General features: G+C 37.8%; 1 protein-coding gene across 8 annotated transcripts; it reads right to left on the bottom strand.

The window, feature by feature from the left end:
- Window positions 1-55,097: 55,097 nt before the first annotated feature.
- SLC38A4 (solute carrier family 38 member 4) lies at window positions 55,098-116,385 on the bottom strand. Of its 8 annotated transcripts, none has more exons than XM_509020.9 (16): window positions 116,275-116,385; window positions 83,341-83,571; window positions 78,915-79,005; window positions 78,303-78,418; window positions 75,433-75,506; window positions 74,871-74,963; window positions 70,303-70,384; window positions 70,134-70,216; window positions 69,965-70,023; window positions 68,854-69,129; window positions 68,642-68,721; window positions 67,236-67,336; window positions 65,378-65,502; window positions 59,613-59,757; window positions 58,639-58,736; window positions 55,098-57,138 (listed from the first exon to the last, which is right to left on the bottom strand). In XM_509020.9, the coding sequence occupies exons 2-16, from the start codon at window positions 83,457-83,459 to the stop codon at window positions 57,037-57,039; spliced, it is 1,644 nt and encodes a 547-aa protein (XP_509020.4). In that variant the 5' UTR covers window positions 83,460-83,571; window positions 116,275-116,385; the 3' UTR covers window positions 55,098-57,036. The 8 variants fall into 8 exon arrangements, with proteins under 8 accessions (XP_509020.4, XP_009423813.4, XP_016779058.4 ...); XM_009425538.5 differs by having other exon boundaries at window positions 55,098-56,942; window positions 116,275-116,378; XM_016923569.4 differs by lacking the exon at window positions 116,275-116,385 and adding an exon at window positions 99,273-99,409 and having other exon boundaries at window positions 55,098-56,942.
- Between the last annotated feature and the right edge of the window lie 27,794 nt (window positions 116,386-144,179).

The following is a 144,179-nucleotide window of genomic DNA, read 5'->3' as shown; positions in this document are numbered from 1 at the left end:
TGACTTTCTGTTTATGAGTTGTCTCACTTAAGATAGTAGCCTCCAATTCCATCCATATTGCTGCAAAAGACATGAATTGATTCTTTTTATGGCTGAATAGTACTGCATTTTTATATGCAATACTATTGCATATTTTATTAATCTAATCATCTGTTGATGAACACTTAGGTTGATTTTATATCTTTACTATTTTTCACAGAATTAGAAAAAAATCATAAAATTAATATGGAACCAATAAAGAGCCTGAATAGCCAAAGCAATCCTAAGCAAAAAGAACAAGCTGGAGGCATCATATTACCCAACTTCAAATTACACTACAACACTATAGTAACCAAAACAGAATGGTACTAGTACAAAAATAGATACATAGATCAAGGGAACGGAATAGAGAATCTGAAATAAAGCCACATATCTACAGCCAATTGACCTTTGACAAGGTCAACAAAAACATACGCTGGGGAAAGGATACCCTTTTCAATAAACTGTGCTGGGAAAATTAGATTGCCATATACAGAAGAATAAAACTGAACCCCTTTCTCTCACCATATACAAAAGACAATGCAAGATGAATTAAACAGTTAAATGTAAGACTTGGAACTAGGAAAATAGTAGAAGAAAACCTAGGGAGAACTTTTCTGGACATTGGTATAGACAAAGAATTCTTGACTAAGACCTCAAAAGCACAAGCGTCAAAACCAAAGATGGACAAATGGGACTTAATTAAACTAAAGGGTTCTGCACAGCAAAAGAAATAATCAATAGACTGAACAGACAACATGGAGAATGAAAGAAAATATTTGCAAACTATACAACCAATAGGGGACTAATATTCAGAATTTATAAGGAAGTCAGACAACTCAACAACAACAAATACCAAATAACCCTGTTAAAAAGTGGGCAAAAAAACGTGAGCAGACATTTTTTTGAAAGAAGTCACAAAAAACATATGAAAAAATGCTCAACATCACTAATCATCAGAGAAATGCAAATTAAAACCACAATGAGATATCATCTTACACCAGTTAGAATGGCTATTATGAAAAATACAAATAAAAAAAAGCAGATGTTGGCAAAGATGCAGAGAAAAGGAATGCTTACAGACTGTTGGCGGGAATGTAAATTAGTACAACCTCTGTGGAAAACAGCGTGGATATTTTTCAAAGAATTTAAAATAGAACTACTATTTGATTCAGCAATCTCACTACTGGGTATCTACCCAAAGAAAAATAAGTAAGTTTATTTTTAAACAAATATCTGCATTTGTATGTTTATTGCAGTATCCTTCCTATCCTTTATATTATCTTTGTCTAGTATTTAATTCTATACATATAGCAATTCCCGCAAGGCATTTTTATAAATGCTTTGAAGAAATAATTTTAACTTAAATTTCCTCCCTCTAATACCCTTCATTCTTCTCTTCACCTCCATGTTTCCATCTTGGATCATTTTTTTTCTGCTTGAAAAAATATCTTTGTGAGTTTTTTATTTCTGTAAAGGTTTACTGGCATGAGTTCTCTCCTTTTTTTGTCTAAAAACTATCTTTATTTCGTTTTCTTTTTTTAAAAAATATTTTTTCTACCTGGGCACAGTGGTGCACACCTGTAATCCCAGCAATGTGGGAGGCTGAAGCAGGAGGATCACTTGAGCCTAGGAGTTCGAGAGCAGCCAGGGAACATGGTGAGATGCTATCCCAAAAACCTTTTTTTGTTGTTGTTGTTGACTTAAAAATATATTTTTTATTTTATTTATTTGTTTTTTATTTATTTTTGTTTGGTTTGGTTTGGTTTCGTTTTGAGATGGAGTCTCTCTTCGTCACCCAGGCTGGAGTGCAGTGGTGCGATCTTGGCTCACTGCAAGCTCTGCCTCCCAGGTTCACGCCATTCTCCTGCCTCAGCCTCCAGAGTAGCTGGGACTACAGGTGCCCACCACCACGCCCAGCAAATTTTTTGTATTTTTAGTAGAGATGGGGTTTCACCGTGTTAACCAGGATGGTCTCGATCTCCTGACCTCGTGATCCGCCTGCTTCGGCCTCCCAAAGTGCTGGGATTACAGGCGTGAGCCACCATGCCTGGCCCTATTTCATTTATTTTATTTTGATTCAAGGGATGCATGTGCAGGTTTGTTACATGGATATGTTGTGTGATGCTGACATTTGGGCTTCTAAAGATCTTGCTGCCCAATTAGTGAACATAGTACCTGGTAGGTAGTTTTTCAACCCTTGCCCCCACTCCTGCCATCTCACTTTTTGGAGTCCCAGTATTTATTGTTCCCGGCTTTGTGATCATGTATACCAAATGTTTAGCTCTCACTTGTAAGTGAGAACATGCAGTATTTGGTTTCCTGTTTCTGCATTAATTCACTTAAGATAATGGCCTCCAGCTGCATCCATGTTGCTTCAAAGGACATGATTTTGCTCTTTTTTATTGTTGTGTAGTATTCTATGGTGTATATGTGCCACATTTTCTTTATCCAACCCACCATTCACTTGCACCTGGGTACCATATCTTTGCTATTGTGAATAGTGCTGTGATAAACATATGAGAGCAGGTGTCTTTTTGTTGGAATGATTTATTCTCCTTTGAGTGTATAACCAGTAATGAGATTGCTGAGTTCAACAGTAATTCTATTTTTAGTTCTTCAAGATATCTCCAAATTGCTTTCCACAGGAGCTGAAATAATTTGCATTTCCACCACCAGTGTATAAGCATTCCCTTTTCTTTGGAGCCTCATCAACATGTTACTTTCTGACTTTTAAAACATTTCCATATCTACATACATGTACTGAAATCCATGATTTCACACTATCTCCAATATCAATTCAACACCACAGTATTCATTCTAATTTTCTCCTTTTCCTCTCTTTTTTTTTTAACTTTTATTTCAGGTTCAGGGATACATGTGCAATTTTGTTTCGTATATATATATAATATTTCTATTGTTAAGTCAGCTCTCTTGTCTATTTCTCTCTCTCTCTCTCTCTCTCTCTCTCACTCTCTCTCTGTCTCTCTCTCTCTGTATATAAGAAATTGCATGTCACAGGTGTTTGGAGTACAGATTATTTGTCACCCAGGTAATAAGCATAGTACCCAATATGCATTTTTTTTATCTTCACCCTCCTCCCACCCTCCACCCTCAAGTAGGCCCCAGTGTCTGATGTTGCCTTCTTTGTGTCCATGTGTACTCACTGTTTAGCTCCCACTTATAAATGAGAACATGTGGTATTTGGTTTTCTGTTTCTGTGATAGTTCACTTAGGATAATGGCCTCCATCTCCATTCATGTTCTCACAAAAAACATGATTTCATTCTTATTTGTGGCTTCATAGTATTCCATGGTGTTTATGTATCACATTTTCTTTGTCCATTCTACCACTGATGGACACTTAGGTTGAATCCATGTCTTTATTATTGTGCATAGTGCTGCAACAAACATACACATTGCTGTTTCTTGATGGTTTATGGCTTGCATCCTCACGAGTGGTGGTCTGAGCTGTATCTGAAGCCCTTTGAGCCAAGGCTAGAGTTGGAGTGGCTGGGATGTGAGGAGCAGTGTCCTGAGGATAAGCAGGGCAACAGTGCCTTGGCCCCTGAAACCACTCTTTCCTCCTGGGCTTCTGTACCCATGATGGGGAGGGCTGTCCTGAAGACTTCTGAAATGGCTTTGAGGGCTTTTTCCTCATTGTTTTGGATATTAGCATTTGGCTCCCTTTTGATCATACTAATCTCTCCAGAAAGTGTTTGTTCCACACATGCTTGGATTCTTTTTCTACCACAGAGCCTGACTGCAAATTTTCTGAACTTTTATGCTCTGCTTCTCTTTTAAATGTTACAACTTTAGGTCATTTCTTTACTCCTGTACCTGATTATAGGTTGTAAGAAGCAGCCACCCTACTTCTTGAATGCTTTGCTGCTTAGATATTTCTTCCACCAAATACCTTAAATCATCACTCTTAAGTTCAAATTTCCACAGATCCCTAGGACGTAGACACAATTCAACCAAGTTCTTTGCTGAGGCATGACATGGGTAACCTTTGTTCCACTTCCCAATAACTTCCTCAATTCCATCTGAGACCACATCAGCCTGGACTTCACTGTTCATATCTCTGTCAGCATTTTGGTCACAACCATTTAACCAGTCTATAAGAAGTTCCAAACATTCCCTCATCTTCCTATCTTCTTCTGAGCCTTCCAAACTCCTCCAACCTCTGCCCATTACCTAGTTCCAAAGCCACTTCCACATCATCAGGTATCTTTATAGCAATGCTCCATTCCTTGGTACCAATTTTCTATATTCGTAAATAAACCACAAAAGTGGTTTATTTTGGCTCACAATTCTGCAGGTGAGACTGCATGGTGCTGGCATCTGTTCCTGGTGAGGGCCTCTGAAAGCTCACAGTCATGGTGGAAGGTGAAGAGAGAGCCTGCATGTCACATGACGAGAGCAAGAGAGCAAGGGATAAGTGGCACACTCTTTTAAAACAACGAGATCTTGCATGAACTAGCTGAGCAAGAACTCATTCATCACCAAGGGGATGGCGTTAAGCCATTCATGAGGGATCCACCACCATAATGCAATCACTTCCCACCAGGCCCCACTTCAAATATTGGGAATCACATTTCAACATAAGATTTAGAGGGGACAAACATCCAAACCATATCAGGGGCAGAAGCAATATTTTTGAATTTTCCCAAACTGACCAAAGATATCAAAACACATATTTTAAAGCCCTATGAGTCTAGGATAAATAGAAAGAAAACCACACCTACATGTACAATAATCTAATTGTTAAGAATCAGAAAGTTTTAAAAGCAGTTCAAAGAAAGACACATTACCTTTAAAGAAATGAAAATAATCCAAAGAGCTGACTTAACAATAGAAATAATGGAATCTGGAAGACAAAGATAACATTTTCAAAGTGTTGGTATCAAGTAAAAGCCAAACAAGTTTTATACCTAAAAAAAAGTTATTGAAAGAACAAAGCTAGAGGCATGATATTAACTCACTTCAAACTATACTGCAAGTCTACAGTAACCAAAATAGCATTGTACTGGTACAAAAACAGACACATAAACCAACAGAACAGAATAGAGAGTCCAGAAATAAAGCTGCACACCTGCAATTATCTGATCTTTGACAAAGTTGAAAAAAATAAGCAATGGGGAAAGGACTCCCTATACAATAAGTGGGGCTAGGATAACTAGCAGTCCATATGCAGAAGAATAAAACTGGACCACTTCCTTACACCATATACAAAAATCAACTCAGGATGGATTAAAGACTTAAATGCAAAAGCTAAAACAATAAAAATCCTAAAAGATAACCTAGGAAATAGGTCCTGGCCAAGATTTCATAATGAAGATGCCAAAAGCAGTTGCAACTGTATTAGTCCATTTTCACACTGCTGATAAAGACATAACCAAGACTGGGCAAAATTTACAAAAGAGAGAGGTTTAATAAACTTACAGTTCCTCGTGGCTGGGGAGGCCTCACAATCATGGTAGAAGGTGAAAGGCACATCTCACATGGCAGCAGACAAAAGAAGAGAGCTTGTGCCGGGAAACTCCTCCTTATAAAACCATCATATCTTCTGAGATTTATTCACTATCATAAGAACAGCATGGGAAAGACCTGCCCCCATGATTCAATTACCTCCCACCAGGTCCCTCCCACAACACATGGGAGTTCAAGATGAGATTTGGGTGGGGACACAGCCAAACCATATCAGCAACAACAAAAAAAATTGACAAATGGGGACCTAATTAAACTAAAGAGATTCTGCACAGCAAAAGAAACTATCAACAGAGTAAATAGACAACCTACAGAATGGGAGGAAATGTTTGCTAACTATGCATCCAACAAAGGTCTAATATTCAGTCTATAAAGAACTTAAACAAATTAACAAGCAACAAACAACCCCATTAAAAAGTGGGCAAAGGACATAAACAGACACTTTTCAAAAGAAGACATACACACAGCCAACAATCACATGAAAAAATGCTCAACATCACTAATCATCAGAGAAATGCAAATCAAATCACAATGGGATACCATCTCACACCAGTCAGAATGGCTATTACTGAAAAGTCAAAAAACAACAGATACTGGAGAGGTTGCAGAGAAAGGGGAATGCTTATACACTGTTGGTGTGAATGTAAATTAGTTCAGCCAGTATGGAAAGTGGTTTGGAGATTTCTCAAAGAACCTAAAACAGAACTACCATTCAACCCAGCAATCCCATTACTGGGTATATATCCAAAGGAATATAAATTGTTCTACCACCTTAACTGTAATTTTTGTCTTTCCAGGAGGTGAGATTTCTGAAAGCCTTTATCTTCTAAGATTGTTAACCATTGCTTTCTGCTTAGCTAATGCTGCTTATGCAAAACAAATGCCTCAAAGGAAAAAGTAGGGTAGACTATTGGACTCATCTCAATGATATTGATTTCTCTCTGGGATTTTGATCTGCAAGTTTTGGCCTTCTGGATACTTCTGCAGTTTCAAAAAGAAATTTTCAAAATTTAGTCCTGCTTTGCTTGTTTTCTTTGTGAGATGGTTGGTCTTCAACAACTTTTATATTATTTTTAAATGTTTGAATAATCAAAATAAATAAATTTCTTTAAATGTTGTTTTAAAGTACAAATGTGTGTTACTTATTTTTTAGAAACAGTTTTCTTTTAAAAAATAGTTTTTGAATAAGTGAATCATGGTGGTTTGTGCCTATAGTCCCAGCTATTTGTGTCATTGAGGTGGGATAATTGCTTGAGCCCAGGAGTTTGAGGCCAGCATGGGCAGTATAGTGACATACCATCTCTTAAAAAATAGCTTTTGAATAGAACTATTAGATATGTCTACCAATGTAATAAGCCAATTTATCAGAAAAACGTATAAATTTTCATGATTTCCAGTGCCTCCTTTCCCTTTCAAAACTATCCTCAGTTGGAAATACAGCATTGTATAACAAAAATAATTGTAAATCTTAAAAACAGATGCCTGATTTGAATCACTTTAGTAGAGAGTCACAGCCTTTTATGCAAGTTCACTGACCGATAGTCCCTTGAGGAAGGTCCTTGCAGTAACGTCACAAGTACATGCTATAAATATGCTTCTTAGCTTATCGTATAAGAACCAAGTGGAGTTTCCTGGAGCTCTTCTTCCATAACAAATAAGAAACATGAAGCAATATTGTGTCCATTTAACTCCCCTGTGTGACTGTGAAGTATCATGAGCTTAATCATGTGCCATCTCTAATTGCAGTGACTATTCCTGGTCCCTGGTATGTGGCTATTATTCTGGTTATCAGCACCTTCCTCATTAGTCTATAGATTCATTCTATGCTATACAAATTAATTTTTGCATCTCAATTAAACTGTAACTCATATTTTACGGCAATCAACCTAGGAAAAATTAGAATCACTCCTGACTGCTCTAGCTAGCATATTAAATCCAAAATCTCTGAGTGCACTCATATCATTAAATTCAGCCAAGATAAATTATATTCCTCTTGCTTCAGTCTACTCTAGTACAATCGGAATTAATTTTCTCATATTTTCACCAATTTAGTTTTGTTATTTTTATTTATCCATATATATGGTAGGTTAAAGGAATGGCTACAATTTCTTTGCACCATCTCTATTAGGAGGTGGAGCGTATTATCCCACTTTTTGAAAATGAGCAGGCTTCTGAGTAGCTTTAATGAATAGGATATGGAGAAAGTGATACTATAAAAGTATCTAGGCTTCAAGAAGTGTGGCAGCTTCTGCTCTCACTGGGAAACATTCCATTACCATGCAAACATACCCATGCTAGCCTTTTGGAAAAAGAGAGTGTTTGAATCCATTGCCATCCCAGCCATGCCAGCTAAGGACCCAGAATGTAAGCATATCCAGCCACGAATAGCTGATCCTGGCCCAGACCAGAAAGATGACCCAGCTCTTCTCAGCCCAAATTGATAACATGAACTCATGAGCTAGATAAAATTTTTATTTATTTTATTCAAGCCAATAAGTTTTGGGGTGGTATGTTATATAGCAATAGATAAATTAGCAAAATTTTATAATTTTTTTTTTTAGCATGTAAGTGTTCTCTTGGATTTGACTTTGTGATTGGTTTCCTGGGGCATTCTGGAGACAAATCATGTATTGCTGTAGTTAAAAGTCTAAAGGCAATGAGAGGTGGTGCAGATGGAACATGAGGAAAATAGGTCTTTTTTCAAGAAAGGAAAGGAAAATTTCAGGAAGGGAATGACGACGTGATTATTCTGCAGTTAAAGGGTGTTCAGCAGTGTTTGGGAAAACCCATCCCTCTCAAATGTCACCATTCTAATTCTCATGGTTTCTCTCTTTCTTAGTCAATGCTCTGCTTTCACATAAGAGATGTTGTAAGACTGAATTCTCCAACTCACATGATGAAACTCTGTGTTTGAGTTTTAGCAGCATCGTTATTATTTTATTTTTTGTTTTTTATAATTTCAACTTTATTAGTATTTTAGATCCAGGGGCACATGTGCAGATTTGTTACATAGGTATATCACATGATGCTGAGATTTGGGATATGATTGATCCCATCACCCAGGTAGTCAGCATAGTACCCAATAGTTTTCAACCCTTTCACACCTCCTCCCCACCCAACTAGTAGTTCCCAGTATCTATTGTTGCTATTTTTATATCCATGAATACCCAATTTTTAGCTCCCACTTGCCACCCATGTGGTATTTGATTTTCTGTTCCTCTGTTAATTAACCTAGGATAATGGCCTCCAGTGCATCCATGTTGCTGTCAAGGACATGCTTTTGTTCTTTTTTATAGCTGTATAGTATTCCATGGTGTATATGTACCACATTTTCTTTATGTGACCCACTGTTGATGAGTACCTAGGTTGAGTCCATGTCTTTTAGATACCTTATTCTTGAGATGAGATAAGAAATTCTTTTAGGGTAACCTAAGACATTGCCTAGTTCTCTGACCATGTTTTGATCCAAAAATCGGCAATGCTGAGCCTTGAATTCTCTTTAAGCTCTGAAGTGCAGTTAGGAGCATCCAACCCTTGGTAAAGGTCTCATATTTCTTGTGCTTCTCATACTGTGCTGTAGAAGTAACCTCTAGCTTCCAAAATCATTTCCTCAACAGGCACTATTTCTGTATGGCTATAGGTGATAGTTTCAGGAATTAATTTGCTGCTGCATATTGTGAATGATAAGTATTTCATTCTTCAATGGCAACTGAGTCTTCACTATCTTCCAACCCAACCAGATCAGATAACCAGTCCTAGTCAGTCAAGGTACTATGTTCAGAGTAGCACATAACAGAATCTCTTCAAGACAGTTTCAGCAGAAAGAGATTTAGCACAGGGGATAGGTGCTTATAAAATTTTGAAGGCGGAGGAAGCAGACTATAGACTTAGCTTCCAGGAATGACTCCCACAATGATACTGCAGAAATTGCCCACTAAGTGAGCTTTTGTCTCTTTAACAATCAGGAAATTGGGGGAACAAAGAGCTGCCATCATGTTTGCTTATCCCCCCAAATCTTTGCCAGGATGTGGACTAAGAATATGGACACCCTGCTCCTTGCCTCTCAACAGCCATAAAGCTAGGTGTGGTCCTGAGTGACTGGCTTCTCCTACAGCTGATACATCAATACCTCCAAGGCACTGTTTTACAGAAGTAACAGAAGCATAGCTTTGACCTCACTTGATATCCTTGAATCTCCCAAATCTCATGCAGGTATATCAGTTTGGTCCAAGCTACGGAACTAGCTGTACTATAAAAGAATTAGCAAAATATAGTCTTTCACTCTTCACCCTCTATTTCCTGACTACACAAAGTATATCTGTGGCGCAGTGGCATTGACATCATCTATAAGGGAATAGATATCAGCAAGCTATTCTGCAGAATGTAACACAAAGGTTAAAATGCGTGTAATATGCCTAGTACAGTGCCAGTAAGATAGCTTACTCTCAATTCATGTTCATTGTAATTATTTTTGTTGTTATTGCCTGGCATTGCTCATTGGTGGGGAAAAAAAAAAAAGCAGACACCAAGTTAAGGGGAGCCTGGAGTTTCTTCAGGCCGGAATAGCAACACACCTTTCCTTTTTTTTTTTTTTTTCTAATTTTGCTACCAGTGCCTTGCTTATAAAAGACTCCCAAAATACCAATGCTGGAAGGGGGTTAGGTTTTGATGAGTAGCTTTTCATACTGTCCCCTCCTGGTTATTAACTCTCTTCATCAATTATATCCCTCATCGGAAAAAAAAAATCTCTTCTCTCTATTTATGTCTCTCAGCTCTCTGGTCTCTCTCCCATCTTTATTCTCCTTCTCTTTGTCCCTTTTTCATGTCTTAAGAATAGGATTTTTAAAAGATTTGAGCCCAGGTGCAGTGGCTCACGCCTGTAATCCCAACACCTTGGGATGCCGAGACAGGTGGATCACATGAGGTCAGGAGCTCAAGACCAGCCTGGCCAACATGGTGAAACCCCATCTTTACTAAAAATACAAATTAGCCAGGCATGGTGGCAGATACCTGTAATCCCAGCTACTTGGGAGGCTGAGGCAGGAGAATCGTTTGAACCCAGGAGGCGGAGGTTGCAGTGAGCCGAGATCGCACCACTGCACACCAGCCTGAGCAACAGAGCAAGAGTCCATCTCAAAACAAAACAAAACAAAAACAAAGCACCCACATTTGATAGTATTAATTTTCTAGAGTAAAGCCCTTTGAATTCACTATAATGATCTAATATTTGTAAAGCACTTAAAATACAGCCAGGCACATAGTAAGCCATGTTCAGATATTCGCTTTTATTTATTTACTTTTTTAAAAATGGACGTAATTTAGGCATACTCTGGGGCCCATCTTGCTTTATAGTAATTTTCTTTTAGAACTTCAGGAATTAAACCACTTTGGATGGTATCCAAGATAAACCTGTTTTATACTAAATCTTGCTTTTCAGTGAAAAATATGAGAGGCTGATTTCAGAGTTACCAAGACTGAGATACTAAACCTCATTAATGCTGCAGCTAATATCTTATGGGGGAATAATTTGATGCTGAACATTAAGTCTAATATTATATAACTAAACCTCAGCATTATAAATAAATGTAACTCCATTGTTTTAGAAGCTAAATTTTTTATTTTTTGTAACACCTGGTTTCACACTTACCTGTACTTCTGCTTAACAAGATCGGATAGTGGTTTTCCAGAAAAAAAACAAGGAATAATTGAAAGAAAAGTGCACACATATTCATCATGTATGTATTTGTATTTGGGACAATTTTAATCATCACCTAAGTGTGGGTTTTTAAAAAGACCTTGAAGACAGCAAGAGCGCAGAGGCACACTGGCAGAGAACAGGCACTTGCTAGTCTGAGACGATATGCCAGAGGCGGTGTTCGAGGAACATTCTGGAAAGCCCAAGACTGGAATGCCTTGTTGATTGTGCTTTCATTTAAGACTGGCAGTGGGCAGGGGCAGGGGTAATGGGTGGAAAACCCTGAGTGTGACTCACCTGTGGTCTTCACAACTATTAGCTGCTTTCTTTTACTGAACTTCAAGCACACTTGGGCTTAATAAGGCTGTTTTATGGTCTTTTTGTCTGCTCATGCGTCCTAATGTTTTCTTCAGCTGCGACTGGCCCATGTGGACAATGTGTGCAGGGCTCTGAGATGGCCATTTTATCTCTTTGGTCCCTTCAAAGGAGGGTTTTACAACCTCTGCCTCTCAGCTTTTGAATGTGAGAAAGTGATCATTTTAAACAAAGGTGGAAATAGACCTCAAACTTGGCACCTTCCATGTTATATTTAACCACTTCAGGAGTAAACAGGATGGAAAATAGGTAAGAATGACCATTAGCAGAAACTTGATTTAAAAACCAACAAATCCTGATGGTTGCAAACCATACGTTACACAGAAGTGCGTACATTGCAAAGTAAGTCTTGCAGGGATGGTGATGAAAACGTATAAATGATTTGTGGCTATGCAAGGATTCAGCTGTTTTCTCAGACCTGGCAGGGCTCCATCCAGTGCAGTCAGCATGACTGGCAGATGGCTGCCTAACAGGATGACCATTTAGCCCCATTTTCTGAGACAGTCCTGATTTGTGCATATTTCCTCTGCATGCATGCAGTTAATAGCCCCATTCACTCTCAAACATGTCCAGATTTGGATAAGACATCTTATGGCCAACTTATTTATAAACAAATAAGAGTCAGGAAAATGTCACACTAGGATGTGGAACACCTGCTCTTACCCAATAGAATTCCAGTAGTTCTGAGTTCTGAGAAATTTTTGTGATTTCTGCTAATTGAATTGGGGACTTAATTGAATCTTAGTGACAATGGTGGAGGGAGTAGGGGAGGAAGAGTCTCTTCTCACTAATCTGTAGCATCCTGAGCACTGTACCCTCCCTGCAGCTTTCCCCTAAACTATACAAGATCAGACCATTGGCACCATTTTACTCCTTTCCTATCTCTGAGCTTCCTCTGCTTTGTCTTCTAGATCCTGTTGCTGCTGCTGCTCCTCTTCCTCCTTGAAAACATTGTTCCAAATTGTTTTAAAATTATATTTTCTATTTTAGGAATCTTTGCTCAACCATTAGAATACATGTCACAGCTGCACCATGAGGAGTTATTTGTCTTAATTATATACTTTACTAATTACTTGTTCTCTATTTTTTGTATCCCATGTCCCGCTCTTTCTTGGATTACACTTTTATTTGAGTAATATTTTCAGAAGGATATGTGGGTGGCAAAACTTCTAAATTGCTTGCATGTTGGAAATGCTCTTCGTTTTGCCTTCAGACTTGAATGATAATTCAGCTTGTAGAGTTTCCAAATCCCTTTCCTTCAGAATATCTTGGCTGTTTCTTCAGGGTTTTCTAGCATCTCCTCTTGCTGAGCAGCAGTCTGGTGCCAGATTTATTCTAAGTCCTTTGTAACTTTCCTCCTACCCCTCCCCCTCTTTGAAAGCCTGTATCATCTTATTTTTAACCTTGGAATTCATAAAAATCACTAAAATGTGTTTCTTCATATTTGCGTGAAGCACATGGCAGGCCCTTTTGATCTGAACACATACTTTTTCTTTAGCAAATGAAAAGTTCTTCCATTATTTCTTTGATTTTATTTTTCCATCCACACTCATTTTACTAGGTAAATACTGGATCTCTGGATATAGCTTCATTTTTCTTAACTTTTCTCTCACAGCTTTCATTTTTCCTTTTTTTTTTTTTGACCATGTTCTTGGAATAGTCCTTAAGAGTAAGCTTCCTGGTGGCTAAGTATGCCTTTAGCCCTCTCCATTCTTCAATTCAGTCCTTGTACTGAGATTTCATCATAGCAACCAGATTTTAACTTCCAAGAATTATTTAGTGTTCTCAGGCTTAAATTTCATACTATTTCTTTCTCATTTAATGGGTGCAATTTTCTTGAATTCTCAGAAAACATTTCTGTAATTAATTGTTAGGATTTATTTAATTTTTTCATTAACTGTGCTTTCCTTGTGGTTAATTTCCCTATTTATGTCATCTATTGGCTTGCTCTCTTTTTTTTTTCTCAAATGTCACAGCCAGGTTCTCTTGTTAGTGAGTGGGTCTGTGTCACCGGTGGGTTTCCTCTGAAGGCCAGAGAAGCTCATTTTCTTAGTTAGGGACTCCCTGTTTATAGTGAAGCCAGAAGTGACTTGGAGCTTTACCTTACTTCTCTCTTCAGCCCCAGGGCTCATGCTGGGCATTCCTAGAACTAAACTCTATTATTTGCAGAGGTATTTTCAGGCCTTAGACCCCTTAGACCGGGAATAAATGCTATACATAACTGCTTAGAAAGTGGATTTCCTACAAAAATTAGCCAAGTGTGGTGGCACATGCCTGTAGTCCCAGCTACTCGGGAGGCTGAGGGAGGAGAATCACTTGAACCTGGGAGGCGGAGGTTGCAGTGAGCCAAGATCACACCACTGCACTCCAGGTGGGTGACAGAGTGAGACTCCATCTCTCAAAAAAAAAAAAAGAAAGAAAGAAAGTGGATTTCCCCACTCTATTAGGTTTTGCCAATACCCAAGACCATCTGTTTTATACCTTAGAGAAATTCCTTAATATTCTGGTCTCCTAATGGCACAAATTTCTGGTTTTCCAGTGCTTCTAAGATTTGTTCTTTTTCTTCTTCTATGATGTTTAGAGAAAGCAGTAAGTTTTCTTTAAGACACACCAACTCAACAACTATGCTAATCCCAAGTAAAGTTTGCCCAAGGTTCAGATTACGCCTCTTGTAATGTGCTTCCATTTGTCATATTCTAATTGTATCTCTAATTTTTCTAATTTTGATTCATTTATGTTAGGACTTGTAATTCCTCCTCTCTCCCATGCTGCCTCTCCCCACGACACCTCCTGCCAAATTAGTCTGAGCTTCTGCCTAGACTTCAGCATGTTAAGTAGGAAAGTCATAGTGTTCAGGTTAAAATAACTCTTATGTCAGGATCCCAATTTCACTGCTGATTAGTTGTATAATTTTGGCTGTTTTTGAAATTCAGTTTTCTTTTACATAAAAATGAAAGTAATAATAAGTACCTCTCAGTGTTATGAGGAGTACATGAAAGTGAAATTGCTTGCCGCATAGGAGTCACTCAAAAACTCTTAGTTTTCTTTCCCCTTCCCGTGAGGACAGGATCTGTGTCTTCTGCTTTCCTTCTGTCTCCCAAATACTTAGCACAGTTCTGAAAATAACTGATTATTCAAAAAGTTCCTCTTTTCCAACAAAATTTAATATTTTAATTGCATATAGAATTTTATTTTTTAATTTTTATTGTAATTTGACAAATTATAATTGCATACATTTATGAGGCACAAAACATATTCCTCCTGTCTAAAATATTTTTATTCTTAATTGACAGATTGCACATATTTATGAGGTAAAATGTGATGTTATGATACATGCATACAATTAGAATAATTAAATCAAACTAATTTACGTATCTATCACCTCATGTACTTATTATTTTTGTGATGAGAACATTTGTAATTTACTCTCTTAAGAACATTGAAATATACAGTACAATTTTATTAACTACAGTTACCACACTGTGTGATAGATCTCAGAAACATTTTCCTTCTGTCTGACTGAAACTTCGTACTCTTTGATCAACATCTTCCCTCTCCCCATTCAACCCATAGTCTTTGTTAACCACCATTCTACTTCCTGCTACTATTTTAGATTCCACAAAAAAGTGAGATGATGTAGTAGTTGTCTTTCTGTGTCAGGTTTATTTTATTTAGCATAATGTCCTCCAGATTCATCCATCTTGCCACAGATGACAGAATTTCCTTCTTTTCTAAGGCTGAATAGTATTTCATTTAGCATATAAGCCACATTTTCTTTATCCATTCATCCACTGATAGACATTTAAGTTGATTTCACATCTTGGTTATTCAGAATAATGCTGTAATAAACATGGGAGTGCAGATATCTTTTTGCCATATTGATCTCCTTTCTTTCCCCAGTAATGGGATTCCTCAATCTTATGGTTGTTTTCTTTTTAGTTTTGTGAGGAGCCTCCATAGAGTTTTACGCAATGGCTATACTAATTTGCATTTCCAACAAGAGTGTACAAGGCTCTCTTTTCTCCACATTCTTATCAATACTTGTCTTTCATTTTTTATGATAAAAGCCATCCTAAAAGATGTGAAGTGATAGTTCATTGTGGTTCTTATCACACACAAAATATAAAAATCAACTCAAAATGGCTTAAAGACTTAACCATACATCTGAAATTATAATACTACTAGAAGAAAACATATGTGAAAAGCTTTTGACATTGGCCTAGGCAATAATTTTTTGAATATAACTCCAAAAGAACAAGCAACTAAAGAAAAAGTAGACAAAAATACACAATGGGATTTCACCAGTCTAGACAGCTCATGCATAACAGAGGAAACAATTAGCAGAATGAATAGGCAACCTATCAATTGAAAAAAAAGTTGCAAACCATACATCTAATAAGAGATCAGTATCCAAAATACATAAGGAACTCAACCAGTACAATAGCAAAAAAACAAATAAACTGATTTTAAAATGGGGAAAGGGCCTAAATAGATATTTCTCCATTTCTTAAAAGAAGACATAAAAAAATCAAAAGGTATGTGAAAAAATTATTAACATTACTAATCATTAGTGAAATGCAATTTGAAACCACAAAAAGTACTTTTGACTGGTTGCCTCCAGTTGCCAGATAAAGGTCAGTGTATTATTCAGGGTTCACTAGAGGGACAGAACTAATAGGATATACACATACATATATATGAAAGTTTATTAAATAGTATTAACTCACATGATGGCAAGGTCTCACAATAGGATATCTGCAAGCTGAGGAGCAAGGAAGCCAGTGAGACTCCCAAAGCTGAAGAACGTGGAGTCCAATGTTTGAGGGCACGAAGCACCCAGCATAAGAGAAAGATGTAGGCTGGGAGGCTAAGCCAGCCTAGCCTTTAAATATTTTTCTGCCTGCTTTATATTCTGGCCATGCTAGCAGCTGATTACATGGTGCCCACCCAGATTAAGGGTGGGTCTGCCTTTCCTAGCCCACTGACTCAAATGTTAATCTCCTTTGGCCACACACTTACAGACATATCCAGGATCAGTATTTTGCATCCTTCAATTCAATCAAGTTGACACTTAGTATTAACTGTCACAAATCCACCCCTTATCAACTTGAACTCATATACGTCTCCTGAGATCATAATCTTCAAATAGAGACAATAATAAGGTCATAATTACACCTAACATAATACAACTATCCTTCGTACCACCAGAAATGTACCAATCCCCAACCCAAATACTATTACATAACATTAACAATACTTAAATGCTGATATGAAGTCAATAAAACTTATGTCACATGATAAAGGAAACAGGAAATAAAGTGAAGATATTTTCTTAGTACAAGTGTATACATGCAAAAAAATTTTTAACAAAAGAAGGTGGAAATACTTATGACAATTACAGTCCTTGTTTCTGCAGATGGTCACATGATCATAGCTGGTATTGATGACTACCTTCTTCTACTACCCATTTTGTATTCTCTTGGCCTTCAGCAAACACCTCAGCAGGTCATTTTTGTTTTCGTTTTGTTTTTTTTTTTCCTGGTGGAGTGATCCAAACCTTCATTCCTGAAGGGTCTGGGTTATTTGTAGCCTTGCCTGGAATAAGCTGCTGTAGCTTCCCATTGACCTTAATCACAGGGCATGGTAATACTAAGAGATGCCCTCATGGATCTCTGATATTCCATGTATACTCTTCCTTACCCTCATTGTGGAGTAGTAGACTGATTTCATCTTGATAGTTCAGGTCAGTCACCTCAACCAGCACTTCTTAGCCTGTTGACTTAAAGGTAGGAGGAGCCCAAAGTGTTCAGGTGGCAATCTTAACTTCCAGTTTAATGAAATTGTTGTTGTATCTCCTAGTGACAGCGTTACTCCCTCTGGAACTAAGACCTCTAGGCCAGCAGAATGGAATGTTGTTAGAACAGGAAGCAAAAATTTTGCTAGTGGATCACTAGGAGTGATGGTAAGTGGTGCCACTTCCACTTCCACCCCTTGATTCCTGGACCCATGAATCTTGGCTATGGGAGAAATGGTACCATATACTGGATGCTGATTCAGAGCATACACGACCTTCTGGAGAACTTTGCACAGCCCTGCAAAGTATTGTCACCTAGTTGACATTGTAATTGTGATTTCAGAAGGCCATTCCACCATTCTCTCAATGCAGCTGCTTCAGCATGATAGCGAACATGGTAAGACCAGTGAATACCATGAGCATGAGCCCACTGCCACACTTCTTTAGCCGTAAAGTCAGTGCCTTGGTCAGAGGCAATGCTGTGTGGAATACCATGATGTTGGATAAGGCATTCCATGAGTCCACGGATGGTAGACTTGGCAGAAGCATTGCATGCAGGATAGGCAAGCCCATGTCCAGATTAACTGTCTATTCCAGTGAGGAGAAACCTCTGCCCTTTCTATGATGGAAGAGGTCCAATATAATTCACCTGCCACCAGGTAGCTGGCTGATCACCCCTAGGAATGGTACCATATTGAGGGCTCAGTGTTGGTCTCTGCTCCTGGTAAATTGGCACTCAACAGTGGCCGTAGCCAGGTCAGCCTTGATGAGTGGAAGTCCATGTTGCTGAGGCCATGCCTAACCTCCACTCCTGCCACCATGGCCACTTTGTTCATGGGTCCATTGAGCGATGACAGGGGTGGTTGGGGAAAGAGGCTAAGTGGTGTCCACAGAACAGGTCATCCTATCCACTTGATTATTAAAATCCTTCTCTGCTGAGGTCACCTGTTGGTGAGCACTCACATGGAATAAAGATATCATGACAGTTTTTGACCACTCAGAGAGGTCCATCCACATACCTCTTCCCCAGATTTCTTTATCACCTATTTTCCAATCATGCTTCTTCCAAGTCCCTGACCATCCAGCCAAACCATTGGCTACAGCCCACGAATCAGTGTATAATCACACATTTGGCCATTTCTCCTTCCAGGCAAAGTGCACAACCAGGTGTACTGATTGAAGTTCTGCCTACTGGGAAGATTTCCCTTCACTGCTGTCCTTCAGGGATGTCCTAGAAAGGGGCTGCAGTGCTGCAGCTGTCCACTTTTGGGTGGTGCCTGCATATTGTGCAGACCGTCTGTGACCAGGCCCTAGTCTTCTTTTCCTCTGCCAACTGACCATAGGGAACTCCCTTTGAGGCTATCGGTGCAGGCTCGGGGACAGAAGGGCAGGTGGCAGGAGTGGAGACCATGGACATTTGAGCCACTTTCTCATGTAACTTTTGCCTCCAGGACCTGCTGGAGCCTGATCACGTATATACCACTTGTGTTTGATGATGGAATGCTGCTGTGCATGACCCACTTTATGGTTAGATAGGTCAGAAAGCACCCAGCTCATGATAGGCAGTTCAGCTCATATGGTACTTGATGACCCATGGCCAAATGTCCAATTTCCACCTTAGCCCATTAACAGGCCAAGAGCTGTTGCTCAAAAGGGGAGTAGTTGTCTGCAGAAGATGGCAGGGCCTTGCTCCAAAATAGAGGCCTCCACTGTGATTCACCTATGGGGGTCTGCCAAAGGTTCCAAATAGCATCCCTATTTGCCAATAACACCTCAGGCACCATTGGATCTACTGGGTCATATGGTCCAAGTGACAGAGCAGCTTGCACAGCAGCCTAGATCTGTTGCAGAGCATTCTCTTTTTGTGGACCCCACTCGAAACTGGCAGCCTTTCAGTTCACACAAATGAGGAATATATTGCCTTCAGAATCCAAATAGGGCTACTAGGCATTGTGCTAAAGATGCACAATGGTTGTAGAAGGGGCCAAATGCAGCAACTTATCCTTCACTTTAGAAGGAATACCTCAAAAAGCCCCACATCACTGGACCCCTTGAAATTTTACTGAGGTAGAAGGTCCTTCAATTTTAGTCGGATTTATTTTTTTTTCCTCTGTCATGGAAATGTCTCACCAGTCAGTCCAGTGTGTTTGCTACTTCTTGCTCATTGGATCTAATCAGCATAATGTTACCAATGTAATGGACCAGTGTGATATCTTGTGGAAGCAATAAGTGATCAAGGTCTCTTGGAATAAGATTATGACATAAAGCGGGAGAGTCGATATAACCCTGAGGCAGGACAGTAAAGGTATATTGCTGGTCTTGCCAGCTGAAGGCAAATTGCTTCTAGTGAGCCTTATGGACAGGAATGGAGAAAAAGGCATTTGCCAAGTCAATGTCTGCATACCAGGTACCAGGAGATATGTTAATTTGCTCAAGCAATGAAACCACATCTGGTACAGCAGCTGTAATTGGAGTCACCACATAGTTAAGCTTATGATAATCCACAGGCATTCTCCAAGACCCATCTGTCTTCTGCACAGGCCAAATGGGAGAATTGAATGGGGATGTGGTGGGAATCACCACCCCTGCATCTTTCAAGTCCTTGATGGTGGAACTCATCTCCACAGTCCCTTTAGGGATGCAATATTGTTTTTGATTTACTAGGTTGAGGCAGCTCTAATGGCTTCCATTTGGCCTTTTCCACCATCATCACCCTCACCCTACCAGTGTGGAGTCAATGTGGGCGTTCTGCCAGCTGCTAAGTATGTCTATGCCAATTATGCATTCTGGCACTGGGGAAATTACCACAGGATGATTCTGGGGACCCACTGGACCCACTGTAAGTCAAACCTGAGCTAAAAGTTTATTAATTGCTTGACCCCCTATAAGCCCCTACTTAACTGGAGGAACACAATGACATTTTGGGTCCCCTGGAATCAAAGTCAGCTCAGAGCCAGTGTCCAGTAGTCCCTGAAATGTCTGATCATTTTCTTTTCCCCAGTGCACATGTACCCTGGTAAAATGCTGGAGGTCTTCTGGGGAAGGATAGGAGAAAGATTAAGGGCATAAATTGTTGGTTGTGCAGTGGGGTCCTTCCTCAAGGGGACCCGGCCTCCCCTTCATTCAAGGGGTTCTGGGTCTGTAAACTGGCTCAAGTCTGGAAATTGATTGAGGGGTTGTGATTCTCTGTTTTTATAATTCAAATTAGTCTTTTGTCCATTTGACCTGGAAGTTTTCTGCTTATATAAATTAAGTAGGAATGCAAGGCCAGGAACTGCGGCTCACATCTGTAATCTCAGCACTTTGGGAGGCTCAATTCGGCAGATCACCTTAGGTCAGGAGTTTGAAGCCAGCCTAGCCAACATGGTGAAACCCCATCTCTACTAAAAATACAAAAACATTGAACAATGAGAACACATGGACACGGGAAGGGGAACATCACACACCGGGGCCTGTTGTGGGGTGGGGGGAGGGGGGAGGGATAGCATTAGGAGATACACCTAATGTTAAATGACAAGTTGATGGGTGCAGCACACCAACATGGCACATGTATACATAGGTAACTAACCTGCACATTGTGCACATGTACCCTAAAACTTAAAGTATAATAAAAAAAAAACAAGAAAAAAATACAAAAAGAAAAGTGGTTGTGGTTTGTGCACCTGTAGTCTCAGCTACTCAGGAGGCTGGGGCAGGCAAATTGCTTGAACCTTGGAGGCAGAGGCTGCAGTGAGCCCAGATCACACCACTGCACTCCAGGCTGGGTGACACACTGAGACTCCATCTCCAAAAAGAAATGCAGGAGGATTCCTATCAATTTCACTTCTAGGAACACCATGATTAATTAACCAATGCCATAGTCTGACACGAGTCAGACTATTCTGATTGCTGCTTTGCCTGTGCTGTCCATTACAGTAGCTACACCCACCTTACCTTTGAAGGTTGACTGCCACCAATTGGCCCCTGCCACCTCTGGATTCAATTATTCCCATTGTATTTAAATTTTATAGTTCAGTGACTAGTTCCCACTGTTAGATCTGACATACGGAAAAGAGCAATTACAGGTCTCCTCAAAAATGCAGGTGCTGCTCTCACAAATGTATTTCGCAAAGCATTGGTTAAGAGTGTATCTTCTAGACCCTCCCAGCTGGGATGAGTAGGTCTAAAGTGACTGATCCACTCCACCATCCCAATCTCCCTGAGCCTTTGGATCCCTTCCTCTACATTAAATCAAGGGAGATAAGGCATTTCCAGCTCACTCACAGTGGGCCATCTTTTAATCCATATGACAGCTAACCAAGAAAATAAACTATTAGAACCTTTTTAAACCCCCCATGCTGCAATGTTAAATGCAGAGTCCCTACTTAGTGACCCCAAATCAGTACATTCAGCCTGATCCAACTCTATTTTTCTCCCACCATTATCCCACACCCTTAATATCCATTCCCATGCCTGTTCTCCAGTTTCCTGCTTATATAAGTTAGAAAACTCAAACAATTCTTTTTGCGTGTAGCACACCTCCTCATGGGTCAGACTCTGAGCTTCACCTCTAGAGGCCCTCCAGGACTTTAGTCTAGTTATAGGCCTAGAAGCAAACAGGGGTGTTGGGGGGTGGTTTCTGAGGAGAATCAACATTATCTTGCCTGGCAACTGCCACAGGGAAGGCCATCACTGTTGCCTCAGGCAGCCCAGGGTTTATCTCCTCATACAAAGGTGGAAAGGCTGATGGCAACATGGGTTAGGGAGGGGTTGTTGCTGCTACTGGGGATGGGGAAGCTGTTTCTTCTGGCAAAAAAGGTTAATCAGAGTTCACAAACTCAGTGTCCCCAGCTTCATCAGGGTCCTCCCACATGTCCCCATTCCAAGTTTCAGGGTCCCATTCTTTTCCAATCAATGCCCTCACTTTAAATTAGACACCTGGTGAGGCTGTACATGCATCTTTCATTGCAGGTCAGCCACTCACATGATAAGAGCTTGTGTCTGTTTTCCCACAGTTTCAGCTGTTTCTCTACAGCAGATAAGACTCTCGCTCAGGGCAATCTTAGGAGATTTAAGACTCATATCTCAAGTATCTGCTTCTGAAGCTAGCAGTTAGAATCTCTGAATTCATCATTTTCTTTCATCACTTTGTCGAGTGAACTTAGGAGCAACCAACCAACTTTTCTTCTTCATTGTGTTCCTTGGTTCTCCACATATATTCAAAGGCATTATGTATAGAGTAACTAAACTCCTTGCCTCTCACGAGTGGTGATTCAGGCATGTCAAATGCATTTATTTTGCATAACTCTCTAAACAGTTCATACCAAGGACTATCAGTGTTCTCCATACTATTAGAAGTAGAGTCCTTAGCATTTTTGGGTCTAATCATATTAAGCAGCCAACTCCAGAAACCCCAAAACCAATGAAAAAACTCCATCCTTAATATTCTGTTTCTTTTTTGTTGTTGTTGTTATACTTTAAGTTTTAGGGTACATGTGCACATTGTGCAGGTTAGTTACATATGTATACATGAGCCATGCTGGTGCGCTGCACCCACTAACTCATCATCTAGCATTAGGTATATCTCCTAATGCTATCCCTCCCCCCTACCCCCACCCCACAACAGTCCCCAGAGTGTGATGTTCCCCTTCCTGTGTCCATGTGATCTCATTGTTCAATTCCCACCTATGAGTGAGAATATGCGGTGTTTAGTTTTTTGTTCTTGTGATAGTTTACTGAGAATGATGATTTCCAATTTCATCCATGTCCCTACAAAGGACATGAACTCATCATTTTTTGTGGCTGCATAGTATTCCATGGTGTATATGTGCCACATTTTCTTAATCCAGTCTATCATTGTTGGACATTTGGGTTGGTTCCAAGTCTTTGCTATTGTGAATAATGCCGCAATAAACATACGTGTGCATGTGTCTTTATAGCAGCATGATTCATAGTCCTTTGGGTATATACCCAGTAATGGGATGGCTGGGTCAAATGGTATTTCCAGTTCTAGATCCCTGAAGAATCGCCACACTGACTTCCACAATGGTTGAACTAGTTTACAGTCCCACCAACAGTGTAAAAGTGTTCCTATTTCTCCACATCCTCTCCAGCACCTGTTGTTTCCTGACTTTTTGATGATTGCCCCCCAAAATCTCCTTAAGCTGATAAGCAACTTCAGCAAAGTCTCAGCATACAAAATCAATGTACAAAAATCACAAGCATTCTTATACACCAACAACAGACAAACAGAGAGCCAAATCATGAGTGAACTCCCATTCACAATTGCTTCAAAGAGAATAAAATACCTAGGAATCCAACTTACAAGGGATGTGAAGGACCTCTTCAAGGAGAACTACAAACCACTGCTCAAGGAAATAAAAGAGGATACAAACAAATGGAAGAACATTCCATGCTCATGGGTAGGAACAATCAATATCGTGAAAATGGCCATACTGCCCAAGGTAATTTACAGATTCAATGCCATCCCCATCAAGCTACCAATGACTTTCTTCACAGAATTGGAAAAAACTACTTTAAAGTTCATATGGAACCAAAAAAGAGCCCGCATCGCCAAGTCAATCCTAAGCCAAAAGAACAAAGCTGGAGGCAATATTCTGTTTCTCTAGAACCACTCTTGGTACCAAAATCTGTATTATTCAGGGTTCTCTAGAGGGACAGAATTAATAGTATACATAAACTCCTATATATATAAGAGTTTACTAAGTAGTATTAACTCAGTTGATCACAAGGTCCCACAATAGGTCATCTGCAAGCTGAGGAGCAAGGAAGCCAGTCTGAGTCCCAAAGCTGAAGAACCTGGAGTCCAATGTTCAAGTACAGGAAGCATCCAGCATGGGAGAAAGATGTAGGCTGGGAGGCTAAGCCAGTCTAGCCTTTTCACATTTTTCTGCCTGCTTTATATTTTGGCCATGGTGGTAGCTGATTTGATGGTACCCAGCCAAGTTAAGGGTGGGTGTACCTTTCCCAGTCCACTAACTCAAATGTTAATCTCCTTTGGCAACACTCTCAAAGACACACCCAGGATCAATACTTTGCATCCTTCAATCCAATCAAGTTGACACTCATTATTAACCATCACAGTAAGCATTTTTTCCAATATGTTTAGTATGTGCTAGGCACCATGCTGAGTACTTCACATGCATTGACTCAGTAATCTACAAAAAGTATTGTTAGCTAGAACTTACAGTTGAGGAATTTGAGGCATAGATAATTTGATAATTTAGGAAAGTTTTCCAAAGTTACAAAGGCAGTAAGTGGCAGAATCAGTATTCCAACTCCTGCAACTTCAGTTTATAGTCCTTATGTTTAACCTCTGCACGACACTGTTTCTTTTCTAGTCGATCAAATATGTTCATTTTTAACATTTTTTTACTGATTTTTACCTCTATACAGATATATGTACAAATTCCCTCTATTCCTGTCTTTCCTCACCCATCTCCCAGACTTACGCTTCTCAGCCAAGCTGCATCTTTCTCCACATCACTCAAGATTCACTTTTCATTTTTTTCAAAGATGGTGGATTAGAGGCTTTTAGCATTTTTCAGCCACCTGGAAACAGAAAAATAGTGCATAAAGATCAACTCTGTGAGCTTTCATTCAAGAAAAAAAAAATAGTAATCCGCTGGAATCATGAAGGACATCCTAGATCTTAGGGAGAAGAATATGGACAAACAACCTCCATGGCAGTGTCTAGCTGATAAAAAGAGTGTGTTGAGGCACAACCATCCTCACCCCACACCAAGGCAGATCTTCAGGCATTCAGGGCATCTGTTTATCCAGTTAACAGCCTGAGGCACCCCTCTCATCCTGTGCAGAGAATTTGGTGTAGCGGGAGCCCCCTACACTTCATGCCCAGGAAGATCTCCACACATCTGATGTACCCATTCTCCTGGATTTTGAGTTTAGGCTACCTTCACTTCCCATGCAGAGCAATTGGGGCCAGGGAGTTTTCCTAGCTTTATGCCTAGGCACATCTCTGGGTGCTTGGTGGCCACCCGCTGGATTCTCCTTCAGTACTAGTGCTTGTGACTTCCATCAGGGGACCTGTAGATGGTTCTGTCTGGTTCAGCCCCACCCATCTTGCCCCCACTCCTGGGCTGAGCAGGGTGCTCAGACCACTGTGCACTCCAGGATCAGCCCATTGCCTGAGGTAACAGAGAACTTCTTCCAATAAACAAAGATCAAGTATGTACCCAACCCTATTGGCTGCAGCCAACTCTTACCTATAAGAATAATCTATGACTTCTAGGTCAAACTGCATAGCCCAATATAAAACCTGCTAATAGAGGTTTATAGGGCTATAGAAACAAAGCCAAAAGACCATATCCAGAATTCTCTCCAGTTACACCCCCTAGGGAAGTGGGGAAAAAGACAGAAAAAAATATTATATGGGAAAAAAGAAAGAAAAAACATCTTGTCCATATGAAAATAATTACAAAAATTAGAAGTGCCAGCATCTCCAGATGACAAGAAATCAGTGTAAGAATTCCAGCATCACAAAAAATCTGAATGTTGTGATACCACCAAAGGATCACACTAACTAGCCAATGATACTCCATAACCAAAATAGAAACTCAGAAATGACAGATAAAGAATTCAAAGCATGGATTGCAAGGAAGCACAACAAGATCCAAGGCAAGGTTGAAAATCAACACAAAGAAACTTCTAAAGCAATCCAGAAAATGAAAAAAGGGATAAACAATTTAAAAAGAAATTAGTCAGAGCTTCTGGAATTGAAAAACTTACTTAAGGAATTTCAAAATACAACTGAAAGCTTTATCAATAAACTGGACCAAGCAGAATAAATAATTTCAAAGTTTAAGATTGATCTTTTAAACTAACACAGACAGAAATTAAAAAATGAGCAAAATCTTCAAGTAATATAAAATTATGTAAAGTAGCCAAATGTATGAATTATTGACATTCCTGAGAGAAAAGGAGAAAAAGTAAACAACATGGAAACATATTTGAAGGAATAATTCTAGAAAATATCCCTATTTTTGCCAGAGAGATAAACATCCAGATACAAGAAATCCAGAGAACACTTGCTAGATACTTTACAAAATGAGCATAAAAAAGGCATATGGTCACCAGACTGTCTGAGGTCAATGGTAAAAAAAAAAAATCTTAAAGACAGCTAGAAAAAAATGGTCAGATGACTTTTAAAGGGAAATTCTATTAGGCTAACACTGGACTTCTCAGCAGAAACCTTATAAGCTGAGAGAGATTGGGGGCCTATTTTTGGCATTCTTAAAGTAATTCCAACCATGAATTTTATATTCCATCAAACTAAGCTTTGTAAGCAAAAAGAAATAAAATCTTTTCTAGACAAGTAAATGCTAAGGAAATTAATTATTTTTAAACCAATAAACCAGCCTTACAAGTGATTTTTTTTTTTTTTCTGAGACGGAGTCTTGCTCTGTCACCCAGGGTGGAGTGCAGTGGGACGATCCCAGCTAACTGCAATCTCCACCTCCTGAGTTCAAGTGATTCTCCTGCCTCAGCCTCCTGAGTAGCTGGACTATAGGTGCCTGCCACCATGCCCGGCTAATTTTTGTATTTTTAGTAGAGATGGGGTGAGTTCTAAGAATGCCACCACAAGACTCACCTAAGCACATAGCTCACAAACTCTATAAAGCAACCACACAGTAGAAACTACAAAGCAATCAACTAACAACTTCATGATAGGATTCAAACCTCATATATCAATATTAACTATGAATGTAAATGGTCTGAATGCCCCACTTAAAAGAGATAGAATGGCAAATTGAATTTTGAAAAGACCCATCCATCTGCTGTCAAGAGACCGATTTCAGATTCTGTTCCAAGATGGCCAAATAGGAACAGCTCAGTCTGCAGCTCCCAGCGTGATCAATGCAGAAGACAGGTGATTTCTGCATTTCCCACTGAGGGACCTGGTTCGTCTCACTGGGACTGGTCAGAAAGTGGGTGCAGCCCATGGAGGGTGAGCCGAAGTGGGGCAGGGCATTGCCTCACCTGGGAAGCAAAAGGGGTCGGGGGAGTTCCCTTTCCTAGCTAAGGGAAGCTGTGACAGACTGCACTGGGAAAATCAGGACACTGCCACCTAAACACCATGCTTTTCCAATGGTCTTAGCATACAGCACACCAGGAGATTATATCCCACACATGGCTCAGTGGGTCCCACACCCAAAGTGCCTTACTCACTGCTAGTCTGAGACCGAACTGCGAGGCAGCAAGCCTGGCTGGGGGAGGGGTATCCGCCATTGCTGAGGCTTGCCTAGGTAAACAAAGCACCAGGAAGCTCGAAGTGGGTGGAGCCCATCGCAGCTCAACGAGGCCCGCCTGCCTCTGTAGACTCCACCTCTGGGGGCAGGGCATAGCTGAACAAAAGGCAGAAGAAACTTCTGCAGACTTAAACGTCCCTGTCTGACAGCTCTGAAGAGAGTAGTGGTTCTCCCAGCATGGTGTTGGAGCTCTGAGAATGGACAGACTGCCCCCTCAAGTGGGTCCCTGACCCCCATGTAGCCTAACTGGGAGACACCTCCCAGTAGAGGCCAACTGACACTTCATACAGCCAGGTGCCCCTCTGAGATGAAGCTTCCAGAGGAAGGATCAGGCAGCAATATTTGCTGTCCTGCAGTATTTGCTGTTCTGCAGCCTATGCTGGTAATACCCAGGCAAACAGGGTCTGGAGAGGACCTCCAGCAAACTCCAACAGACCTGGAGCTGAGGGACCTGACTGTTAGAAGGAAAACTAGTGAACAGAAAGGAATTGTGTCAACATCAACAAAAAGGATATCCACACCAAAACCTCATCCGTAGGTCACCATCATCAAAGACCAAAGGTAGATAAAACCACGAAGATGGGGAGAAACCAGAGCAGAAAAGCTGAAAATTCTAAAAACCAGAGCACCCCTTCTCCTCCAAAGGATCGCAGCTCCTTGCCAGCAACGGAACAAAGCAGGATGGAGAATGACTTTGATGAGTTGACAGAAGTAGGCTTCAGAAAGTCGGTAATAACAAACTTCTCCGAGGTAAAGGAGGATGTTCAAACCCATCATAAGGAAGCTGAAAACCTTGAAAAAAGATTAGATGAATGGCTAACTAGAGTAAACACTGTAGAGAAGAACTTAAATGACCTGATGGAGCTGGAAACCATGGCACGAGAACTATGTGAAACATGTACAAGCTTCAGTAGCTGATTTGATCAAATGGAAGAAAGGGTATCAGTGACTGCAGTTCAAATTAATGAAATGAAGAGAAGTTTAGAGAACAAAGAGTAAAAAGAAATGAACAAAGCCTCCAAGAAATATGGGACTATGTGAAAAGACCAAATCTACGTCCGATTGGTGTACCTGAAAGTGATGGGGAGAATGGAACCAAGCTGGAAAATGCTCTTCAGGATATTATCCAGGAGAACGTCCCCAACTTAGCAAGGCAGGCTAACATTCAAAATCAGGAAATACAGAGAACGTCACAAAGATACTCCTCAAGAAGAGCAACCCCAAGACACATAATTATCAGATTCACCAAAGTTGAAATGAAGGAAAAAATGCTAAGGGCAGCCAGAGAGAAAGATTGGGTTAACCACAAACAGAAGCCCATCAGACTAACAGTGGATCTATTGGCAGAAACCCTACAAGCCAGAAGAGAGTGGGAGCCAATATTCAACATTCTTAAAGAAAAGAATTTTCAACCCAGAATTTCATCTCCAGCCAAATTAACCTTCATAAGTGAAGAAGAATAAAATTCTTTACAGACAAGCAAATGCTAAGAGATTTTGTCACCACCAAGCCTGCCTTACAAGAGCTCCTGAAGAAAGAACTAAACATGGAAAGAAACAACCGGTACCAGCCACTGCAAAAACATGCCAAATTGTACAGACCATTGATGCTAGGAAGAAACTGAATCAACAAATGGGCAAAATAACCAGCTAACATCATAATGACAGGATCAAATTCACACATAACAATATTAACCTTAAATATAAATGGGCTAAATGCCCTAATTAAAAGACACAGACTGGAAATTGGATAAAGAGTCAAGACCCATCAATGTGCTGTATTCAGGAGACCCATCTCACGTGCAGAGACACACATAGGCTCAAAATAAAGGGATGGAGGAAGATCTACCAAGCAAATAGAAAACAAAAAAAAAAGCAGGGTTTGCAATCCTAGTCTCTGATAAGACAGACCTTAAACCAACAAAGGTCAAAAGAGACAAAGAGGCCATTACATAATGGTAAAGGGATCAATTCAACAAGAAGAGCTAACTATCCTAAACATATATGCACCCAATACAGGAGCACTCAGATTCACAAAGCAAGTCCTTAGAGACCTAAAAAGAGACTTAGACTCCCACACAATGATAATGGGAGACTTTAACACCCCGCTATCAATATTAGACAGATCAACAAGACAGGTTAACAAGGATATCCAGGACTTGAACTCAGCTCTGCACCAAGCGGACCTAATAGACATCTACAGTACTCTCCACCCCAAATCAACAGAATATACATTCTTCTGAGCACCTCATTGCACTTATTCCACAATTGACCACATAGTTGCAAGTAAAGCACTCCTCAGCAAATTTAACAGAACAGAAATCATAACAAACTGTCTCTCAGACCACAGTGCAATCAAATTAGAACTCAGGATTAAGACACTCACTCTAAACCACACAACTACATGGAAACTGAACAACCTGCTTCTGAATGATTACTGGGTAGATAATGACATGAAGGCAGAAATAAAAATGTTCTTTGAAACCAATAAGAATGAAGACACAACATACCAGAATCTCTGGGACACATTCAAAGCAGTGTGTAGAGGGAAATTTATAGCACTAAATGCCCCCAAGAGAAAGCAGGAAAGATCTAAAATTGACACCCTAACATCACAATTAAAAGAACTATAGAAGAAAGAGCAAACACATTCAAAAGCTACCAGAAGGCAAGAAATACCTAAGATCAGAGCAGAACTGAAGGAGATACAGATACAAAAAAACCCTTCAAAAAATCAATGAATTCAGGAGCTGTTTTTTTTGAAAAGATCAACAAAATTGATAGACTGCTAGCAAGACTAATAAAGAAGAAAAGAGAGAAGAATCAAATAGATGCAATAAAAAATCATAAAAGGGATATGACCACCGATCGTACAGAAATACAAACTACCATCAGAAAATAATATAAACAACTCATTGCAAATAAACTAGAAAATCTAGAAAAAATGGATAAATTCCTGGACATATACACCCTCCCAAGTCTAAACCAGGAAGAAGTTGAATTGCTGAATAGACCCATAACAGGCTCTGAAATTGAGGCAAGAATTAATAGCCTACCAACAAAAAAAGAGTCCAGGACCAGATGGATTCACAGCCGAATTCTACCAGAGGTACAAAGAGGAGCTGGTACCATTCCTTCTGAAACTATTCCAATCAATAGAAAAAGAGGGAATCCTCCCTAACTCATTTTATGAGGCCAGTATCATCCTGATACCAAAGCCTGGTAGAGACACAACAAAAAAAGAGAATTTTAGACCAATATTCCTGATGAACATCTATGCAAAAATCCTCAATAAAATACTGGCAAACCAAATCCAGCAGCACATCAAAAAGCTTATCCACCAAGATCAAGTTGTCTTCATCCCAGGGATGCAAGGCTGGTTCAACATACACAAATCAATAAACATAATACATCACATAAACAGAACCAAAGATAAAAACCACATGATTATCAAAATAGATGCAGAACAGACCTTTGACAAAATTCAACAGCCCTTCGGGCTAAAAACTCTCTATAAACTAGGTATTGATGGAACGTATCTCAAAATAATAAGAGCTATTTATGACAAACCCACAGCCAATATCATACTGAATGGAGAAAAACTGGAAGCATTCCCTTTGAAAACTGGCACAAGACAGGGATGCCCTCTCTCACCACTCCTATTCAACATAGTGTTGGAAGTTCTGGCCAGGGCAATCAGGCAGGAGAAAGAAATAAAGGGCATTCAATTAGGAAAAGAGGAAGTCAAATTGTCCCTGTTTGCAGATGACATGATTCTATATTAGAAAATCCCATCATCTCAGCCCAAAATCTCCTTAAGCTGATAAGCAACTTCAGCAAAGTCTCAAGATACAAAATCAATGTGCAAAAATCACAAGCATTCTTATACACCAATAACAGACAAACAGAGAGCCAAATCATGAGTGAACTCCCATTCACAATTGCTACAAAGAGAATAAAATACCTAGGAATCCAACTTACAAGGGATGTGAAGGACCTCTTCAAGGAGAACTACAAACCATTGCTCAACAAAATAAAAGAGGACACAAACAAATGTAAGAACATTCCATGCTCATGGGTTGGAAGAATCAACATCGTTAAAATGGCCATACTGCCCAAGGTAATTTATAGATTCAATGCCATCCCCATCAAGCTACCAATGACTTTCTTCACAGATTTGGAAAAAACTACTTTAAAGTTCATATGGAACCAAAAAGGAGCCTGCCTTGCCAAGACAATCCTAAGCCAAAAGAACAAAGCTGGAGGCATCACGCTACCTGACTTCAAACTATACTACAAGCCTACAGTAACCAAAACAGCATGGTACTGGTACCAAAACAGAGACATAGACCAATGGAACAGAACAGAGGCCTCAGAAATAACACCACACATCTACAACTATCTGATCGTTGACAAACCTGACAAAAACAAGAAATGGGGAAAGGATTCCCTATTTAATAAATGGTGCTGGGAAAACTGGCTAGCCATATGTAGAAAGCTGAAACTGGATCCCTTCCTTACACCTTATACAAAAATTAATTCAAGATAGATTAAAGACTTACATGTTAGACCTAAAGCCATAAAAACCCTAGAAGAAAACCTAGGCAATACCATTCAGGACATAGGCATGGGCAAGGACTTCATGACTAAAACACCAAAAGCAATGGCAACAAAAGCCAAAATAGACAAATGGGATCTAATTAAACTAAAGAGCTCCTGCACAGCGAAAGAAACTACCATCGGAGTGAACAGGCAACCTACAGAATGGGAGAAAATTTTTGCAATCTACCCATCTGACAAAGGGTTAATATCCAGAATCTACAAAGAACTTAAACAAATTTGCAAGACAAAATCAAACAACCCCATCAAAAAGTGGGCAAAGAATATGAACAGACATTTTGAAAAGAATACATTTATGCAGCCAAAAAACACATGAAAAAATGCTCATCATCACTGGCCATCAGAGAAATGCAAATCAAAACCACGATGTGATGCCATCTCATACCAGTTAGAATGGCAATCATTAAAAATTCAGGAAACAACAGGTGCTGGAGAGGATGTGGAGAAATAGCAATGCTTTTACACTGTTGGTGAGAATGTAAACTAGTTCAACCATTGTGGAAGATAGTGTGGTGATGCCTCAAGGAATCTAGAACTAGAAATATCATTTGACCCAGCCATCCCATTATTGGGTATGTACTCAAAGGATTATAAATCACGCTACTATAAAGACACATGCACACGTATGTTTATTGCAGCACTATTCACAATAGCAAAGACTTGGAACCAACGCAAAAATCCATCAATGATTGACTGGATTAAGAAAATGTGGCACATATACACCATGGAATACTATGCAGCCATAAAAAATGATGAGTTCATGTCCTTTGAAGGGACATGGATGAAGCTGGAAACCATCATTCTGAGCAAACTATCACAAGGACAAAAAACCAAACACCGCATGTTCTCACTCATCGGTGGGAATTGAACAACGAGAACACCTGGACAGGGAACATCACACACTGGGGCCTGTTGTGGGGTCGGGGGTTGGGGGAGGGATAGCATTAGGAGAAATACCTAATGTAAATGATGAGTTAATGGGTGCAGCAAACAAACATGGCACATGTATACCTATGTGACAAACCTGCACGTTGTGCACATGTATCCTAGAACTTAACGTATGATAATAATTTAAAAAAAGAGAGACCAATTTCAAGTGTAATGACACCATAGGCTCAAAGTAAAGGGTTGGAGAAGGATCTATCATGCAAATGGAAAATAAAAAAGAGCAAGAGTCACTATTTTTATATCAAATAAAACAGATTTTAACCCCACAATAGTAAAAGGACAAAGAAGGACATTACATAATGATAAAGGTTGAAGCCTCATTCAACAAGAAGACTTAACTATACTAAATATATATGTACTCAACAATGGAGGACCCAGATTCATAAAACATGTTCCTCTAGACCTACAAAAAGACTTAGACCACCCAATAATACAATAACCACACAATAATAGTAGAGACTTCAACACCTCATTGACAGTGTTAGATCATTGAGGCAGAAAACTAACAAAGAAATTCTGGATTTAAATTTGACACTTGAACAATTGGACCTAATAGACCTCTACAGAATACTTCATCAACCACAGAATACACATTTTTCTCATCTGCATACAGAACATTCTCTAGGATTGACCACATGCTCGGCCATAAAGTGAGTCTCAATAAATTTAAAACAATCAAAATCATACCAACCATATTCCTAGACCACAGTGGAATAAAAATAGAAACTAATTTCAAGCAGATCTCTCAAAACCACTTGATTATATGGAAATTATATAATATAATTTAATTTATATTATATATATAATTATATATATAATATATATAATATATTTTATATATATAATATATATATTATATATTTTATATATATTATATATAATTATATATAATATATATATAAAATTACATAATATAATATAAACAACTTGCTCCTAAATGACTTTTGGATAAACAATGAAATTAAGGCAGAAATTTAAAAAAATTTTGAAGTAAATGAAAACAGAGACACAGCATACCAAAGTCTATGGGATGCAGCAAAAATAGTGTTAAGAGGAAAGTTTATATTGCTAAATGCCTACATCAAAAAGTTAGAAAGATCTCAAATTAAGAATCTGTCATCACACCTAGAGGAGGGAAAGAAATAAGAACAAACAAACCCCAAAGCTAGAAGAAAAAAAGAAATAACTACAATCAGAATAGAATTGAATGACATTGAGACCCTGCAAATCTAGAGACTCAATAAAATCAACAGTTGGTGTTTTGAAAGGATACATAAGATTGATAGACCACTAGCCAGATTAACAAAGAAAAAAGAGGTTAGTTCCAAATAACCACAATCAGAAACGAAAAAGGTGAAACAGAATACATAAGATCCTCAGAGCTTTTTATGAACACCTCTACACACACAAACTAGAAAATGTAGAGGTAATGGATAAATTCCTGGAAACACACAACCTCCCAAGATTGAATCAGGAAGAAGTTGAAACTCTGAACAGACCAATAGCAAGTTCTTAAATCGAATCAGTCATAAAAACATACCAAACCAAAAAAGCCCCAGACCAGATGGATTCACAGCCAAATTCTACCAGATGTACAAAGAAGAGCTGAATTAATTCTGCTGAAAATATTCCAAAAAGTCAACAAGGAAGGACTCCTTCCTGACTCATTCTATGAAGCCAGAATCACCCTGCTACCAAAACCCAACAAAGACACAACAAAAAAGAGAACCACAGGCCGATATCCCTTATGAACATAAATGCAAAAGTCCTCAACAAAATGCTAGCAAACTGAATCTGGCAGCACATCAATAAGGTAATTGACCATAATCAAGAAGGCTTCATTCCTGGGATGCAAGGTTGGTTCAGCATACATATATCAATAAATGTGATTCACCACACAAACAGAATTAAAAACAGAAACTATGTAATTATCTCAATTTATGTGCAAAAATCTTTTGGTAAAATCCAACATCCCCTTATGATAAAAACCTCAACAAACTAGGCATCAAAGATACATACTTCAAAATGATAAGAGCTACCTATGACAAACCCAAACCCAACATCATACTGAACAGGCAGAAACTGGAAGCATACCCCTGAGAATAAGGATGGCCACTCTCACCACTCCTACTCAACATAATATTGAAAGTCCTAGCCAGAGCAATTAGGCAAGAGAAAGAAATAAAAGACATCCAAATAGGAAAAGAAGAAGTCAAATTATCTCTCTTCACTGATGATATAATTCTATACCTGGAAATCCCTGAAGACTCAGCCAAAAGGCTCCTAGAACTGATAAATGACTTCAGCAAAGTTTTAGGATACAAAAATAAATGTACAAAAATCAATAGCATTTCTATATACCAATAAAATTCAAGCTGAGAGCCAAATCAAGAAACACAATCCAATTGACAATAAAATAAAACACCTAGAAATACACACACAAAAATACAATACCTAGAAATACATCTAACCAAGGAGGTGAAAGAGCTCTATGAGAACTACATATGAAACACTGCTGAAAGAAATAATGAATGACGCATACACATAGAAAAACATTTCATGCTCATGGATCAGAAGAATAAATATTGTTAAAATGACTATACTGCCCAGAGCAATCTACAAATTCAACATGATTCCTATCAAACTACCAACATGATTTTTCACAGATTAGAAAAAATTGAAGTCATATGAAACTAAAAAATAGCCTGATTAACCAAAGCAATCCTAAGCAAAAAGAACAAAGCTGAAGTCATCACGTTACCTGGCTTCAAACTATACTACAAGGCTGCAATAACCATAATAGCATGGTACTGGTGCAAAAACAGAAACACAGACCAATAGACAGAATAGAGGACCCAGAAGTAAGCTACATGCCTATAACTATCTGATCTTTGACAAGCTGACAAAAATAAGCAGTGGATAAGGGACTCCTTGTTTAATAAATGGCGCAGAGACAGGTGGCTAGGCATATGCAGAAGAATAAAACTGGACACCTACCTCTCACCATATATACAAATTAACTCAAGAAGGATTAAATATTTAAACATAAGACCTCATCTGTTAGAACCCTAAAAGAAAACATAGGAAATACCATTGTGGACATCAACCTTATAAAAGAATTTATGGCTAAGTACCCAAAAGCAATTGCAACAAAACTAAAAATTGACAAGTAAGACCTAATTAAACTAAACAGCTTCTGCACACCAAAATAAACTGTCAACAGAGTAAGCCAGCTTACAGAATGGGAAAAAATATTCACAAACCATGTATCTGACAGAGGTCTAATATCCAGAATCTGTAAGGAACTTTAACAATTCAAATAGCAAAAACCAAATAACACTATTAAAAGAAATGAGCAAAAGAAATGATTAGACACTTCTCAAAAGAAGACATGCATGTGCCCAATAAACATATTAAAAAATATATTAAAATCGGCCAGGCCCGGCAGATCACGCCTGTAATCCCAGCACTTTGGGGAGGCCGAGGCAGGCAGATTGCATGAGGCCAGAAGTTCGAGACCAGCCTAGCCAACTCGGCAAAACCACATCTCTACTAAAAATACAAAAATTAGCTGGCATGGTGGCAGGTGCCTGTAATCCCAGCTACTCAGGAGGCTGAGGCAGGAGAATCACTTGAACCCAGGAGGCAGAGGTTGCAGTGAGCCGATATCCCGCCATTGTACTCCAGCCTGGGCAAAAGAGCAAGACTCCTTCTCAAAAATAATCGCTAATCATCAGAGAAATGTAAATAAAACCCACAATGACCTGTCATCTTAATGGCCATCAGTCAGAATGGCTATTATTACAAATTCAAAAAATAACAGATGCTGGTGAGGCTGCAGAGAAAAGGGAATGCTTATACGTTGTTGGTGTGAATGTAAATTAGTTCAGCCACTGTGAAAAGTAGTTTGGAGATTTCTCAAAGAATTTAAAGCAGAACTACCATTTGACCCAGTAATCCCCTTACTGGGTATATACCCGAAGAAAAATAAATAATTCTACCAAAAAGACACTTGCATTCATATGTTCCTTGCAGTACTATTCACAAGAGTAAGGACATGGAGTCAGCCTAGGTGCTCATCAACAGTGGATTGGATAAAGAAAATGTGCCTATGCACACAAACTAGAAAACCTAGAAGAGATGGATAAATTCCTGGACACATACAGCCTCCCAAGACTGAATCAGGAAGAAATTCATTTCCTGAAGAGACCAATAATGAGCTCTGAAATTGAATCAGTAATAAATAGCCTACCAACCAAAATAAGTGCCCAGGACCGGATGGATTCACAGCCAAATTCCACCAGATGTACAAAAAAGAGCTTGTCCCATTCCTATTGAAACTATTCCAAAAAAATTGAGGAGGAGGCACTCCCCCACAACTCATTCTATGAGGCCAGGATTATCCTGATACAAAAACGGAGGGGGGAGGGATAGCATTAGGAGATATACCTAATGTTAAATGACGAGTTAATGGGTGCAGCACACCAACATGGCACATGTATACATATGTAACTAACTTGCACATTGTGCACATGTACCCTAAAACTTAAAGTATAGTAATTAAAAAAAACCTGGCAGAGGCAATGAAAAAAAGAAAATTTTAGGCCAATATCCCAGATTAACTTTGATGCAAAAATCTTCAACAAAATACCTGAATCAAAATACCACAATCACCTAGGCTTCATCCCCAGGATGCAATGTTGGTTCAACATATGCAAATCAGTAAAAGTGATTCATCACATAAACAGAACTAAAGACAAAAAAAACATGATTTTCTCAATAGATGCAGAAAAGGCTTCTGATAAAATTCAACATTCCTTCATGTTAAAAACTCTCAGTAAACTAGGTATTGAAGGAACATACCTCAAAACAAATCCACAGCCAACATCATACTGAATGAACAAAAAGATGAAAGCATTCCCCTTGAAAACCAGCACAAGACGAGGTTGCCGTCTCTCACTACTCCTATTCAACATAGTGTTGGAAGTCCTTGCCAGAGCAATCAGGCAAGAGAAAAATAAAGGGCATCCAAATAGGAAGAGAGGAAGTCAAACTATTCCTGTTTGCAGATGACATGATTCTATATTAGAAAACCCCATAGTCTCAGTCCAAAAGCTCCTTCAGCTGACAAACAACTTCAGCAAAGTTTCAGAATACAAAATCAATGTACAAAAATAACCGGCATTTCTATACACCAACAATAGCCAAGGTGAGAGCCAAATTAGGAAGGCAATCCCATTCACAATTGCCACAACAAGAGTAAAATACCTAGGAATATAGCTAACCAAGGAGGATCTGTACAGTGAAAATTACAAAACACTGCTCAAAACGTCAGAGATGACACAAACAAATGGAAAAACATTCCATGCTTGTGGATAGGAAGAATCAATATCATGAAAATGGCTATAGTGCCCAAAGCAATTTTCTATTTTGTTATTCCTCTCAAACTACCAATGACATTCTTCACCTAACCAGAAAAAAAGCTATTTTAAAATTCATGTAGAATCAAAAACGAGTCTGAATACCCAAGGCAATCCTAAGCAAAAAGAACAAAGCTGGAGGCATCATGTTATCCAACTTCAAACTATGCTATAGGGCTATAGTAACCAAAATGCATGGTACTGGTACAAAAACAGGCACATAGACCAATGGAATAGAATAGAGAACCCATAAATAAGGCTGCATGCCTACAACCATCTGCTCTTCAACAATGCTGACAAAAACAAGCAATGGGGAAAAGATTCCCTATTCAATAAATGGTCCTGGGATCACTGGCTAGCCACATGCAGAAGATTGAAACCAGACCTTTCCCTTACATCACATAGAAAAAATAACTCAGAATGGATTAAAGACTTAAACATAAAGCCCAAAACTATAAAAACCCTTGAAGATAACCTAGGCAACACCATCCTGGACATAGGAATAGGCAATGATTTCATGACAGAGATGCCAACAGATACAGCAACAAGAGCAAAAATGGACAAGTGGGCTCTAATTAAACTTAAGAACATCAGTACAGCAAAAGAAACTGTCAACAGAGTAAATAGACAACCTGTAGATGGGAGAAGATATTTACAAACTATGCATCTGACAAAAGTCTAATATACAGCATCTGTAAGGAACTTAAACAAATGTACAAGAGAAAAACAACCACATTCAAAAGTGGGCAAAGGAAATGAACAGACACTTCTCAAAAGAAGACATACATGTGGCCAAGTATATGAAAAAAAGCTCATTATCATTGATCATTAGAGAAATGCACATCAAAACCATCTCACACCAGTCAGAATGGCTACTATTAAAAAGTCAAAAAATAGCAGATACTGGTGAGGTTGTGGAGAAAAGGGAACAGTTATACACTGTTGTTGGGAGTGTAAATTAGTTCAACCATTGTGGAAAGCAGTGTGCAATTCCTCAAAGAGCTAAAAGCAGAACCACCATTTGACCCAGCAATTCCATTACTGGATATATACCCAAAGGAATATAAATACCATAAAAACACATAGATGCAAATATTCGCTATAGCACTATTCACAATAGCAAAGACATGAAATCAACCTAAATACTAATCAATGACAGATTGTAATGAAAATGTGGTACATATACAACATGGAATACTACGCAGTCATAAAAAAGAATGAGATCATGTCTTTTCTGGGACCATGGATGGATCTGGGGCCTATTATCCTTAACAAACTAACGAAGGAACAGGAAACTAAATACCACATGTTCTTACTTAAAAGTGGGAGCTAAATGATAAGAATTCATGAATACAAAGAAGGAAACAACAGACACTAGGGTCTCCTTGAGGGTGAAGGGTGGGAGGAGGGAGAGGAGCAGAAAAGATGACTATTGAGTACTAAACTTAGTAACTGGTGATGAAATAATCTGTATAACAACCTCTCCTGCCCGTCTCATGAGTTTATCTATATAATAAACCTGCACATGTACCCCTGAACCTAAAATAAAAGTTTAAAAAAAGGACAGTTTGGCACAAATTATACTGCAACTAAAATTGTATTTGGTAGAGTTTGTCCAACATTTAATGGGTGAATATAATTAACCCTATCTGGTAGGTCAATTCTTTCATCTACCTATGAGAATACTCTTAAGGTAATCCACAATAATTGACCATTTTGTTTCCATTCTTCTAAAAACTAAAAATAAAAGTCAAATGGCCTTTAAAAATGTGTTCCATATGCCCTGTGGAATACTACAGAGCCATAAAAAGGAACAAAATCATGTTCTTTCCAGCAACATGGATGCAGCTGAAGGCTATTATCCTAACCAAATTAACCCGGGAGTAGAAAACCAAATACATTGTGTTCTCACTTACAAGTGGGAGCTAAATATTGGTCATTCATAAACATAAAGATGGGAACAATAGACACTGGGGACAACTAGAAGGGGGAGAAAGAACAAGGGGCAAAGGCTAAAAAACTACCTATCACGTATATGCTGACTACCTTGGTGATGGGATCATTTGTACCACAAACCATCTCACACAAAATACCCATGTAACAAACCTGTACATGTATGCTCTGAATCTAAAATAAAAATTGAAACAAATTTTAAAAAGAATATATATAGGTAAGTATGAATGACAAGTGTCAAAATGGCCTGAAACTGTCAAAAACAATTCTGGCAAAATCCATGTGGTAGGGAGTGATTTGGGTGGAGAACAACATGGAGCTGATATAGTAAAATTAAATAATAATTATCTCACTGGAATAAATTGAGAATTGAGGAGATAATGCAATCAGTTTTGGAACTGTGCAAAACTTTATCTGGTGAAGGATTGAAATCTGAGTCTCAATAAACAAAGACACAGCAGTCATAATATAATTTACAGAAAGAAAACACAAACAGCAAACAAATACAGCTTTAAAATGTTTAGCCTCTCTAGTGGTTTAAGAAATAAGAATCCAAATGATCTTAAGTTACTATTTGCTACTTATTAAAATAAAAACAATAAATATATAAAAACAAATATATTTATACATATTTATAAAAATATATATTAAAAATATACAAATATATATATAAATTGTGTATATATAAGTAAACATATATGTATATATTATTTATATATTTATGTATATATAATATATATAGTGTACATGTATGTATGTTTGTGTGTGTATATATATATTATGTGCATATATATATACGATGTAGTGCTGACAAGCCAGAGGGAAAATGGTATATTCAATTCCCATTACTCACAATAAAAACAGTTACAGTTCAAAAACCAAATGAAAAGAAGGAAGGAAGGAAGGAAGGAAAGAAGGGAAGGAAGGGATTGGTTCACTTTCCCGGGAAGGAGGGAAGGAAGGAAGGAAAGAAGGAAGGAAGGAAGGAAGGAAGGGAGGGAGGGAGGGAGGGAGGGAGGGAGGGGATTGGTTCAGTTTCCCAGGAAGTAACCTCTGGTTGAGAGGGGGCCCCATAGCACTTCTATGCTTATCTACACCTTACATTGCTTATCTTCTTACTCTTTAGTGCTATTAAGTAATGATCTGTGTGTGCTTTGTATTCCCTGAGTAGATGGCAATCTCTTCAAAGTAAAGCTCTGTGCTCTCCATTTATTCCACAATTCCTTCTCCAACTCAATTGTGACCATGATTAACTTTGTTCACTCAAAACATTCAATTACATGCTTGCTGAATAATAGGGGAAAATCTTGTGGTTATTTCCCCTCAGATTTGGGAGGTAAAAGCCAAGGTAATATGGTAGAAGAAGAATTTGCTACATGTAAGAGTTTTGTATGGCAGAATTGGCATTTTCAAGTCAGAGGAAAAACAACTGATTACCTATGAGGAAAAAAAGTATGCTCAATCTTGATACCATATTCAAAAATAAATTGCAGATAAAGTCCTAAATATTTTTTTAAAGTTTAAAACAACGTATTTATTTCCTTGGGCTTGGAAGAAAAATTAAAGTAGAAAAATGATGAATTAGACCACACCAAAATAAAAAGCTACTGTATGAAAAAAAAGACATTTTAAAAGATGCTAAAAATCCAGGGACAGGCTTTAAGAAAGTATTTGTCATATATGACAGGAAATTATTATCCAGGATATATAAAAGTATGAATAGGTAAGAAACATTCTAGTTGGTCAGAATGTAAAATTGTGCAGGCACTATGAAAAACAGTGTGAAGTTTCCTTAAAAAATTAAAAATAGAATTACCATATGACTCAGCAATCCCACTTCTGCATATACATCCAAAAGTATTGAAAATAAGATCTCAAAGACATATTTGCACACCCATGTCCATTGTAATATTATTCACAATAGCCAAGAGGTAGAAGTAACCTAAATGTGCACAGATGAGTTAATGGATAAAGAAAATGTGGTATATACATACATATAATGGAATGTTATTCAGCCTTATAAAAGGACATCCTGTCATATGCTACAACATGGATAAACCTTGAGGACATTATGCAAAGTGCAATAGGCTAGTCACAAAAATGATAAACCTTGAGGACATTATGGAAAGTGAAATAGGCCAGTCACAAAAAGACAAACACTGCATGATTCTATTTATATAAGGTATGAAAAGGAATCAAATTCATAGAAGCAAAAAGTAGAATGGTGGTTGCCAGGGGCTGGAGATAGAAGAAAGAAAGGGGGAATTGTTCAATGGGTATAGAGTTTCAGCTTTGCAAGATGAAAAAGTTCTGGAGATCTGTTGCACAATAAGGTGCTTATGGTTAACACTACTGTACACATAAAAAGTGGTTAAGATGGTAATGTTTATACTATGTGGTTTTTTTCCACAATTAATAATCAGAGCTTTAAATCTCAGTTTGAGAGAAGCTTTCTATGTAAATACTCCAGGAAGAAGATAACATTTGGCTTATATTCAGTCGTAGATATAAATGTGTGATATAAGACCTTATTCTAATAGCAGGTTTTCATAGCAGGAAGAATGGCCGAGAGCTTGAAACTTTGGGGCTTCTGAAGGGGCAAGTGGGTGCAACAGTGATCCAAATGGGTAAGCAAATGCTGTTGCCGGTGCAGTAGGTCAGCGGTGTCTGTAATGGTGAGGAGGGCACATTTAGGCATTCACCAATATGTTTGATTGGTAGATCATGTTCCTACAAAATTTTCCAAGGAGTCAAGGAATGTTTGGAAAATGATTTTTTTTTTTTTTTTTTGAGTCAAGGTCTTTCTCTGTCACCCAGGCTGGAGTGCAGTGCACTATCATAGCTCACTGCAGCCTCCAATTCCAGGGCTCAAGCAATACTCCAGCCTCATTCAACCTCCTGAGTAGCTGGGACTATTGGCATACACCACAAGGCCTGGCTAATTTTTCTTTATTTTTAGTAGAGATGAGGTCTTGCTATGTTAACCCAAGCTGATCTCAAACCCCTGAGCTCAAGTGATCTGCCCACATAGGCCTTCCAAAGTGATGGGATTACAGGCGTAAGCCACCATGCCTGACCTTGACATGCTTTTTTTTTATTTTTTAAGTATCTCTAGTCACCTAATTTGCTGAAAGCTAAATTTAAAAAAACTCTGTGTTGCAGGATAATACTTAATTCTGTGCTAAGTGCGTTTCCCATTGCAGAGTAGTACCACCATACTTAGTATTAAGGAGATTATAAAATATCAAAATTTTAAATGAACTAAGAAAGTATGAAAATTATGGAATACTAATGTCATCTTTTGATGGAAGAACCTGGAAACAAAAACAGGACACTCAAATCAATTTTTCTTAAACTATAACTTTATTTGGGCAAGAGAATTTTCCCTAAATAAAGCTATGATTTTTAAACACCTTAAGACAAACTATTTTTTCAAATAAAATTTTATGTCAGAATAGTCTTGCGTAAGTGGTTTTCTATTCTCCCATCTTCTCATTATTATGAATATTTGCTTTATTGATATATATATCTCAGTTACTCCCTGTGACTAAACTGCTCTCTCTGCTTGAAATCAGAAGACTTATTTTAGGTAATTTAAAATTTATATTAGCACAGTGTCTATAACAAATTGGTAATGCAGATTTATGTAAAAAAAAGAGGAAAAGAAACATTCTAACAGAAAAAATGGTCAAAGAATATAAACAAGCACTTTCAATGATTAAACAGTGGCTGTAAATATATTGCTAAATATGTAATCAGCTTTATGCAAATTAAAACAATGAGATACTGTATCTAGCCATCATAAAGGCAAATATTAAATAATAATAATATTGAGGAGTTATAAAATTGTGTGAAAATAACAACTCTTATATACTGCTGGTAAAAGAATAAATTGATGCATTTATTTTTTTAGAATAATTTGGCAGTTTCTATTAAGTTAAAGATGTGCATGCTATATGATCCAGCTGGAGAAACACTTGCATATGCATATGTAGAGATGTGTCATGATCTGCATAACTCCATGTAGTATTTTTGTAATAATAAAAAAATTATGAATAATGGATGATCATTACTTGAGGAATAGTTAAATAAAATGTAATAAATTTATACACTAGAATTACAGTAGTTAAAGCAATAAATTACACCTGTATACTATCAATGGAATTGAATCTCCAAAAATTACTACTGAATAAGGAAAAGAAAGTTATAAAATAGATACAGTATATAAATTTATGTTATAAAATATCATAAAACAGAAACCAGTGTTTTGCAGCAATGTAAATGGAACTGGAGGTCATTATCCTCAGTGAAATAACCCAGAAACAAAGTCAAATACCATATGGTCTCACTTATAAGTGGGGAATAAACAATAGGTACACGTGGACATACAGAGTGGGATAACAGACATTGAAGACTACAAAACGTGGGAGGAGAGTGAGGACTGAAAAATTACCTATTGGGTACAATGTTCCCTCTTCAGATGATGGGTACACTAAAAGTCCAGAGTTCATCATGATGCAATATATGCATGTCAGAAATCTGCACTTGGACCTCCTAAATATATACAAATGAAAAATTTTAAAGTAAACACGACATAAAACAATTGTATTTTTAATCTATGATATGAACATATAAAAAGAGGTCTGGAAGGATGCACAGCAAACTCTTAGTAGTGGCTTTCCCAGAAAGTGTGAAAGGGAAGCAGCCTCTTAAATGCCCAGAACTGACCCAGGGCCACTTTGAATACATTCTATTGGTCAAAGCAAGTTAAGGTCAGTCCAGCTCCAAGGTGACTTCCCCTCTTCATGGGAGGAGCAGAAGGTGTGGCATGCACCTGCTGTGGGGTGGTGGAATTGATGGCAACCATTTTTGGAAATTGGTGGGACTGTAAACTAGTTCAACCATTGTGGAAGTCAGTGTGGCGATTCCTCAGGGATCTAGAACTAGAAATAGCATTTGACCCAGCCATCCCATTACTGGGTATATACCCAAATGACTATAAATCATGCTGCTATAAAGACACATGCACACGTATGTTTATTGCGGCATTATTCACACTAGCAAAGACTTGGAACCAACCCAAATGTCCAACAATGATAGACTGGATTAAGAAAATGTGGCACATATACACCATGGAATACTATGCAGCCATAAAAAATGATGAGTTCATGTCCTTTGTAGGGACATGGATGAAATTGGAAATCATCATTCTCAGTAAACTATCGCAAGAACAAAAAACCAAACACCGCATATTCTCACTCGTAGGTGGGAATTGAACAATGAGATCACACGGACACAGGAAGGGGAACATCACACTCTGGGGACTGTTGCGGGGTGGGGAGAGGGGGGAGGGATAGCATTGGGAGATATACCTAATGCTAGATGACGAGTTAGTGGGTGCAGCGCACCAGCATGGCACATGTATACATATGTAACAAACCTGCACAATGTGCACATGTACCCTAAAACTTAAAGTATAATAATAAAAAAAAAGGAAATTGTCTACTATATTTTCCTTCCCCCATTTTAGGCAATTGGCATCCTCCAGCTCTTGGCTCTTTTGCTTCCCTCTGTATCTCCCATCAAAGTTTGCTTTAAAGAAAGATTTTGTAGGAATGCTTTACTTGAATTGTGGATTTAAAACAAGACATGTCACTCCTAACAGACATTTACATTTGATATCTCTCTCTGATCATGGAAATAAATGCTCTATCGCTCTTTAAGGCAAGTTCAGGCGTCAGCAAGTGAGGGAAGAGCTTCTTGCACTCTTGCTGTTAAGTCTCATCTCATCATTTTCTAAGTGCTTCACCTCCTCCACCTTCTTAAAAGCTGGCTGGAGATAAAAGGGTAATGTCACCCTGGAAGGACTGAGCTCTTAATTCACAGATGTTGCTCCAGAGCTTGGGTCTCAGCTTCTGATGACTTGTTCATTGTTACCTGGAACAGAACTGTCCTGTAACCACATTCCCATGGCTTTATGATCCACAATTAGGAGATTGACTATGTCAGATATCAAATAGAAGGAGAGAGACAATAAGAATTCATTTAGTAATCTATCCAAATATATTTGTTGAGATCCATGTAGCTGAGAGCTATGCAAAGTACTGGGTGTACCAGTAGAAAACAAGATAGGCAGTATCTGTCCTCACAGAGCTTATGGTCTGGTGGGCTATACAGACAAGGAGAAAATATGGGTAATACATGTTAGGTATAAATAAAAAGAAATTATGAGGTTCTATGGGAAGACTATGCGGAGTCTAATTAGTGGTATGCTTAGTCTAATTACTGGCTCTACCAAAAAAAAATTTTAAAAAGGAAAAAAAAAGAAAAAAGCTCCTGATTTATAGTGTTTGTCAATTTCCATGGTGTAAAGATTCCCACCAATTTCAAGCAGCAACATGACATCACTGAATGGAGCTACAAAAAAATGAACAGTACTTTTTTCTTATCCACAGGGTCTGTATTCCAGGACCCCCAATGGATGCCTGAAACCATGGCTAGTACTAAACCCCATGAACACTATGTTTTTTTCTATACATACCTATGGTAAAATTTAATTTATAAATTAGGCATAGTAAGTGGTTAGCATCTTTTAATAAAATAGAACAATTATAATAATATACTGTAATAAAGTTACATAAATGTGGACTTTCTCTCTCTCAAAATATATTATTGCATGTAATATTTTCAGACTGTGGTTGACCGTGGGTAACTGAAACTATGGAAAGTGGAACCATAGATCAGCAGGAACTATTGTACAAGCCAACAACAGGGCCCTATCGGATCTAAGCCATTTAAGGTAGGAGAATGGAGATGTCAGGAAGGCTTTCTGGAGGAAGGGCCATCTAAGATGAGAACTGAAGGATGAGAAAGAATGAGTCAGATGAAGACAGTCACAGAGAAATATTCCATGTGTAGACAACAGCATGTGTCAAGGCCTGAAAGGCGAGAAAGGACCTTGCACACCTGGAGAATGACCAATCAATGTGGATCAAGGGCATGGTGCTGAGTGATATGTGTGTGTGAAGGTAGATGGGGAGGGGTGTGTGTACATGGGCTTTGTATGTAGTGTGGTGTGTATATATGCATGAAATTGTGTGTACGTGTGTATAGTATGTTATCTGTGTATGGTGTGTGTGTTTATGCACATGTGCATGTAGTACAATGAGAGTGTGTGTGTGTGTGCATGCATGCTGGTGTCTTATTCAACTCCAGCTGCCATAACAAAATACTATACACTGGGTGGATTGAACAGCAGATATTTATTTCTCACAGTTCTAGAGGGTAGGAACTCTGAGATCAAGGGAGCAGTGGATTTGGTGTTCGGTGAGAGCCTCTTCCTGGCGTGCAGTTGACTACCTTCTCACTGTCTTCACATGGCAGAGAGAGAGCTATGGTCTCTTTCTCTTCTTATAAGTACACTATTCTCATTACAGGAGCCCTACTCTCATGACCTCCTCCAAACCTAATTATCTTCCAAAAGCCCTGCTTTCAAATACCATCACTGGTATGGTTTGGCTGTGTCCCCACCCAAATCTCATCTTGAATTGTAGCTCCCATAATTCCCTCATGTTGTGGGAGGGAGCCAGTGGGAGATAATCAAATCACGGTGGGGTGGTTTCTTCCATACTTTTCTCATGGTAGTGAATAAGTCTCATGAGATCTTATGGTTTTATGATGAAAAACCCTTTTTATTTGGTTTTCATTCTTCTCTTGTGGGCCACCATGTGAGACATGACTTTTACCTTCCGCCACGATTGTGAGGCCTCCCCAGCCATGTGGAACTGTGAATCAATTAAACCTCTTTCTTTTGTAAATTGCTCAATCTTGGGTATGTCTTTATTAGCAGTGTGAAAATAAATTAATACAATAAATTGGTACCAGTAGAGTGGGGCACTGCTGTAAAGATACCCAAAAATATGCAAGCAACTTTGGAACTGGGTAACAGAAGTTGAAACTCTTTGGAGGGCTCAGAAGAAGACAAGAAAATGTGGAAAAGTTTGGAACTTCCTAGAGATTTGTTGAATGGCTTTGACCAAAATACTGATAACGATATGAACAATGAAATCCAGGCAGAGGTGGTCTCAGATGGAGGTGAGGAATTTGGGAACTTGAGCAAAGGTGACTCTTGTTATGTTTTAGCAAAGAGACTGGTGGCATTTTGCTCCTGCCCTAGAGATTTGTGGAACTTTGAACTTGAGAGAGATGATTTAGGGTTTCTGGCAGAAAAAATTTCTAAGCAGCAAAGCATTCAAGAGATGACTTGGGTGCTGTTAAAGGCATTCAGTTTTAAAAGGGAAACAGAGCATAAAAATTTGGAAAATTTGGAGCCTGGCAATGCAATAGAAAAGAAAATCCCATTTTCTGAGGAGAAATTCAAGCCAGCTGCAGAAATTTGCATAAGTAATGAGGAGCCTAATGTTAATCCCTAAGACAATGGGGAAACGTCTCCAGGACATGTCAGAGACTTTGCAGCAGCCCCTCCCATCACAGGCCCAGAGGCCTAGAAGGTAAAAATGGTTTCATGGGCCAGGTCCAGTGTCCCTCTTCTGTGTGCAGTCTAGGGTCTTGGTGCCCTGTGTCCCAGCTGCTCCAGGCATGACTAAAAGAGGCCAGGTACAGCTCAGGCCGTGGTTTCAGAGGGTATAAGCTCCAAGCTTTGGCAGCTTCCATGTGGTGTTTAGTCTACAGGTGTACAAGAGTCAAGAACTGAGGTTTGGGAACCTCCGCCTAGATTTCAGAGGATGTATGGATATGCCTGGATGTCCAGGCAGAAGTTTGCTGCAGGGGCAGGGCACTCATGGAGAACCTCTGCTAGGGCAGTCCAGAAGGGGAATGTTGGGTGGGTGCCCCCACACAGAGTCCCCACTGGGGCACTGCCGAGTGGAGCTGTAAGAAGAGGGCCACCATCCTCCAGAACCCAGAATGGTAGATGCACCAACAACTTTCACAGTTCACCTGGAAAAGCCACAGACACTTAACAACACCAGCCCATGAAAGCAACTGGGAGGGAGGCTGTACCCTGCAAAGCCACAGGGATGGAGCTGTCCAAGACCATGGGAACCCACCTCTTGCATCAGCATGACCCAGATATGAGACATGGAGTCAAAGGAGATCATTTTGGAACCTTAATATTTGACTGCCCCCCTGGATTTTGGACATGCATGGGTGTAGCCCCATTGTTTTGGCCAATTTCTCCCAGTTGGAATGGCTGTGTTTACCCAATACCTGTAACCCCATTGTATCTAGGAAATACCTAACTTGCTTTTGATTTTACAGGCTTATAGGTGGAAGAGACCTGCCCTTTCTTGGGATTGCACACTTTTGAGTTAATGCTGAAATGAGTTAGGACTTTGTGGGACTGTTGGGAAGGCATGATTGGTTTTTAAATGTGAGGTTATGAGATTTGGGAGGGGTTGGGGCAGAATGGTATGGTTTGGCTGTGTCCCTATCCAAATCTCATTTTGAATTTTATCGCCCATAATTCCCTCATGTTGTGGAAGGGACCCAGTGGAGATAATTGAATCATGGGGGTGGTTTCCTCCACACTGTTCTCATGACAGTGAATAAGTCTCATGAGATCTGATGGTTTTTTAAGGGGAAACCAATTTCACTTGGTTTTCATTCTTCTCTTGTCTGTCACCATGTGAGAGGTGACCTTCACCTTCCACCATGACTGTGAGACCTCCCAAGCCATGTGAAACTGTGAGTCCACTAAACCTCTTCCTTTTGTAAATTGCCCAGTCCCTGGTATGTCTTTATTAGTAGTGTGAAAAAGGACTAATACAATCACATCGTTGGTTAGTGCTTCCACATATGAATTTGGGGGAAACACAAATATTCAGTCCATAGTAGTCTATGTATCACTGGTAAGAGAAACATGGGGCTGGGATGTGAAGAGTTGTATAAACCAGTAGGTCATATCTGGACCCCCTGCTTTAACACAAGATTCTGCCCAATCTGTGGGGCAATCTGTCTTTCAGGGAGTTTTTTTTTTTTTTTTCTTGAGACAGAGTCTTGCTGTATCACCCAGGGTAGAGTGCAGTGGCACAATGTTAGTTCACTACAACCTCACCTCCCAGATTCAAGTGATTCTCATGCCTCAGCCTCCTGAGTAGCTGGAATTAAAGGTGCACCACCACCCCTGGCTAATTTTTGTATTTTTAGTAGAGACAGGGTTTCACCATGTTGGCCGGGCTGGTCTCAAACTCCGGACCTCAGATGATCTGCCTGTCTCGGCCTCCCAAAGTTCTTGGATTACAGGCTAGAGCCTGTAATCCTGCACCTGGCCCAGGTGATATTTTAAAATATCATAGGAACCCAGCTGTTTTACAACTCTTGATAAATTTCCCACTAGCTGCAGCCTCCTTTTTTGACACAGAGAGTCTCTTGGGATGATCCAGTTCAGTTCCTTGGTGTTTTCTGATGGTAGAGATTGGATGGAGGGAAGGGCTTTCCCAGGATCACCTGGTAGGAGGTGGTGACTAGCACTCAGACTTCCAGAGCCTCAATTCCTGGTTTTTCTTTTTCTTTTCTTTTCTTTTTCTTTTTTCTTTTTTCTTTTTTTTTTTTTTTCTGAGACAGAATCTTGCTCTGTCACCCAGGCTGGAGTGCAGTGGTGCGATCTCGGCTCACTGCAACCTCCACCTCTGGATTCAAGTGATTCTCCTGCCTCAGCCTCCCGAGTAGCTGGGACTACAGGTGTGTGCCAGCATGCCTGGCTAATTTTTTGTATTTTTAGTAGAGACGGAGTTTCACTGTGTTAGCCATCTCCTGACCTCATGATCTGTGTGCCTTGGCCTCCCAAAGTGCTGGGATTACAGGCATGAGCCACCGCGCTCAGCCAGTCCATGACTTTTCTACTCTCCCATCAGTAGAGCTGGAGTCAGTAGTAAAATAATATAATTTAGTCAACCCTTGATTCTAAACAACTAGCCAAAATAATGACGAAGCTCCACTAAACAATACTTTGTTTTATCACATTTTAAAATAGAAAATGATCCATGTGATGAGTACTTTTCATTGGCAAATAATCATTTGGTAAAATAATCCAATTTCATTTTTTCCTTTTTCTGCACAGCAAGATGAGGAATTCTATTATCTTAGCAGCAGCTTTACCCTTTCATCAACCCATCAGCATAGTTTCTTGCTATAGGAACTTAGATTATTGGCTTGAGACTTCTCCTCATTTCTTTTTTTTTTTTTTTTTTTTTTTTGGAGACAGAGTCTTGCTCTGTTGCCCAGGCTGGAGTGCAGTGGCGTGATCTCGGCTCACTGCAAGCTCCACCTCCCATGCTCAAGCCATTCTCCCGCCTCAGCCTCCTGAGTAGCTGGAACTTCAGGTGCCCACCACCACGCTTGGCTAATTTTTTGTATTTTTAGTAGAGATGGAGTTTCACCGTGTTAGCCAGGATGGTCTTGATCTCCCGACCTTGTGATCCACCCGCCTCAGCCTCCCAAGGTGCTGGGATTGCAGGCGTGAGCCACTGTGCCCGGTCAACTTTTCCTCATTTCTAATACAAGCATTTAGTGCTATAAATTTTCCTCCTAGCACTGCATTGAATGCATCCTCCATATTTTAATATGTGACTTTAAAATTTTCATTCAGCTCTATGTATTTTAAAATGTCATTTGATACTTCTTTTTTGACCCATGGGTAATATTGAAGTGTGTTGTTTAATTTTCATTTATTTAGAGATTTTGTTATTGCCTGTTATTGATTTTTAATTGATTCCATTATGGTCAGAAAATACACTCTATATTATTTCAGGTTTTTAAATTTGTAAGGTTTGTTTTATGTCCCAGAATATGATCTATCATGGGAATATGAAAAAACTGTGTTTTCCACTGTTGCTGGCAGACTGTTCTATATATATATCAATTAGAACCTGTCGGTTGATTGTGTTGTTTATATCTTCTATATCTTTGCTAATTTTCTATCTAGTAGTTCTATTAGTTTCTGAAACGTGGGTGTTGATGTCCTCAACTAAATGCAGATGTATCTACTTCTCCTTTCTACTCTATCAGTTTTTGCTTCATGTGTTTTGAAGCCTATTGCTTGGTGTGTGCACACTTAGGCTTATCTCTTCCTGATTAATTGATCCTTTATTCTTATGTTCATGATAGGAACAATGGACACCTCTTGTCTGTAGCAATTTTATTTTCTCTAAAGCCTGTTTTGCCATATATTAATATAGATACTCCTTCTTTATATTATTAATTTTTGTATGTATATCTATTTCCATCCTTTTATTTTCAACCAACTATGTCATTGAACTAGAAGTAAATTTCTTATAAGTGGCATATAGTTGGGTCATGGTTTTTATTCACTCTCCAATCTCTGTTGATGGGTATATTCAAACCACTAACTTATAAGGTAATTATTGATATATTAGTGCTTAGGCCAACCATTTTATTATTTGTTTTCTTTGGTTCTTGTTCCTGCTTTGCTTTTCTTGGTTTCTGGTGGGTTACTTAAATATTTAAATACTTAAATAAATTCATCTTAATTGATTTATAGTGTTGTTGAATGTATATCTGTGTATAGTTTTTATAGTGGTTGTTTTGTATATTACATTAGACATACGTGACTTATTGCAGTCTATTGGTATCATTTAACCACCTTGAATGAAGTGTAGACACATTACTTCTATTTAGATCCCTTACCTTCCCCATTAAAAAAAAATCTTTGTCTTGAGTATCAGTGTTTTTTTTCAATCAAAAATGTATTTATAAAACTCATTAAAAACAGAAAAGTCTTATATATGTCCCATGTTTCTTATCTTTCCTTCATTTCTTCTTCTTTCCTGATACTCCAACATTTGTCCTTTTATCATTTACTTTGTGTTTGAAGAACTTCCTTTAGTCAATCTTTAAGGGCAGGTGTGCAACAAATTAAAGGTTTAGGATTTAAGTTTGGAGGATAGGAGTTGTATTAGTTTATTCTCATATTGCTATAAAGAAATACCAGAGACTGGATAATTTATAAATAAAAGAGGTTTAATTGGTTAATGGTTCTGCAGGCTGTGCAGGAATTATGATGCTGGCATCTGCTTGGCTTCTGGGGAGGCCTCAGGAAACTCACAATCATAGTGGAAGGTGAAGAGGGAGCTGGCACTTCACAAGGCCAGAGCAGAAGGAAAAGAGAAGTGGGAAATCCCACACACTTTTAAACAACTAGATTTTGAGATCACTCGTTCACTTTCACTATGACAGTACCAAAAGGGATGGTGTTAAACCAAAACCACCCCCATGATCCAATCACCTCCCACCAGGCCCCACTTCCAACATTAGAGATTACAATTCTACATGAGATTTGGTGGGGACACAGATCCATACCATGTCAAGAGGCTTCTGAGGCTTCTTTTTAAAATTTCTGTCATTTTTTTCTTGATATAGTTTTTGCCTTGTGGCTAGTTTTAATGTATGCTGATCTAGTTTGCCTTTATAAAGATGTTTAATTTAAAATAAGTTTTTCCAAGTACTATTTTTGTTTTTTTGTTTTTTTTTTTGCATCTTAGTTAGATGATCCGGTCCTACCTATATGGGCCCAGGACATCAAAACATTTAATTTTGACTATACCACTCTGATTAATCTTATCTCATTAAGACATAAATTGCAAAACTTTGAGCTATGGTGACCTGGCCCCAGAAAGATGTAATTAAGACACCTTTAGGAAAATAAGCAACCATACCATAGACTGGGAAAATATATTGGCAATCTGGACATGGATCCATATTTAAAGAGCTTCTACAAATACCCAATAAAAACACAAAACCTAAATTTTAAAAATGGGCAAAAGATTTGAATACACACTTCACAAAAGAAGATATATGAGTGACCATTAAACACTTGAAAAGTTTTCAACATTAGTTGTCACAGAAGCAGAAATGAAAATCACAATGAGTTCAATGAGTTACCATTTCAGACCCACTAGAAAGGCTAAAATACAAAAGACAACATCAAATGTTGGCAGGGCTGTGGAGTCAGTGGAAGTTGTAGGTAGTATGGGTGGAAATGAAAATGGTAGAAACACTGTGGAAAACTATGTGGAAGTTTCTTATAAAGTTAAGCATATACTTAGCCTGTGATCCATCAATCCCCCTAATCGTTCATTAATAATCAATCCTTAGCACTCACATGTTTTCCCTGCCCCCATATTTTCTCTGCTCTTTATTTTACTATTCTCAGGTTTCTTCTATTCTCTCATTTTCTATCTTCAGTGGATTCTTTCAAACTAACCATAAAAGACTCATTTCTTCCACATTCATTCTAGGTGGTATAGATGTGATGCCAAAATTATAATCATTATAATAATTTAGGATTAAATATCTATTTTGCCAAAATAAGATGGCAATTATTTTCAGGATGATGGCTATAGATGTTAGTTATGTGTCAAAGGTAACAATGAAAATGGAACATATACCAATATAAGAAAGACAGTATTTGGATTTTAAATTTTGTTTCATGGACAAATAACACAATATTCTTTAACAATAGATCAAAAATCGCATCATAGTCATTTGAAAAGTTCATTTATTATATACCAATATACACCTTCTGTAATAAAAAAGAAGCCTCCCAATACATTGAGCCATCTTATAAATGAAATAAGAAAATAAAATTTTCATCTGTTTACAAATGGGGTTAAATTAATCAGCACAAGCTGTCATATGTATGTCTGCCCTGCAGTATATATGAATTTTAATCCTGGTTATGAAGAAAAAAATGATGCTTTATTATTTGGCACTATAGGATGCTCTTGAACATTCAGAAGATACCTTTTTCCACTTTTTATTTTTGTATACTTTTTAGATGAGTGAAAATGTAAATATATCCTAAAGATGCTATTTGGCAGATTTTTTTCAAATAATAGTAGCTCAAAAGTACGTGTATGATACTGTATTTCATAATTGGCTTTACTAAAATATAAAATACACAAGTGATCTTACTATGATTTGAAAAAAAGGTAGTGAACTCCAGAAGTTTTAGGCTGTGAGTAGGAATTTTTAAATCCATTTTATGTAAGTTTGTTATAGAAGTGAGCAAGAATGATCGTGTGCATTTCTTTGTAGTGTTAGCACTTATACTTTTACGGAGAACCACTCCACACTGTATTAAATGGCCAATGAATGTCAGCAAACACCTGTGTGAGCTAAACTGAACTAAATCCTATTTTAGATATGCTAAGTTAAAAGAACAACTTTAGTATGATAATAATTTGCAAAAAGAAACTTATTTTCTTGTAGATCATCCTATTATTGTAAATATTGAAGAAGAGCATTGCCAAACTATATATAACTTAGGTTTCAAATTTAAATTATCCCCAGACATTTGTAGACAGATACATATGAATAGATTTTCGAGCCCACCAACTTAATTCCCTGCCCCCACCCCCAATAATATAAATGCTTTGACTGTGAAGAAAGAAAACTACACATGTAAAAAATAAAAATCAAATGTACCATACATTAACATTCTGATGACTACAGAATAAGATTATATACATAAACATATAGCAAATCACAGTTTCCTGCACTGAATGTTTATCAAATAAAAATGTATCAAACAATACTGGGTAGTGTATCTCCACAATTGTGGTCTTCTAAAAATTCTGAATGAGGATGGAAGACGAGAGGGAGAGCATTGTTCAATGACAAAAGTATGACAAGAGGATTTAGGAATAACATGAAAAAGCAGATGCTTTCTAGAACAGGCAGTTTAGCTATAAGCATTATTTTTGTTGTTGCTCTATGATTGAAATAAAGCCCCTCTCTATATTTAGTGTTTTAACATTTAAATATAGATGTTTTAACATTTACAAAAATCTATTGAATATAGAAGTCACAACTCAATGTCACAAACAGGGTGGGCAAAATATTATTTTGCTGTTGACAATAAGATGCTCTAGACTGGTGTTGGACCATTCATGTACCTTACAGAAACAGAAACAGTTCCTAAGACATGCCTTTTGCCTCTGTTAGTAAACAGACCAGAGACTTTGGTGCAAGACTGAGAGAAGACATTAAATGGTGATAGCTTTGCCACCAGGGCATTTTTGTTTGATGTTCTGAGAATGCAAATGTTTGGTACTTTTTTAGGGGGTGCAGGATGAGGAGACGGCAGGGGAAAGAGTACTATCTGATGATTGTTACATGCAGTTACCCTTATTCTGCTCGTAAAGCAGCAAAAATACACCTTCATCATCTCACACTGCTCTAGTAAAACCTGGGTAGAAATGTGCACCACAGGTTTTATTTTAAACACATACACAACCATCCTTGACAAAAACAGTGATTTTCCTCTTCTGCAGGTGCCTGGTGATATTACTGGTAAACGTCTTTGGAATCTTCCTGTTATTTCCTATGAATAACATTCCAATCAAGATAATTCAGATATCTTTTGGAGTATAACTTGTAACCATTTCCCATAGAAAAAGAAAGTATTTTTCCTTGTGTTAGTGATGCTTGGAATTTGGAGGATCATAAATCCAGTCAATTATAATGAGTGCCATGCTTCCAATCATGAAGATTATTCCAACCACAAGGAAAATTAAAGCCTGTAATTCAGAGAGACTCTGTTAGGAACACAGAAACCATATTTAGTACAATTTGTTTTTAGTTGTTTACATAATATGGCAATCTGATCTATATATTGAGCCATATTATTCTTAATATCTCAGATGCCCAGGCCTAACCTATCAGTCAATTTAGAATCCTAGTTGAAGAAAGAAGAGGAATACAGTGGAGAGATACAACCTACAGGTTCAACAATGGAGTAATAGTTAATTGATTTAGTACACCAAGATGATGGAATATCCTGTGATTATTAAAAATCAAGGGACAGAAAAAGATTCAATAATCTAGAGAATGCTTACAATCTTTTAGGTGAAAAAGAGTAGGTTAAAAAAGAATAGCATATATGATATGATTCTAATTTTATAAAGCAAACAAAACCAAAAGCTTAATAGATGTTGCAACTAAAAGTGTATATATGTGTGTGTGTGCATACATATAATATACACACAAATATATAAGGATATATGTACATACCTACATATAAAATACTTCAGCATTTTAACACCAGAAGAGGCCTTACATTTTATCACATACTTAAACCTCCTAATCCTACATATAAGAAAGCAGCAACTAAACATTTTTCACTAGAATGGGTCTAGGAGATAATTGTACTCATTTCACAATTGGTCAAACTGAAAATAGGTCACAAACAGGACAAGTAATTTGCCAAGGTCACACTGCTGTAAAAATCCAAGCAAGATGGACTACATAGAGTTAAAATTTGGGAGCAAGCTGCTGGGTGGACCTTTTGATACCAAATTATCCTGAAGTCCCCAGAACATCCCAAAGGTAAATGACTTCAAGGTAAAAATTCAGAGTAATTCAGTAAGAAATATTCTTTTCAAGCCTTAACATGACTTTATTAAGGAGTGAAAGATAATATTTCCTTATTGGAAAAACAATTATTTCTAGCATTTGTTTCTATAGTAGTCTTATGGAAAAGAAATATGTACTCTCTAATTTAATAAGACTGTATTTTGTATCTAAAGAGGTTAACAGAACGATGAATGGTTCTGTTCTGGATCTTAGTCCACACCAGGGACAACAGGTACTACGGAAGGGAAAACAAAAGCAACATCTTTCCTTTGGCTTTGCAAACCTAACAACCATGACCAAAATATTTAAATTATTCCATAACACCGCTAGGGAGCCTAATTCCTTCTTGCATGATTTTCCACGGATAGTACAACAGCAGCTTGGTATTGGACACTTCTATGTGCCTGAAGCATATGTGTCTGTGGGAAAGGCTACTACTATTTGACACGTATGACAGACTCAACACAGGATATATGATATTTGAAGTAGAATCATTTGAGTTTCAGAAATATGTCCCCTTTCTCTGCTACCAGAAAGTTCTAGCCCATTTTTGATTTTTGGTTCTTGTACATTGATTCATTTTTCTGAACTATGTGTATTTTCTAGTTTATTCTAAGTAGTTGGAAGAACAACTAATAATGGGGGAAATTGCAAGGTTTACTTACCCCGACCTTTTGGGGTGACCTAAAACTTTCTTTCTTGACAAGTTTAAGATAAAAAACTGCTGGAAGAATAAAAATCAGCATAGTGGCAGAAGAAGCCCCTGAGAAGACAAACACAGGGCGAGGTCAATGTCTTACCCAGCAGTTCTTAGCAAAGGAGATGCCAGCACACACTTTAAATAAACCAAATATAAAGCTATCCTATACTTAGCACTAAAAACACACACTTAAGTCACATAAGCTCATCTTGGTTATTTATTCATAGAAGATATGTTTATAGAGACAATTTAAATGTACCTAACATCAAAGCTGCATAAGTATATGCAACATATAATAAGCAACAAAAGGCTGAATTTAACACAAATTTACAGGGGATTAGTAATATAAATACATACTAAGGTGGCTGAACTCATGACACACCCTATCCACCTCTTACTTTGCAAGTGACCTACCCATGGTTCTTTTAAAGTTTTAGATTGTGTTTAAAGTTTAAGTAAACCCTCAATGAGTAGAATGAAAATTAATAGATCATGCAGTTATGGGGAAATACTAATAATACACTTTATATAATCAACCTCCTATTCCTCTGAAGATACCTTTCAATGTTCAGCTGATACTCATAGTATCAGAGAGCTTCTGGCAGGTAAAATCTATCTTCCTCTTTTCCTGATGGTGGAGCTAATACCTAAGTCCAAATCCTGGGTCCACACCAAGGTATATGACTTGACTTTTATAGGGGTCAGTTTCCTCATCTATCAGAAAAAGCAGCTTGACTAAATGACCTATAAGGTGGCTCCCAGTGTCAGTTAGGAGGAAGAGACAGTGAGCAGCTCAATCACCAGAGCCTCGCAGGGATAAAGGGAATCCATGAGCCTGAGAAAGAACGGGGATCTGGATGACCCAGCACTGGTTCCCTGTCCATCATTTAATGAGGCGTGAGTTTGGGTTGACCAAATTGAAGTCTTTCTGAAACTCACCTATGAATCCGAAGATGTATTTTATAGTTGGCACAAGGATGACCAGAACATTATTAAGTGCAATAAGCACAGCTGCAATCAGGAAATGTCGTATCCAGCTGAAGGGTCGTTTGGGAAATAACAGTGTGATCACTGATGTACGAATCTTAAACAAGAAAGTTCAAAGGCAAGATCATTTCTTTGTTTTTGACTTTATCTATTACTTCAAATATTCTCATCACTCTAATGCATTTTCTTTCTTTTTCTTTTTTCCCAGAAAAGATGCTGATGCTTTTTTCAATTTTTTTATTATTATAAAACATACATAACATAGAATTTACCATCTTAACCATTTTTAAGTGTACAGTTCAGTGGTATTAAGCATAGTCATTTCAGTCAAAAACAGACCACATATAAGACAGTGATACCCTAAGGTTGTAATACTGTATTTTTACGGTAGCTTTTCTACGTTTGGAGACACAAATACTTACCATTGTGTTACAGGTACCTCCACTATTCAGTACAGTAACATGCTGTACAGGTTTGTAGCCTAGGAGTACTAGGCTATGCCATATAGCCTTAGTGTATAGTAGGCTCCACCAATTAGGCTGCAAGTACAATCTATGGTGTTTGCACAATGACAAAATTGCCTAAAGATGCATTTCTCAGAATATGTCCACATTTGTAAGCAACACATGACTGTACATTCATCTTGTGCAGTCTTGATGCTAACTTTTGATATTTGAAATGGAGTGTCATTTTTTCCTTGGCGTATTTTATAAGACAATATTTTATGCGTTCACTTTCTTAGTTTTCAGAATTTATTGTTAAAAATAATCTCGGTCAGAAAGAGATAACAGGCAAGACACATAATTAAGAAACATAGTAAAACCCTTGTTGATCACAAAACATGTCTCATCAGACTGGATGAGACATTAAGGGCAAGCACTGAATTGATTTACACAAGATTGTGAAAGGAATTTTTATGAATCTAGGTTTTCCTTAATTTTGCATGGTATTTAACATTTTAAAATAAAATTTTAAAATGGTATTTTAAAATTTTGACGTTTTTGTGTTTGCTCCTTCCTCTTTCTCTCTTTAGCTCTCCCTATCAATAGATTGTAAATCTATGAAAGGCAAGGAACAGGACCTAATAATCTAAACATTCCTCAGACTTTCTAGCTTAGTGTTGTGCACACAGCAGGCACTGAATAAAAGCTTAAATTAAATTGAATAGTAGGAATCTTATCCTTCCCTTCAGGATCCTTGACAGATTTCAGCCCTATTTTAGCAGCTGAAATAAGTAGGCGAAGGGTCAAGAGAGCCTCAGTTTGCAGCAGCTGCTCAAGTTACGCTGCTGTAACTGGATAAAGATCCCTGTGGGCAGAGGGAGGGAGTGACATTTGTGTTTGTACAGCTTGACAAAGTTGAAAACACTCTTATCTTTGGAATCTTTTAGAGGACACTTTTTGGACTTAGTGGAATTACTCTATCAGCTTTCCAATAAGTGAATACTTCGGTTAAGCTAGGAGTTCACATTTTTGGAAATGCTGTGATTGATGTTCACTTTAAAATTTTTGTTCTGAAGTCACTTAAGGTGCAGAGATGGGAACTCATTTAAAAGAGAGAAAATGTAAAATATATTTTGAAACATGTATGAATGACAAAAAATTCAAGCTAAATAGCTTGCAGTTTCTCATGTGACATTCCTTTCATACCACTCCACCAAAAATTAAGGCCATCTGTTTAGGCTGAAAAGGCAATTTCATTTCTAGAATGACAAATCAGATAGTCTCTGGAAATAGTTTAAGAATAACTTTGTAAAGGATTTTAAAAATTGGATTAGTGAACATTATGAAACTCATTCTGAAAAGGAAACTGAGGAAAGCAAATGGTGTGATATTGTTTTCCTCAGCAGCCTATAATTCTACATTATGATTTGCAATTAGTTCTTATTCAATATTTTCAAAACTGGTCCAATTAGTAGGCTTACAAATAAGCTTTTTATGGTATATACATAGTGCCAGAGGACTTAATTTGTTTCACAGTGTTAAACAGAATAAATAAGTATGAGATATAGGTTCATTTTCAGAGAATAGTCACAGTTTGTTTTTTAGTCGCTTGTTAAAAAGGTGCATTCAAGTCAATAAGCTGAGTTAGAGTGAGTTAGAGGCAGTCTTATATGTCCAGGGCCTCTGAATGTGAAAGCAGTCTCCTGGCTCCCAGGAAGATTAACATTTGGCCTAATGATATGAGATCACAGAAAGTTTATGGGAATAATAGGTAGAACGGTTGGAGTAAATGCAAAAGCTTCTTCGTCTTTGTGAATAAGGAATAGGAAAATTCCAAACAGAACTGAAGGTGGTTTCCAGTGCATTCCTGAAGAGGGCAACAGAGCAAAGAGGGAGGGAGGTACTAGGCTTGTGGTGGTGGTGGAAAAGATCAGGAAGGAAACTTGCTGGTCATTCCATGTTAAAGTGCCTCCCTGAGGAGTGAGCCTAGGACCAAAAGCCCCCAGCAGTTCTGTTTACCTTTGCTAGGGCAGACCACTGGCTGATTCCCACCAAGCCTCATCTGCTCTTCCACTTAGCTATGTGCCTTTTTCTTTACTGACACAAATCGCTAGGAACCTGGAAATGTGGGTCAGATGTTGTGGGTCAGGGAGGTCCCCAGCACCATCCAGGGCCTCTGACCCACAATGATTCCATTAAGGTTCTATGCAGCTCTAGAGACAACATCTGTTATTTCCAGAGAAAGAGTCCTGAACAGGAGCCTGTTAGGGGGTGCTATATTCTGATGCAGGGGCCCAATGTGAAGGTCAAAAATGTGGAGGCACAGGAGGAAGTGAGAGTCTTAGTTCTAACTCTTAAAAAAAAAAAAAAAGCCTCTCCCATTGTTTAGACGTAGCTCACACTTTGATTTTGCAGGTTTGCTTAAGGCAAGGATGTTGGAAATATCTACGAATCACTGCTCCACTGCAGTTGATAGCAATATACGCTGCATTTCTATGTTGATATCTATATACACTTCAGAACAGGAGATCTGAAGGCAACATAAGTGAAAAGACTGATTTTAACTATAAGATGAAATACAAGTAGCTAGGGATCTTTTTTCAAAGGCGTGGCAGGTGAAATTTGCGTCTGTGTGTTCATGATATATCCATTAGGATTATTTGGTTTCCTGTTCTTTAGGGAAATATGGGAACTTTACTGCATAAAGGGAAGCATAAGCTGAAAATGACATGATCAGTCCTCTGGAAGGAGGTGCCATTCCATAACTGATATCCCACCCACTACTAAGAGAGAAAGAAATGTTGGGCTGCTAGTGAAAACACTACCTTAATTCATTTCATTTATTCACTTGTTCAACAAATACTACAAGCAGTTACTATGCACCTTTTACTAAAAAGGAAAAAACTAACCTGATTGGAAAAAAGAAAGATAATAAATGAAGTAGAGAAAAACAAACCCCAGTCATATCTTCTCAAGCTCCCAAGAAAGAGAGCCCAGTTACCATGTTGAAAGAAGGAGAACACAAAATAATGCCTAAAGCTGATAGATTTTAATTCAGATTAGGTTTTATTAGTTTTATTATTAATGTGTGGAGATATCAAGGCAAGTAAATAAACTTATTGGTGAAGAGTTCCTTAAATGAAATAAACTGTCAGGAGAACCATGCTGTGAGTCAGCATTTGACACATTGAAAATCTGAGCCCTAAGTTATACGAAATAAACAAGCAAAAGCGCCAATAACAACTTTTATCATTTTAGTAAAGAAAAAAAATTGAATTTAGCTTCAGAGGACTTGATTGAGATCCACTCACGGAAGTGACCACTCTCTGTCACCATCTCTGTGTATCCTTCATGTATAGGGAGGTTTGGTTCATTTAGCCCAGATCCTCAACCCAGCTGAATTCGTAGCACATGTCACCAAGGGAAAGAGTGTCTATGCTTTTGCTAGAAAAGGCAGTTTATACATTTCAAGACAAGGCAAGATTCATTTGAAGACCATTTTTCTTCCCAAGCACGACGGAGCTCACCCTCTGTGCCAGTCACTGTGCACATCCCCAAGTCCCAGGGACTTATGACTCTGTGGGGCAGTGGAGCACTTACACAGATTATATAAACGTAACATTGCAAGGGTGAGGACAGGATAATGTGCAAAATGTTTCATAAATGCTAATGTTGAGTGGAAATACATAATGAAGGACAGCAGTTAGTCGTTTTTCTGAACTCTGGTTCTTATGGTCAATTTTGGTTCTAATGGCATCTAATGTTTACACACTATTGCTGTTCCTGATGGTCAGATTTATATCAGTGCTTTATTTCTCACATAGGGTAAGAATTTCTAAGGGGAGATTTGGATTTTCCATGCTGAGGTGAAATGTTCATCAGTAAATGACTTTTACTTCCCATGACAATAATTGCAGCCCTCAGTGTTGGGCTATGAGCTGCACTAGTTGAACTGTTACCAGCTGTCTGTGTGACGATGGCCAATTCTGGCAATCCCTTAAAACCATGGCTTGAAAACACTATATGAATATGAATAAAGCAATACAGAAGAACATCACAGATTTCTTATGCTTTGATTCTACAATGATGTGAATGCTTACACTGTGCCAAAATTTAGTGAGTGATTTTTTTATACATAAAAAGAAGGGCTCCAGATGTCCTTTTCTCAGTGAAGTTGTTTGCCTGGCAATTCTACCCTATCGTATACCTTCTGTTTATAGTTGTCTTCTGTCTTGTACCCAAGACGGAGCTGATTTTAGGCTAAAGCTATGTGTATGTCATCTGAAATACTTTCAGATATATTAGAGGCAAGACATGATTTAAGAGTAAAATATTAGCCACCATAGTAATACGGATCTGATTTCATGCACTCATGAAAAAGGAATGTGCCAAAATATATTTCAGCACACAAGCTGCATTTAAAGTGACCACAGTGTCATTATAGAATAGTCTTCATATGCCAGCCCTGTATGGAACATTATGTCCAGGACAGTGCTGGTTACTGTGTCACTTATTTTTTTCCCCCTCAAATGAATGAGTAAATTCAGTGTTTATGAAACAGGAGCTGGCAGGAGGGTGAAGACCTGTGTTTATCCTTAGGTGGTGGTTTTAACTCACACAGCCCAAATCTTCACTACCAGCTCTGCTCTGGGATCTCAGAACAAACTGACACCAATGACAAATGCCAGGGAGGGGTGACCTGGTGTGAGTCTGGCAGAGGCCATGTGTGAAAGAGATATGTGATAGATAGCATAACTGTTTTTTGAAAAATTTTTTTCTGGTATATAATTTACTTAACATGAATCCCCTTTTCATTAGCCTTCAAGGCATCAGGTTAAAAAAGGCAACTTTTGTATATTATTGCAGCACAACAAACTGGAAAAAAAATGAAATGCCTTCAAAACTGTGATAAAATTTAATACGATTTGAAAGTTAATATGGTTTTGGCTTTCAAGGTTCCAAAGTTATATGAACTCCTACTCAGTTTTACTAATCCACAAGACAGAAGCTCCAGCTCCACTTTTCAACTTTGAGTTTAAAAATAAGTTTTATGATTTTTTTCCTACACTATAAAAATACCACCTGAAACTACTTGCTCTATCTACACATTAAATGGCCAATTTTAAGTGACTCAAAATGCTATAGGAAAATAATAATATCCTCAGGCATTGCAATTGCAAACTCACCCTATAATTAAATCAAAATGAAGGTAGAACACATGTGCTAATTTATGGGGTCAAGTAGGTTTCTTTCATCAAAGTCTTATGTACTTACTGGGAAGAGGACAATGGGCACAGTTAGTGTTACTGCTACAAGGACTGCCAGGCGAACCATGAGAAGAGGGATGTCGAATGTATACACTTTGCTGTAGGCATGAAGTAATTCATCTTCAACTTCTCCTACAACAGGAAAAAGAGAATGAACCCGCTTGGTGTTGTCAAATCAGTACAGGTCACTTATGGCAACATTTTATAGAGAGAACACAGAACAGAGGAAAAGACCTAGGCCTGGGAATCCAGGCAACCTCTGGTCTTGCCTCTGAGCTCATTAGCTATGCAACCTTCATTCAAATGAACAAAGAGATCCTGAAGCTGATAACGTTGCAGAAGCTATAATACAAAATAAAGAGCCTCTCAAGCTCATTTACATTGTGATAAATCTATCTCCGCTGTACAGAAGCAATTACAAATCAGACAGAGACCAAGGTGCTCTTGTTGAAGAGGATGAGAGACCCAAGCCCCACATCTTGTCTCTCCCAGCCTACCACCTCCCCTGTCCCTACCTGCGCAGCCACTCCTGATGCAGGTTACAAACCCAGTGTGTAAACTCTAGGATGAACGATTGCTACCATTTTTTCAAGCTCAACAACTATGACTCCATCACCACACTAAAACGGATATTTTTGGGCTCTTTCAAGTTTTTGCTTGTCTTATGAAACTCATTAAAATAAGTATAAGTAACATGCAGGGATAAATTAGTATAATTTTTAGACGGTCTCCCAGTGGGTACTACTCTAAGATGAAGATGCTGCCCTACTTGAAAACACCTTCATTCAGGACTCCAAACACAAATAAGAAGAAAATATGTATGGAATCAAGCGTAGTTGGATTTTCACCTCAAGATCAGACAAAAAGGAGTGAAAATACCTTCAGTAGTATTGACCTCGTCATTCATTATTTCACAACCGGCAAAAAGTTAATGCCCAATCTAAAGCCCATGTTTGGTTAATAGTCAAATATTAGTCAAATAGAAAAAAAACCTAAGCAAATGGTGGCCTACTCCTGAATCTTTTCCTCCACAATTTGTCATACATGCAATTCAATTTACCAAGTCAGTAAGAAAAAAAATTAAGTTAAAAACTTTAAAAGGAGGTTTATACAAAAATATATTTATATTGATACACTGATTCATGTAAACATATGCTACCAGGTCAATATGTGATTCCATGAAATCTGTTTATGTGGCCACACTTCATGGAAGGAGTACAATCCTACTCCCTTTGTGAACTGTTAAGATGCCAGAGAGGAAATGTTGCAGGCATAATCTAATGTGGCCATAGTCACTTTTTTTTTGGTGGTGCATTCTTAGATTGAAGGAAATTCTGTCATGTCCTCTTTCTTAGGAAATCATTTAGTATAACAAAATAGAATGGGATATGTCAGAAATTTTACCTAAAGTCCCAAGCTCCCAGATTTGACTTGACTGGTAAAGAGGAGGCAAATTCAAACTTGAGGACCTGGCAGTTTCCCTGCTATTTGTGTGGCAGTTAGTAATTCCATCAAAGGAGCTTTATCACATGCAAGTGGATTCGTTCTCATCACTTGTAGCCCGAGTTGGACTATGGAGTCTAGCCAGAGAAATATCATCTATCCCTAGAGGAAAATAATTTTGTTTGAGGGATATTTTTTATAAAATAGGTGTTAATTCACAAATTCTTGTAACTTGTTAGCCAGGCTGAATCAGGCCCCATTTCCTCAGGTCAAGTGACAAAACTAAAATAGTATATTAATTGAATATGTGTCATCTATAGAGCATGCTTATAGAAGGCAATTTTTAAAAATCATACCTACCCAGGTCAAGGACCAGCCTAACAAGGATTTACATATAGAGAATGACTTTCAGAGTGACCTACCATAGAAGGTTAGGTAACCAAAGAGGGCGGCAAGCAGGTACATGACAAGCATCCCCGTGATGGAAATATTTGACACTGTTTGCATTTTTCTCCGGGACCGACTGGAAAAAGAAAGAACACCAAGCTTTGTTTTTTAAACTTACAAAAAAAAATCACTTTTCAAAATGAAAATAATAATAAAAAAGTATATCTATATTGCTCATCGTGAAGACATATTTAGTACATAAACTTATAGCTGATTTAAATTTGTCTTAGAGAGCTAATGAGGATTCATTTCCATTTTTCTTAAACACTAGTCCTTCAGTCTTAAAAACAGTCATTTCCCTAGAAGAGGAACAGTCTATTTCATGTCGGTCAGTAAGCCTGCCCACTGAATAAGAATATAATTAACATAAAGATCAAACAGGCTCCTAACACAGAAAGCTTTTGCATTTCATAATGAGATGACTTTAGATGAGGAAAAGAACCTAGTAGAGTCAGCAAAGTACTACCGCCAGGAGTCCAGACTACCTGGAATCCTGACACTGTTACCTGAAAAGCTTCTGGAAACCATTCTAGAGGGAACCTGGCTGCCAAAGATCAATTGTCAGGCTTCTGGAGTAACTGCTACATGTAATTTTCAAAGTAAATCAAAGACATCAAAATACTTGAAAGTGTTCTGAAATTTTTTATGAGGTAAATCAGAATTTATGGGGAAAGTTTTGCTATTTAGTGAGAATTAAGACTGAGGTTACTGATGTCTAGATTAAAGAAGTTGAGAATTATTATATAATACCCTCCCTTAAAGGAAAGAGGAAAACAGCTATAATGAGTTCATATCCTTTGTTCCCAAGCGAATATCAACAACTTCAAAGGGAAAAGAATACAAATGAACCATAGACCATCAGCTGGAAGAAACAAGATTTTCTAGCCAGTGACTCTATTGTACAAATAAGACAACAAAGGACAGATATTGACACATCTCTTGTAATGAATGTGTTCTAGACAAGGGTTGGGTTCTGACTATAAATGACATCAGTGGCTTATCGATGCTGCCCCTAACCATAAGTTTTGGTCATCATGGGTGTTTTCATTTCTAGTCCAGCTGACATCATTTCTTCCCAACAAAATTCAAATTTAAATTCCCAACACCTGCCAAAATTATTACAACCATCGACTCCTTGTCCACCTGCCATGAACCCCTCCCCTGAACCATTATGGTGGAGAGAAAGGAGAGAAAGAAGATAAGGTAGTGCTGTGGTGGGCTGATTCCCACCTTTCTGATTAAAGCATGTTACTGAGGAGTGGATGGAGTACATATTTTCTCTGAAGAGGAAGCTATAAACTGTGTTTCCTGTTAAAGAATCTTTGAACATATGAGCAGAATTTCAAAGCAAATTAGAATGCTAAAATGATGGCTGCCTTACTCTTTAAGTTCACTGTAGATGGGAAGGACCTCAGGGTGGCATACAAAAGCAAATACTAGGATAGGAATTGCATAGGCCGTCTGAAAAACAAAGACAACACCACGTGTTTAGCATTCCAACATAGATGGTGATCTCAGGCCATCTCAGTTTATTGAATAAACACTTAGAAAACACATAACTGTACTCATTAGAAGCCCGGACCGCTCACTTACCCGGGAGTTGAATACAAAGTATTTGGGTTCACACTTGTCATCACTATGAGCTTCATATTCTACTCCACTGTCATGAAGAGAGCCCTTGGCCTGGTTCTCATCCAGCCCTGCAGGATTGCGGTGGGTGTAATCCATCATGAAGTTCACATCAGAACTCTCAGAGTTGTTGGGTAACATTACCACATGCATTGGAAGCGTGTTGTTGAATGACAGATTTCCAACACTGTGATCCAAAACAGGTAGAGGGCAGGGTATTTGGAATTTCTTGTAAATCACCTAGACTCAGTCATTAAAAAAAGAAGAAAAAATCATCTTTTTGAGAAAAAACAATGAAATAAGAATCCATATGTGTGGCTTATAGGGTGGGGGGTGAGGGAACTCAGTTAGGGATTCCTTTTAGACTAATGGACAAAGTAAACTTCCTCTAGCCTCTGTTCTAAGGGAAGAGTTGGAGCTGTGATTGGCAGCCCTGCCTCTTAGAGTTAACAGGACAATATTTTGCAAGAATCCTTCCCACCCTCTTTCATGCCCTTCCATGAGAAAGATGATCATTTCCTTATTTCTTCAAACTAAGGTGACATGGGTCTTCAAAACTTTTTTTCCTTCTCCTTTACCTCTTTGGGGAAATGCTTTATAAATTTTGGCATTCATGATAGTGCAAGAAATTCCCTCTTTTGTCAGGGGCCTAGAGAGGAGGATTTCTTCTTTAATCCCACTGTGCTTGTCCTCTCTTAATGGGTGGAATGTGTAGGAGAGAATGGCTGATTCATGTGAATATGGCTATAGCCTTCTTGTTTCTCTTCTGGGACTCTCCTCTACTGTTCTAAATGCCAGATTATTGTCATGTTCCCGCTTGAAGTTTTCCTTTTTTCCCCATATATAACCAGTGTGCCTAGACCAAACCATTAGTAGTAGCTTTGATATTCTACCTCAACTGTCTTTAAATCGTAGCTGCTCTTTTTTTGCTCTAAATTAGTCTACAAGAAAATCACTTGTGATACAAGAACTATTTCATATTAGTGAAGTGCTTGAACAAAATGAGGACACTAATTTAGGCACAAAAAAACTCATGCTAACCAACCTGCAAGGATCATGTCATCACATCACTTACCACACTAACAAAAAACACCATGCAGGTAAGAGAAAATCCACTGGTATAGCCAAGATAACCTAGAAATTAGAAGAAGCATTTTGGAAGGTGAATATGGCATCTACAATTAGCTAACCTATTTAAATGTGAAATAAAAATAAAAATATTTCCAGTTAGAAAATATCTTTACCTAAATTTTTAAGGAGCGAAAGTGGAAGAATAATTCCAACAGACACAAATATGATGAGGTAGTTGCCATTGAGGTACCATTCTCTAGAAGTGAGAGACAAGGATATTAGAATCAGAAAAGACCAAGTAGAATGAGTCACTTGATGTCACAGAGGGAGCATAAGACATACCCAGTATTTTCTTCAAGTCCCATGAATGCTCTGATTACTTCAGGTAGTTCATATTTAATGATAAAGAGGTAGCTTGACATTGCTAAAATGGAAAATGTGACAGCTTAATGGTGTGGACAGTACTGAAGTCACATGCAAGCAAGTTATGACATTTGGGATATGTAAGATGAACATCTAATCCCCCAAATGGAAAAAAAAGTCATTGTGTATTTGGCACTGCTTCCAAGTTCTCTTCCAAGATAGACATTTGACCTTCCAGCTCTTTCAGGTGGACCTTTGTTAACAGTATCAGGGCTGATTCTGTGTTAAATCCTGCTCCAAAGTTTACAGTGAAGCTGCAGTTCTAAGGTTCTGCCCTCATTAGTTATAAATCAACATAGCCCATACTCAGTGTGCCTGTGTTAGTGTCTATAACTTGGGCAGTAGTCTGGCAACAAAAGGCATGGGCCAGCTGAGAGATGGTAGAATCAAAGGGCAGATCTGCAGAGTCAATATATCCCCTCTGGTTTTCTGCAGATGGGCACCAATCTAGTCCTCCGGGACCTATCTGAGGAGTACACAAAGTCTCAGACCACTTGTTGTCAGAACCAAAGGCTTCCTGGATTGATAAAAGAATACAAGAGATGACAGCTTCTCTCCATCTTTGTCAAAGAAGTTTTTTTTTTTTTTCCCCTCTTCATCTTACTCTCCTTTTGGCTAACTAAGGAATTATATAAAGTGGCAAAATTTCATGAGCATCTAGGTAAGTGATACATGAATGATTATCTACTCTTGTGAAAGATTTCTTGATGAAATCTACAAGCCTTCTCCCTGAAAAAATGAATATGTATTCATATGCATAACATTACAATTTTGCCTACAATTGTAAATATTTATGCATCACGCCTTTTTCAAGCCCACCTATTTGGTGAAGGATAACGTTAATTTGTTGACACATGGCCAAAAGATTCAGTTAAAAATAGAACTCACAAATTTTACATGAAAACTTTAAGTGTGTCCTACATCCTTCTAGTGAATTTTTGCTAACAGGCACTTTAAAACACATACTTAAATTGTAAATTAAACTACTGAGTTTAAAAATATTTTCTTCACTTCATACGAAAGTAACAGTGATGATAATAATTCCCCACATTGGTTAGTTCTGCACATTACTTCATTTGATCATCTGAAAAACCCTGTGAGATGACAAGATATATGTTGTTATTCTCATTCCACTGATGAAGATATAAAAACTCCGAGATGTTAAGTTGACATGTCCACAATCACACAGCTTGAAAAGGATGGACTACATCTAAAACAGAAGGGCTGGTGCTTCTTCTGTACTGTCAAAGTGAAATGATTTTTACAATAGCGGATGTACCTTCTGTACACATTATTTGGTTAATCTTTGCAAAGACCTTGGCTAAAGCTAAATCTTACAGAGTGTGAACACAGGAGATATTTCTGATTAGCTGGCTTGGTGAGGTACCATTCAATGTTACAGCTATTAATTGCTGGTTTTCAGTGATGTCAGTGATGTTAACATGTTTGGTCTTCAAAAATTCAGAATGATCCAGACATTAATCTGTTAATGTGAAAACATCTGTAGTAAATGTTAATTTTTTAGGGGATTGAGAAAATTAAGTGTTCTAAATGTAGAGTTGTTAAATAGAGAAATACAAGTGATTTCTCTTATGCCAAATATCAACTAATCAAATAAAGTAACCAAAGTGAGAGCATTATTTCTGGGGTGACGTTATGATATTTCATCTTACTCCCTTAAAGTCATGCCTCTTACCTGTGTGAGGCTTGACTGAGAGACCTCTTTATACTTTATTCCATTGTTTAGAAGCGTAGTAGTGGCTATGCTTTGAACCACAGCTGAGGTGCTGCCACTCAACTTCTTGAGTCCAGGGTTAATTATGTTTATGCCTGGTTATTTCTGTTGTTAAATTAGACCAACTATAAGGCAATCCTATGAAATGCTCGATACTTTAAACCTTGATAAGGCTGAGAGTTTGAAACAAATGTAAAGTGGTCTATTTGTTGGGATTTGGGGGGCTAATATGCATATGGCTCCAAACCAGTAAAATGAATGAGACAATTCTGATATTACTGTCAAATTCTACCCAAGATTGTAGTCTTAACATATAAAAATTTTTTTAACACAAATCATAAGACATGGCTGAATTTTATTTATCTGCTTACCAACTATCCATTATCAGGGTGAGTATAGTTAGATAGATTACTAAAGAAATTTCTGCATTCCAGAAATCCTTGATAACTCCAGTGAATTTATTTATTAAAATGGGTTGCCTGTTTGCAAGATCTCTGTGCAAGTGTATTTACTGTAGCATTTTTATAACAGTGAAAAATTAGAAACAATCCAACTGTTCATCAATAAGGATACTGTAAACAAATTATGGCACATTTGTGTAATGGAAACCTCAAAAATCATTAAAAAGAATAACATGCAAATATATTCAAGGCATATTGTTAAATTTAAAAAGAAAGCTGAAAATCGGTATCATAAGATGATCCAATACTAACAATATTCAATGTATTTGTTGAATTAGGCATAGGGGAAAACCTATGAGTAGTTATTTCTGAGGATGACTGACATAAACTTTTCTTGGTAATTTATGTATTTATGTAGCGTTTTAGTTTTTCACAATCATCATATATTTGTTTTATAATTTTTTAAATGCCTATTTAAAAAATAATTCAGGCAACTCCAGAGACATGGATATGGAAGCAGAGAACCAGGGAGGAGAGAAGCATATACAGAACACTTATTATGTGCCATATGTTACCTTATTTCATCCTCACAATAGCCTTTGTAAGGTAATTTTTATACATGAAAAAATTAGACAAAGGAGTACAGTGATCTTCCCAAGTTCACAGATAGTGACAGAAACAGACTCAAATTCAGGTCCATCAGACTCCAAAAGCTTATTCTCTACTCAAGTGTTTTAAAATATCCTTTAGAAAACAGTAACATACCAGATACAAACAGGACCATGAGAGCCCAGAGGAACTAGTATTTACCAGTCTAGAGGAGCAATAGACCAGGTGAGCAGAATGAGAGAGAAAATGTGTGTGTGTGTGTGTGTGTTAGGGTTGGAGGACTTTGAGAGACAGTCAAGGGGAGAAAATAGCCTGTGAAAAGAAGGCATGGATGAATTTTAAAAATATTAAAATAGTACTGTTAGGGGAATAAATATAATTTGTTATGGTTTGACACAGGACATGTAGGGTATAGATGATGGATAAATTGATGATAGATAGATAGATAGATAGATAGATAGATAGATAGATAGATAGAAGATAGATAGATATGGGCATTGCTAGGAAAGGTTTAGAAAGATTGAGCAGAAGAACTAGACGAAGATTTTGTGTCAGTCCAATGAGTTTAAGTTTTGCCTTGAAAATAATAAGGGCATGCTGAAGAATTTTATGCACGACAAAAGTAGAAACAGACTCAAATTTGAGAAAGTTTATCTGGAGAACAAATTAGAGTTTATCTGAGAGCAGGGGAAACTCAATCCAGGAAGACCAGTTAGAAGACTACTGCAATAGTCTGAGCTATAAATGGTGATCATCTGTGGTCATGAGGACGGACAGAGAGGAGAGGTTCAAGAGATAAGTAAGAGATCAAATGAACAGACTTTGCCATTTGATTGGACATGCAGAGTTGGGGAAAAGGAAACGTTTACGCTGACATCCAGATTTCTGCCCTCAGAAACTGGATGACTGCTGGTGGTATTCACTGAGAAAAGAAAGATCAGAGAAATAGAATAGCAGGTTTAGGGACTGGGTAGGAGGTGAGGGAGTAAGTGTCACTACGTGGGGAGACGGCTGGGGCCATGTGCCAGGAAGCAGCCGGCAGGACATCTGAAATATGGGTTTGGATGCCTTCTGAGGGCCAAAGACACAACAGAAACAGTATGAAGCTGGTGGGCAAACACACCAACGAGAGAACATTGTTTAAAAATATATATATATTTCTAGGTCCTACACTGGAAATGATAATTCAGTGGGAATTATAAGAATCCATAGAATCAACAAACCGGGGTTTATAGTGCATTTGATGCCTAGCCAGACTTTTGCCTTAGTAAACTTCCAGAGACACTGTCTAGTGGGCTGGCTCAGTGCAGGCTGCGTTTCAAGGACCACAGCATTTAGCTATGTTCCCCCAGACACCCACTTTTCAGTTTTGTAAAACGAACTCAGTCACACATAGAAAACGTCAACTGTTTTGTCAATGACAGATATAAGCACAAATTCTTCCATTTTTAAGAGTAATAATTCATGCTGTAATAACATTAAAAATCAAGAAAGCTTTTATTTTATATTTTAATTCTAGAATTCAATTGGCAGGGTTTTATATGTTATTTCAATCTTAGATATTGCTGTTTTTAATTAAAGCAGGACACAAACCTATTTAAGAAACTATCATTTTAAAATTTAAGAAGTATAAGTAGCAATTTTTCTGTATCTAAAGTGCCTGTTCATTGCCATAAGTTTTCTTATTTATTGAACATGCTATAGAAAGTTTACGTGATCCATGGAAAAGTATATCCCCTTACCTCCAATGTTCTGCATTGTAATGGAAACAAAAGCTCCAATTTTTCCCGGCCATCCAAATGCCTTTTCTCCTAATTTTTCATAAATCAAAGACCCTACAATCAAAGACAAAATAGCCTTGTTAAAGAGATTGTTTTAATGACTAAAATATTTTTGTCATATAATTCCATGCTGGAGTCTCAAACATATAAATAAACATCATATAGAAATTATAAGCCCAAAAGATGCAACCTCAAAAACCAATAAGCAATATATCAAAATGTTCTCCAAACAAGAATCAATGGTTTTATTTATTTTAGCTGCATGTAGCAAGTCAAAACAGTTATTTCTATCATATATCAGAAATTTCTTTTTTCTATTTGTCTTGAACCTGAGCCAGTTGACTTTCACTCCTGCCTCTCACTTGCCCAAACAACTATAAACACTGAGAGATCGTGTCACTGGGCTCAGAAGAAAATGAAATGTGAAACTGACTATAATCATCCTAAGGTTATGAAGCAACAGACTGAAATACTCTTTTATGAGAATTAAAATAGAATGTGTTGGACTCAAGTGGTAGCATACCTCCTTCCTTGGCTGTTTTTAATAAAAGGTGAACTGAATACAGTGATAATATTGCCACAGCAAGCAGCATGATTCTGCAAAGGGAAGAGAGAGTAGGTAATAAAGTTTCTACAATAAATAAAATGTAATTATGTTAGATGTTACAATAAAGGATCACATTAATCTTTTCAATCATCAGCTTTCCAAAAGTATGCGGATTTGGGGGAGGCTGAGAAATTCTTTTCAGAACTCTACACATACCCTTTAAAGTCGTAGAAATAGAATTTGCTATATTTTACATACCTGAAGTCCCTAACTTTTTTTTAATGTTACCCAGTGGTAGAATCTGGTTCATAACATAGATGCTAAATGTATAGCAACTTTAGCAAATGCTACATCTACTTACTCAGCACATGGGAATATGTACATCATATTTGCATGATATTCACATCAACACTTAGAATTGAAGGGCTATTCAATAGCCTGACTAAACCTTAATCTGAAATCTAGGAATCCAAAGGCGAAAGCATGCAGTCTGAGCTGCATTACTGCTGATCCTGTGCATTAGATTACGAAGTACTTTGTAAGATAGAGGGGCAGGCAGTTGCATATATAATAGAGAAAGCAGAGAAAGCTAAGGATGGGGCACGAAAATTCCTTTTTTTTTTTTTTTTTTTGCATTCAGAGTCATTTCTGGTGTTAGGACCCCCACATGCATGTATGGTTTCTTTATGTTTATACGGATTGGTATTTTTCCAAATCCAAGATTTGGAGCACAAAAATAAGAATGTTGATAGAAGCAACTACGTAATAAATGGAGGAGCAATGCTGCCTTTTACCGGGAATTCAGAAAAAAAATCTTTATCTTTGTTTATTTTTAAAAAATACACTTTCCCCACAATTGATCTAATCCCTTGGTAATTCCCAATGAAATCAATACTACAAATGTACATTTGGACCATGAATTATAAATTTTATAACCCCTGTAGCTATGTTGCACTCTTATTTTCCATAGAGTATGTTTGCCAGAACTGTCTAACCAATGACTTATTCCTATATTTTTCCATATGCCTTATGAACTTAACTGTTTTTAAGGAATAATGTAATTCGGATTATATAATTTTGTTCCCTGGAAAAATAATGAGCATTTCCTGTATTCTAAACATGTACTTTCTCTGGCAGAAAATACTAAGAGTAAAACCTTTAAAATACTGTGTCACTTGCTATAAATTAAGAGAGAAAGCTTAATCCAGTCTGGGCTACTTAGACACACAAAACACACCCCATGATGTTTAGTGATTTAATTGATCTGACCAAATTCATCTGCTAAGTGTTTATAAGCCTAAAATGAGGCCCTCATTTTAAAAAGTGGAACATTCTTCTCTCATGAAGATGATCTATGACTGTGGGATTGGGGGAAGTTTTTCCTATTTCTATTCATCAGTAATCTGTAACTTCCTAATTCATTTTAATGGTATGTATAATTAATAAGGAAAGGCAGCTTTTTTTGTCTTAGAGGTAAGCACAATACAAAAGCATACAAATATATGACTACATACATAGCTATTAAAAATCAGATTATTAAAATCCTAGTTTATTTCAAAACATGGCTTATATAAAAGTAAAGTTGATATAAAAACCCGTTCAGCTGAAGAATATTATACATAAAAGAGTTCAATCAAAGCACTAACACAATACAAATATTTATAGTCCTGATGCTTAGCCCTCAAATAGCTGTGTGATTACTAATCATATGTGATATTCAGAACATAAACAGCACATATTTGTGATATAAATGTTGCATTCTTAGACAGTTATTTAACTCTCTAGCGTTGCATTTGGGATTAGGATCTGTGTCCACAGTGGTGCCTAACATCAGACTTTATTCTTGTGAAGAATTCCACTGCTGCCAACTATATCCTGGAAAATGCCAGGCTGTACATGATGCACATAAACGTCTGTTGTTGTCTGTCATAGACAGTGCAGTATCCACCCTACAGGTCAACTACCAGATGCTGCTACCCTTAGGCAGCATTTGAACAAGTTTGGCGAAAGTACGTAGGTTTAGGAATAAGGTTTGGTCACTCAACAAATATTGCCTGTACCAGGCACTGCTCTAGGTTTGGAGGTAGAGACATTGGTGAGTAAAAACAGACATGGGCTCAACTTTCTAGAGCTTATAGCCCAGCAAGGGGGACAGATATTAACCAAATGAATCAGACAAATGGCACTAAAACATTAAAACTGCGGTGAGTGTTATGATAAGGTGATTTGCCCCAGTCGTGGAGATCAGGGCGCGCAGTATTCAGGTGAGACTGAACTGACATATGAGGAGTTAACTAGATGAAGAAGGAAGAGAAGAGGGTTCCAAGACCATGTGCAAAGGTCCAATGGTGAGAGGGAATGTGGCATCTTCATGGGATGGAGAGAAGGCTATTGTGCCCAGTGTATCTGTTGCACAGGGGCACAGGGAATGGGACATAAGGTAGGCAAGGACATGCAGGGCTCTTAGGCTTGATTGCTTCTTTCCTAAGAATGAGATAAAATCAGATTTGCCTCTGGGAAAGACCTTTTTGGTTGCTAAACACCAAATTATTTCAAGTATTTACTGAATAACAAAATTCTTCTGGCGAGGCTGCTCCAGCACTTTGGTTGATTGAGCACATACACTTTCTGCCGTTGGGTTAGGGATGGTTGGGTGACCAAGTGCCATGATTAGCCTCCTCTGAGTTTTTCCTCAGGTTGCAGTTCTATCTAAAAGCCAGAGGAATTCATTAATACTTTCTCAGATGCTTCACGTTCACAAAGATCAAACTTGAGATTGTTAATTGAAAAAGCCACCAGGTATGCATGGGCTTCATCACCAAATGTAGACATATACATTCACTTACATAAAAAGTATGATCCCTGTGTTGGCCATGGCATAGGACAAGCCCAGGATCCCACTGCCCATGATGGCATTACTCAGGTTAAATGAAGACATTCCAAAGGAAGTGGTTCCGGGATGCTTGAAAAAGAAGGGATGTATTATAAGCAAACATTTGCCAAAGGGCATACCTTTAGGGGTTATCCTTATTCTCACATTATCTGCAGATTACAGTCCAAAATTGAAGACTAAGATAACATTACAGGAGTAAAACCATTACTCAACATCAATAAAAGCATGTAATTTTCAACGGAATGCAGTGCTTGGTTTCAGCAGAGGCCTCAGTAAAAATACAAATTACAAGGGGAGTCACATAAAGAAGGGAAAACATGTATGATTGCAGATTACCTTTGGGTTAGAATGATTTCCCCCCAAAACACATAAGTTTCATAAATGATTTATGCAGCCATATGGCGAACAGGAAAAAACAAGCCCTTATTCCAGTAAGAGCCTGAATAAACACAGAATGTGCTGATCAAGGCTTGGAAAATTTCAGTCACATTGTTTTCCCACAGAGACCTAGGTAGATCAGACACCCTCAGTCCCGTTTATTGCCTGAAAGCATAGATTCACTTACGTGTTCATCAGCATAATCTGCCAGCTTCTTTTTCCCCAAAAATCCATTTGTCAGGAATTTCTGACTTTCAGCATCTTCATTAGCAAATTGACTGAACACACACACACACAAATAAGAAAGTGAAAACATCTAAATATATGCTCTGAATCATATGTATGTTTCAGGTGATCTAAGTAACTGAATCAGAGGAGGAGAAATAAGACACCCCAATTTTCTTTTCCTCCTTCACACTAACGGTCATTCCAGACCAACAATTGAGTTCCATTTACAACTATACTTTGGGATGGAAGAAGGATGTTATAAAGGAAGGAAATATTATTTTTAGTTAAAAAATTGTTTATACCACATTTCCTCTTTCTCACATTAGCTATGCAAGAGACTACAACTAATTGTGTTCCCATTTAGAGCCCTTCCAAAGAAAGAGTACAGGGTTATGACAGAATTTTCTAAACTACTACCATACCATAATCAGATGATTTTATTAATTCAACAAATATTTATTAAATGCCTAGGCACTGTGATCCTTATCTCATCTGATGTTCAAAATATCCCTATAGGGAACTGTGGCTCAGAAAGGTGAAGCAGCAGGCCCATACCCACCCATACCCAGGGGGAGACCCCATTCTCCCCCTGGCATCAAGCAGTCCCAGGCAGGGCCCTGTAGCTGGTATTTTCTTTCTTTCTTTTTTTTTTTTGGTACAATCATTTATACATATATCTCTTACTGGAAAGTAATTCAGTGGTAGCTGTGTGTTGTGTTGGTTGTTTCTGTGTGTGCGTATGTGTTTTAATTACTCTCAAAATGTACATGGATTATTAACAGATAATGAATGAAACTAAGGAAATTATTAAAGCAATTCAATGAACTGGCAAAAGAGTTGGGACGGAAAGAAAACTTTAAGATGTCACTATCCACAGAGCGTTGTGATTCTGGTTTTCTTGGACACAGGCTAGAAGATGTACAACTTGGTTATAGAGCTGTGCTGGTCAGCTCCTGCAGTTACAAGCCAGGGCCTTTGAGGCTACAGACCTAGGACCAGCCACATTTCCAAGAGGCTCAATTAATAAGGCCTGCTGCTGCCATTGCATTTTTATACTGCAAAATGTCACAGACTTTTTGGTTGTTTTTATATAAAATGCTCGACTATGTATGATTTTAAAAGTGCTTTCAAATTGATGGGTTGAAAATTTTAGGACATTTCCTACATGAAAAGAAAGATAAAGAAAGATAAAATAATTGAAGATTGTTCTATTAATATAATCCTAGAGGCCAGGCACAGTGGCTCACGCCTGTAATCCCAGCACTTTGGGAGGCCGAGGTGGGTGGATAACTTGAGGTCAGGAGTTCAAGACCAGCCTGGCCAACATGGTGAAACTTCATCTCTACTAGAAATACAAAAAGTTAGCCGAGTGTGGTGGCAGGCGCCTGTAATCCCAGCTACTCAGGAGGCTGAAGCAGGAGAATCGCTTGAACCTGGGAGGCAGAGGTTGCAGTGAGCCGAGATTGCACCATTGCACTCCAGCATGGGCCACAAGAGTGAAACTCTGTCTGTCTCAATAAATAAATAAATAAACCTTAGAAATAAAATAGAAAACAATTATTGTAGGAGATCTGTACAAGCTATTTTTTATAACAGAAGCTAATCCTGAAAATAATCTGGAGAGGAAAGAGGATGACAGGGTTACTTTTTGAGAATAGAAAACAGTATGAGATGTAGATAGAAACAGCACACGAAACCACAAAGTTGTATGTGCTTTTCTAGAACTCAAGGCATAAATAGCTCTGAGTACACAAGTTAAGAACATTTCCTAGCCTTCTCCCCATATTTCTCACAGAAAGCACAATGCCCTCAGTTGTTGCCTCTCTCCATTTCCATTCACCCCCCACCCACTGCCCACCACTCTTTTGTGGTTTACATTAATGGTCTGTAATTAATGTACCTGCTGTGTGAAGACTGGTACATAATGTTCACAGTTGGAGACTGAGATGACAGGATAAAATGAAGCCTAAAATGGGCCTGAGGACTATAAAAACAAAAGTGCCACCTAGAATTTAAACTCTGGAATCTTTATTTTAATCAATAAACTAAAATCTGTATTCCATAGTAGTTTTTAAAATTGAGAATTTGAAAGTAAACAGATTTTCTTTCTTTGAGGCATTTGCATGTTCTTATTTTGGCATGAGATGAGTTGTAGTCATTTAACATGCCAAGATTGTATAAAATAGATGAGAAATGTCCCCAGTATGTTAAATGTTTTGATACCAAACCCAGCATGTATTGAAAACACAAGTATAATGATCACAAATAAATACATTATGTTGAATTTCTCAAAAATTTACATTTAAGGGTTCAATCCAAACCACACATAGATAAAACCCATCTCTTTAAACTGATTTTAAAAACTGCAAAATGATGTCCTATGTTTAAGCCAGGAGATAAAAGGTAAGTCACTGTGAGTGGTTCGGAACACATTGCATGAAGCTTAAGAAAAGCATTCATGCTCTTTCTACTCTGGCTTTTGAGGATCAAGTGGAATGACACTATGACAGTTCTTAGGAGGGTGTCCCCTTTAACTCTGTCAACCTCGGCAGAGCTCATATTTGTGTGCATGCCTTTCAGAAACATCCTCAGGTTTGAATCAATTTACTAAGGGTAATGCAGTGAAGGAGAAGTAATAAAAAAGTATTGAATGTCATCTATATTCTGGGCACCCATCTCATCCTTGAAAAGCAGCTGTTGGTTTGCCATTTTACATTTTCCATTGAAGCTCAAAGAGGACAAACAGCTTCTCTAAAGTCAGGCAACTACTCTGCAGACTCCAAAGCCCTGTCTTCTACCACCCTAGTGTTTCTTCAACGGTCACTTAATTTAGAAAATGCTATAATTTACATCTCAGTGGCCTCTCTAGTCCGACATCCCTAAAGTTCATTGCACTGAGCTACTTGAAGGAAGAACGGTACTTTCTCCTGATGGATTTTCCTGGGTGTTGTAAATAAAATGAGAAGTCTTTGTTCGAGCACAATATTCTCTATTTCATGCCTAGATTTGGTCAAAAATTCCCTTCTGAGCATCTTAAATCATGTACAATTTGATATAACATTTTGTGGGAAATCAATTGACTTATCAAATAACTATTGTGCACTCACTATGCACCAGACAATGTGGCAGGTGGTGGGACCACAGAGGCCATTAACCTGTAGTAGTGGCGTAATTAACATCTGCACAGGGAGAGGGTACACGAAGGAGGGGCAGTCACTTCTACATGGGGGAGTAGAGTAATTTGGAAAAGGCTGCATAGGAGACCTGACGTTGAGCTGATTCTTGAAGGATGAGAGGTGTCAACACGGAGAAAGGGGGAGCAGGTGACTGATTCCAGGCAGTTGGAGCAGAATGAGTGAAGGCAACAAGTAACAAATAGGGAGAGGGCAAAAAACAGGACAGGAGGGGCAGGTCAAGAACAGATCACAAAGGACCTTACGTGCCCAGCAGTGTGTGTAATCTACTTTCTCTTATGGCTATTGGAGAGGTGCAGAAGGGCTTTATCTAAGGATGGAAATTGATTCAATTTGCAATTGTAAGAGATTGCTTTTGCAGGAGTGTAGAGGGCTAGACAGAGGAGAGCAAAATGTAAGACAGGGAGAGAAATCAGGGCTCTCTCCCTGTCTCACATTTAATGTAGGCCTAACGTAAGACCACAGTAGAATGGGTACAGAAAAGTAGGTGTATTTGAAGCATTAATAAGGTCAAACCAACTGGATATGACTGACCGTTGGCTATGTGGGTCAAAGTTTACACCTAGGGGCTTTTGAGTGAGTTGCTACATGATAGCAGTGATTTTCACTAGGATGGGGATTACTAGAGGAGGAGCAGGTTTTGGAGGGAAAGATAGGAGTTCAGTATTAGACATTACAGGTTTAACTTTATAAATGAGGCAATTTAGACACAGTAGTGGTCCAGTAGAGACGTGCAGTAGACATTCAGATATAATCATCTGAAATTCAGTAGAGAAACTTAACAGGCTGGGTATATGGCATATATTTGGAGGGTGAGGCCATAGTAGTTGTGAGTGAGCTTGCCCAGAGGATACTTTTAGAGAGAAAAGAATCCCTACAGAAACCAGGAGGTGTAGCAACATTCAAAGAGGAATCTGAGAAAGATAAGAGGAGCAATAGGCTAAAATAATTAAAATTATTACACATTATTAATGGAGACAAGGACATTGTAACCTCAATTCTAAATCAGTCACAAAAGAGATTGACATTATCACTGTATTTCAGGACCAGGGAATTGATGTGCTAGCATCAATATCATTGTTATCTCAAATTTACCTGTAATAAATCCAGTTCTTCCCATCAAGACCCTGTTTTCCATGTCCACATCCTGTCTTATTTTTCCATGGAACATAGTAATTTTTAACCCCATACCTGCTCATTGCTGCCTTTTCTGAATTTCCTATCCCGATGTAGCTATCTGGAGCACTTTCTCCACTGCTGCTCTCATCATCTGGTTCGATGTTGACATTTCTCAGTTCCATGGGATCCATTTGAGCTGTCAGCGCTTTCTTGTCCACACACAAGCCCCTTCAGTGTAAATAATATACTGTACCTTCAGCTTAAGGTTATTCCACTTTGTGTTGATGTTCAGAACACTCTGTTCTGCAAACGGAACACAACATACATCATTATAATTTTATTTAAATGAAATAAGTGAATATGAATCATCTACATTTTGTATGCTCTCTGTAAAAGGGAGGAAGGAAAGAAACTCCTGAAAATTTTACATAAGCAAATCCTGAAATGTTCCTTTACCCAATACAAGAAAGGAAGAAATGGAAGAGAAGAAAGGAAATTACTAATAATTGCTAAATTAGCAGATATTTATAGAGTGCCTATGTATAATGAAAATGGCAGGTTTTACTAGTCACTATGGAAAAAAAAAGAAATCTTAAGACATGGCAGCAGTCTTCAAGGAAATTTAGGTATTTGTGAGTGGGATACATGTTTTAAAAGAAAGGAAGACAAAAGTAAATTGTTGACAAAGGAAGATCTACCAGGGCAGAATCTACCAGTGTCTCTACTAGCAATAACTAGAAAGAAAATTACTGCTTTAATTTAATTGGACATGAAAGAATTAACACCACCAAATGCTTGATAATATGCAACATAGGTGAGGATCAAGCTTAGGAAGTAACTTTCTAGGCACTTGGATCCTGAAGCCAAAGTTAAGAATAGTAACAAAAGAAAGTTCAGATTTACCTCTGGGTCAGCATCACTCATCATCTGTGTCAAATTAAAATGTATTTTAACAACAAAGAGATCTAGATTTTAGCCTCTGCTCTGCCTTTAATTCATTGGATCTCAGCAGAAGTCATTTAACATTTGGGGACCTCATTTTCCTCAACTGTATAGTGAAAAGGGGTGGACTGGCATTGTGTTTTTGAAAAATGCCTTGAATCTGCTATATGTAGTTGATATAATTTCTTCTGAAATTCTTACCATTAGATTCATTCAATTGTTGTTGAACCATCGTATTAGGAGAAACACTATCATTCTTGAAAAGTGTGGTCATGACATGTGCAATACCCATTTGATAAGGAAATCTTGAGCAGAGAAACTAACATAAAAATTGCTCCAGAAGTCACAAAATGTGCTATTCCTCTGACAAACAGAAACTACCACATGGGAATACCTCCACAACCCAGTGCCATGGCAGTACTTTTTTGAAAGGCAACTCACACTTGAGAACAGTTCACATCCTCAAATTACAAAACATATAGAACACACATGGAAACTCACTAGCAAGAGTGCCAGTAGGCACAAGAAATGATAAAATTCACATCTAAGGAACTACAAATAACAAAGCAATTTAAAAGGGACTTTTACATTAAATTAATAAAAAGAAAGACATTTTGAAAGAAAACATTCAAAATAAGAGAATAACTTTCACAGAATAAAAACATTATAAAGGAATATAAAAGGAGAACAGGCTGTTGCAAAAAGAGTCAAAAAAAGGAATTCTTAAAAAAAGAAAAAAATAGAATCATTGAAATTTAAAAAAACTCAGCTGAAGGAAGACTTATAAAATTGAAAGACAGATCTGTGGAAATCACTCAAATTATAGCACGAAGAGATTAAAAAAAGAAAAATACAAATAAGAAGTTAAGAGGAATGGGGAAAAAATAAGAATTACAAGTTCAAATATACACTGATAGTCATTCCAATACAGAGAATTGTGAGACTAGGGTGAGACAAAACAGAAAGAGATAATGGCAGAGAATTGTCTAGAAATAAAGAAAGCAGTTCTCAGAATTTAAAAAAAATAGCACACAGTGTTTTAAGCAGGAGGAACAAAAATGAAACTATTATTAATATAAGGCAGCCTAAGTGTATATACATGAAAGATGAAAAGAAGCAGGTTAAAAGCTAAGAGAGAATAGAAGTAAGACATGCATATGGTTAAAAGAAAAAAAAAGAAACTCACTAAATGAGTACAAAGGTTTTCCTCATTCTTCACACAGTACCAGTCTCACTTCCCAGCAGCAACCACTATTGACGGTTTCTGTTTTTAGCTTGTTACTTAAAGTTAGCCATTCTAGATCTGAATAATTCACTAAAGCTTTTTTGACTTGGTTTACTGATTTTAGACTGGTTACCCATAAAAAATAAGGACATTAGCATACTTTTTCTTTCTTTCCTTCCTTCTCCTACACTCCTAATTATTTTAGTTAATAAAATACTTTTACAATTTGAGAATCATAATATTTTCATCTTGTTCTGTGAAACAAGTGTCATAACTTGCCTGTAGGTTGTTTCTAAACATGGAAAACCAATAAGCAGCAATTACAGTATTATCACTGTATAAATAGTATGCCCTAAAGACAAAGTGGTGTATTTGACTACATAATAAGTGAAATATAATTCTATATTACCAAAACTTTGAAAGCAAATTTTCTATGCTCTTTCTCATTCTGAATGGCTTCCTCCTCCAACCTCTGAGTCTTGCTCAGCTGCTAGTTACTTGAACGGCATTCTATGTTCTTTCTTCAGTTTATTTTGCATTATGCTAAAATAATGCCTTGAATAACTTTTTTCACACAATGAGCCTATGTCTGTAAATAGAATTTCTGAGTTGCTTCATGTTGGAAAATGTCTTTATTTTGCCTTCAAACTTTGTTAATTGTTTGAATTCTAGATTCAGAAGCATTTTCCTTCAGAATATTGAAGAAACTTCTCTCTTCTAGCTTCTATTGATGAGTCTGGCTCTTATTTCTTTATAGATAATTTATCGATGTTTTTCTGAGGATTTCAGAATTTTTATCCTTATCCTTTCATCACGACGTGACTAGATGTGAGTCGCTTTTAAAATTCATCATACTCAGCATGCAGACGGCCCATTCAATCAAAAGGCTTGTCTTTCTTCTATAGAAGACACATTTTCTAAAAATAAAAAAAGTTCTACTATTTAAAAAAACTATTTCTTCCCCTTTGTTTACTCCTGAAACTTTTATTAATCAGGTATTGGACCTCTTGATCCATATTGCTAAGCTTTTCTGTTTAGGTTCAATCTGTTTATCTTACTGCTCGATGTTCAGGAATATTTCCTCAATGTCACATCCAAAATAACAAATTTCACCTTCAGCTATATCCATTTCATTTTTCAACTTGTCAGCTATTTTTCTCAATCACGCTCTTAATTTCTAATAATTTGCTCTTATCCTCTTTCTCTTTTTTCATATCACTTTTTTTGTTTTATGGATACTATATTTTCTCAGATTTTTCTAAGGATATTGATGTGAGGTTTTCAGAAGTTCCTTTTGTTCCCTAAATTATACGTTTCTTCTGAAGTTAGTTATTCTGTTTGTTCCCTTTGGTCCTTCTTTTCCATGCTGCTCATTTTCCTTAGTTTCAAGTGTTCCTAGGTTATCTGTTCATATTTGTGAATGACGGAGCGCATTGATTAGCTTGGACAGCTGGTACTCAGAGCTTCTCTGAAATTGTGTGGGCCCATTTCACTGATGGGCTGCTCCCTTGTAGGTTCTGTGTAAGTGGCTCTTCTGCTGCTTGTCTGTGGGAGGAGCATCCCACTCCCAGACACAGCTGCCACTCTAGGAGCAGTTACTCCGGGGGTGAAGCATTTTAATGTATCTTCTTTTTGGTAGAGCTTCCATTCCTGCTTGTTATACCTCTTTGTCTGCAGTAGAGGCCCTAATGCTTATCCTAGCATCCTCCCTTGAGCTTTCTTTACAGATTGGATCACAGCTTTATCTTATAGTCAAAAATGGTATCCCAAACAGACCATGATGTCTAAACTGAGGTTCCTTGGTGGATACCTGATCACTGGTTGCCCATGATCTATGCCTCCTCTTTGTCTTTATCGACTTAACTTGAAGCTACTGCAGGGCTCCCTATGGGAAAAGCACACTTATCTTGGTTCCTTTTCTCTTAGATTTTCCAACCCTATCTTCTTTCTGCCTTCTAGGAATTCTCAAAAATTTCTATTTGCTGATGACACCACTATTGCTTTTCACAGTTTTTGTGGTTTGTCCTTTTAAAAATATGTGACATTTCATTGCTTGACTTCCTTAAAGCTAGATCCTAAGCCCCATTCTTCCAGTCCATTCCCAAGACTTCATATAACGTGATGGTTAATTTTATATGTCATTGTGGCTGCGTTAAAGGATGGGAAGATAGCAAGTAAAACTTTATTTTGGGGTGTGTCTGTGAGGGTGTTTCTGGAAAAGATTACCATTTGAATCAATAGACTGAGTAAAAAAGGTCCACTCTCACCACTGAAGGTGAGCATCCTCCAAACACTCCAGGTTCCACATAGAACAAAAAGGCAGAGGAAGGGCAAATTTACTGTCTCTGCTTGAGCTAGGACATCCATCTTCTGCTGCCTTCTCCTGCCCTTGAACATTGGAGCTCCTGCTTCCCAGACCTCGTAATTCTGATACTTATACCAGCAACATCCTGTTTCTCAGCCTCTGGCCTCAGATTAAATTATACCACCAGCTTTCCTGGTTCTCCAGCTTGCAGATGCTGTACTTTGAGATCTCTTGGCTCCATAATCATGAAAGCCAATTCCCATTATAAATGTCATCTTATATCTATATACATCTATACCTGTCTGTCTATTTATCTCCAGTTGGTTCTGTTTCTCTGGAGAACTCTGACGAATACATATACCAAAGACTCCTCAAGTTACATCAGCCTAGGCTTCTCCTGGGAACTCAAGTTCCATGTGTCCAGGGGCCTAAATGTCATCTATATATCTCAAAGGCACTTTAAATTCAATGTGTTCAAAGTCTAACTTGTGATAGGCCCTCTTCTTCCAATGTTTCCATTCCAAAGAATGTTGTCACCATTTATCCAATTATTCAAGTCAAAAGCATAAGAGCCTTCTATTATAAATTTTTCTTTCTTACCCTCCACATCCAGTTCTTTACAAAGTCTGGTTGACTTTTACAATAAACTGAAGTATTTCTCAAGTTAGTCTTTTTCTCTTCATTTCTTTCACCTTCACTCTTGTCCAAGCTACCATCATGTCCACTGTAAAAATCTCCTAATTGATCTTCAGTTCTCTTTTGCCTCCCCTAACCACCCCCACCATTCATTCTTTACCCAATACCCAGAGTGATCTTTGAAACATAACAGCAACAACACAGATCATATCATTTATTTGCTTAAAACCCTTTAATGTCTTCCTTTTACTCTGAGGATAAAGTCCAAAATTCTCAACATGCCTGGTAAGATTCTGCCTGGTCCACCCACCTCTGTGGTCTCATCTCCGTCCACACTCTCCTCACCTTAGTGTTCTAGCTACACTAGTCTTTCCATTCCAGAAATCCACCGTGTTCTCTACATCTCAGGTCATTTGCACATGTGGGTCACAGTGACTGGCATGCTCCCCTCCCTCCTCCACTCCATCCTTAATTTATCCAGCCCCTCTAGGGGGCCATAGCAGTGTCTTTCATAGTATCCAACATAGTCTGGGGGATCAGGGAAGGCTTCTCTGAGGAAGGAGCAGCAGGGCTGAGATCTTTGCTGCTGTAAGTATACATGTCTGCAGTCCAAAAGCTTCAGTTAAAGTCTATTCTACTTTGTATATTAATAGGAACCTCATTCATTTCATTTGCATTAAGCCATGCTAATCCCAGAATTTTTTTAGAAAAGATATATCAAACACTCATATGGCACTTACCACATGCCAGCCACTGTTTTAAGGCCTTACATCTATCAATTCTTCAGAGCGGTCCTCTGAGGTGAGTACAATTTTTTTTCTTATTCCCATTGTACAGATGAGGTAATGGAGGCACCAAGTTGAGTGGCCTTCATGCTATGCCACCTTTGTATTGCCGTCTCTACTACAGAGAACTAAAGCCTAATCAGGGAACAGGAACTATGGCTTTGGCAGTAAGTGAAACTGGGTATAAATCCCGGCTGCATTAACTAACTTCTAACTTTTCCATTTTCTATGAAATGAAGGTAATATTATTTACCACAAAGCAGTGTTGTGAGAATTTAAATGAGATAATGAGTGTCAAAGTTTGGCCTATAGTAGGCCTTCAATAAATTTAGATCTGTTTTCTCTCTTCCAGTAATCAGAATTGAATTGATGTCTTTATGTAGCTGCAAACATACATAATATTTCATATGCATAATTAGACACTTACAAAAGAGGGCTTTACAGTTCTCAAAACTCTCACAAACATTGTGAGTGAGGTAGATGCCCCTTCACAAATGAACAAATTAAGACCTAATTTTATGCTGTTTTAGCATATATAAAATATTTATTGGGATGGGCACGGTGGCTCACACCTGTAATCCCAGAGCTTTGGGAGGCTGAGGAGGGTCTATCTCCTGAGGTCAGGAGTTTGAGACCAGCCTGCCCAACATGGCAAAGCTCCATCTCTCCTAAAAATACAAAAAGTAGCTGGGCATGGTGGCGCATGCCTGTAGTCCCAGTTAATCTCCTGAGGCAGGAGAATGGTTTGAACCCGGGGTCGGAGGTTGCAGTGAGCTGAGATTGCACCACTGCATTCCAGCCTGGGCAACGAAGACTCCATCTCAAAAAAAAAATGTATTCTATTTTTGCCTTGGCCAAGGGAGCTCTCACAAAAGTTGGGACACTTTTTCATGGCTTATATCTTAACTCTGAAGATTATATCACTGATCTATTTAAGGGAACAATGGTTAAATGCACAATTCAAAAAGAATTAGCACATTATGAGAAACTAAATATTCTGAATCATCTGTCTACAGCACAAAGTATATACCTTGAAGCCTTTAGACTATATCATAATTGCTAAAATTTAATCAGAAACTATGGAAGACACAGAGGATGAATAAAACAGACTCCTTGCACCTGAGGAACTCAGCCTACTAAAACAAACAGATTTTGAGCAAACTCTTAAAGCATAATATAATTAACATTTTTTACCTTTTTCTTGGAATAAATGGGCATTGAATTAATCAAAGAATTATTGCATGGGTAGGATAGAAAGGAATATTGCTGGCAAACACTGTAATTGAAACATAAAATTTTCATAGGCATAGATTCTTCTGCTGTTTGCCATCTCAGAACATGCTACCTTCATTCACCCAACCACTCACTGGGTAGACCTGGCTGTCCCGTTCTCTATCCTTCACCTCCTACTCATGTCCAACGTATCACCAAGTCCTATCAGTCCTTCTTTCAACATTTATTTAAAATTCATCCACTTCTATCTCCATGACCACTATGTTATTCCAAACGACTGCGCTACTGAAGGCCCTACTGTGATTTTGTTATCACTTTTAGACTAAAGTCAAATTTCCTAATACACTGGAAGGTCTATATACTTTGACCCAGACATAGCTCTTTAGTCTCATACTGAAGCCCATCACCCCTCAGTCACTGAATATATTAGGCTTCTTTCATTTCCCCACTGCCACTGCAGGACCTCTTAAGGCGCTGTTCCCTCTGCTTGGACTGCCATTCCCCACATTCTTAGCCCAGGTCCCTCCCAATATTAACTAAAACAACCTGAAAATCTTTAAAGGCCAATTGGTCAGAGTGTCCTGCTCTGACCCCACATTCCCACATTACACTAGATCTGCCACTATATGCTCTCCTCTCCTGCGTAGTATTTATCACACTTTTTACTTACTCTTTTAGTTGCCTATTTGATAATTAACTGTCTTAGGCAGAAGCTTCATGAGAACAGGAATGGTGCTGGGGTTGTGGATTCTACATATTCCTAGCATCTAGCACAGTGCCTAGTGTTACATTCCACTAAGATAAATGCAATTTGATATGATCTGTGTTTTAGTAATAGATAGAGGTATGCTTTTTGATTATAGTTTTATAGGATAATGCTTCAAAATGAAATGAAAATTCTCTCCTCTGATTGTCAGGAGAAAAAATCGCTTTGTTGCACAGAGAATGTTCAAAATGCTTCTAAAAGAAAAGTCAAATTTAGTTCAACAGAATTTTCTATAGTCTAGCCTTTCTCCTCATTAAAGTTAAGTTTCTCTGTAATACAAAGAGGTCTCGCAGAAACAGACTGGATTTTCTAGCACAGCAGTGCTCAACTGCATTGTTAATTCAATTGACTCTTCATGAAAATACAAAGTCAAAACTTGAAACCAAGTATTTAGAATATTATTATATTAGAATAATTTCATTTCTATCATATTAATTAAAAGGTATCTAAGTGTTCTGAGTAGCTAATTCTTTATATCCAAATTCTAATTATTAAACATTGTAATGTCTTGTTCTTTGGATGGGTACCTAAGAAGTTCAGGGTGTAAGGGTGTCAAAACAGTAAATTTCTTAAATTTTACCTGTATGGTTCAACTTCAAAGAAAGACATCAAGTCTGGAAAGCAAAACAGTCCTTGAGTCGAGAAGCAAAAGTTCTGACCTTCCCTAGTTACTGTAAACATTTATTTTACCTGATAAGTGAAAGTGAAAAAGGGAGCTAATATTGCCAGAGCAGATTTCCCAGCATTGCTATCTGTCTCATCTTTCATGCCTACCCAGTATTGACAAATTCACTTTGAAATTTAGGTTTAGGTAGCAGAAAGCCTCACCTATCATTTACCCTTTGGTTGAGCAAGGGTCATGCAACTTCTAAAAGCCAAATCATCTTGTATCCAAGGAACTTATTTAAATCTACATCCACCCTGTACCACAGATAAATGAATGTAGCTTTTACACTACAATCAGTCTAATATTACCTTTATATTAAATTATCTTAATTTCCCCAACAATGCCATTCTTGTCATATTTTGTCAGTGAGAGCGCTTGTTGGTCTATAGCATGAGTTCTCACAGAAATTAGCTTCCATAAAAGTATTCAGTCTGAGGTAGCTCTTAAAGAAGAAACCAACAATAACAGCAGAACTGTACTTGACTATTTCCTATTGCTAGTGCTAATATTTTGGCATTTCCTTTTTTCCTCTACTCAGATATAGCTTACAGATAATATCTAGGAAGAACTAGAAAAGTTAAGATAAATAACCAAATACTAAGGTCTTTTCCCATTTCTGAAAAGATTACATGCTTGCTAATATAAGAATTAAAGCAGCCATTTGATGAGGTATAAAGGACTGGTCATAAGATTTGAATATGCGATTCTGTTTACAGACTTTCTAGCTCTGCTCTTAGAAGAAAACATAGTCATCTTAAACATAAATTGCCACATAAATTTTAGTTCATATTTTCCCAAAGAGTAGTTTCCAGAATGCACAGGGATATGTAGCATACATGATATTAACATAGTGAACTCTTTCTGCTCCACATTTTAATGCATGATACTTAATCTGTCATGAGTTCTGGATGCAGTAAGTTCCATTCATTATAATAGATACTGGACCATTCCCAGAGGTACTTTTTTCTTATTCTTAGAATAATTATTTTCACTTTCTTTAAACTAACTCACATAACTAAAAAATAGCTTCAATAACCTTAAAGCACACTGTATAACATGTTTAAAGAAAACTCAAAAGTTGAGTCATTAAAGCTACATTTTTCAGATCTTAAATGTTGCTTATATACTTCTTAGGAGTACAAATGTAAATACTTTCAAGAAAATCCCAGAACGCTATCTAAATATAAATCGAAACTGGAGGATCTTGAACTATAAACTAAATGGCAATCTTTTATTAAAAACATACCCAAATTTCTTTACTTTGTCAAAACTAAAACTTTTTAGCCCAGTGTTCATGAATGTGATATATATCATCAATTCAAATATTCTTCCACTGAGTTACAAAACACTCTTAGTTTTACTATACCCTGGGCATTTAACTAAAACCATCCACATATGCTCTGTAAGATACTCAAAGTACAGGGATACTTAAATCCACTGGGAATTCTCCTCTGTCTGATTAATAAATTTGAGGAGAACACCTCTACTTTTAGATAATTGACTCTACTCCTTCAAAATCTAAAGCTATGCTTATATTCCATTCAATTCCCTAGTTTCTTTTAGTAACTTTGTTCTAAAAATACTCCTTAACTAAAATGGTCAAATTAAGAAGAAAAGGTAAGACACAACATTTTTTCTTTTTCAATTGATAATGGTACAGCCCAAACTCTTAGCCATTCACATCTGCTGCACTGAAGTGATGTTCCTTCTTTGATTAGTCAAAAATTTTGTGGGTTTTTTATTTGTTTTCAAGATAAACAAAAATCTTTAATAGTGTAATATTGAGAATGTATTTCTGAACTTTCATATTTTTTCCTAAGACAGATTATGTCAATTCTTCATTATAGTCCATGATCAACCTGGAGATATAAATAACTAAACACATTTTACCGGCTGTATTTGCAATGTTTCCCTTTCTTATTATTCACTGTCCTAATTTTATGTTAAACCTAAAATTATCTGTAAAAGAAAACTGCAATCAGGACCTGGGTAAATAATTTCAATGTTTGACATTATACTGAATTGATCATTTCTAAAATGAGGGAAAAAAGTTATCCAAGTAGTATTTTCAAACATTTTAATTTTTAATGAATAAACAAACAACACAATAAAAATAAGAAAGTAAGCATTATTTTAACCCTGCAAATATTCATGTAAAAACAGCTGTACCTTAATTATTTATCCAGTCCTGTGCAGGCTTTCCTGACTTGTTTGGAATGGCAGACCCGTTTAACAGCTTTGATTTATATGAAACTTTAGAGATCTAGACATTGATTTAAAGACCAGTGGGAGTGAACGAGACAAGCCAATCAACACCACCACCTCACCCCAACACCTCCTTCTGTCCAACTTGCGTCAGCTCTTGAAAAAAAAAAAAGAGAAGCTAAGTCAGTTTACTGTTGTACATTTGGATTAAACATCAGTTACACCAATTTCTATTTGCTTTTAGAATTTTGGCTTTCATACAATAAAATAATCACTGAAAGTTTTAGCTTGGTTGGTGTCATTCTCTATTAAGATTTTACTAGGTTGGTTGACTGATGAATCCAGAAATATTCCGTTTTCAAAAGACTTACGAATTGAAGCCAAAGCAAAACAATACAGTAACAATAGTTACGAGGTCAGATTGTTTAATGAAACATATTCGAAATCTCCAGAAAATATTGATTACATAGTGAAAGAGTTATTTTCTTTTGAGTTGTTGATCTTTTCAGAGAAAATTTTACAGAATGACAAACACTTCCAAACGGTACAGTTACTCAAGATGCCATGAAGTTGGAAATCACAGGCCAATATCAGCCACCACTCCTACACCAACGGCAGTGTGCTGAGTAGGCAAAAGGCTGTTTGGCATTTTAAAAGAATTTTTAAGTAGGTATTTTCGGCATTAAAAAAAAAATCTACTTGGCTCTCAACATGTCAGAGGTAGGGTTTTTAACTCTGCCATATTTTATATGTTGGCAAATCATTTATTTATTCTGCTATTAAAATGTATCAACTAGAAACTATTCTGAAAGTGAGGAAAGAAAAATCACAAACGAATCAAGAATTGAGGGTTCTTTGCCTTTTAAGTATTTATGACATGAATGAACAATCTAATAACCAATCAGAAGCAATGCTAGATTACAACAGATGTGTCAATTCCTATTTCTATAAAAGAAAACTGAACATTGCTCCTCGAGTAAGATATTCTTAAGTCGATGCAAGACATTAAACATTAAACAAAATGTGTAGTTAACAATTTTTTTTCCTTTCCAAATGTGCCCGTTTGGTCTATTAACTGTATAGTATGGCAAACTTACTTTTACTTGTCTCTTAGCTCATTGTCTATTTTTTAGAGTTACCCCATAGTTTTGTCTTTTATCAGATGAGAAGTATTCTGGTCTAGGGGAACAATGATAATAACAAATGTACTAATTTTAACGGTAGGGAAATCTCAAAAAAATTCCTTTTAAAATTTCTATTTCCATCATTTAATAGTGATGTTTCCAATTTAAGATTTCTTCCTGTTTGCAAAGTTACCAGATAAATAAAAGATTAACCATGCAAAAAATTGCAATAATTGTTAGAAAATCAAATCTATTCTGGTAAAATTTCATTTAATAGTGGGTCAATCAAACAAGAATGAATGCACTCCAATATGTTAATTTGATATTAAATTATAATATCATTTAAAATAGGGTGGAGATAAATGTATAGATCGTTAAAGTTTTACTCTTCCTAAAATTGTAAGCTTTGGCTTTGTTGTAATTCTGATCTTCAAGTATAGTAAATAAGTATAGTAAATTAGCATTGGATAAAAATTAAAAGCACACATAAGAGACTTCTATTGAAGAGTTTAATCATGTTTCTTTTAAACCTACTCTACATAGCAAAATTCTTATTACAAAACTTTTCTAACACTGACTTAAAAATCAGATATATACACATGAAAACTAATTTGGCAAAAGTTAATAAATTAAAACAATTAAGTATCTGGTTCATCGTTTGATTATTTTTTTCCCTAGATCATTTGACATTTTCAGATGTGGCCAAAATTAATGAAGAAATATATGGTCTGCTCTCAACAAAACTCACGATAACTTTTCTTTCATAAGCAAAACACAGACTTAATCATTATAATTTAATGTTCTGAATATTTATTAAAATCATACCACAATGTAATCTCATGCGCATTTGCTAATAGACTTGTGCTGTTTTGAATTTTAATGCATGGCACATGCAACATTCAGTTAGGCTCATGCTTGTTTCATGTACCATAGTAGAAAGAGCTAATCATCAGAATATGGGCAGACCTTAAAAATGAATAAAATGAAAAATACGTAAGTAGTGAATAATGAAGCAAGTCTGGGAATGAGATGACAAACACTTTAACTTGACCTTCACATAAGAAATTAAAATACGTGCCACCATGAATAGATATATGAGATTTGGTCTGTGTGTCTATAGGGGTAGGGGCTGGGGGTAAGATACATCCACATAAAGGGAGACTTGGCTTCCCAGACTAGAACCTAATTAGTGTCAGCAGAACTGCACAGCATGCTCCAGGACTCCAGGAAATAAGGAGTCCCTAGGGACTGAGGACATTCAAGATTTCAGAGAGCCCACAGACCTTGAGCCGGCTATTAAAAGTCCATGTGAGATTCTAGTAGGTGGAGAGGAAAAGGAAAGACATCCTAGATGAAAAATACCCTTGTAATTCTGATCTTCAAGTATACTAAATAGTTACAGTAAATTAGCATGTTGGATTAAAATTAAAAGCTAAAAATTAAAATGCCAGAAGTATATTCTGGCAACAGTGAGAATCATTCTGGCTCCAGTAGAGACCTTCTGGAGCAGAATAGGAGAACAGAATGGAATAGTACAGACTGCAAAAGGTGTTAAGTCTAGGGAACTCAGATTTTTAGTGATGAAGATCTTTTGAAAACTTCTGAAGAAAGTAAGAAAATCAGCATAGTAAAAATGTAGGAGAGATGATGGTGTGGAGGTGGTGGTGGAGGTGGAGGTGGGTACAAGGAGGCCAGTAGGAAGGTGGACTGATAGTTTGGGTTTGGTGATGTTTGCCTATCTGAGAATAATGGCAGAAGGAAAGGTAGATGGACAAAATTTAAATTGGAACCAATGGTAATTTGACTCTTTCTCTTGTATTCCTATTTCTTTTTATCACTTTCACTAGCTCACAATGCTATGAATTTTAAGTGATCATTTTATGAAAAACAAGAACTAGCAATAAAATCTTCATTTTCCTTACATAGAGAAAGAGAACGTATGGTGATAATTCATCCATTTCAACACCCGTTTCATCAATCTATGACTATCACCTTCAAATAGTGTAGAGAAGGTCTTAGAATGTACATCCCAATGTAATGTTATCTATTGAAAATACAAGAATGTTGGCTCAAAATACAGTGATTCAGATTATACCTGTACATTGAATAAGAAATTTTCTTATACATATTTAAAATCATTGATTATATGGTTTAAAATTTCTACCTCCAACAATGACCTTAAAGAGAAAGTTCCAGCGGGATCAAGTTAAAATTAGTCAACAATTAAAAAAAAAAATCTTAGACCATCATGGTATTTTGCAACAACAGTGGGAGAGATAAACTGTTGTTCTCATCATGACTATACCTAAATTTCTAATTTTAGTCATAGGACAAAATAATATTTGAAAATAAAATTTGATTGTAGCCAAATTGGAAGAAGACATTTAGAAACAGTAATGACTAAGAAACAAATTACGTATTTTTTAATACTTTTGTAATGCCTTTGTTTCTGTAGTCATTGCTTTTCTTTGCTCTCACTTCAATTTCCCTTTAGGTCATCTCCCTTTTTTCTTGCTTCCATTTGTTTTTAACTTTTCTATACAACATTGTATTTATGATGCCTTATTCTCCAAGAAGTTACCTTTTACCATAGATTCATAAACTCAAAATCTAATTGATTTTTTTAATCACATCATAGGTAAATGTCTATCTGACCTCCCAGGTCTTTCCTAAAAAGTGGAAAATACTAGCAGGACTGCAGAAAGAAACAATATTTTGATTACTTCTCTTTAATATGGATTTGCTGTCTGCCTTTTGGTTTTCAGACTTACAGTGTTAAAGAGAATTTGTGATCTTTTTTGATGCCATTGTTTTGGCACTTCAAATTCTTCATTTTATTTATCTTTTAATATAGATACTTGCAAAAAAAGAAAAATAGAGAAAATCCATAGAAAAATGTTACAGAAATCTTCCTAAATTATTCAAATAGCAGAATTCTCTGCCATGATAAAGGGGAGTCAAGCACTTCTATACCTGAGCTGTCATATTATTTGTATCACTTGTAAAGTAATGAAAACTTAGGTACACTATAGGCATCTCTTTACATGGTTCTGTAATTATTAACCTCAACTTACAAAATAAAAAATTGGAAAGAAAAGAAGAGATAATTAAATGTTACCCCCCCCCCAAAGCCACATATAAAATTAATTGCAAACAAAGAAGTAAAGATCAATAATTTTCTAATTTGCTTTGGCAAAGCCTCTCAGATTTCCGTGGAAGCTTGAGCCACTTCTATTTTTTTTAAGACACCAAATATACATATATATCTTTACATTGTTTTAATCCAAAATGGGATTACTAAAATGTAGTGCATTTTAAACATTTCTATTTAACAAAACAACATCTTAACACACATACAATACAAATGACTACATGATTAGGATCATTTGATGATACCTTCAAAAAATCTAAATTTGAGACCCTCCCAAATATGAAGCCCCAAAGAGCTTTCAGCCCAGGCCCCTGGGAGAGGCTCTGATTTTCCATTCTAAGAAACCCCACCAAGTGAAATGCAATGACCCACAAGTTTTGAGGAAATTGCTTAGCTGATCGCACGCCCCTCTCTTCAACCCAACCTAAACCACCTTTACAGTTATATAATGGAGCATTCTGGAAATGTTTGAATAGTCAACTACTATGTTGCAAAATTAGCAAACAAGTTGGGTTCAGGTTGACAAATTTATTGACTTTGCCACAGACCTAAATAGAAAATTGCTTTTAGCCTCAGCTGACAAAACAAGAAAATTAAATTTAAAAAAAATCTGGTTAGACAACAGCCCATGATGTCTATATTTTGCCTCTGTCTTTCAGCTTTGAAAAAGATCCTTCTGGTCCACTTCATTTATTGATCCCACACTGAAATGATGCAATGAAAAGTATCACAAGTTCATTTCAGGCTTCCACCTAAGCAGAAATGTAATGTAACAAGGTCTATAGGACTTATGGGTGATTACAACTTAAATAATGTACTGAAATTCTAAATGTTAAATTAGAACTTTTAGAAGCTTGCTTTAAAGAATAATTTCTAGCCTTTACAATGCCTGCTTCAGAAAACAGCACTGCTAAGAGATGTATAATTATAATAAGTATAACAATACTTCCTGAAAACTGACTCACCTTGTTAACGTAAGTTCTTCATACAGAATACATATTATGGCAGTGCTGGGCTGGGTTGACTCTCTAGTTCATAGCAATTGATAGTTTAAAAAATTACATTCTTCTTAGATCACAGCATATTAATTTCCATGACTCTCTTTCATACTCCTGCCTGTCCCTACCAGAACAATTTTGGTGCATTTTGATTTTGTAATTTCATTAGTGATTGGACTTTGTAAACCTGTTATCATCTTGCTTAAATTTGGACTTTTGGTAGTTTAAGCTGTGACCCAATATGCTGTGTGGATAGACTTTAAAAGCAAGGGGGCCCTCCTAAATGGTGATAATGCTAACATATGCTTCAAAGAATCAGGATCCCTACTAACTAAAGATATGTTCAGGCTGGCCTTTTTACTATCCTATCCAGAATGTTAGAAATAAGAAATGCATGTTCACTAGAAAATGTCTTTCAAAGGAATCTGAGCAGAGAGAGAGAAATAATAGTGTCATCGACATTTCCTCATTCACTTTTTAATGAACTCGGGAGGATTTCCGATTCAGGTCTCCTCAGTAGAGAAGAGGGCAGGCTTCTGCCTGAAAAGCTTATTTCTACTGCTGGACTCCAAGCAACTCCCAGGTGGGGCCATGGTGTAGTCAGAGCCCTTCACAGGGACACTTGTTGCCTAATGCACCCATTCTTCACCACAAGAGTTTGCAGTGCCCAGCATGGGACATTAACTGAGCTTTTTGTACTTTATGGTTGCTTTAGTTAGGAATTATAATTCTTGGAAGGCTGGGTATAAAATTGGTAGCACCAGTCTTTCTTTAAATATAGGAAAAATAAATTCAGAATAGAATGCAATTTCTATTCAGAAAAGTAAATGTTTTGACTTCATTTGGTGGGACAGCAGCAGAGGGCAGACTTTGGACAGATGGTATATTTAGGTCTGGGGATGGATTCAAGTATGTTTAGATGGCCGATTTGCAGTAATTATAAGTAATCTCCTTTTTTGTTTACCTTGATTAATATTAGACTATGCCTCGTGCATAATAGGTACTATATAAACACTGAATGAATGAAAATCTTTATTAAAGGCACTGATTCAATTTGTGCATTCAAAATCTTTCTTTAAAACTTATTTATGTATGAGGTTGCAGCAAGAGACATTCTAATAATTATTCAGTTGATGGGTCCTGCTATATATTAAAATGTTCCTTCTTATCCTCAGAGCCAATTGTGAAATGGTAAATATTCATGCTATATGCAAGGACCCATTAGTTGCTTTAGAGAGAGCTACCTTACTTCAGTATTAAGCAGTAATTACAAATGCTGTGTTCAAGAAAATAAGGACATAGGGCAATTATAATTAAAATAAGTTATAAATGGTGAGATAGAAAATCTAATAATAATAAGGTCCCTATGTTGTTTCAAAGATTATGTTGTTCTCACTCATAAGTGGGAGTTGAACAATGAGAAGACATGGGCATAGGGAGGGGAACATCGCACACCGGGGCTGTCGGTGGGTAGGGGGCTAGGGGAGGGATAATTACATTAGAAGAAATACCTAATGTAGGTGACAGGTTGATGGGTGCAGCAAACCACCATGGCATGTGTATACCTATGTAACAAAACTGCACATTCTCCACATGTACCCCAGAACTTAAAGTATAATATAAAAAAATAAATAAATAAAATAAAATAAAAATTATATATACAACATATAAAAATATATGCAAAGAGAAATCATGTATATCAAAATGTTAATCGTGGTTATTTCCAGAATGTGGAAATGTAGATAGTGTCTATTTTATTTAATTTATATTTGCCGGCTAGCCTTTAAAAAATACAGATTACTTTTATTATCAAAAAAGAATAAACATAATTAGAAACAAAAGCAACAAAACAAAGAGTTCCTATCTTAGGTTTTTCAACAATTGTTAATCAAATCCTGGGCATCAGCCACTAGCTAAATCTCTAGTTTGGGGTACTTAACCAGCAAACAATCAACTCCCTTAAAAAATCTTTGATTCTGAATGGGCATTTATGAGCTATTTAGAATCTAGATAAAATTATACATCTCCAGTTTGTTCTGAAAGAATAGGAAAAAAATGATTGTTTTTTCCCCATCTGCAAGAGATATTCTAAATAGATCTCAAAATATTGTTGAGAAAAATGGGCATATAATATTTTTTACAATGCTGTGAGATAATCAGTTTCTATTATGGCAGAATAAAGAATCATCTCATTCATTCAACAAATATTACTGAACACCTACATGTGCCAGATTTTATGCTAGGGGCTAAGGCAAAGAGACAATTAAAAAATAAAAGACCCAATCTGTCCTCTCAAGACCTAGTCTTTCAAGTGAATTCATTGCTTATGTAGGTCATGATGATGTAACAGGATGCACAAAATGCCCATGACATCTGAGGGGCAGGAGAAGTGTGGCACCCAACTCAGCTTGAAAGGGGCAGAGAAGCTACTGGAGGAAGTAACAGCTGGGCTAAAGCTGAAAGAACAAGTAGAAGTTGGCAGGAGAAATGCGATGGGGAGCAGACTGCAGGCAGAGCAGATGGCACAAGCAAAGGCAAGGAGGCAAGAAGCAGTTACTGGCAGCTGGGTGTGTCTGAAAGAATGGAAAACACCACTGGAAAGGTCAGTGCAGGGATCACAGAGGGCTGTGGATACCATGTCTTTTCTTTGTTATGTTTAATTCATATGAGTTCATTAAAAAAGTCCAGCTCAGCAGTTCCACATAGAGCTTGAGATTTCAGATACATGAAGAAAATGTGTTTTGTTAGAAATTGTGATAATAAAGGTTACTGCAAACAGTAAAAACCACCTGGGTAGCATGAGGCAATCCTTCTTACATTGCATCCCTAGAGAGAGTGTTTATGTGGACCTGGTCCTCTGCTTTGTGTTTGGACCATCAGGATTATTGTATTAGGCTAAGAACAGAAAAGCTTAGGTTCATGAAGTATTTTGCTTCAAATGATGTAAACTATGTCAAAAAAAAAGCTAATTGCAAGTCTTACAGGAGTTGAATATTTAACTATAGAAATCCTGACTCTTCCTTCCTAGATATTTGAAGTTGATTTTTTAAGTTAGACTCTAAATTTCAACATATTTCAACTTGTCTTAATTATTTTAAAATCCACCTAAGTGAAGATCAATGCTTGAGTTAATTATATATGAGCAATTTTCCAGTAATATTAATTAATATCTTAATTTGCAAGCATTTGTATTCCTTAATTATTTCTTAATAGGGTCTAGTATAGTGTTACAAATAACAGTTGAAAGACTGATATGTGCTTATTTGGATGGGTAATCTGATTTTTACATGTGAATAAGATAATCATATTGACTTAAATAGTTTTGCTTGCATCTTTTCTTTCTCTTTAAATTAAAGGCTGATGGCATTTCCTTTGATGTTTGCTTAAGACTTTTAGCATTAGCTTTTTCTGAGGAATCCTGAGAGGAGCTTCACTGTTTTTGTCTTGAAACTGTCTGTTCATCCCTTTTTATCTACATGAGAAGTCTTCTGACACCCTATTGATCTGAATGTCTGAACATGTTCTCTTCTGTTATGCTAACAGTGCTGGACTTTGATTCAGAAGATCTGGGTTCTAATTCTGACTCCCTTAATTACTAGCTGTGCTATCAACAATTTGGCAAACTGTATGAGCTTTTTTCTCATTTATAAAATAGTATATAGTTCCTAGGGTGACAACAGAACTATTGGTGGCAGCAGAAAAAATGTACACATTCTTTTATTTTAGTAAATTAAAGCAAGGAATTTTACAAACCTAAAATAAACTATAAACATGACTGGAGTTCAAACTAGCCAAATTTCTTTCTCCCTGTGGAACTCTTTTTTGCCATTGTTTGGATTAAAAACCTTAACAATGTCAATAAGTAGTAATTACACTTAAAAAGGGGTCAGAGAAATATCAAAGTGGTCATCCAAAAGAAATGTTGGGCATAAAATTCTGACATGTCGATATGAAATCTCAATTCTGAATGTTTCAATTTCACTAATTCTCCTCAGCAAAATTTTCACCAAATGTGAATTGGAATGAGCTGTCTTTAGTATTTTTTAAATTCCCTTTCCTGTTTTTAATCAATTAGTCAATTAACCAATTATTCCATCAGTGAGTAATCTTTGAATATCTATTATGCACCCAGAATGGTTGACATCAGTGTCTCTATGTCTTTTGGCTTTCCTTCTGCTTCCTCACATTGGCCCTGTTTTATTCTGACTGACCATAAGCCTTAAGATAACCTGGGAGCGGTACAGCTGAGCTGATATTCACAAGAGTTCTGTTGACATATACATATGTACATTAATTTATTAATTATATGTTATATAAACAAAGAGATCTGCATACCTATATCTATGTCTGTATTTATATTTATTACAAAGCACAGTCCTTTATTTTCTATTCAAATGAGCTCAGCTTTCATCCTGTGTTCAGATGCTATGTTCCTCTAAGTTCATTATTGTTTTCTCGCTGTAATTCCGAACTCTTTTTCTCAAATATGGATCTGCCCAGTGAAATGGAGAACGCATTGACTCTGGAGTTCAAACTCAAGGATTCGGATCCAATCCCCACTCTGCTGCCTAGGAGCTGAGAGACCTTAGATAAGTCAAGTTAACCCCTTCCTCCTTCGTGCTGTCTGTGCCTCTTGTAAGCCTCACTGTTGAGCTTAAGGGTTGCACTGTAACATATTTGTTTACATGCCTGCCCTTCTAGACTCTGAAGTCTTCAAACACAGACACTGTGTCTTATTCAGCACAGCACAGAGTCAAATAGTAGATTCTGGAGCTCCACTGCCTAGACTTAAATCCGACTTCTGTCTTTTATCCTGTCTGACTTTGGGCAAGTTATTTGCCATTTCTGTGCCTCAATTTCCACATCTACAAGAAGGAGATAATAATAGTGCCTACCTCACAGTGCTGTTATGAGGATTAAGTAAGTTAATATTTGTAGAGCATTGAGAATAGCATCTGGCACATAGTGAACATTTGTGAGCATTTGTTATACATGCATATTTAAAGAATTGTCTCCGACTTCAATACCTAATATGATACCTATTTAATAAGTCTTTTTTGAATAAGTAAAGTCATGCAAATATTCTGGAACTCAGTTTTCTCTTTAATACTGGGTCTAATGAAAACTTAGACAAGGTTATTGTGAGGGTTAAATGATGTATTGGATATACAGCATTATAAACATACAAGGTATTTCTATTGTTCTCTTTTATAAAAGTGAAATGACATTAGCAAAATAGATTATAGAATTAAATTAGCTTCAACACTTTTTGCTTTGAAAGTGTATTGTTACTGTGTATTAGACTATTATTTCATTTGTTATACTATTGGTTGGCATTGGGGAAAAGGTGAAAAATGTGAGGATTTGACCCTGACCCCTGGAATCTCAGAAAACAACCTCATAACAAGGCACAGTTTGCAATATGTGTTTGTTTAATATTAACCAACCTGTGAAGCTGAACAGCCCCATGGTACATATTTACCCCTGAACCTGTCATCAGCGCCAGTGTTTAAACATGCAAGTGTACTGGCAGATTTGGGGGGTTGGTTGGCTTTGCTTTGGGTTAATCTTTTTTGTGAGATTGATAAAACATGAAGACCCAAAGATGTACCACGACACACTTTCCAAATGCTAAAGTAAGTGACCTACATTTCACTTACACTGTACCATTTGATGTTGCTGAGCATTTTAGTACTAATTGCCAAAACAGCCACACAGTTTTGGTCTAATCACATTCAGTAGAATCAAATATAAGACATTTTTAACCATTATGAATCAGTGCATGGATTAGCTGGCAGCAAGAATGGATGAGTGGCTCTCTTTGAGGCAGTTTCTTGATCAAACAAGACAACATGCTTGTCTTGGACAAGATACATGGGAATCTCCCATCTTTACATCTCTTAAATTCAAGGCAGTCTTGCAAGCACGCATACATGCTACTTCTCATTAATTTGAGGTTAACCTGGCTAAGATTGCTTAGAATTTGAGCTGAAGACTAAAAGGCTGTGGTGTCAAATACTTTATTAGGTCCAGTTTCACTCATTCTTTGAGATTTAGAAATGAGGAGTTTTATTCATTTCAGTGTGCAGAAATAGATCACGTACCATGGCTTTGTGGCATGAGTTTTCACCTAAAATGCTTAAAAAACAATTTTCTTCCAAAGCTTTGCATTATCTCATGTAATCACAGTTATTCTATGTTATGGTTGCTAAAATTATTTGAGAATAATTGAATAGAAGATGTATATGAGATAGTATACTGTATTAACTAGATTTTTGGGCAAAATGACTTTTCAAGGATTATAAATGGCTAAAGGATATACACACACACACACACACACACACACAGAGAGAGAGAGAGATTGAGAATATGAATCATATTGAGATGGCCTTCCTTTTATCTCTTGAGTAGACTGGTAAATTAAGACCACTTTTTGCTCGTTATTCAACTCTTCCCTTCCTCTCTTCCATCCTTCCCTTTCTTCCTTTTTTATTTTTGCACAGAGCAGTAACTTAGTAAAGAAGGCATGTGTCTAGTTTATTTACTTTTCTTCAATGAGATAATTTACAACCTTAGAACATGGCCTGGGATAGAGTAAGAGCTAAATAAATATTAGTTGCTGTTGTTGTTGGCTGTATATTTTTAAATCAGTGGACTCCATAAAATAGCCTAGGCACACAATATTTTAAGGGAATCTATTCATAAGCAGTAGATTATTTTGAATTCAGAATAACAATCAAATATTAAATAACTAAACTCCAATTCAAAAATTTAATTCTGTATTTCTTGGCTAAAAATCAGATGACAAATTTAATTCGTAGGCCTCCAGGCAAACATTTCAGGAATGGTTCCCAACTTTTGTTATTAATAATATTAACAGGTCCCCAGGAGAGATGGCTTTCTTTAGTAGGTCCCTTAAAATATCCAGCCACTTGGGCATTAGCATTCCTTGTCTTGTGTTAACTTGTTAAGGAGTTAACGTTTCATACATAGAAAGCCCTGAAAAAATATATATTTAAAGAGAAATGCTGACATGGTCTTAATTCCTCCAGCACTGCTGCAACATCTGTTAACTGTAGTCTGACATTTAATAAAATATATGGACTTGCCATAGCAATGTCTGCAACACAAAGAGTATATGTGTTTCTAAGATAAAGAAAACTTTTTCTTTTAAAGAAACATACAAAAATATGTTAGTGATAGGCACCAATGAGATATTCTGCAAAATGGAAATGTGTATAGCAGCAATATTTTAATATGAGACCATAGAATACTTCTAAACCCTTAGAAAATTTCTAAGTTACTTATTATTATTACTTTACAAAAGGAATCTTAAAGGGTAATATTTGGATGCATAATATTGACTCTGGCAAAAAACACAAAACCATACATGTAAGAATTTGGGGTCATGACTGTCACTTTAGAAAAAGCATAATACGTAAATATAATGTCTTTGTTTTCTTTTGCCTGACACTTTCTGTATGTCTGAAGTATAATTTGTGAAAAGTGAACCTCAAAAAACTTTAAAAAACAGACAAAAAACATTCTATACCTATTTCTAAAGTATATGCATAAAACGTTGCTTCAACTTCCATAGAAATAAAAATATGGGCAGCTGATTAGGCCTTCTTTCGGCCTCAATCAGCATATTTGGTGGCCTAAACCTTATAGGGAATTTGAAGCCTACCACACTTGACTGTTTCCCCATTTTCCCTATTTAGAAGGTGTGCACTCATTTATTTTTGCTCAGTTAATTCTAGTGGAGAATAAAGGAGTAATAAAAAATGTATTCACATGGCTACTGAACGGTTTTCTAAATTTTTTTGCAAAACAAAATATTTATAATGGTAGAAACTCAGAAATACATGCATATATATTAGTCTTACTGAGAGAATTACAAAGGGGCACCAAATGGGCTTTTAATTTCAATTCTGATGAAAAATTCAGAAAGTAACTATGTAGGAAGTAACAGCTCAGAGGTATTGGGAGATCTTGGCATAGAATAACCTCTTACCCAGTTGAGGGAATCAAATTCCTGAAAAGTCCATGACCGGAAAATTTCAGGTTGAGTAGCTTAATAGCTTAAGGGGAAGATATGGTTTATGCAGTTGGGGCCAGGCTTGTGTATATCTGTAAAACATTTTCACACAAATAAAAGTAAAAAAAAATCGCCAATGATATTTTTACATAGTTTTAAGTGGCAATAATAAATACAATTAAATTTTGAGTTCCCACCTTTTGCTCACTAAAAAAGTTTCTAGAGTGGTTCTGTACAAGAGTTCCAACAACAGCAAACTCATACGACTTTGTTGTAGATAAACACATACCAGGGGAAATGTTTGGCCTTTTTCTATCAAGACATCCAATGCCTTTTTGATTTTATGGATTAGAGGAATTGTCTCCTGCTTGCTAACTCCCAGTGTTGGTTCAGGAACAGGACTCACTTAGATGCTTGACAGGGAGAAACTTCTGATAACTTTAATTGACCTACTAGGTCTAGATGAGTAGATATTTCTCAAGCTTGTTCCTCTGCCTCTCAAAGCAGAGGTTTTTAACCTGGTGCACGAAAATGATATCACAAGGTACAAATTGCCAACCCTTCTTGCACTTATTGTTGCTCCCTCCCCTCAAACCAAAACCCAGTTCTAAGGCCTTACCCGAAGCCCCAGGAGCCTCTTATGTCTTCTAAGCCTTTAGACAAAAGGATCTCCTCTCACTGTGCTTCCATTTATATTCCCTTTCTATCAGTGAGCCCCTGGGTCTTACTCTTTTTCTCTTAATTATTCTTAATCAGACTGACTGGGATTTGCATATATGATGTTAAATTCATGCAACTTCCTAAAAGATACATTGAAGCAAATTCATACTATGATTTTTGCATAGCTGACTGCAGTTAAAATTAATTCCTATTAGTAAAATTACTTACATATACTAATAAAGTAATAGAAAATTATTATTAATAAAGGTTATATGTTCTTTAAAAATATTTTCTAGTATAGGTGAATTGAGTAAACATAAAGTTAAATTTGCTTATTTTTTCAAGAGTTGAATAGAATAAAGAGAAATAATACAAAAGTGAGAAGATGACAGGTTTTTGTAAAAGTTTGCTTTTGAGTTTCGTCTTGGGAAAATAAGACCTGCATGTTCATCTGTCATTGTAGTAGGGAGAGCATGTAAGTGTGACCTTCATAATCCATGCTAGCATTTGTTTCTTATGAGATAATCCAATGGTTTGTGTCTTGCTGTCACTCATCTTCTGGGAGTATTCTGTAAACTATTGGTAGGTTACAGGGGCATGTCAGTGAGTTCTGCCACACTAGAGTCTTAAGAGAAGCAGCTTAGACAAAACCTATGAACAACCTCTATATGAGTCATATTTTCATTCATTCCAAACCAGTTCCCTATTTTATTTAAATATTATTTATATGCTGATTATTTTAGCTAAATCAGATTTGCAGAATGAGAAAAGCAAGTAAATTTTTCCTTAAACATGATTTTTCATGATCCTTCGCAAAAGTGTTATAATCTAGACCCCAAAGTGAAAGGTCTGATTACTTAGTTTTGGTAATATAGTACAACTCATTTTTACTTCTTTATTATGAAAAAATTTAAATTTAAACATAAGTAGATGGAATAATATAAGGAACCCTCAGCTGGCATTATCCAATATCAACCGTGGCCAATCATTGCATCTAAACCGCTGTGCCCCCTCTCCCATTATTTTTAGGTAAATCCCAGATACATAATTGCATAATAAATATTTCTATGTATATCAGTAATAGAAAAATACTTTTAAAATGTAGCCATGTGGGACAATTTAAAAAATCAAAACAACACTTAGTGTTTACTGGTTATATCTTGCAATCTTACCGAAAGTTAAGCAAGTGCCTCTGGGTGAGTAGACCAGTACATTTTGAAACCTGATTGAAAGGACACTTCAGACAGGCTGAGTTCTTTCAGGAAGAAATGTTAGGTAAATCATGGGTATTAAAGTGGAATTGATCAAAATTAGGCAACATATAGCCTGGAGGATCCTCAGGGCAACAGAAGAAGAAATGACAATTTGCAATTTAAAAAAAGGGAATCAATTTTATGAGGGTTAGATTGAAGAAATCAGAATTTTGGAGTTTGAGAATGACATTTTAAAAGTCATGTAAATCAACACAATTCAGAATATGGGTAATTCTGTAAGACAACTAGATTTCATCATCAAATCGTAAGATGTGGAAAAAAGACATGAGAAGTTATTAACTCTGAGGACTGAAAGAGACTTAAAAGACTTATCAACCAATGAGAGTGAGAACCCTGTTTGGATTCTGATTCAAACTAACTAAGGGGAGGGAGGGGGAGAGAGAGAGAGAGAGAATACGAGAAATAAATGAACACTGCATGAATAATTGATAATATTAAGAAAATGTTGGTTTGATGAATATGCTAATTACCCAGATTTGATCATTACACATTATATATATGTATCAATATATCATTCTATACCAATTATTAAATACCAATTAAAAATTAAAATAAGAAAATAAATGTTGGTTATATTTAAGATGTGATGATATTTTAGTTATTCTTAAAGAGTTCTTTTCTTTTTGAGATACATAGTGATCATTCATGGATCAGATTATATGATGACTTAGTTCGTCTTGGAAATAATTTAGTAATGATTGTGGTGGGGTAGCAGAGGAGAAAAGATGTGAGTATAGATAAACTACAACAGACAAGTATTGATTATTGTTGAAACCAAGTGAAGCTGGAGATTCATTACACTATTCTCTGTACTTGGGAATGTTGAAAAATTTCCCAATTGAAAAGATTTGCTTAAATTTCCTAGTTTGGAACTACTACACATAGTTTTCTTGATAGTTCCCTCGAAAGTTTAAAAGAAGAAAGAAGATACTACAAATTCTTTCAGTCAACCAGAAGTATTAATTAACTAGCACTCTTGAGTTGTGCCATTATAGATGAAATTTATAATGATGACTCCGAGGCACTCTGAAACATTGAAAAGTTAAATTATGTGCAACAAAATTTTGATTTTAAAGTGGGCCTCACTGTGTTATTTTAACAGCTTTATTGAGGTATGACTGATATAAAACAAATTATACATACTTAATGTATACAACGATGAGTTTGGACATGTCTATACACTTGTGAAACTGTCACCATGGTCAATGTAATAGATACATCCATCACCTTCAAAAGTTTCTTTGTGTCCTTTTGTTTAGTTTTGTTTGAGATAAGAACACTTAACATGAAATCTACCCTATTAACAACACTTTCGTGCCTAATGATAGGCATTATGCTATACAGCAGATCTCTAGAACTAACTCATCTTGCATAACTAAAACTTTATGCCAGTTTAAGAGCAACTCTCCATTCCCCACTTCTTCCAGCCCCTGGTAACCACCATTCTATTCTCTGCTTCTGAGTTTGACTACTCTAGCTACTTCATATAATTGGAGTCATGCAGGATTTGTCCTTCTGTGACTGGCTTATTTCACTTAGCATATTGTTCTCCAGGTTCATCCATGTTGTCACAAATAGCAGGATTTCCTTCTTTATCAAGGCTGGGTAATATTTCATTTTATGTATATACCATGTTTTCTTTATCTATTCATCTGTCCATGGACATTTGGGTTGTTTCCATAACTTGGCTATTGTGAATAGCGCAGCAATGAATGTAGGAGTGCAGGTATCGTTTTGAGATTTTGATTTCAATTCTTTTGGATACATACCCAGAAAGTGGGATTGTAGGATCATATAGTAGTTCTATTTTTAATTTTTTAGGAACCTCCATACTGTTTTCCATATTGCCTGTACTAATTTATATCCGCACCAACAGTGTACAAGAGTTCCCTTTTCTCCATATGTTTGCTAACATTTGTTATCTTTTGTGTTTTTGATAATAGCCATCCTAATGTGTGTGTGGTGATATTTCATTGTGATTTTAATTTGCATGTCCTGATGATTACTGATGTTGAGCATCTTTTCATATACCTGTTGGCCATTCATATGTCTTTTTGAATAAATGTCTATTCAAGTCCTTCGATCCTTTTTTAAATCATGTTATTTGTTATGTAGGTGTTCCTTATATATTTTGGATATTAATTTCATCAGATACATGGTTTGCAAATACTTTCTCCCATTCCGTAGGTTGCCTTTTCATTCTATTGATTATTTCCTTCGCTGTGCAGAAGCCTTTTAGTTTGATGTAGTACTGCGTGTCTATTTTTGCTTTTTTGCCTGTGCTTTTGGTGTCATATCCAATAAATCGCTGCTAAGACCAATGTTAAAAAGTTTTCCCCTATGTTTTATCCTAGGAGTTTTACAGTTTCAAGTCTTACATTCAAGTTTTTAATCCATTTTTAGTTTTTTGTTGTTTGTTTATGATGTGAGATAAAGGTCCAATTTCATTCTTTTGCATGTGGATATACAGTTTTCCCAACATCATTTGTTGAAGAGGCTGTCTTTTCCCTATTGTGTGTTCTTGGGACCCTTGTTGAAGATCAGTTGGCCATATATGTGTGGGCTTACTTCTGGGCTCTCTATGCCATTCTATTGATCTATCACTCTCTTTATGCCAATACCATACAGCTTTTGTTGTCTTGTTTGTTTTTTGGTACCATATTTTTTCAGTTACTATAGCTTTGTAATATATTTTGAAATCAGGAAGCATGATGGCTCCAGCTTTGTTCTTTAATAAAATCACTTTGGCTGTTTTGAGTCTTTCATGGTTCCATATAAATTTTACGATTATTTTTCCTATTTCTGTAAAAAATGCCATTGGGATTTTGATGAGGACAGCATCGAATTTGTAGCTCACTGTGGATAGTATGGGCATTTTAACAATGTTAAGTCTTCCATTCCATTAACCCAAGATGTGTTTCCATTTATTTTCTGCTTTAATTTCTTTCATTGACCTTTTATAGTTTTCAGTACATAGGACTTTTACCTCTTTAATTACGTTCATTCCTAAGTATTTTATTCTTTTTGATGTTACTATAAACGTGATTGTTTTGTTAATTTCCTTTCAGAATAGTTCATTGTCAACATATAGAAATCTAACTGATTTTGTATGTTGATTTTGTATCCTGCAACTTTACTGAATTTGCTTACTGGATTCAAGAGTTTATTGTGGGGTCTTTAGGATTCTTCTACATGTAAGATCATGAAATGTATGCATATGAAATGTGCATGTATGCACCACACCCCTTAATTAGTTTTTTTGACATCTTTGGGAGGGTGTTATTTTGACACACACGTACACATAGGGTTCCAATCACTTAACAAAGGGTAATTATTTAAGATACAGTCACAGGAATAGAATAAAGCTAGAATCTCTTACCAAAAATAAAATCTGTGCCAAACGTACATATTTTTATGAGACCTAAGATGGGAAGACTCCTTCTACTTGTTTCTATCTCAGTGGGTGGGCAACTGGAGATTCTCTCTTCCTAGTTGATAGGCATAAAGGGACCCTAACCCTTCTTATGACAGCAATTAGGGTTGAGAGACAACTTACTCAAAGACCAAAGCTAATAAGGTCCTGGCATGATAGCTGAGCCAAAACTCACAACCCACTGTCTAACTTCTGAGCCCAGCTCCTAAGACAGTCCATCACCACTGGGCACCTACTTTATGTTGAACATGATTCGTAAGATAGGATCCCTGTCTCCAAGACATGTGGAACTGAACTGGAGAGCTGAGGCAAATAGAGTAGGTTTTGTATAGGAAGAATGGTGTGACTTCAGAGACAGAAGAGTGGATTCCAGGCAGGGGACATGGGATCAGAAGTTTGACCTTGGAAACAACAAACAAGAGTCTACTTCAGCTAAAATAGAATGTTTGTATAGAGTTTGGCTGAGGTTGATCTTGACTACCAGATTAAGAAGTTTAAACTTTAAGGAATTTTGGTATAAAGAATAATGGAAAGCATTATATTTGGTTTAATTCTTCAATGTGGATACCATGATAATATTATGAAATAGTTTTAAAGTAATTATGCAACATACACAGTTTAACATATAGTTTAAAAGTAATTATACAATGCACATAAGGCATTTCTATTTTACTTTTCTTTCAAAAACTGCATTACTTCCCTTCAAAGAAAAAGCTTTAAAAAATCAGAAAACAACCCTCCCATCACCCTGTAAAAAACAATGCCTGCAATGTTGAGCATCATAGTCAATATATTTACATTTCTTATCACACCTTCCTAATGACTGTCATCATTAGTCAAATAAGTAAACAGTATAAGAGCGGTATGCAAAATTCAGTGGGTCTTTTGTTTGGTCTCGTGACTTACAGAGAAGTGTTCATTCCCTCAAGTTTATAGGATTAAATTATCTGCCCTGCTCACACACACAGGAGATATGACCCAGAAGAACAGCCTGCAAAGCAATGTGAGATATCTAATGTTTACTTAAAATAAAATACATTATAAAGACAGCACAAATGATTCTATTCCATTTCAAAAGACTCAGAAAAGCAGATCTACCTATAAAAAGAGTTATAAATTATTTTAGCTGTGATGTTTCTTCATGTTGAGACTTTGGAACCACCATTGCCAGCTACACTCCATCCTTTCCCAAGATTTAGGACAAGGAATATTTTTCTGGTAACAGAAATCATTAAAACGGAGACTCAGGGCAATGCATTCAGTTAAACTCAAGTCTAGTCATGGCTCCAGACTGACTGTTTCGTTCTGTGAATTGACAATATGTCTCTGAAATTCCAGAATGTGAAATTCTGAAACCTCAACGGGATATTTACAAATGCTTTCAGATAGTAGTGGATATTTTGTTCTCTTCTCTCTTTGGAGGTGGGAGGAATTCTTCAATGGGTACGGGCTGAAGGGAGGGATTTAGCCTAAGTCTTCCAGGTACTATTCAGAAGTGATGCATTTCCCTTGGCTAGTTATAGCCTCCAGTTTCAAGTTTTCTCATGCTTGTGAGCATGCAGATAAAGAATAACATTTCATTTTAAAACCTGATTTGAAGGGACCTCTGGGAGACCTCCTCCCAGCAGCAGATGAGGTGGAGGTGAAAGTAGTGTAACACTGACAGTCTCTGAACCTGAACATCTGCCCTTGATAGTTGCCCTTGGGCTAAAGATGCTGTTTTGGGCTCTGGGTGACCCCTGTCAAACCCAATAGCTACTCACTGTCATTTCCAGCCATGCCACTGTCCCTCAGTTGGCAGTATGTGTCTGAGCATAGATTGGCAGGGAACTTCCGATTGCAGAGGCATTGTTTTGATTCATTTCAAGAACTCTGAAATGTCTTGACTAAGGTAAAGTAACAGATTACTGTACCAATGTAAAAATTTTAAAAGGTACTAGATTTTATACCTTATTGTCTAAGTACATACTTTTTTTCTGTCCTGTTCCTTTTCTCCTTTCCAATCCTCCAGTGTTTTAAATGAAGATGGAGTGTATACATTCTTTTGCCCTAACACAAACAAATGTCATTTTGAAAATAAAAATATTCACATTTCGTCCTCATACTTTTCACCTCTTCAAGTGCCCTCAAGTACCTCCTTAATCCCACTGAAGTTCCAAGTTTCACTGATTTAAAAAGCAAAGGAAAATGTGCAGCACTAGATAGAGTCAAACAACTGGAATGCTACTTAGCATGAAAAACGACCAAACTATCCATCTACTCAATAACTTGCATGGATCTCAAGAGCATCAAGTTGAGTGTAAAAAGAAAAAAACTCAGTCTCAAAAAGATCACATGCAGTATGATTCCATTTATATAACAGTTTCAGAACGATGAAAATATAGAGATGGAAAACAAGTGGTTGCCGGGGTAGCGAGGAGCAGGTGGAGATAATGATAAAGAGGTGGAACAAGGGAGATCCTATGCAAGATACAGGTGGAAGTTCTGCATCTTGACAGGCCTATAGTGGGTCAGATTGCACAAATCTACACATGTGGCAAAATGGCATAGAACCTATACACACATTATTCCAATGTCAGCTTCCTGGGTTTAATATTATACTAAAGTGTGTCAGATGTAACCACTGGAGGAAACCAGGTGAAAGGTTTAGGTGGCCTCTCTGTGCAACTGGATGCAAATATATAATTACTTTAATATACAAAGTTTAAATGTCAGCTTCCTGGGTTTAATATTGTACTAAAGTGTGTCAGGTGTAACCACTGGAGGAAACCAGGTGAAAGGTTTAGGTGGCCTCTCTGTGCAACTGGATGCGCATCTATAATTACTTTAATATACGAAGTTTAAATGTCAGCTTCCTGGGTTTAATATTGTACTAAAGTGTCTCAGATGTAACCCCTGGAGGAAACCAGGTGAAAGGTTTAGGTGGCCTCTCTGTGCAACTGGATGCAAATCTATAATTACTTTAATATACAAAGTTTATATATATATATATTCCTTACAGATGCCTCTGTACAGAAAGAATAATGAAATATAGCATAGTGGCACATGCCAAAAATGTGTCAGATACCTTCTTTAAAGCATACTGTTACTAAAGAATTACTAAAGTATTGCTTCAAAAGATAAGAAGGAATAAAACAGTAATGACTGCATTCTCAGGACTGCAATAAAATAGCTCTGTTTTCCAGTGTTCTCAACCTTTGGATTGCTTTTCAGGCATTCACAAAGCAAAGTGGGAAACACGAACCCTTTTAGTTAGATCACTTTAACAATAGAGGTCAGTTTGGTCATACGGTTTTAAAGAATACTCTGCATCCATGAAACACATTCTTCCCATTTGGAAAAATTCCAGAAACAAGACTATAGCCTGAATAGCACTATCTAGCATGCACGAAACGCTTCTTAAAAGCAAGGACTGCCACAGCCTCTCTTCTTAATGAATCCCTCCCACCCACCTCGTTTTTCAGTGCTTTGCAGTATGTCTTTTTCTCTTTCCCCTTCCACGTTCGTCTCACCCACTCTCCTGGACCCTCTAACCAAGTTGCCACGCAAAAGCAGCAAGCAAACCTGTGTGAGTGGGGTGTCCCGAGGCGGCAGCCTCCCGCGATCCTCCGTGCACGCCACCACCCGGCTCATGCTCCAGGCGCTGCGCACACCCCAGTGGCCGCGCAGGACGTGCGGTCACTGGAGAGCCCCCAGCCACGCCCCTAGATGCTGCTGGGCGGCCTGCAGGAGTACCAACATTGCAGACAGAACAGCGACCCATCCTGCCGTAAGCCAAAGTTGCCTGTTGGTAAATTGCGTCTTTTTTCTTTTTCTTCAACATCTTTATAGTACCGCGAGTGTACCCAGTGTTATTAAATTATGCCAAAACAAAGAGCAAAGTCCCTGCCCTTAGGAGTATGCAGTGTAAAATGAATAAATGACGCAAGGCAAAATGACAGGACAAACACAGGGTGGGTAGAAAGAGTTACGAGTGAAAGGGAAGGTAGAATCAATAAGACTTTCACTGGACCAAAACATGGAAAGGCTGTTAGGGCCCCAAATCTTCATAGCAGATTATAGAAATGAAGAATTGCGATAATATCTATAGTAGCAATCCTATTTTATTGAGTGTTTACGTGCCATGCAGTATCATCATCACAATAATTCTATACCATAGCTGTTGTTTTAAAAAGTGCCAGATATGATTCTAAATGTTTTACAAATATTCACTAATTTGATCCTCCTAAAATCCCTGTGAGGTAGGAACTATTATTTTCCCCATTTCAGAGATGAGTGAAGCAATAAAGTGGACTGACTTGCTCAAGGTAACTCAGGCAAAAAGTGGGAGAGCCAAAATTGGAACCCAGGAAGTTGGATGGTAGAGTCAAGATCTGAGCCCAGGAAGCCCAACTTTATGATGGCATTAGGATTCATATCCACATTACCTTGCCTACCAAGCTTATACTCTTAATCATGTGCAATCATGCAAATTAAGTAAACAATTTAAAAGTATTTGTATTGACTATAAACAATGCACAAAATCATTTTGCAAAGGCCTTTAGTAGGTCCATGAAAAAAATGTTTATTTGAAGAATATTTTCTGTCAAAAAACAGAAAGAAACATGTTTTCTTTCTTCCTTCATTCATTCAACAAACATGTACCAGTGTCTGTTTATACCAGGCACTGTGTTAGGCATCAGGGTGACAGTAGTGAACAAAAGAGACAAAATTAAGGGGAAACAAGGGAACTGAGATGATAGTCACTTTAATGATGAATACACATTAGATTTATTGGGAACAATAGGAAGAAATAGCCAACAAGAAATAATCATATACAGGGAATGACATTCTCTGGGCTGCACTGTCTGGCATGAGTATTATTTAGTCCTTTTTTCCATCTCCTCTCCTTTTTCCTTTGTTTTAGTTATGATAGAGGAAATCACGCTATCAAAAAACATTTCATATGGACATTTGTTAACATTTCAAATAATGCTTTGGGTGGTAGAAGTAATTGAATTCCCTTCCTAATAACATTATGACCAAGAGTATTTTACAAGCATGGATATGGTAAAGAGGTATGCAGACCTCTGAGCTTGGAATAAAAACCTGGAATAATAGATCCTTACAAAACAAAAGTTGTCAAAGTCTGTTATGAAAACCCAGGATCTTGACTGGCATAAACATCTACTAAAAAGATAAAAGGATAGCATTTGTTACTGTCATTCAATTCCCTACATCACCTTTTAAAAATACATTTGTACTTCCTGACTCTGCTATAATATACTAAAATGAAAAATATAGCCATTAAAAACTAAAATCAGAAGAGAAATCCCCTCCACCGCTCCCCTCATAAAAGCATAGAAGAACATTTGTTTGGATTTTGTTGTATGTTTGTGTAAATTTTATCTATGCTAAAATAGAATATGCCCTTGAGAACCAGAAAAATAATTTGGTTTTCCCTCAAATGGAAAGATAAGACTTTGTTGTCTTATCTTTCCATTTGAGCACTGGTTTTAAATCCTAACATTAAAAGCAATCAAAAAAGCTGTAGGCTTTCTATTATGGGACCATAATAAAATAATAAAATGTGTTGCTAATTCCTATGTTCAGTTACTTTGTTCTGTTAGCACAGGTAACTTTCAAAATTCAGAGGAGGGGCAGAGCTAAGGGACACTTGCAGAGAGAATGTGCAAGGATCTCCCTGACCACACCTCCCTCCCCAGCCTCCTCCCAAGCATTCTCTACTGACTAAGAGTACTGAACTCTTAAATTCCTGAACTGACTCCCTCCTTATCCTTTCTCAGTCTGGTCTCTCCACTGAGAGTCCTTTCCTCACATCCTCCAATTCTTTGCCTGGCTAACTTTTATTTCTACTTCAAAACCTGGTCTTGAAATGTTCCCTGACCCCTTTCCTCAGCCAGGTTCTCTGGTAGAGTATTCAAATCTGATTTTTCCTTTTTTTTATTTTTTTGTTTGTTTGTTTTGTTGGTTGTTTGTTTGTTTGAGATGGAGTCTCGCTCCGTCGCCCAGGCTGGAGTGCAGTGGCATGATCTTGGCTCACTGCAACCTCTGCCTCCTGGGTTCAAGCAATTCTCTTGCCTTAGCCTCTCGAGTATCTGGGACTACAGGCGCACGTCACCACATCCAGCTAATTTTTGTAATTTTTAGTAGAGATGGTGTTTCACCATATTGGTCAGGCTGGTCTGGAACTCCTGACCTCAGGTGATCCACTCTCCTCAGCCTCCCAAATAGCTGGGATTACAGGCATGAGCCACGGTGCCCAGCCTTTTCCCTGGTTTTTAATCATGCTGTATTGCAAATGTTTCCTTATCTATTCTTTCCTCCAGTAGACTCATTCATTGTTCCACAAATATTTCTTGAGCACCTGGTATTTGCCCAGCACTGTGCTAGGTGCTAGGAAGATAGGAATAAAAGAAACTCCCTAATATAGTTCTTTGAAGATAGTAACACTTGATAATTATTTATGGAATGAATGAGTGAAATTAGGTCATTATATACACAGTGGAAGGAAGAACTAAGAGAGACATGAAAGTGATTCTGTTTTTCCATTTCTCCTATCTCTCACACCATACTGTGTTATGTAACACATTTCTAACACCCTTGTTTCCTTAAGTTTTTGTTCTCCTCCCTCTGGTTGTCTTTATTTTACTGCTGTCTTTATTGCAACAAGCAGGAGCTTTTGCATAGGATGAATTTTATTCTAATATCAGCATTGTTACTTACTAGCTTTGTGACTCTTGGCTCTTTCCTTAACCTCTTCAATTTCCTGTCTGTAAAACAGAGATAACAAATACCTATAGAATAGAGTATCATGTGAAGGTTAAATGAGATTCACATTAAAGGGCTTAGTATAAAGACTGGCTCTTAAAGCACCTTTCCTTTCACTTGTCCCTCCCCTACTTCTACCTCTTATCCTTCCTGCAGAACATCATCAGGGCAGTAGCGGCTTGCAAGATGATTTCAATTGATAGGTGGAAGCACATTTTTTAAAACTGTGTAATCATTTTGATACATTATTGTTTTGATGTATATAAAATATATAACAGCCTTTGATTTTTATAGAAATATTTGCTTTGGATATGTAAAAAGTAAAAAAAAAAAAAGGAGGGTTAAGGTTCTAAAAATAGGATAAGGCAAAAAGAAAAAAACAACGTCCACAAGCTGTTATGTGTACATCACAAAGTCCACAAGCTGTTAAGTGTACTGTGATTGTCCTCACCACGTTTGTGCTGATAAACTGACATGGAACACAGGTACACTATTCCTTTCTCAAATGTCATTTATATAGAAAAAAGTCCAGTCCTAAGACTGCAAAGATTCAGAGAGTCCAGCTGCGTGATCATGTCTTTAGCTTGCTTGGAATAGGATTAGTCTGTAATAGAATAAGAAGTCAGCCCCAGGTCCTTAGAAGTCACCTGTCCAGCTCTGCCCTTGATAAAGAACAAAGAATTGTTCATTTACGTTTATGAACAATTAATGCCCAAGTAGAACTTCCAAAATACTTTGTGTTCTTCACACTGTGTATCTCCATTTTCTGATCTATAAAATGGGTATAATAATAGAATCTATCTCATAAGATTGTTATGAAGGTCAAATGTTAACATAAAGGAAGTACTTAGAAACATATAATGTAAAAGTTCCTACATATGTGTGAGCCGGAATTACCATTAATCTAGTTCAGACCAGCCTCCAGCTTGCCTCCTGTCCCAGCAGCCTCCAAAAAAAGTTATTTATCTCTTTACACCACCAATCTTCCAGCCTTTTGTTGCTTTGTGATAAAATAAGCCTGATAAAAAGTTTCCTTTCTCTGGACACTGGTATTCAGAAATATGGAAAGATCCGATATTCTTTTCAATGTCTCTATTTTTGCAGACTTCTACCCAAAACTTAGATTTTCTATAGATTTATTTGTTAGAATTTAAGAAATTCTCTCTCTCTCTCTCTCTCTCTCTCTCTCTCTCTCACACACACACACACACACACACACACACTCTTCTTGTGTTGCACAGGAAAGAGTTCACCAATTTCAGCGACTTTTTAGGAGACTTGCTTGTAGTGGGAACAACAACAAAATACAACATAGGCTGATTTCTCCCACCCCCTGCTAGGCCCTGGAAATTGAGATCTATGTGTAGGATGCTCTCTTTACAACATAACACATTTTAGCCCTAATGATTATGTCACAGCTACCCAGAAGCAAAAAAGGATGGCTGTAGGATAGCTAGAATCGGGAACAGGCCATCCACTGTTGAAGCTCTGGCCTCTTTCCGCTTCCTTTAAGGTGAGAAACTGCCTGCCCACCCGCCCCCGTCCCCACAACTAAGTGGATAACCAAGCAGTGGGTCCTTTAGCCTTGGAGGATGGGGCTCTGGGCTAGGGAGAGTCTGCGGGAAGTGCCTGCCAGGATGGGCTTATTGCTCTAGAGCCACTCCTACTACCTTCACACTGTGCATTTAAGACCTCGGCATTTAATATCTCCCTGAGACAGGTAGAGATGCAGCTTTTACTCTAAGAAATAGACAAGCGCCAACCTGTCCCGGCCCTAGCCGGGAGATTCACAAGTGCTCAAGTTCACAAGTTTCACAAGTGCCCGCATCACTGCCTCCTGCAGTCCTCTGCAAATGCCCTGGCACACCCGCGACCACGTATCCCTGAGTTTCCTAGCTTAGTTCACCCATTTTCCTCCAAGTCAGCAGCCCGGTGAGCATTCCAGGGTCAGTCCTGGTGCTCAAAGTAAGGGCAATCTTCCATCTCTGCCTGCTGGATCACAAAGAGGAGCTGGGAGATTCGCCGTTTTCCCCCACAACCGGCACCTGCCCTGGCCCAGAGCGCAGCGTCCACCTGTACCACCGCTAGATGAAGAGTCCCTCACCGCGCGCTGCCTGGGCGCACAGCTGGTGTGCCGCGCTCGCCACCTCTCCTGGACTCAAGGGTGCTCCCGGCTTACGCTTCTCGGGGCTTCCCGGGTCCGGGTTCCCTCTCCCCCCTCTCACTTTCTTCCTTCATTCGCTCTTCTCTCAATTTTTCCTCCATCAGCTCTAACTTGTAATCAATTCCCGCCTTCTGCCCCTCCTCCCTAGGCTTCTCTTAGCTCGGTTGCCGCGACCCCACTATCCGTCCCCGTTCGCATTTCTGCACCGCCCTGCCCTTCACTCCAGCGCGCAGCAGGCCGGGCAATCCGACCGCGCGGTAAGCCGCCCTCGGAACCGCTGGCGCAGTTTTCAGACTCGCCCACCGCCCAGAGACCAGGGGCCCACATCCAGCTCTGCTCTCGCCTTCTCCCTTGAAAGAGACTCCTTGGGGGCTCCCCAGGTCAGAGTACCCCGCCCGGGGAATCATGCTGGTCTCTGGGGCGACCCAGCTATCAGAGACGACAGGTCTATTTTAAGCCTTCCACCCAGTGTCCCCGACCTGAGGACGCGGGCGCGGGTCCAGGGACTCGGGTAACACCTTGCCAGCAGGATCCCGGGCGGTCGCGGAGCCAGCTCCCGCCGGGGAAGTCGGGCCTCTCAGCCAGGCAGGCGGCGCGGCCACGGAACGCAGTCCCAATACAACCAACTCGAAATCCAACAGCCCAGGGAATCCCAGTGCGGGAGGCGGAGGTGCCCCATACCCCAGCCCCCCTGGAATAGGCTACCTTGGCACAACCGCTTCTCCTTGAAAAGAAGTCACACATGAGCCCGCCCAATCAGTCTCTTCCCTCCATGTGCCCTAGTTTACGTTATTTCTAGTCAACCGAATCATTAGCCTGCAATAACCCACCCAAAGCGTGAATGTTTGGAAAATAATAAGAATTAGGAACTATGAGCATGTCATGAAGAGCCCCAGACATAAGCCCCAGATGATTGAGAGACCGGGCTACACACGTGTGCATGTCCCCCGTGCATACACACAAGCACCCATCCGATAGGCTGGGATCCAGCTGCAAGTTGGGACATTGACAAGTCTCAAGTCTAACAGGAAATACAAAAAAAAATTCACTCACCCGCCTCTTTTACTACCTTTTCCAGACTGGGATTCAGGGAAAGTATCAGAAAGGGATGGATGGAGAGACCCTTCTTTCTTTTCTTTTCGCCTTTCTAAAGAGTGGAAATTTCCACCATGTGATAGGGGCAACATCCCCAGTGTCGCGTTTCCTGCGGACCCTCCCTTCCAGGCCAGCCACCAATCGTCAGGCGGCAACCTGAGAAGTAGACCAAAGCATCCTCCCAGGTGGGGCTGAGATGTCCAGCTGTCCTTCAGGAGTGAAGCCTGGAAGCCCCGTCCCTGCTCCCTCTTTCCTGGGTCCGGGATAACCGAGAAGATCCTGGTGTGGGTTTATTTTTCGACGGTTAGATTTCTTCCATGAGTCAAGGTTGCATTTATTGGATCTGTCCTATAAGCTGAAGTACATGTGGATCTTTGTTTTAAAGTCTGTAAAAGAGTGTTCAGGGTAGGTGACTCACTAAATTTCCTCCTGGTATGGAGGTGACAAACGTGAACTTTACATAAAGAAAAAGAAACATTTGAGGAAGGAGTACAAATGAAAAACCTGTCATTCACAGTAAACGTCACTTTATGCATGAAAGAAATGGGATAACTTGCTAGTACTTAAGAGTGGGTCTTTGGTGATAATTTTTTTTTCTAGAATTCCAGTTTAAGCACAATCCTCAGTACATATGAAGAAGGAATTAGGCTATAATAATAAATAGCACTCGAACGTCAATTCTGTTTGTTAAAGTTACAACCTACCATTGTAAGGAAAATTATTTACATTAAAACTATTCTCTAGTATTAAACAAAATTCTTGTTTCGAAGAAGGCCTATGTAACAAATATGTTCACAATCCCCCATTTATTTAGTAGTGAGTTGTCATTCTTTAGGGAAAGAAAACTATCCTATGGAGACCTTGAACCCACAGGGTAACTAACTCTCCAGGCAACACAATTTACCTTTTGTATTCTCACACATCCAATTTAACTTTATTCAGAATGGCAAGTTTCACTGCCTGTCCATACTGTCCACCTAGAACCTTCTCGTTTTATAGCTCCCAATAACTAAAACCAGCAACAGCTTAGTGCTTTAAAAAAATAAGATAACAGCAGAAACTCACCTGGATAATGCATAATAATCAGAAACACTAAGAACACAGGATTAATGCACACACACATACACATCAAACTGTACTAGGACAATCTGACAATACAGATTCAATAGAAGGATGATGTAACACATTTTCACTGGAGCTACAATTTTAGAACCTAAAAAAAATTATATAAAAATGTTTGTTTTGTAAAAACTGATTTTCTTCTGAGCCCCCAAGCAAATATGGTAAACCTCTCTATCATAGCAAGAAGTTTACATTTTGTGGAATTAGACTGTATCAGAATAGTTTTGAATTCCCTATAAGCTTGTTGAAACTAGATTCTCTACACATTATCACACTTCTCCATTGATTCTTATTTTATAAATATAAACATCTTTTATAAAGCTACTAAAATGTCAGAATTGGTAGGATTTGGAGAGAATTAGTGAGATCAAGGTAGATACACATTTCTCTTTTCCTAACCTGCGATTTAGTAAAAGCAAAACTCAGGTTTATAAAACAAAAAGCCATTCCAGAGAAGGAAGACTCAAATGAAGGTAAGATCATTTGAGTCTTCTCAAGATAAGTAATTCCACGACACAAACTGGTTTACTGTGCAACTGCTCAACGTTTTTTTTTTTTGTTGTTGTTGTTGTTTTGTTTTGTTTTTTTTTTTTGAGACGGAGTCTCACTCGTCGCCCAGGCTGGAGTGCAGTGGCCCAATCTCCGCTCACTGCAAGCTCCGCCTCCTGGGTTCACGTCATTCTCCTGCCTCAGCCTCCCGAGTAGCTGGGACTACAGGCGCGCGCCGCCACGCCCGGCTAATTTTTTGTATTTTTAGTAGAGACGGGGTTTCACCGTGTTAGCCAGGATGGTCTCGTGATCCGCCTGCCTTGGCATCCCAAAGTGCTGGGATTACAGGCGTGAGCCACCGCGCCTGACCGCAACTGCTCAACTTTTAAAGGGACTGCTTATTTAATCAGTTCTTGACATCATATCTTAGCTAGTACAGAAGAGATCAAAAGCAGTGGTTCATGGTCTAATGTAATAGAGAACTATGAGTTATGCATTTATATGTGCTAGTAATATTAATCAGGTTGTGGGTTGAGGTTAAATGATCTTGTATTCATCTATAAAACAATAAAATTATGGCTACTATACATCAGTAGAGTCTGAGAAGATCTAACGCAATGCCTGGGTAGGATAAGACAACTGACAACTCTTTATTTTCTGTGTTACAATAAAAAGTTTGAACCATTAATGGCCACATTGAATCTGCTCACCAATCCTCAAGGGTTTCTTTTAAACTAGTGTGTGAAAGGATGGGAAGCAATTCTAACTAATGACACGAGTATTCCTGAAGGCCACATTGTGAAACACATTTTGGTTTCTCCTCAGATCATTCACTGGCTTTAGAGTACATAGCTCGATTTAGAATCCCAGAGTCGCCACCTACTAGCTATGGAAACTTGGACAAGTCTCTTTAGCTCTTAGTGGCTCAGTTTCTCATCTGAAAAATACAGAATGTTTCCTGATACATTGTTTTCCTGGCTTAAGTCAAGTTCAGACAGTACTACAAACACACTTAGTGATGGAGAAAAACAGAAGTTTACAGAACAGTTAGAATTTACTCATCATTTTGATAAAGCTGAATTGATTGGAACGCTCTAAAATTATTTTAACACTCTGGTTTTAGGAGTGGTCATTGGTTTTGTTGTGGTTGCTTTTGTTTTAAGAAGAATCTATATTTAAAAATTTATGAAATATATTTTTCAGAACTGAAGCTAATGCTTGTAGACAGAGTTCTATGCTGCAACAAGTTTAAAAAACAGTTACAATTATCATGATTCCTCAAAGGTTTTATTTTTTAAATAGATGTACATATTATCTGAAGCACATGTGATAATTTAATACATTCATATAATTTGTAAAGATCAAATCAGTGTAATTGGGCTATTACCTTAAATATTTATCTTTTCTTTATACTAGAAACATTAAAATTATTCTCTTCTAGCTATTTTGAAATATACAATCAATTATTATTGTTAGCTATAGTCGTCCTACTAATCTATTACATGCTAGGGCTTATTCCTTCTATCTAACTGCACTTTTGTACCCACCAATCTTCTCTTTATTTTTATGAGATCCACTTTTTTAGCTCCCATATGTCACTGAGAAAATGCAATATTTGTCTCTCTGTGTATGGCTTATTTTAGTTAGTGTAATGACCTCCAGTTTTATCCATGTTACTGCAAATGACAGGATTTCATTCTTTTTTCAGCTGAATAATATTCCCTTGTGTATATATATACCACATTTTCTTTATCCATTCTTCCATCGATGGACACCTAGATTGATTCCATATTTTGGCAATTTTGAGTATTACCACAAAAAACATGGAAGTTTAGATATACCTTCAATATATTGATTTCCTTCCTTTTGGATATATACCCAGAAGTGGAGCTGTTAGATTATATAGTAGTTCTATTGGTAGTTTTTTGAGAACCTCCATACAGTTATCCATAATGGCTATATTAGTTTATATTTCCACCAACAGTGCATGAGGGTTCCCCTTTCTCCACTTCCTTGCCAGCATCTGTTACTTCCTATCTTTTTGATAAAAGCCATTTTAACTAGGGTGAGATGACATCGTTTTTTAAAAAAAAGATTAAATAATTATGTATGTTTTTCTAACTTATATTTTAAGTTCAGGGGTACATGTGCAGGATGTGCAGGTTTGTTACATTGGTAAACGTGTGTCATGGGGGTTTCTTGTACAAATTACTTCATCACCCAGGTATTAAGCCTAGTACCCATTAGTTATTTTTCCTGATTCTCTCCCTCATTCCACCCTTCACCCTCTGATAGGCCCCTGTGTGTTGTTCCCTTCTATATGACCATGTGTTTTCACCATTTAGCTCCCACTTATAAGTGAGAACATGCAGTATTTGGTTTTCTGTTCCTGCATTGGTTTGGTAAGGCTAATGGCCTCCAGCTCCATCCATGTCATTGCAAAGGACATGATCTCATTCTTTTTTATGGCTGCATAGTGCTTATTGTCATTTTGATTTGTATTTCTCTGATGATTAGTGATATTGAGCATTTTTTCATATGCCTGTTGGCCATTTGTATGTCTTCTTTTGAAAATTTTCTGTTCACACCCTTTGCTCATTTTTTTAATTTTAGGTTTTTTTTTCTTTTTGCTATTGAGTTATTTGAGCTTCTTGTATATTCAGGTTATTAATTCCTTGTCAGAAGGATAGTTTGCAAATATTCTCCCATTCTGTGAGTTTTCTCTTCCCTTTGTTGATTTGTTGTTGTTGTTTGCCATGCAGAAGCTTTTTAGCATGATATAATCCCATTTGTCTGTTTTGGCTTTTGTTGCCTGTGCTTTTTAGGTCTTGCACAAAAACTCTTTGTCCAGATCCATGTCTTGGAGAATTTCCCCTAATGTTTTCTTCGAGTAGTTTCATAGTTTCAGGCCTTAGATTTAAGTCTTTAATCCGTTTTGATTTGATTTTTGTGTATGATGAGAGATTGGGGTCTAGTTTCCTTCTTCTGCATATATATGTCCATTTTTCCCAGCACCATTTCTTGAAGACTGTCCCTTCCCCAGTGTATGCTCTTGGTGCCTTTGTCGAGAACATGTTGGCTGTAAATGTGTAGATTTATGTGTAAATGCTCTTAAGTTGGGATAGAGCATTTCTCTATGATCATGATTTGTGAAGGAATATCTCACAGGTTTAATGATCCAGAGAACCATTAATAGACTAATATAAACATATGCCTTAGGAAGGATATAGAACATAATTATTATTTAAACACCATATAATAGTGCTACGAAGTTCATTTGTTTATGGATTATCATTGTGAAGTCTGATTGCAGTGATTTTAGTAGGCTTTTATATAATTAATGTTGTATTTGACAGTAGAGTTTTAACATGAGTTATTTTTCAATGAATAATTATCATAATTAGTAAAGTGGCTTTAGGTTTCAAAGTATCTTCACATGTGTTATGCTACTTTATACCAAAACAATCCTGTCATGTAGGTATTTTTATTTTCCCCTTTCAATGGGAGAGGAAATTGGGTTCAGAGAGGTTAAGTGACTTTTCCAAAGACATGGGGCCAATAAATGACAAAACTAAAGTATGAACTAGGTTTTCTGGCTCTAAATTCAACATCCCTCCTTCCACAGCTCACTTCCCTTTTCTTCTGAGCATTTTCTTTACTAATACTCATTATTGCTTTTCTGTCTGCAGTGGAGCCAACCCCAAATGGCATGTTTAGCCATAAAATTATGATTTTAAAAATAAATTTCTATAAAGTAATCTTTTGCTTTGTCATAACTGCAGGAACCTCTATAAGTCTTCTAATGATAGTAAAATGTTTTTATTTTGTATGAATTTGGATTTGATTTATGTTGAAACCTTAGTTCAAGAGAGGTGACTAATTGATCCTTATACTTGGGTGGTCTTTATATCCTACAATTGCTCCAATTCTGGGTATTTGCTTCCCTTATTCCTTGGTTGCCAGAATTAAACTCCAGCTTCCTCTTATTTGCCTTCTGAAGAGATAGAGAATATTAATTTATTTTCTAATTTTCACAAGGCTAAATCTAAAATGAAACAAAACTTGCAAAGTTGTACAGAAACATTCAACTTTTCATCTTCAAATGCAGGTGTCATGAAAGGGGTCAGAATTAGGTGCTCATTTTCATTCCCCTCCAGTGTTTGGTTGTTCAATGCTGCAGTGTTGTTTCTATTCTGTCTCATCATGTAATCAGTTGTTTGCATGGTTCCTCTTGATCCTGCAAGTCCTGTAGATGCTTTGTCAGAATATTTTTGCTGAATAAATCAGTGAATGGATGGATGGATAAATCAATTCAAGCTTTTCTACTTTTCAGAAGTTTTGCTGAGTAAATAATTTTATTAAAGATGAGAATATAATTGTATCAAACAAAACATTTTTGATTGAAATACTACTATGAAAAAGACTTTGCAATGTAGGGGTTCTAAAATTACAACCTAATTTGATGAGGGGCCTTACCTTACTTTGGTCTGGAAGAGAGAAACCTTCCTAACCTATGTGATACATTGGAGGATTTGAATCTGACTGGAGTCATCTTCTGTGCCTCTTCATGCAACAGCCACTGACCAGGAGCCATTCTGCCTCCTACTCCCCTTTGGGGACCAGTGCTCTTCCAGCCCCTTCTCTGATGAGACTCTCAGAAAGGTGGAAGGTCTGGACCTGGCCCTTGTCTCTCATTGCCGTCCTGCCTGATCAGCCCACAAATGCAGGACTCTACATGATGACAAGTTCTGAAGAGTGAAACACATGTCAGGGGTATTCCAGAATAGAAAAGTAAACTTGAAATTCTGGCTAATTTGGCTGCATAAAGGAAGGCCCTGGCACAAACACCTTCTCAAGGAATTTGTGCCTCTCAGACACTGACCTCCCTTGAGATGTCTCTCCCTCTGGGCTCGGCCTGCCCATAGGTAGCCCCCTATTCAAGTCTGGTGACCCCATCTCCTCCCTTGGAAAACCAGGGGCTGTCCACATTTATTCATCCTCTGATACAACAGTTATTTATTGGGTACCTCCTAAAGGCTAGATGCTAGGAACAGAATGGTGAGCAAAACCAGGCACAATCCCCATCTTTGTGGAGTTTATAATTTGGTAGAAGCAAGTATTCTAATCAAAAAGTGACAGGAATAAATATAGGATGACAAAACTGCAGGGATGAAAAGATACACTGGGTCTGGGGAGAGACTTCACTGAGGAAATGACTCAAAGATGAATATGAGAAAATGTTTGTTTCTTAAAGACGACTGCAACTCAGCATCTTTATACGCTGTAGGATGCCCAAGCCTGCAGTTGAAGCAGGTTATGAGCTGGTGGGAGGAGGGGGATTCATCTCAGTGGAGCAGTTGCCTTAGGTAGCAAAAGGGACACCTGACCTCCTCAGCTGTTCTCTACTCATTTTCTCCAGAGCCAGATAAGCTCTAGTCTCCAAAACGGGATAAATGTGGGACTAAAATTCCAATTCTGTCTCCCCACCATAGGCTGGTCTATGTGACTAGGTTTCCTGTGAATCCATATACCTCTCAAAGACATGCATTACTTTTCTAGAGATAGCCAGGGTTACTTTTATTATCCTGGCCCTTTCTTAATAGCTGAAAATCTCATCCACCCCCCAATGCAGTGCTTTTGTCTTTGCCCTGCCCTAGGTCAGCCACATGGCTCTAAACATCAGAGTACACTACTTGTCCGTGGTTGCTCCCTTTGCTATCTGGAAGAAATGATCCAGCTCGGTGGAATCTTTTTGATATTGGATCCTCCACTGATGAGCAAGATGGGGCATAAAGGAATTTGTTAATTCAACTTGCCACAAAGAGTTCAGAAAAAAAAAGTCTGGCCCTTATAATAAACCAGACTGTGAACTGGAAAAACTTTCTGAGTGAGTCAGAAGGAATGAGCCCCTGATACAAGGCCAGAGTACCTCCACTTTAAGGAGGATTTGGTACTTGATGTCAGGAGAGGTTCCTTTAACCCTTAGACACATGAACAAACAGAAAAGTGGGAAAGTCAATATGAAACAGATTTACACGCAGTCCTACATTTGTTCTTCGGTTTGTGTTGACATATTGCAGCATGTAGTATGTTAGGAAAGATGTGTTGCAAGATCCTGCAATATTTAATGTGTAAAGGACAAAGTCACACCTTAATTCTAGGTTCTGATTTTGCATTTTTTAATGCAACCAGTTTTCATGCTACCAGTATAATTAGTATCATCAAGGGTAAATCTCACCAGATAAACTCAACCATCCCTTTTTAAAGGTATGAGCTAGTATATGAGTTTGTCTAGATGATCATGGCATTTGATATCCAAATATAAATTCCAAACATCCTCATCAAATAAAGTTTTCTGCTCATCAACCCATTATTCTGTTACCCTTGCTGTCAATTTAAAATTATCCCACCAGGGAGAGTCCCTACCCTTTACCTAAGCACAACCTTCTTTAGGTTGGCAATAAACAGAAGAGTAAGTTGGATGGAGGGTGACTTTGGCACACTGTCCAACCTTCTCCTTTAAGTGTATTTCCTTTTCCTATTGTCCCTTGATGCCTGTCCACTGCTCTATTTCCTATTTCTTGCAGGGCAAAAACGTTAATTCTACCAAGTATGAAAGCAAATTCTCTACTCTTCCTCTGGGTGTGTTGTCTCAATCTCTAGATACTCCATCAAAATTTAATGTCCTCTCATTTTATCGGCAGCTTGTTCTTACTTAGATGTCAGCAGACTGAATATCTAGGGGAAGCAAGCCTTTAGGCACTACCAAAACCAAAACCCACAGGGAGTTACCTCTTCTGCGTGCCTCCAGAGCAAGCCCTGCAAAGACCTATATTATGGGCAGCCTAGGAGATGTCCTGATATGAGACAGGCTCACCCTTTCCAGAGCTGACCTAGAAAAAATATGACCATTTGACATCTGTCTAATATGTCTTCAGCTTTCTCTTGCCCCATTGACAGATGGCATCCCAGGGTTCTTATGTTGTCATTCTTCTTTAATTCTCTATTAAAACCCATTCAGAGAAAAAGGCCTGATAAGCCCACTGGATTAAGAGGTGAGAATAAAGCTACTATCTTCTGCTTATTAAGCCACAATTTTTTGAACACTTACATGCTGGATAATGTTAAGATACAGAGACAAATTTGACGTTCTCTATTCTTAACAGTGTAGTCTGGTGGAGGGGTGTGTTATGTAAAAAGAAGAATTCTACATGAAAGTAATTGTGGGGATGGCAGGGAACAGTGCTAAGAAGTATGTACAAAGGAATGTAGAACTAAGTAGCCTCATGGTTCCAACTGAGACATTGTTGGAACATACCTAAACACCCTCCCAAAAGCAACGTGGTTGTGTTTAACATCAATTATTACTATTCTTTGATATTTGAAGGGTTCCTCTTTCCCAAGAATGTTTGCATATTAACAGAATAATAAAATAACCTTCAGGCCAAAGGGATGAATCTCAGTTACCAGGAAGGAATATGAATATCCTTTTAGTCTCTAATGGCTGACAGAGCAATCACAGGTTTGCATCACATTTATCTGCAGCATGGGGTAAAATAGAAACTCCCAGACTCCATTCTGGAGAAGATGGTTCGTAATAACGTTGGGCTGTGGCCCTTGAATCTATATTTTCATGGCATACCACAGGTCATTATAATGGGTAGCCAGATTTGTAAACCGCTGTTCTCTCTCTTGAAATGCATAAAATTAAACCAGGTCAAAAGGATGCCTATTTGGGAGGCAAGCTCTCACCACTTCCTAGGACCCTATCTTAATGTCAGGGAATGACTTGGGCCCAAAGAGCCCTGTGTTCTTTGTGCTTCAGCATCAATACCTGCTGTATGGCTCCTGCTTGCTCCTAAGACCAGGTCCATGAATTTCAGCAGCTGGCGCCAACTGGCCTGAAGCCTGCACCGGGTCAGTGTTTTGTAAAGTAGGCTCCCAGGATGGCACCTTGAATGAGAATGTAAAACATTACCTAGTCCCACTGCAGACTTACTGAATTATAATTTCTGGGATAAACCCAGGGATCTACATTTTTAACAGGTTCCCCAAGAGGTTCCTGCTCCTGCTAAACTGGGACTATCTAGACCAAGCTCACCCACTGAGCAGACAGATTTGAGGAATGCATTGAGAGGGTGGCAGGTCCAGCAGGTCAAACACAGAACCCACAGATCTGGTAACAACCAGCCATAGTGTGGAGGAGGAGGAGGGCCAAGCAAGGGGAGTGAATCAAGGTCTTGACCTCTAGGCAGAATTAGGAAATTCTAGGCAGTAGTGTGGAGGGAGCGGAGAAGAGACCTGGGATAGGAAACTTAGGGGCACTTTGGTCATGGACTTCTCTTGTCATGGTCCTGGGAACTGGGGACAGGATACCAGTGCCTCCAAGGAAACTGGAGTCCAAGGCAGGTTCCAGAGGAAGAATTTAGATTAGACGAAACAATGCAGAAACCTATTGTCAATTCTGGCTACCCAAGTGACTCAAGGAAGAGTCCCTGAATATAAGATTCCTCTGGCCTAAGGTGAAACTGATTCTGCAGGTGGAAAATAATATGGCAGCTATGAGTAAAAGGAGGCTAAAGGCTAGGTAGGACAGCACTTGACCACACTACATTGCCCTGGCAAAAAGGATGGCCACGGCATCCTCCCTGCTGGAGGAAGAAATTCTTACACCTGAACTTGGGTGTAATCATTCTATAGTAAGATGTTCTCATAGTACCCCAGTCTTAATGAAGAAATAATTATAAAGAAAAGAGAATGCTGATTAGCTGCAAAAAAGCATTCAATTCTATTTTCATTTATGAAAACCGGCTGTTTTATGTAGCCAGCAAAATTAATTTGTATAACTTTTGCTCATTTTAGTAACAAAAGAAAGTGAAATAAAAGAATGTAAAGGATAGTACGTAACCAAGAGATGTATACAAACTTTAGTTAAAACAGTTCCATGCTGGAGACGCTGTATAAAAACTGGCATTTTATCAGCAACTTGTTATGTGAATTGTAATAAATAGCAATTTTTAAAAATGTGAAATGATGCAAAAGGATAAACTCATCCATTGTCTCTTTCTATATGCAAGGGACTATACCAAGTGTCATAAAACATTAACTATTCATTCATCAATATTCAGTGCCTATCCATTCTAAGATACAAAGTTCCATTCCTACATAAGCTTAAATGTAATAGAGGATAATATAATATGCATGATGTGATATGGTATGATATTGTATAACATAACCTAACATAATATAATTTTGTTATTTACATGCAATATATATAATCTCCTATCAAAGCAACACTAGGACCCGGTTCCTCTGTTTCAAAACACCCCTAATTATTTCTAAGTGTATCCAATGAGGGAACCTCTCACATGCCCATAGACCAGCTTGTCATCAGCAGTTGTCCCCTGATTCTCTTCCTATGTTCTGGCACCTATTTCACTCCAGCTGTTGATGGAGCCACTTAGAAAAGTTCAGAGAGGGACACCCTTGCCCACCCCCAAAGTGTGGTTGCGTAGAATTCCCAAGCTTCTGTCCCAGGGAGGCCCCCACCTGGATGGGCTTGGCAGTGGTGGGGAGAAAGGAATCCTGAGTTCCTTAGGACCCAGGGCAGGTACCAGAGGTCATGCCAGCCCCTGCATCTTCCTCTTCCTCCTTTTTGCTCTGCTCCTTCCTCCTCCTGCCATAAAAGCCTCTCCTACATGTTAATGTTAAGAAATTAGTTGAGCACAGAAGACGGAAAGGAGTTGGGGCCTGGCAGTTCCTGTGTTGGCAGTATCCAAGCCCAAAGACTCCAATGTGAGTTTCTCAACTGCTGGACTCATGCCTGGGCTATGATTTAGTACTGGGGATAGCAATCTTTTTCTGTATACTTCTTTAGGACAGCTACCAAGGAGTATTGACTCTCAATCCTATGGTTTTGGAGGCAAATATTGCTTTTAGGCAAATATTATTTTAACTGTATGTGGAATAGGAGGAGAGGCAGGTAATTTGGAAGTATTTAGAATGCCAATATTTAATGAAGGAATATGACACCAGAAGATATTAACTGAATTTTTCTCTTCTGGTAAATTATCTGTTTGCATTGCTTTGGGAAACACACGCAAAAGTTGGCTATTAAGTTTTCTTTAAAAGACACAGGGAATGTGGCTTCCCATTACTATGTATTACCACCTCACCAATAAGTACAGTAGCTAGTGACTTAACTCTGACAAAACAATTAGTGCAATTTGGGGTCTGTGATCTGTTTAGCATTCTGTTTAGCATCAGGAGAAGCTGGAGGGAAAGACATTGGCAGACCTCAGCCTTCCACTTTAGGAAGCTGAGGCCCCCAGGCCTGGCCTCTCAGAGAGAAATTTGTTCTCCCCTTCCTCTTTCTGGGCCAGAAGGCTAAAGGATCTATTTAGATTTCAGAGCAGTGGAGGTGATACTGGGAGGGGTAGGGCAGAGGAAGGAAGATGGGAGCTTGCTCTGCTCCCTTGGCCTCACACTGGGTGGCTTTGGGGTCACAGTGGCTTTAGGTCATCTGAGACCCCAGTTCTTGGTTTTCTGCCATGATTAGGGACAAATCTTCATGGTCTAGGAACATTTACTTTTCTCCACTCCCAGGAGCCCGCCTTTCTGCCCTGAAGATTAGGCACAACCATGCCCTGAAGTTAACAAAAAAGACAAAGATCCATGGCCACTAAAAATGGGAGATGTATATACAACATTTCTCTTACATTTAAAAAACAGGGAGCTCTTCAGGGGCTCCTGATAAAGAAAGTGCATAAGAATCACACAGTTCTCAGTATTTCCCCTCTCTCCCACTTTTCCACCCATCTCATGTAGGCACTAAAAAGAAATTTGAAAATTTGCTCCACTGATAACATATGTGCCTAAGTGCCTGGCCTTTGTGGTGAAAGATGCCTCAAAGATGCAGAGATGGAATTTCCAAGCTGCAGTCACAAATCCCTATATAACTTCTTTCATGGAGACATTAATAACATACAATATATGCTTGGGAAAGAGGCAGAATCTGAAGAACTCCATTCCCTGTTTGCAAAGTGAAAAGTTAAATTTTTCTATTTATTCAATGAACATTTCTTGAATATCTGAATTCTCTATGCCAGATGACATGATACACGCATGAGAACGGAGCTAATAGTCTTTGAGGATGACAGGCTCAAGTGGGTTTTCAAGGTGGTTAGTACAGTGACAGAGGTCAGCTAAGTAAAAAGTGTGTGTTCAGAGAGAGGACACTCCGCTCCACCTGGGGAAAAAGAGAGTGAGTGAGGAGGGATTTCCTGAGGAGGTAACGCCTAACCTGAGGCTTAAAGAATTATGAAAGAAGGGACCAAGACAGCATGATCTTGCGGATAGATGACAGTTGATGAAGAACGTTACATGCGGCTGGTCGGGTGCGGTGGCTGATGCCTATAATCCCAACATTTTGGGAGGTCAAGTGGGGGTGGATCACTTAAGGTCAGGAGTTCGAGACCAACCTGGCCAACATGGTGAAATCCCATCTCTACCAAAAATATAAAAAATTAGCTGCGTGTAGTGGTGTGTGCTTGTAATTTCAGCTACTTGGGAGGCTGAGGGAGAAGAATCGCTTGAATCCAGGAGGTAGAGGGTGCAGTGAGCTGAGATCGTGCCACTGCACTCCAGCCTGGGCAACAGAGCAAGACTGTATCTCAAAAAAAAAGTACATGCTCTTCACCTTGTTCTGATACTGCCCATGAGATTTGAACTCTACTGTTCCATTTTACAGGTAATTGAAGGCTCATACAGAAATTTCCACCGGGAAAGCTCCTTACTTCCTCTTTCAGAACGTGGCTACTATGCCATTGATATTATTCCTTTAATATTATTTATCCCATTAATAATTCTAATTATTTAAATGATTTATACATCTTATCCTCAATATATACTGTTACCCAAAATCAGTAACAAGGTTGTCTACTCTTGCCACTTTTATTCGATATTGTGCTAAAGGTTCTATCCTGGGCAATTAGGCAAGAAAATGAAGTAAAAAACATCCAGATTGAAAAGAAAGTAAAACTATCTCTATTTGAAGATGATGTAATCTAGTATAAAGAAAATCCAAAAGGATGCACAGCAAACTATTAGAACTAATAAATTGGTTCATCAAGGATTCAGGATAAAAGATCAATTTGTAAAATCAATTTTATTTCTATACAATTGTAATGAACAATCTGAAAATAAAATTAAGAAAATGATTGTATTTATAGTAGCATCAAAAAGGATAAAATACTTAGGAATACATTTAATAAAAGAAGTGTAAAGTTTATAGTCTGAAAACTGCAATACATTGTTGAAAGAAATTTAGAAAAATTTTACAAATGGAAAGACATTGTAGTCTTTTATCCCACACTGAGTAATAGGTGCACCAAAATCTCAGAAATCACCACTAAAGAACTTATCCATGTAACCAAAAACCAACTGTACTCCAACAACTACTGAAATAAAAATAAATAATTAAAATAATGGAAAAACACCTCATGTTACTGGAATAGAAGACCCAACATTGTTAAGATGGCAGCAATACTCCCTAAATTGATACACAGATTCCATGCAATGCCTATCAAAATTCCTAATGTGTTCTTTGCAGAAACGGACAAGCTGACTCTAAAATTCATATGGAAATTCAAGAGGTCACAATAGTCTTGACGAACAAACTTACAGAGCTCACACTTTCAATAAGTCAAGACAATATGGTGCTACAGCTATAAATGAAAATATATGCCATCAATGGAACAGATTGATGGCATAGATTCCATTGATGGCATACATCTACTTTTATAGAAGGAAAAGAATCTAACTTTTCTATTTTTTTTAATCTTCTTACCTCCACACCTTTGGCAACCACCATTCTGCTCCATGCTTCTATGGATTCAACTTTTTGGATTCCATATATTGGTGAGATCATGCAATATGTCTTTCTGTGCCTGGCTTATGCCAGTTGGCATAATGTCCTCCAGGTTCATCCATCTTGTTGCAGATAGCAGGATTCTCTTCATTTTCAAGGCTGAATACTATTCCATTGTGTATATATTCCATGTTTTCTTTATCCACTCACCTGTTGATGAACATTTAAGTTTATTGCATATCTTGACTATTGTGAGTACTGCTGCAATGAACATGAGAGTGCAGAAATCTTTTCAACATACTGACTTCAGTTCCTTTGGCTATATACCCAGACATGGGATTGCTGGATCGAATAGTAGTTCTATTTCATAATTTTTTGAAGAAACTTCATACTGTTTACCATAATGGCTATATGAATTTACATTTCCGTCAACAGTGTACAAAGCTTTCTTTTTCTTTACATCCTCACCTTAACACTTGCTATCTAATTGTCTTTTTGATAATAGCCATTCTAACAGGTATGAGGCACTATCTCATTGTGGTTTTAATTTGTACTTCACATATGATTAGGGATATTGAGCATTTTTTCATATATTTCTTGGCCTTTTGTATGTCTTCTCTTGATAAATGTTTATTTAGGTCCTTTGGCCACTTTTAAATCAGATTATTTTTGTTTTCTTGCTATTGAGTTATTTGAGTTCTTATATACTTTTGATACTAAATTTCTTATCAGATATATGCTTTGCAAATATTTTTTATGTTCTGTAATATGTTATCTCTTTATTCTGTTGTTATGATTGCTGTGCAGCAGCTTTAGTTTGATGCAATCTAATTTTTCTATTTTTGCTTTTGTTGTTTATGCTTTTGGGGTCATGTCCAAAAATAATTGCCCTGACCAATGTCAAGAAGCTTTTTCCCTATGTTGCATCTAGTAGTTTTACAGTCTCAGGACTTACATTTAAGCCTTTGATCTATTTTGAGTTAATTTTTATATGGTATAAGAAAAGAGTCTAATTCCATTCTTCTGCATGTGGATATCCAGTTTTCCCAAAATTATTTATTGAAACAGACTTATTTCCCTGTTGTGTGTTCTTGCCAACTTTGTCAAAGATCTGTGAACCCTGAAAATCTGAGACAGGTCTCACTTGATTTAGAAAGTTTATTTTGCCAAAGTCAAGGATGCACACCCATGACACAGCCTCAGGAAGTCGTGATGACATGTGACCAAGGTGGTTAGAGTGCAGTTTGATTTTATACATATTAGAGAGACATGAGACATCAATCAACATATGTAAGATGAAAATTGATTCAGTCTGGAAAGGCAGGACGACTCAAGGAGGGAGGGGGCTTCCAGGTCATAGGTAGATATGAGAAAAAGGGTTGCATTCTTTTGAGTTTCTGATGAGCCTTTCCAAAGGAGGCAATCACATGTGCATTTATCTCAGTGAGTACAGGGGTGACATTGAATAGAATGGGAGGCAGGTTTGCCCTAAACAGTTCCCAGCTTGAATTTTCCTTCTAACTTAGTGATTTGGGGTGCCCAAGATATTTTCCTTTCACATTTACCACCTTTTCTTTTTTAAAATCTTTTGGAGAAAGGATTTTAGAAGAAAATGAGTCTCTGGTCTCAGGTTTCATTTGATCTGTCATGGCTAAGATGGTTTATCCCTAGGCATGTAGGTCCGGAGTTATTAGGAAAGTTCATTTTTAGAAAGTTGTGAAGTTTCCTGTCCTATGAAGAGGAAATAAGGGGAAGAAGGGAGAAAAACAACAAACAAAAGAACAATACTGGAAAATTAATATAGGCCACATTACTCTGAAGTCCATATATCAGTAGGTGGGTATGAAAGTGGCATACGGCCTGGCTCAGAGGGTCCTACACCCACGGAGCCTCGCTCATTCCTAGCACAGCAGTCTGAGATCAAACTGCAAGGTGGCAGCGAGGCTGGGGGAGGGGCGCCCACCATTGCTGAGGCTTGAGTAGGTAAACAAAGCGGCCAGGAAGCTCCAACTGGGTGGAGCGCACCTCAGCTCAAGGAGGCCTGCCTGCTCTGTAGACTCCACCTCTGGGGGCAGGTAATAGCCAAACAAAAGGCAGCAGAATCCTCTTCAGACTTAAATGTCCCTGTCTGACAGCTTTGAAGAGAGTAGTGGTTCTCCCAGCACACAGCTGGAGATCTGAGAATGGACAGACCGCCTCCTCAAGTGGGTCCCTGACCCCGAGTAGCCTAACTGGGAGGCACCCCCCAGTAGGGGCAGACTGACACCTCACACGGCTGGGTACTCCTCTGAGACAAAATTCCAGAGGAACGATCAGGCAGCAACATTTGCTGCTCACCAATATCCGCTGTTCTGCAGCCTCTGCTGATGATACCCAGACAAACAGGGTCTGGAGTGGACCTCCAGCAAACTCCAACAGACCTGCAGCTGAGGGTCCTGACTGTTAGAAGGAAAACTAACAAACAGAAAGGACATCCACACCAAAAACCCATCTGTACGTCACCATCATAAAAGACCAAAGGTAGATAAAACCACAAAGATGGGGGAAAAAAGAGTAGAAAAATTGGAAACTCTAAAAATCAGAGTGCCTCTCCTCCTCCAAAGGAACGCAGCTCCTCACCAGCGATGGAACAAAGCTGGATGGAGAATGACTTTGACGATTTGAGAGAAGAAGGCTTCAGATGATCAAAATACTCTGAGCTAAAGGAGGAAGTTCGAACCTATAGCAAAGAAGTTAAAACCTTGAAAAAAAATTAGTCAAATGGCTAACTAGAATAACCAATGCAGAGAAGTTCTTAAATGACCTGATGGAGCTAAAAACCAAGGCACGAGAACTACGTGATGAATGCACAAGCCTCAGTAGCTGATTCGATCAACTGGAAGAAAGGGTATCAGGGATGGAAGATCAAATGAATGAAATGAAGTGAGAAGAGAAGTTTAGAGAAAAAAGAATAAAAAGAAATGAACAAAGCCTCCAAGAAATATGAGACTATGTGAAAAGACCAAATCTATGTCTGGTTGGTGTACCTGAAAGTGACGAGGAGAATTGAATCAAGTTGGAAAACACTCTGCAGGATATTACCCAGGAGAACTTCCCCAATCTAGCAAGGCAGGCCAACATTCAAATTCAGGAAAAACACAGAATGACACAAAGATACTCCTCAAGAAGAGCAACTCCAAGACACATAATTGTCAGATTCACCAAAGTTGAAATGAAGGAAAAAATGTTAAGGGCAGCCAGAGTGAAAGGTTGGGTTACCCACAAAGGGAAGCCCACCAGACTAACAGTGGATCTCTCCACAGAAACTCTACAAGCCAGAAGAGAGTGGGGGCCAATATTCAACAGGCTTAAAGAAAAGAATTTTCAACCCAGAATTTCATATCCAACCAAACTAAGCTTAATAAATGAAGGAGAAATAAAATACTTTACAGACAAGCAAATGCTGAGAGATTTTGTCACCACCAGGCCTGCCCTAAAAGAGCTCCTGAAGGAAGCACTAAGCATGGAAAGGAACAACCGTTACCAGCCACTGCAAAAACATGCCAAATTGTAAAGACCATTAAGGCTAGGAAGAAACTGCATCAACTAACGAGCAAAATGACCAGCTAACATCATCATGACAGGATCAGATTCACACATAACAATATTAACCTTAAAAGTAAATGGGCTAAATGCTCCAATTAAAAGACACAGACTGGCAAATTGGATAAAGAGGCAAGACCCATCAGTGTGCTGTATTCAGGAAACCAATCTCATGTGCAGAGACACACATAGGCTTAAAATAAAGGGATGGAGGAAGATCTACCAAGCAAATGGAAAACAAAAAAAGGCAGGAGTTGCAATCCTAGTCTCTGATAAAACACACTTTAAACTAACATAGATCAAAAGAGACAAAGAAGGCCATTACATAAAGGTAAAGGGATCAATTCAACAAGAAGAGCTAACTATCCTAAATATATATGCACCCAATACAGGAGCACCCAGATTCATAAAGCAAGTCCTTAGAGACCTAGAAAGAGACTTAGACTCCCACACAATACTAATGGGAGACTTTAACACCCCACTGTCAACATTACACAGATCAATGAGACAGAAGGTTAACAAGGATATCCGGGAATTGAACTCAGCTCTGCACCAAGTGGACCTAATAGACATCTACAGAACTCTCCACCCCAAATCAACAGAATATACATTCTTTTCAGCACCACGCCACACTTATTCCAAAATTGACCACATAGTTGGAATTAAAGCACTCCTCAGCAAATGTAAAAGAACAGAAATTATAACAAACTGTCTCTCAGACCACAGTGCAATAAAACTAGATCTCAGGATTAAGAAACTCACTCAAAACTGCTCAACTACATGGAAACTGAACAACCTGCTCCTGAATGACTACTGGCTACATAACGAAATGAAGGCAGGGATAAAGATGTTCTCTGAAACCAATGAGAACAAAGACACAACATACCAGAATCTCTGGGACACATTCAAAGCAGTGTGTAGAGGGAAATTTATACCACTAAATGCCCACAAGAGAAAGCAGGAAAGATCTAAAACTGACACCCTAACATCACAATTAAAAGAACTAGAGAAACAAGAGCAAACAAATTCAAAAGCTACCAGAAGGCAAGAAATAACTAAGATCAGAGCAGAACTGAAGGAAATAGAGACACAAAAAGCCCTTCAAAAAATCAGTTAATCCAGGAGCTGGTTTTTCAAAAAGATCAACAAAGTTGATAGACCACTAGCAAGGTTAATAAAGAAGAAAAGAGAAAAGAATCAAATACATACAATAAAAAATGATAAAGGGGATATCACCACCGATCCCACAGAAATAAAAACTACCATCAGAGAATACTATAAACACCTCTATGCAAATAAACTAGAAAATCTAGAAGAAATGGATAAATTCCTCGACACACACCCTCCCAAGACTAAACAAGGAAGAAGTTGAATCTCTGAATAGATCAATAACAGGCTCTGAAATTGAGGCAATAATTAATAGCTTATCACCAAAAAAAGTCCAGGACCAGATGGATTCACAGCTGAATTCTACCAGAAGTACAAAGAGGAGCTGGTACCATTCCTTCTGAAACTATTCCAATAACAGAAAAAGAGGGAATCCTCCCTAACTCATTTTATGAGGCCAGTATCATCCTGATACCAAAGCCTGGCAGAGACACAACAAAAAAAGAGAATTTTAGACCAATATCCCTGATGAACATCGATGCAAAAGTCCTACGTAAAATACTGGCAAACTGAATAGAGCAGCACATCAAAAAGCTTATCCACCTTGATCAAGTGGGCTTCATCCCTGGGATGCAAGGCTTGTTCAACATACGAAAATCAATAAACGTAATCCAGCATATAAACAGAACCAAAGACAAAAACCATATGCTTATCTCAATAGATGCAGAAAAAGCCTTTGACAAAATTCAACAATGCTTCATGCTAAAAACTCTCAATAAATTAGGTATTGATGGGACATATCTCAAAATAATAAGAGCTATCTATGACAAACCCACAGCCAATATCATACTGAATGGGCAAAAACTGGAAGCATTCCCTTTGAAAACTGGCACAAGACAGGGATGCCCTCTCTCACCACTCCTATTCAACATAGTGTTGGAAGTTCTGGCCAGGGCAATCAGGCAGGAGAAGGAAATAAAGGGTATTCAATTAGGAAAAGAGGAAGTCAAATTGTCCCTGTTTGCAGATGACATGATTGTGTATCTACAAAACCCCATCGTCTCAGCCCAAAATCTCCTTAAGCTGATAGGCAACTTCAGCAGAATCTCAGGATACAAAATCAATGTGCAAAAATCACAAGCATTCTTATGCACGAATAACAGACAAACAGAGAGCCAAATCATGAGTGAACTCCCATTCACAATTCTTCAAAGAGAATAAAATACCTAGGAATCCAACTTACAAGGGATGTGAAGGACCTCTTCAAGGAGAACTACAAACCACTGCTCAATGAAATAAAAGAGGGTACAAACAACTGTAAGAACATTCCATGCTCATGAGTAGGAAGAATCAATATCATAAAAATGGCCATACTGCCCAAGGTAATTTATAGATTCAATGCCTTCCCCATCAAGCTACCAAGGACTTTCTTCACAGAATTGGAAAAAACTACTTTAAAGTTCATATGGAACCAGAAAAGAGCCTGCATTGCCAAGTCAATCCTAAGCCAAAACAACAAAGCTGGAGGCATCATGCTACCTGACTTCAAACTATACTACAAGGCTCTAGTAACCAAAGCAGCATGGTACTGGTATGAAAACAGGGATATATACCAATGGAACAGAACAGAGTCCTCAGAAATAATGCCACATATCTACAACCATCTGATCTTTGACAAACCTGACAAAAACAAGCAATGGGAAAAGGATTCCCTATTTAATAAATGGTGCTGGGAAAACGGGCTAGCCATATGTAGAAAGCTGAAACTGGATCCCTTCCTTACACCTTACACAAAAATTAATTCAAGATGGATTAAAGACTGAAATGTTAGACCTAAAACCATAAAAACCCCAGAAGAAAACCTAGGCATTACCATTCAGGACATAGGCATGGGCAAAGACTTCATGTCTATAACATCAAAAGCAATGGGAACAAAAGCCAAAATTGACAAATAGGATCTAATTCAACTAAAGAGCTTCTGCACAGCAAAAGAAACTACCATCAGAGTGAACAGGCATCCTACAGAATGGGAGAAAATTTTTGCAATCTACTCATCTGACAAAGGGCTAATATAAAGAATCTACAATGAACTCAAACAAATTTACAAGAAAAAAACAAACAACCCCATCAAAAAGTGGGCAAAGGACATGAACAGACACTTCTCAAAAGAAGACATTTATCAGCCAACAGACACATGAAAAAATGCTCATCATCACTGGGCATCAGAGAAATGCAAATCAAAACCACAATGAGATACCATCTCGCACCAGT

This window comes from Pan troglodytes, chromosome 10 (genome assembly GCF_028858775.2).
Source record: "Pan troglodytes isolate AG18354 chromosome 10, NHGRI_mPanTro3-v2.0_pri, whole genome shotgun sequence".
Lineage (NCBI taxonomy): Eukaryota > Metazoa > Chordata > Mammalia > Primates > Hominidae > Pan > Pan troglodytes.
Note: the sequence above shows the minus strand (reverse complement) of the source record. Positions and strands in the feature narration are given on the sequence as shown.

Excerpts from the sequence above, each read along its gene's own strand:
- SLC38A4 (XM_009425538.5), bottom strand. The coding sequence starts at position 83,459 with ATGGATCCCATGGAACTGAGAAATGTCAACATCGAACCAGATGATGAG. Across the intron at positions 69,130-69,964 it reads TGGTGTTTTTTGTTAGTGTG|GTGATTTACAAGAAATTCCA; the intron begins GTAAGTGATGTG and ends GACTGAGTCTAG. Across the intron at positions 56,943-58,638 it reads GGTCACCCCAAAAGGTCGGG|GAAATAACAGGAAGATTCCA; the intron begins GTAAGTAAACCT and ends TGTTATTCATAG.